Below are 144,179 nucleotides of genomic sequence, written 5' to 3' on the forward strand. Positions count from 1 at the left end.
TAGAACTCATTTTGTTTTAACAAATCACATTTCACCCACACAGCGTGAGTAAATGGATGTGATGACAGCTTTAGGTTTAAAAAAGTATTTGAATCACAACTATTTGGCATGAAACCAGTAATTCATTGTGCCTCAGCAAGTTTAGGCATCACCTGTCACACCTCACAGTGATGCTTTTGGCATTTTGTATAATAGAGAGATAAGAATCCCTTAAATCAATCGAAAAGAGCTTAAACATGAACAAACATGAGCCTAATGGCATGGAACCAATCAGGGAAATGTTTTTTTCTTAAGAAAGCAGTCCATAAAAGACACACTTGCTTTATCACCAAGATTTTCCTATTAGGCAATTAAACTAATTTAAAGGATACATTTAGTGTCTTAATTTTTTATTGTTTTTTGACAAAATCAGCTGATGTAATTGATTATAAATATTTGGTACACTGTAAAACCCAAAAGGTTGAGGTTACTCAAACCATTTGAGGAAACTGATTGCAACAAACCATTTCAGTTCAAAAACTAATCCTAATGAGTGCTGTGAACTTAATCCATTTGAGTAAACGAAGCAATTTGAGCACAGTAAACCCCAATAAATGAAGAGAACTCAATCCAACTGAGTACTGTAAAACCCAATAAGTTAAGGCAACTCAAACCGTTTCAGGAAACCGGTTGCTACAAACCATTTGAGTTAAAAAAAATATCTATATGAGTACTGTGAACTTACTCCATTAAAGTTGAAGTAATGAGTTATTTAATTAACTCATTACCTTCAACACTGAGTTCAAAACTCTTTTCAAATTATTAGAATTAACTTTCAGTCAATTTTGAGTTAGCTACACTCATTTCATTTGATAAAGTTGACTGTTGGGTTTTACATTGTAGGTATTGGTTTTTGTCTTTATTAAATGTTTTAGTTCAGCTTACTTAATATTTCAAGGCAATCAGTTTCCTAATGTTTTCCTAGTAATGTGAACACTGTAAAAAGGGTTTAGCTGATTGTACTTTAAATAAGTGAGTAAACCTTTTGCCTTAACATTAGTATGGAGCTAATAATATGCCAAAACAATCTGAATTTGAATTGCGTTAATTTGAATTATTGACAATTGTAATTTAATAAATCTGAATTGTCATATGCTGTAAAAAATTGTTTTGAATTTGAATTTTGTCTACTCTTCCCTGTTGATGACCCCTGACCTACTTTCTGCTGAATCTGAATTTCACGATCTGAATTTCTGGTTTTGAATTTTGAAATATTGAATTTAATGTTCTGAATTTCTTTATCTTGAAAATTTAAAACTGAATTTTTACAAACTGGATATCTGCAGTCTATAAATTCAGAACACAAAAAATCTGAAGTTTGAAAATATATCTATAAATAAAATTCAGCCTTGGAAAATTCAGTTGTCTTGAATTTCAGATGTTCAATATTCTAATTCAAATTAAGAAATTCAAATTCAAGAATTTTTTAACAGCATATGAAAATTCAGATTTATTAAATTACAATTGTCAAAATTCAAATTAACACAATTTAAATTCAGATTGTTTTGGCATTTTATTAGCTCCATACATTTTTAAGTATATAAACTGTGCGTAATTCTAAACAATTAAGTGAAGGGAACTTAATAGTTCTAAGTTACAACAGATTTACTTTCTTTTTTTTATGTAAAACCATCTTGTCACTTTTAAGGCAATGGATTAACACGTTTGTTTTAAGTAATCTCTTTTTACAGTGTAATAAGAAGTTAACACAACTAATTATTTTTGAGTCAAGGGTACACTATAAAAAATTGCTGAGTTCCACACAATTCCTTCATGTTGTCCCAACACAAATCAATTAAGTTAACTTAATTGCTTTGACAAATTTAAGTTGATTAAACATAAAGCAATTAAATTGTCCCAAAAAAAAACCTCAAAAATTGTGTTGTTTCAGCTTGTTTGTAGTTTGAATAAATAACAAATGTAGTTTTTTCAGTGTACTGAAGTTGACTTTATAAAGAAGTTGTAAATACAAACTGTTTTAAGTTATGCTCACTTAAAATCAATACACTACTTTACTTGGACATTTTAAGGCATTCTCTCAAAAGTTTAAATACATATTATTATAAGTCAAGATTACTTGAATCTATTTAGTTTAACAAAAGATTGGGATTACTTCACTGTAAAACCCAACAGTCAACTTTATCAAATTATATTTACTAAAAATTTACTGAAAGTTAATACTACTCATTTGCAAAGAGTTTTAAACTCAACGTTGAAGGTAATGAGTTTATTAAATACCTAATTACTTCAACTTAAATGGATTAAGTTCACAGTACTCATATACAGTTCAAGTCAGAATTATTAGCCCCCCTGAATTATTAGCCCCCCGGTTTATTTTTTTCCCCAATTTCTGTTTAACGGAAAGAAGATTTTTTTTTCAACACATTTCTAAACATAATAGCTTTAATAACTCATTTCTTAAAACTGATTTATTTGATCTTTGCCATGAGGACGGTAAATAATATTTTACTAGATATTTTTCAAGACACTTCTATACAGCTTAAAGTGACATTTAAAGGCTTAACTAGGTTAATTAGGTTAATCAGGCAGGTTAGGGTGATTAGGGTGATAATAACGATGGTTTGTTCTGTAGACTATCGAAAAAAATATATAGCTTAAAGGGGCTAATAATATTGTCCTTAAAATGGTGTTTAAAAAAAATTAAAACTGCATTTATTCTAGCCGAAATAAAACAAATAAGACTTTCTCCAGAAGAAAAAATATAATCAGACATACTGTGAAAATTTCCTTGCTCTGTTAAACATCATTTGGGAAACATTTAAAAAAGAAAAAAAAAATTCAAAGGGGGCTAATAATTCGGACTTGATGGTAACTCAAATGGTTTGTAGCAATCGGTTTCCTCAAACGGTTTGAGTTGCCATAACTTTTTGGGTTTTACAGTACTCAGTTGGTTTGAGTTCTCTTCATTTATTGGGTTTTACTGTGCTGAAATTGCTTCGTTGACTTAAATAGACTAAGTTCACAGTAAAGATTAGTTTAACTCAAATGATGTGCTGCAATCGTTTTCCTTAAATGGTTTGAGTTGCCTTAACTTATTGGGTTTTACAGTTCTTAATTGGTTTGAGTTCTCTTCATTTATTGGGTTTTACTGTGCTCAAATTGCTTCATTTACCCAAATGGATTAAGTTCACAGTACTCATTAGGATTACTTTTTGAACTTAAATAATTTGTTGCAATCGGTTTTTTCAAATGGTTTGAATTTACTTAGCTTTTTGGGTTTTACAGTGTTGTTAAAATATTGTAAGGTGAATAAACTCATTCATAATAAGTTAACTGCACTTAATTTTATTAGTGAGAACAGCTATTGCTTTTTGCAGTGTACCTTACAATAAGGTTGTATTAGTTAATGCATTTACTAACATGAACAAACAATGGACAAAACATATATTACAGTAATTGTTCATGCTAGTTAACGTTAGTTAATGACAATACAGTTGTTCATTGTTAATTCATATTAACTTACAATGCGCTGACTAATGTTTACGCATGAATTTTGATGTTAACAAAGCATTAGTAAATGTTGAACTGTGATTAATAAATGCTGTACAAGTATTATTCATAATTAGTTCGTTAGTAAATACATTAACTAACATTACCCAATAAAACCTTGTTGTAAATATATTTAAACACAAAGATGAAAAAGATAGACTTACATAATAAAAGATAGACTTTTCTAAGACAGAAAATACACTAAATTAAATGTACAATCGCAATACTTTATTAAAAAAAAAAACTTAAATGTATACAGGTGCCACACATACAAACACATACACACACACACACTTATAGGTCAGCTATGCAGTTCACAGATTATATTGGAGTAAAACATCAAAAGTGGAAATATATTTGCACAAATTATGGAGAACAGAGACCGAAAGGGCAAACATTCACAGTTCATATACATTCATGTTGTTCTAATACAATGAACAGAAGCAAAACATACAAAAAAACGTCCATTATGAACCGCTACATGAAGATAGTAATGATGTAAAAATATATATATGTATATCTCAGCAGGATTGATAGTATTATAAACATTACATTAATGTGTGATATTAACATAGGTTTGTGCATTAAAGCACACGATTAATCAAAGCTGTTTCTACATAGCTCTTTTGTTTTTCTCATCCAGCTCCTTTACTATTGCCTGGACCCAGTCTCTTCTTGGATCGGCACAGACTGGCTTTGCTCTTGATTGTTTTTTGAGCCTCATCTTGAAACTGTTTGGAAAGAACATTTGAAAAAGGCCTAAATATCTCTTGTAAGAGTTTCTGTTAAGTTGCTGTATAATTGCTGCATGCAGGAGCCAAATGTTGCTGTGATTGGATTTGATTTGCGCAATATTAAGGCATACTCACACAACAGCGGGAATGTTGCATCCTCCGTCTGTTTCCTGCATTCTGTAACTGATAATATTTCTTCTCATGTTTTTCTTCATGCCTGTGATATATTTCAAACAACAGTTTTCATAATAACCTGAGAAGAAAGCAAAAGTGTGATCAGTCATTTGTGTGTGGGCACACACAAGTAAATAAACATAATCATGATAAAATTATTTTAATATAAAATAAATAAAAACATTTAGCCATAAATAAACATTTAAATTCAATGCAAACAAGGCAATCAACAATTGTTGCCTACAGTTTAGTCAAAATTATTAACCCCCCTGAATTATTAGCTCCCGGGTTTATTTTTTCCTCAATTTCTGTTTAACGGAGAGATTTTTTTCAACACATTCCTAAACATGATAGTTTTAATTATTCATTTCTAATAACTGATTTATTTTATCTTTGCCATGATGACAGTAAATAATATTTGACTAGATATTTTTCAAGAGACTTTTATACAGCTTAAAGTGACATTTAAAGGCTGAACTAGGTTAATTAGGTTAACTAGGCAAGATAGGGTAATTAGGCAAGTTATTATATAACGACGGTTTGCTCTGTAGACTATCAGAAAAAATATAGCTTAAAGGGGCTAATAATATTGACCTTTAAGTGTTTTTTAAAACATTAAAATCTGCTTTTATTCTAGCCGAAATAAAACAAATAAGACTTTCTCCAGAAGAAAAAACATTATCAGACATACTGTGAAAATTTCCTTGCTCTGTTAAACATAATTTGGAAAATATTTTAAAAAGAAAAACATTTCAAAGAGGGGCTAATAATTCTGATTTCAACTGTATGTCCCATCATTCTTTCTTCAAAGATTTATTATTGATATTTTAATTTAAATATTGTTATAACCAAAATAAATAGTTTTTAGAAACTGTTAGGACATTTCAATACATAAAAAAGAATGCAAATGTATACAAAATTAAAACATTATTTGCAAAAATACATAATATTTAATTTCCTTTGGCTTGATAGTCCCATTATTCATCAGGGTTTGCCACAGCAGAATGAAATGCCAACTTATCCTGCATATGTTTTACACAGCGGATACCCTTCCAGCTGCAACCCAGTACTGGGAAACACCCATACACTCTTACATGCACACACATACACTACGGCAAATTTGGTTTATCCAATTCACCTACAGCACATGTCTTTGGACTGTGGAGGAAATCGGAGCACCCGAAGGAAACCCACACGAACACAGATAGAACATGCAAACTCCAAACAGAAATGCCAACTGGTCCAGCCGGGACTCAAACCAGCGACCTTATTTCTGTGATGCAACAATGCTAACCAAAGAGCCACCGTGTCGCCCTATTGAAATTTATTTTACTTTAAATTAAATACAAACATGACAATCAGCAATTGTTACCTATTTCTCATCATTCTTTCTTCAAAGATTATTATTATTGTTATCTTAATTTAAATACTATTATAATCAATATGTATTGTTTTTAGAAACTGATTAATTCATTTCAATACATAAAAAAAGTATGCAAATGTATACAAAACATAATTATTATTTGGAGAAATACATTATAACAATAAAAATTATAGATACAGTTGAAGTCAGAATTATTAGCCCCCCTTTGAATTTTTGTAAATATTTCCTGAATTATGTATAACAGAGCAAGGAAATTTTCACAGTATGTCTGATAAATTTTTTTTCTTCTGGAAAAAGTCTTATTTGATTTATTTCGACTAGAATAAAATCAGTTTTAAATTTTTAAAAAACATTTTAAGGTCAATATTATTAGCTCCTTTAAGCTATTTCTTTCGATAGTCTACAGAACAAACCATCGTTATACAATAACTCACCTACTTACCCTAATCTGTCTCGTTAACCTAATTAACCTAGTTAAGTCTTTAAATGTCACTTTAAGCTATATAGAAGTGTCTTGGAAAATATCTTTACTGTTTAAATATTATTTACTGTCCTTATGGCAAAGATCAAATAAATCAGTTATTAGAGATGAGTTATTAAAACTATTTTAAACTGTGTTGAAGAAATCTTCTCTCCGTTAAACAGAAAGTGGGGAAAAAAATAAACGGGGGGGGGGGGGGGGGGGGGGGTAATAATTCTGACTTTAAGTGTATATCATATCATTAAAAAAATCACATTATTCATGCATAAAGAATGTGATGTCCTTTAAAGGGATAGTTCACCCCAAAATTAAAATGTCTTCAAGTGGATCCAAACCTATATGAGTTAAGCAAAATAAAATACTTTTTAAAATAATGTTAAAAACCTGTAACAATTGTTTTTTCATCCATAGATGTCAATAGTTGCAGATTTTAAACATTATTGAAAAAAAATTATTTGCAGGTTGATTTATTTTTATTTACAGGTTGCCAGCATTATATCCTTTATACCAAACAGAATAAAGAAACTCAAACAGGTTTGCAACAAGTGAAGATCGAGCAAATGACTTCCATTTAATAAAACTTAAACCTTACCTTGTGCGATGCTGGGATACATGCAAGCCAACAGCAGGAGAAAAGCCAGAATTTGAAACTTCATGGTTGAACTCTGTGTTTCCATACAAGCTGCAAGCAAACACAAGCAAACATTTTCATTCCATCATCTGCATCCATCAAAATAAATGTGCTGAATAAAGACTGGTCTTTACCTCAGAGGTTGTGGGAAGAATGATGTTTTTCTTCACGGCTAAAGCTGTTCTTATCTCCTCCTCTGCCGCGTTAACACTTTTATAGCTACAAAACCTGAAACTCAGACACGCCCCCATAACATCTTGCCTAGATTTTACATTAGTTGTATTAGCCTATGTTAATAAAGCAAATCCTCCTGATTGGCTTTCATTGTTATTTTATTAAAACCCAATTGACTTGCGATTTCGGGAACAGAAACATGATTCCTTATCTCTAATATCTCAGACCTCTATGTTTTGTCAGCGGGGAGATGTTTCAGTATGAAGGATTAAACACTGGGAGTCTGGGAGTTTTTTTTTTAACAGCCCCCATTGCTCACCCCTGCTATTATTGCACAACACAACATCTTTGCCAAATCCTTTTCCCTCTTAAACATCTGCTTTATAGGACTTTTATGATCTTTGTGCCAATCTAAACTTAAAAAAAAAACTATACGAATTGTAATATTGTGCAACGAGATTACCCTAAATTTATCATACGTTATATAATAGATTTGGTGATGTCTCTGATGGGTGCCTTTACATTTATTATTTAGCAGATGCTTTTAAGCAATGCGCCTTAATACCATAAGTGATTCATCATCATTGAGAGGCAAATAAATCACAAGAAGTGCTATAATATAAAGTGCCAGACACCAAAAGATCAAATATTGAGAGGGATTAACAAAAAGTGCAAAGGCTTGAGGAATTTATGTGTTTATTTATTATATTGTGTCCTATTATTTATTCTTAATATACAGTTAAGTGCTCACATACACTCAAACTATTACTTGTGTTGCTTGTTAAAACTATGTATTTAAAATGAGTAGAAACAACCCAATTTTAAAGCTTTTTTGGGAACAACTTAATTGTATTATGTTCAACCCATCTAAATTTGGAAAAATGATAAAGTTAACTCAATTCATTTGTTTTGGGACAACATGAAGGGATAATGTGGAACCCAGCATTTATTTTATAGTGTAATACAGTATAAACGTTTTCGAAACGAAATAACAAGCTATTTTTTGAATATTATTAGGCATTGCTGGTAGGGTTGGGAAGACTATTTCAACAGCAAAGAATGCAAATTGAGAAAGTTCACTGTAAAAAAATGCAGGGTTCCACACAATTCATTCATGTTGTCTCAACACAAATTGATTTAGTTAACTTAACACTTTCAACAAATTTATGTGGATTGAACATAAAAAAATTAAGTTGTCCCAATGAAATCTCAAGAATTGTGTTGGTTCAGCTCATTTTAAATAAGTAGTTTGAACGAGCAAAAAGTGTTCTAGTAAGTGATTGTATTCCTTTTTTTGATTATACCAGAGCTGATTCGTTAGATTTACTAAAAAAAATTTTAAGTTAAGTGGTTGTAAACAATTTATATGGGCTGAATTGAAACAAACAAGTTAAGTTGAACATTACCTAATTGTATTTGTTTGTTTAAATTTAGCCCTTAAAAATCGTTTGCAACCACTTACCTTAAAAAATGTAGTAAATTCAATTAATCATTTTTTTTTTCAGTGAGGGTGTGCTCACTTCCTAATCTAATTATTATGCAAGTCAGTATTCTGATCAAGCACATTTGACCAATTCCATTGGTAATCATATTTAATAACTACTATTAATTTTGTAAATAGCCACTAACAGTGGGGGAAATAAGTATTCAACGTCACCATTTTTTCTAAAAAAAAAACATTTTTCTAAAGGTGCTGTTGATTTGAAATTTTCACCAGATGTTGGTAACAACCAAAGAAATCCACATATACAAAGAATACAAATCTAATTAGTTTACATATTAAGTAATGCATAATTAAATGAAATGATGCAGTTAAAAAGTATTGAACAGATGAAGAAAGGGAGGTGTAGAAAAGCATGGAAAGCCCAGATAGCATTTAAAATCTCTCAGAAGTTATTCAGCAACTCTCTGCCGTTTGTCATTGTAAATTCATATTCAGTTCAACGTCTACATTACCAAGATGATGAAGATGAAACCAGGGTGGACATTTCAGCAAGACAATGGTCCAAAACACAGCAAAGGAAATCTCAAATGCTTTCAGAGAAAGAAAATCAAGCTGTAGAATGATCCAGCCAATCACCTGACTTGAATCCAAAATAAAATCCAAAATAAAGATCAGATTTAATAGAAGTGACCCACAGAAGTAAATAACTGTGTGAGAATGTGGTAAAATCTGAAAATGTGGTAAAAATTAGGCTGCCATGAGGACTTTTTTTTCTGGATTGCTTTTGAAAACACTGTTGGTTTTAGGGAAGTGGATGGGCGGGTCAATTGGTGCTTTTGAAAACACTATCGGTTGGGTTTAGGGAAGGAGGAGGGTGGGTCAGTTGATTAGTCAGTCAGTTGATATTGTTCTCTGCTGGATTAAGGTAAGAAGAGCAGGCGCAAATGGCACTCCAGAGAAATTTGAGATCTCAAAAACTGTACACAGCGGCCTCTGGTGGTTTCGTGAAAACAAAACCTTCAAAAAAGTCCTTCCTGGGACGTATTTGGTGCTCTCCAGAAATGTATATAGGGGTATGTATTCAGAATAAGCCAGGATTTCAAATATCTTCTTTTGTGATCATGAGAAAAAAAAAAAAAAGTCAAACAGGTTTGGAACAAGTAAAGGATGAGTAAACGATGACACCATTTTCAGATTTGGATGAACTATACCTTTAAGTTAAATTTAAGTTTTACTCACTCATGCAGCACGTTGAGATAAAAGTGAATTTAGAACGTTGAAATAAAAGTGAATTTACTTGAAAAATTAGGTGTTAAACCAAGTGAAACTGTGGTTCGATTCACTTATTCCAAACCAAGGACAAAAAATTATACATTGAAGGTTTTTCAACAGCCATTTGGTTTATTATCAAACCCCACTGATTGCTGACATTAGCAACATGTATCATTGAACATATTTCCTAAACTGCTTTTCAACTAGTCAGAATTAAATTGATTTAAATTAATTAGCAGAATTAAATGAACAGAATTAAATTAATTCACCCAATGAATGAATATTCTGTTATTATTTACTCATCCTCATGTCTTTCCAATGCCCTGAGACATTCATTTGTACTCAAAACACGAATTAAGATATTTTAGATGAAATCTGAGAGCTCCCTCATCCTCCATAGACAACAACAGCCCATTATAGCAACAAAAAACATGGTCAAAACATTCTTTGTGACTTCAGTGCTTCAATTGTAAGCTCCAAAAACACATTTGTGTATATAAACAAACAAAAAAAACGCTCTTAATTTAACTCTATTTACCTATATGGGTAGTACAGGGCAGGGGCAGACTGGCCATAGGGTGCACCGGAAGATATTGGCAAGCAAATATGTTTTTACAGTCACATGGAGTGTTTATAGTTTCTGTTCTTGACTTTGAACGTCTCATGTCTGTTTGCTGTCTATGGAGGATGTGGGAGCTCTCGGATTTCTTTTAAAATATCTTCATTTGTAACGAACAAAGATAAACAAAGGTCTCGGGTTATAGGAACAACATGAGAGTGAGTAATTAATAATATTTTTGGGTGAACTAAACCTTTAACCTATCAGGAACTCATTAATCTCAAGTAACCGCAGGCTACTTTGAATCTCCAGAAGTATAAGGTATCAGATTCTCAAACACCTTACTAAAGTAAATAACATTGAAATAAAACCCCCACTTAGTAAGAATCACAAGCTGTCATAGTTAAAGACTGTTTTCATTTTTGTACAGACACATTGACAATGACTCTCAAGAAACTGGCACAAGTTCAAGTCACACACAACAAAGTGGTGAAGAAATCATGCTGTCAGCAGATACCAACAATGAGCAACACCAAGCTTTTAGGGTAGGAGATGGACTCGAAACAAACTTTCAAAATGACTTACTGACCTATTCGAGTAGAAAACTTCTTCAAACAGTAGTACACGAGGAAACAGAATGATCTGTCCACCTCCAAATTGAACATATTTAAAATCATCAAAATCTATTTTATGACACTTTAGCTTGTGTTTCTTAATTTGGATTCTTAAGCAGATGATCATGCTTTAACATTCTTTAAGAAACGTACACCTTAAAGCCAGAATAAAATCAAAATTTACTTTTCCTACTTTAAATGTATATAGTAGTGCATGTTATAAACAATATACCAGTGCACTTAATTATTTTGTAAAAATAATTTTTACTTTATAATCTTTAATTAAATCACAACAGTCTCTCCCCTTTGAAACAAAATTTCTTAACACAGTGCTCATTTGGTAAAGGCACAGCTAAAGCACATCTGATCCTTTCTGGAAGCTGATTCCAGTAGCGGGGGTTATAGTAGCTGAAGGCCGATTCACCCTGCTTTGACTGAACCCTTGGAATTTCAATTTTTTTTTATTCTAAAGATCTGAGTGATATGTTAGGTTTGTATTCAGTCAGCATATCTGTATTTTTTGCGGAGGCTGTGTCTTTTTGGAGTTAACAAGAAACTCATGATGTTGTTTTATGAAGCAGTTCTTGACCATTGTCAGGTATGATATCACAGTGTGGTTTGGCAACCTATCTGTTCATGGAAAATTGTTGGGCACAAAGAATATTTTAATCCTCATGTTTTATATGAGAATTGTGTCCTCAATCAGGTGGAAAGGATTGTAAACAATCCAACTCATTTTTTGTTTCCACATTACGAACTGCTTCCCTCTGGTAGAAGATATAGAGTCCCAAAGTGTATGTTAAACCGTTATAAAAAATCCTTTGTACCTGTTTCAGTGGGTTTATTTAATAAGAGTCTGTCTTAATTAGCATTATAAATTCTGTAACTGTTGTATTTTGTATTGTTTTTAGTGAACTGCAGCAAAATGCCCATAACAAATTTCCTGTCAAGGACAATAAAGTTTTACTTACGTAATGTATTGAGGTCCTAGGCCATTTAGTGATTTATAGACAAGTAGTAATACTTTAAAATATATTCTGAATGTATCTGGGAGCCAGTGTAAAGACATGAGAACAGGTGTGATGTGCTCTGATTTTCTGGTTCAACTCGGAATCCTGGCAGCAGAATTCTGGATGAGCTGCTACTGTCTCAACTGTCTCTTTGGGAAGGCCAATGAGGAGTCCATTACAGTAATCCACCCTGCTGGTCATAAAAGCATGAACAAGTTTCTCTAAAGCCTGGTTTATATTTCTGTGTTGAGTGATCGGCATGACCCACGGTGCCTGCCTTGTGCGTTGTTGTGCATTTATACTTCTGTTTGTGTTGCTCTGCAATAACACTTCTGAAACACTAGCTGGCAGTGAGGTTTTATGTTCCTCTGTGCCGGTGTTTTGTTTTTTCTGAATGCTACTTTATTGTAGAAGTCGCTTATTTTGAGGCGGCAACTGGGGGACGTGCAACAACTTTAATCATAAGGTAAACACAAAACAAAACAGACCTCCTTCACATGACCGTCCCTCCAATGGGTTTGCACAGCTCTCGGTCCTGCCCTGCACTTGTCAGCGCTACCAAGCCGACCAATCACAGAGCTTACAATACGTGTCGTTGCGAAGTGTAGTTACATTTTTTAAGAGGTGCACATATTACGTATTGAGTAACTTATTTTGACAATGCTGGTGTGTATTGTGCCTGAGTGTTGTATGCTCCCTTATCTGTCTCTTTCTCTCCACATGAGCGGAGATAAAAGCACGCTGTTGGCGCTGTTCATTGAGTTCTCTTCCTGTTTCCCCTCGCTGTTGTGTGTTAAAGCAGATCACTCTAAGTTCTCTGTGTGGCAGTGAAATCTTTCTGTCTGAAACCCTTTTTCAAACTCATCTGGTGAGATACTTTGTTAAATACGGTAATAGGAGGGTAACTTGCATTAGCGGTGGCTGAGCGTTTATTTCCTGTCTGAAACGCTTCTCCAAAGTCATCTGGTGAGATACTCTGTTAAATTCGGTTATAGGACAGTCTTTTGTATTAGCTGCGGCTAAGTATTTATTTACTGCTTAATGATATATGGGAAGGCCCTTTTTCTTTTGTCACTTTTTTTTCCTGTTTAAAGGATAGACAAGGAGGGTAGAATTGTTGTTTTATTTACATAACTTTATTTTTGGTTTAGGTAAGAGACGCTTAATATTAGATAGCGTACTTTGTTTTGTTCGTTGTTTTGGCATTTTGATATTAGAAATATTTATGTTTAATAAATCTGTTTGGCTTTTTTGACAACTTGGCCTGTGTGTGTGCTTGGGGAGCAGGAAGGGGGACTCTGGGTCACCTCTTTTAATAGACAGTCATCCTTATCTTTATGTACGTAGCGCGGTGCTTCCGATACATAACAGCGCGTCAGCGTTGGCGACGGCCAAGGCGAGGGCTATGCGTCAATGCGCCAGAGCATACGCGTGCACTTGACAAGTATAAATCAGCCTTAAGTCCTCACTGGAAACAAAGCATCTAATTCTTGCAATGTTTTTGAGACGATAGTATTCTGTTTTAGTTACTGCTTTGACATGAGTACTGAAACTCATATCTGACTCCAGAATAACACCAAGATTCTTGACCTTATCTTTTGTTGTTTGACCCCTAGAGCCAAGGTATGCATTCACCTTGAAAACCTCATCTCTAAAAAGAAGAAGAAACTGTCAGCAGTGTCATAGCATTCATTTGAAATACATACCTCTGGCTACATAATTTGTGCTCTCCAGAAATGCATATGGGGGTGCATATTCACAATGAGCCTGTGTTGCATAAAAGCAAGTGAAAGTACTGTATGGGTGGGGAGGCTGTGTCCTGAGTTAAACATGTGAACCTGACCTGAATTATTTGAACCGACCTGCTGAACTTTGAAAGCAGATTTAAAGGAGACAAAGATGTCATCGCTTCTGTGACAGATACAAAACAGTCAGTGATCTGGTGCTGGTCTTTGGCAGCGAGACTGACAACAGTTCATTGAGCGCCAATTTCTCAATTGTGCTGCATTTAGGGGAATTCCATTTCTAAAAAACAACTTAGACTTTTGACCATGAGAATTCTTACTTGTTACAGTCATTTTCAGGCTGTTGCATGACCTCCTAATCTTAAGGTCTGCAGAAAAGAAAGTGTTCTACATGGATTTTACTTCCAGTTTTGAGATTTGAGTCAAGGGTAATATAGTCAGGGATTGGCAAAAATAGATTGAAATGTATTTTAAAATAAAATACAAAATACCTCAGTTTCACGAGTATCAAAATAAACTACATTATACAGCAGCCACAAATGTTTTAAAGTAAAATAGTGTATTTTGTATTTTGAAATACTGCAAAATACTTTTACAAGGGAACATGACATTTCTTCGCAAACTTTCCATCAACAGGCCTCTTTGATCAATCCCGATCAAATAAATGAATTTGCAAAACAAATAAAATAAGATAAAATAAAACAACAAATTGAATAAAATAATGATTAAAAAACAAATAAAATAAATACAGTTTAATAAAATAAATGAAATGAAGCAAAACTAATAAAATTAAATTAAATGAAACAAAACAATTTATAAAAATAAAATAAAACAAATGAAACAAAGCAAACAAACAAAACTAATAAAATAAATACAATTCATTAAAATAAATGAAATAAAGCAAAACAAATAAAATTAAATAAAACAAAAATGTAATAAAATAAAAGAAAATAAATAAAGCAAAACAAACAATCAAATAAAATAAATACAATTTAATAAAATAAATGAAATGAAGCAAAACAAATAAAATAAAATAAATGAAATAAAGCAAAACAAACGAAACAAATAAAATAAATACAATTTAATAAAATAAATGAAATGAAGCAAAACAAATAAAATAAAAAAATGAAATAAAGCAAAACAAACAAAACAAATGAAATAAATACAATTTAACAAAATAAATAAAATAAAGCAAAACAAACAAAATAAAATAAAATAAAAAGTTAAATAATAATAATAATAATAATAATAAATACATAAATAATATCTGCACCTCATTCACCTACTGTACATGAAGAGGTATTCATAAAAATGTAACTTTTTTCTCTTTGATTTTAGTATAGATTTTGTACAAATTTTATACAGAAGGTCCTGTCCTGAAGATGATCTCTTTAATCACTGTAAAAACCATTCAGTGCATATTGAGTTGGGATATAGTACTATATCTTTCTAGCTCTATCTATTGTGAAAATTGCCAACATCTCCTAACAGACTTATATTTTAAAATGGTAATACATGAAAAGGTCATTTAAAATTTTTGTTCATGTAAAAAAAATGAAAAAAGTGAAGTCATGTTTTCTGAAATTTACAAAATTCTTCAGTTTTAGTCATTTCCAAAAAAATCATGTTTTTTTGCAATTGCGCTTTTTAATACACAATATAAAACATGATATCTATAGGACTTAATTAATGTTTTTTGTCTTATTTTCCTGCCTTATTTGACTTGCTTTTGAATCTATCCCTACTATTTGTCTGTTATTTTCTTTATAAGTGTTACAATATTTCCATCCATACTCCAAGCGTTGATCAACTTCTTCAATATTAATACATTTTCTAGTCTAGTCTTGGCAAATAACTGAGAAAACACCACTATTGAAGGCCACATTTTACGATGTCATCATTTAGACTTTTTACAAAGTATTTTACAGTATTTTAAAAAATACAAATATACAAGACACTAAAGCATTTTGATACAAATATTAACAAATTTTCATAAATCCTGTACTATTATTACCTAAATACTATTTTGTATTTAAAATGCGTATTTGAAATACTTGTTATCATAAATACTGCACATCCCTGAATATAGTAAGGGCCAGATTTCTTTGAAAAATAAATAAATAAATAAATAAATAAATAAATAAATAATCATCACAAAAAAGGGAGCTCCATTTGCTTTCAAAGAAAGTTTCTCTTAAACTTGTAAAAAGTGTAAGAAGACACTTTAGCCTCTTTGGGGAACTAACAAGTCATGTTACCAGACACCACTGATGACTGGAATGTTGATTAGTCCCATATGGAGAACTGTTTTTCTTGATGGATTTAGGCATCTTTTTGTAAAGCTCCTTTTTGTTGTTTTGTCGCAAGAACATCTCTGTGTTTCTAGTATTCGGCAGATGTATGTGATTACACTACACTGCACATATGATATATTATCTAACCCTGACATGCTGTAATTCACTTTTTATGAAGTCATATTTTGTGGTGCTATTTTATAGATGGTCTTAAGTTCATCTGTATCTCATTTCTAAGGCTTACAGTAGAATTTATGTGACACCCTAAACATCTTACTCCTTTCTGCCCTAACACTGTGAGCATTCTATATCCTTTTAGCATTGTTTATAGTTTAATAATGCAGAGACTTAGCACTTACAGTTGAAGTCAGAATTATTAGCCACCCTTTGAAATGTGTTTTCTTTTTAAATATTTCCCAAATGATGTTTACAGAGCAAGGGAATTTGCACAGTATGTCTGATCATATTTCTTCTTCTGGAGAAAGTCTTATTTGTTTTATTTTGGCTAGAATAAAAGCAGTTTTAATTTTTATGAAAAAACCCCCACACATTTTAAGGTCAATATTATTAGCCCCTTTTAGCTATTTTTTTCGATAGTCTACAGACCAAATCATAATTATACAGTAACTTGCTTAATTACCCTAACCTGCCTAGTTAACCTAATTAAACTAGTTAAGCCTTTAAATGTCACTTTAAGCTGTATAGAAAAATATCTAGTAAAATATTATTTACTGTCATCATGGCAAAAATAAAATAAATCAGTTTTTAGAAATGAGTTATTAAAACTATTATGTTTAGAAATATGTTGAACAAATCTTCTCTCCGTTAAACAGAAATTGGGGAAAAAAATATACAGTGGGGCTAATAATTCAGGGGGGCTAATATTTCTGACTTCAACTGTATATGGTATATACATACCATAAAGACTTTTATACACTTTATATACAGTTGAAGTCAAAATTATTAGCCTTGCTGTAAATAGTTTTTTTGTTTTCAAATATTTCCCAAATGATGTTTAAAAGAGCAAGGAATTATTCGCAGTATTTCCTGTCATATTTGTACCTTTGGATAAAGTTTTTTAGTTTGGCTAGAATAACAGCATTTAAACAATTTTAAAATTGAATTTAAACAATTTAAGGGTCAATATTGTAACAGAGGATCTGGACAATAACCTGAGGATCCAGTTTATTTAAAGAAAAGTAATGGAGGCAATGGTCAAAAACAGGGGCGAACAGTATACAATAATCCAAAAGATCCCTTAATTCTGATTGGCTGATTGGAATGTTGTTCCAGGATCAACATGTAAATCTAGGAACATGTCCTACTTGGTGAAATCAGGTTGAATCCAGGGAAACACAAAGGAGTGGGAGTTGTAGACAGTAGGCTGATGTTTTAATCCAGATGGGTCTAGTCCTGTTCTGACACCCAGATTGTCTTCTTATCTAACTGGTTCTATATCTGTCGTTTGAATTTTATTTAAAATATTTTAAAATACATTGTTGTATATGATTGAGTTACTTTCAAGTGCTTAGAAAAAGAAATTTGCTAAATTGATCAATCCCATAATTAACTAGTCCGACATTAATTCTGAAATGTGTGGTTTTCAAGCTAGCTGTCAGGGTTCAGACTCTTACAACATGTGTTGTTATGGTAGTTTCAAAGTGGAAAAAGTAAGTGGATCAGTTTACCCCCGGCTGGTTCACTTTACCCTTTTGATTTATCTGGTCTGTCTCAGTTTAACCCTACACTGGGGTAAAGTGAGACACAAGACTTTTTTTTTTTTTTTAAACAATCATATTTTTCAGATCTTTATCCTGAATACTGTCTGATCAATTCTATTGCTAAGAAACAGTCTAAACTAATGAGAAATGTGTTAATCCTACTGGTATATAATATTAGCCTGCTTAGAAGGGAGCAAATGTAAAAAATGTCTCACTTTACTCCACTCTCCCCAATAGGCTAATATTACAACAACAACAACAATAATAAAGAAACCAAATACATTAAATGTGGCTTATCAAATAATGTTGTTCAAAATGAATTTCAGGGAAACTTTTTCATTGTCACTTGTGGAAATACAGCATAATTTTGATTAAAGTGAATCAAAACCTTTCAACAGTTGACCTAAAACTATTGAACAACACCCATTCTTATCTTAGGACAATTTTGAAATTGTTTTTGGTGCATTGTTGACTAGCGAAGATCAAATGTAGATTTATGTCCCGTAGATTGATCTTGACTACTGAAGATCAAATATTGCTCCAGAGGACAGTAAACTCTCAACAAAATCTTAACATTTTTGTATGGCTCCCGTGTGCAAAATGAGTTTTTATCGACCTCCGCCTCAAGAACCGAAAATAAAGAGCTATTTTTATTCAAACAGACTGTGGGAATCTGGACGAAGTCAGACCTTTTTTGGACACTCACATCTTCGCAGTTCATGAGGCGACTCCAAGTCAGCTGATCCGCGTCATGTGATCGAAAATGTCGAATGCGGAAATACCGATTTAAAAACACTTCAGTTTCCTCATGTGATAGATTTGACGTTATTTACTTTATTTATATTTTAAGAATTACATCGACGTGCCACTGGACGTGTCAGCACATATTTACTACCTCCGTTTTTGAAGTAGCGTTAAACTGAACGACTAAACAGTAATAATTACATTTGTTTACGATTGTAAATGTAATATCATGTTGAAACAGACTTTCCTTTTGTTTTATTTAACTCTGTATCTCTGTAAACACACGACACTTGGTGGTAAGTACTGTACAATGCTTCAAATATATATATATATATATATATATATTATATATATATATTATATATATATATATATATATATATATATATATATATATATATATATATATATATAAAATAAGAGAAGAACAAGAAAAAAAGTGTTAATACGTTACAGTAACGCAGTATTAGTTGATGTTATTTAATGCATTTATTACATCAAATAACGTTAACCAATACAACATTATTAATGGTTTTAATGTTAATAAATACGTTAAATAACATTAACTAATACAACCTTATTGGAAAGTATTAGTTAATGTTATTTATTGTATGTATTAACATGAACAAACAAAACAATTCGATCATTACAGTTTTCAGTCATCTTTGCTAACGTTAGTAAATGGAAAATATAGTTCATTGTTAGTTTATGTTAACTCAGTGCATTATGTTAACAAAGATGAATTTGTTTTTAATAATGCATTAGTAAACGTGTAACTACACTGTAAAATATTATATGATCAATCAGCATATGTTTTAGTTCGTTTTAACTATTAAACTCATCATGTTCTAACTTAATTTTATAAGTTATGCAAGCTGTTTTAAGTCAGTTTAACCTAATATAAGTTCATAGACTCATAGAGTTAATTTGATTCAGCTTAAAAATTGAAGCAATCAGGATTTTTTACAGTGTATAAATAATAAATGCTGCACAAGTGTTGTTCATTTTTAGTTCATGTTATAAATACAATACCGTTAACTAATGAAACCTTATTGTAAAGCTTGACCAAAAGATTAAAGTCCCTGTATATTACCATTGAGGTAAAGTTGGTTTTATGTGCACTCATTCATTCAATGACAACTTGTGACATGCTCCCTTTACCATGGTACTTTGAATATTCGGTCTGAAATCACATGTAATTATGACTTGAAAACAACATTAGCACTATTATTTATTTGACTTTGATAGTCATTTGCTGCTAATATGATTTCTCTATTTAAGAATTTACAAAGAATACTTTTCCAAAATGATATTATTAAGGAGAAAGTCTAAATGTGTGAATATAAAACCAATTTTAACTCAATGATACTTACAGATGCAGAAGTGCCCATCAGTGCTCCCACAACAGTGAATCTACAGGAATATTCTTCAGAAAACATCCACCATTACACTGAGGTAAGATAGTAAGACTTTGTTTCTATATTCAAGCTAATTTCACCAGGCAATGTTAACTATGTTCTTTTAATCTTTTGTGTTCACAGTTCACCACTGAACACATCTGTAACGGTTTATTTCAATATCACTTTTGAATCAAATAATGTGTCTTTAATAATTCAACTACCCAATGAGGTATGTGCAATTATTTTATTAAATTTGAAACTAATGTACCTGTCTGCCTTAATCATATTCAATATTATGTTTGAAAAGTTCCTGTATACTTACATTTTGCTTATGTTTAAACATAATATGATTTTCTGTGCAAGATTAGGAAAATATTAAAGTACTTTTGCTAATGTATATTATGTTTTGATGTCTGTTTTTATAATATGTCATTTATAAATCTTATATGTAATAATAAAACTCTACGTTCATTATCATTCATTAAATGATCATTTACCTATATTAATCATACATAATATCATTACATTCATATTTAAACTATAGTCATGCATGAATAATCTATTTAGATAAATCTTTGCTTAATAAAATCATTTTTAAAAGGTCCTGTTCATTTCAATATGATTAAATTTTGCCTCATGTTCAAACAGAATACGGTTTTCTGTGAGAGATTATGAAAATTAATATTTCTTTCTACTGTATATTATGTTTGATGCCTGTTTTAATACAAAACTTATAAAAGCTCATTTGTAAATCTTATATGTAAATAATAAACGGTGTATGTTCATTACCATGCATGAAAATTACTATTTGCCTATATTTACTATTCATAATATCATTACATTCACCTAATCTGTAGTCATACATGAATAATCATATTAAGATAAACAGTATTTTAAACAGTTTCCTGTATAGTTCAGTATACTTAAATTTTGCTCATGTTCAAACTGAATCCAGTTTTCTGCAATAGATTATCAAATGTTAATGATTTTTTGCTACAGTATATTATGTTTAAATGTTATTACAAAAATTTATAAATCATGCATGAAAATGACATATGCCTATATTAATCATTCATAATATCAATACATTCATATCTAATCTATAATCATACGTGAATAATCATAATAGGATAAAATAGTTGCTTAATAAAATTATTAAATTAAATAAAAAATTCTTGTTCACTTCAGTATACTTAAATCTTGCTCATGTTCAAACTGAATACGGTTTTCTGTGCCAGATTATGAATATATTAACATTTTTGCTAAAGTATAATATGTTTTGATGTCTGTTTTCATACAAAACTTATAAAAGCTCATTTATTCATCTTATAGGAAACAGTGTACATTCATTATCATGCGTGAAAATTACCATTTGCCTATATTAATTATTTAAAAATGTCATAGCATACATAGTTATACATGAATAGTCATATTACGATAAATAGTTGCTTAATAAATACGAGTCATATGAGTCGCTTTATAAATAATGTCCTCTCTCGTTCTGTACAGGTTGTTGTACCAGCTGGAAGCACATCTGTATCATTTGAAGTGCAGGCAAAAGGGGTCGGTCAGGTGACCGCGTACCTGAGCAGCAATGACACTCGCATAAAAGGTGCGTTGTAAGCTAAATTCTCTTAATCTGTCACCAATTATACTGTGTTGCATGGAAAAGGCATTCTGTCTGTGACGTTCTCTGACAATTTCATTCATTCAACTCTTCAGTCTTCATTTTGTTCAACATTTGGTCTTCATTTATTAACGTTAATTACAATTTTCTGTATGTTTAATTGTTTACGTCATTTACAGCATGAATATATTCTTGTAGATGCATGATAATCAGATATGGTGACATTTGCATCAGGATGTTGACGAACCAGTTTCTATTTGTGTAGTTCCTTAATTTAGGGGATTTTAAACTAGTCAAATAGATCGGCTGTATTGGGTTAAAGAGAAGACTTCCTATTTTGGTGGCTGCTTCATATTACATTAACAATAATAATAATTTGTTACATTTCTAGAGTGCTTTCATGGACAGATGCACACTCAACCCTCTATTATATCCAGTATACCAAAATATCTCCTCATGTAATATTATTACAAGCATAGTGTCAGTGGGGGAAATAAGTATTGAACACATACTGTTTTTTCCTGGGAAATATATTTCTAAAGGAACTGTTGACATGGAATTGAACCAGATTTTGGTAAAAACCCAAACAATACAAAACAAAAAACTTAAAAAAATTGATTCTGTGTAATAACAATAAAATGACACAAGGAGAAAGTACTGAACTACTGAAATGTATTTAATACTTTATATAAAAGGCTTTTTTGCTGATAGCAGCTTAAAGACACCTCTCATGTGGAGAGGTCATGAATTGCTCAGGTGTGAGTTTTTCACAGACTTCAACAGATTGTAAAAATCTTGATGGTTCTCTGGGTCTCGTCTATCAAATCTGATATTTATTTTGTATTTTATATTGGGTTCAAGTCAGGTGATTGGCTTGGCCATTCTACAGCTTGATTTTCTTTCTCTGAAAGCATTAGAGAGTTTCCTTGGCTGTGTTTTGGTTCATTGTCTTACTGAAAATGTCCACCCTGATTTTATCTTCATCATCCTGCTAATGTATATGTTGGACTGAAGCAGCTGATGTTCATTTACATTGAGGAAGGGCAGAGGGTTGCTGAAAAACTACTGAGAGATTTCAGCTGCTGTCTGAGCTTTCCATGCTTTTCTACACCTTCCTTTCTTCGTGTGTTCAATACTCTTTTCCTGCGTCATTTTATTTATTATGCAAAAAACTTTATTTGTAAAACCATTGAGATTTGTTTTCTTTGCATATATCGATTTTTTGGTTATTACTAACATCTGTACATATTAAGTAAAGACTATGCTTGTGTTTAATAATAATGTTTATCAACATTTAGCATGGCAGATACATTTACAGTAGGTAAAGATGAAACAATACTTTGACCTGTAAAACAATGTGGTTTAAAGTGTATCAATCAAATTGAAATTTTAAAATGACAAATAATGAGCATTTTGTGGCGACAATGTGTTCCTTAAAATTGATAAACTTTCAAATCAAAAATTTTAGTGGGTATAAATTATATTAAACAAATGTATGGGAGTCATCATTTTGCTTTAAAAAACATTATTATTAAATTAACAACACATTTTAAGGATGAATTAATATTAAAGCAAGCATTACACTTTTCTTGTTGTTATGTATGAAAAAACATTTAATCTTTGATCATTTATTGGTCTATACAAATCATTTTATCTGAATTGAAGAGCTTCTAAAATGTTCTATTATAATACTGGATACAAAGATATACAGTGGTGTAAAAAAAGTCTTTGCCCCACTTTTTTTGCCCATTTTTATACAAAAACTCTTTAAAATGATAGCTAGATGGGATTTTCCTTTTTCCAGTTTAAAAAAGCACGGATCAGATTCTTGATCGTCAGAAGCAACGCCCTTTTCATCATCAACCAATCATTGGCTGGATTTACTTCGTGGCCTGGTCTGTGTCGTTTTAACCCACAGGTGTACGAGAACTGGAAGCGACACAGGTACAAGAATATCTTTGACGCATACGTTGAGGTTTTAGACTGAATGAAAAGCTAATGCTAATGTTTTGTTTCATACAGTGTGGTAGGCCTTAATTTTGATTTCCTCGCTCTCAACCTGACTGGATTCATTGCTTACAGTGTGTTCAACGTTGGCCTGTTCTGGGTGACGTATATTCAGGTACTTGCTGTTTTAATGATGCGAGATTTGACATTTTAGAAAATTACTGAGTAAGGATGCACAATGTATCGTTTCAGCATCAATATCGCAATGTGTCTGTTCACAATAGTCACAACGCAAGATATGCAATGTTAAGTTAGCATTTTAGTTTATTATACCATGAACCCACAGGTCAAAACGCATGAGATTTGCTGTCATGACAAAAATTAACCACAATAGAGTGAAACATTTGTCATTTATATGTGTTAGGCCTATGACTGTGTGAGCATTTTAAGAGAGTTTAAAGTATTAGTAAACAAGAAATTGTACCGTTTATAACTTTAATAAGATGAATGCTGTTAGACTCCCAAAAAACAATAAAGCACTGTTTATTTCACTTTAAAATTCACTTCATTTATTTATGCTTCATTGTAGTTTGTTTATTATATGTACAGTGCATCCGGAAAATATTCATATCACTTCACTTTTTTTATGTACAGCCTTATTTCAAATGAATTAAATTCATTTATTTCCGCACAATGCCCCATAATGACAATGTGAAAAAAGATTTTTTGAAATTGTTTTTTAAAAATAAAAAAACTCACATGTACGCAAGTATTCACAGCCTTTGCTCAATACTTTGTTGATGCACCTTTGGCAGCAATTATGCCTCAAGTCTTTTTGAATATGATGCCACAAGCTTGGCACACCTGTCTTTACGAATTGTTGGCCATTCTTCTTGCAAGCAGTAAACACCTCTCAAGCTGGATCAGGTTGGCTGGAAAGCGACGGTGTACAGCCATTTTCAGATCTCTCTAGAGATGTTCAATAGGATTTAGGTCTGGGCTCTGGCTGGGCCACCCAAGGAGATTCACTGAGTTGTTGTGAAGCCACTCCATTGATATTTGGTGGTGTGCTTTGGGTCATTGTCCCTGCTGGAAGATGAACCGTCGGCTCAGCTGGGGTCAAGAGCACTCTGAAGCAGGTTTTCATTCAGGATGTCTCTGTACATTGCTGCATTCATCTTTCCCTCTATCCTGACTAGTCTTCCAGTTTCTTGCTGCTGAAAAACATCCCCAGAGGATGATGCTGCCACCACCATGCTTGTCATGTAGGGATGGTATTAACCTGGTGATGTGCGGTGCCTGGTTTTTCTCCAAACGTATTGCCTGGCATTCACTCCAAAGAGTTCAATTTTAGTCTCATCAGACCAGAGAATTTTGTTTCTTATGGTCAGAGAGTCCTTCAGATGGCTTTCGGCAAATTCCAGGCTGGGAGTGGCTTCCATCTGCCCACTTTACTGTACAGGCCTGATGGGTGGATTGCTGCACAGATGGTTGTCCTTCTGTTAGGTTTCTCCTTTCTCCACAGAAGAACGCTGGAGCTCAGACAGAGTGACCATCGGGTTATTGATCACCTCCCTGACCTGAGGTCCTTCTCCCCCGATCACTCTGCTTAGTTGGCCGGCCAGCTCTAGGAAGAGTCCTGGTGGTTCAAAACATTTTCCACTTACAGAGCATGGAGGCCACTGTGCTCATTGGAACTTTCAGAGGCAGCAGAATTTTTCTTGTAACCTTCCCCAGCCTTGTGCCTTGAGACAATCCTGTCTCGGAGGTCTACAGACAATTCCTTTGTCTTCATTCTTGGCTTGTGCTTTGACATGCACTGTCAACCCTAGGGACCTTATATAGACAGGTGTATGCCTTTTCAAATCATGTCCAATCAACTGAATTCATCACAGGTAAACTCCAATTAAGCTGCTGAAACATCTCAAGAATGATCAGTGGAAACAGAATGTACCTGAGCTCAATTTAGAGCTTCACAGCAAAAGCTGTGAATACTTCTGTACATGTGATTTTTCAGCTTTTTTAATTTTTAATAAATTTGCAACATTTAAAAAAAAATCTTTTTTCACATTGTCATTATGGGGTATTGTGTGTAGAATTTTGAGGAAATAAACAAATTTAATCCATTTTGGAATAAGGCTGTAACAAAAAAAATGAAGAGCTATGAATACCTTCCGGATGATAATATATAGCCCCATACATGACTAACTACTCTACAAAATCATTCAAGTCAATCTAAAAATGAATGAAATTATACGCTATTTAAGTCATCTGGTGAAATTGTATTCATATCGCAAAATATACTGCAGAGAAAAAAATAGCGCAATGTCAGATTTTTCCAATATCGTGCAGCCCCATTATTGTGCCTATTGGAGAAAATTATTGCAGTCAGAAATCAAATCCACCCATGAAAAGAAAGAAATAAGCCTTTGTAATCAAAAATATGCCAGTATGAGTTGTTGTGTTTTAGTGTGGCACTTTAGTTAGGTCACAATTCATGCTGTTAAACATTGGCTTATTACCTGCTTATTATTAAGATATTAACTGTTCATTAGTAGTTATAAATTATGATCTTATTGTCCTTGATATTGCCTTAGCCATTGATCTTATCTTACATCCCTAATCCTACCCAAAACCTAAAACCTGAATTTCTAACTTACTAGCTATTAATAAACAATAAACAGTGAACGTAGTAGTTTAATAAGCTAGTGGTGTTAGATATGGTTTAATACTGTGAATTAAGTGTTACCACTTTTTTTGTTCACACTTTTAGCAAACCGTCAATGAAGACTTTTAGCTCAAACTACTAATTAGCTTTTATCAGGTAGTAGTTGGGTTTAAGTATTGGGTAGGATTAGGGATGTAAAATAAGTTTAGACATTATTAGTGCTAACAAACAGTTATAGTCATATTAATAAGCAGGTAATAAGCCAGTACTAAATCATGTGAAATTTTACCTAAAGTGTCACCTTAAGTGTTATATATTAACACTTAACAATTACACATACACTTATATTATAATAAATTATATGTTCATTCATTCATTCATTCATTCATTTTTCTTTTCAGCTTAGTCCCTTTATTAATCTGGGGGTGGCCACAGTGGATGAACCGCCTTATCCAGCATATGTTTTACGCAGCGGATGCCCTTTCAGCCGCAACCCGTCACTAGAAAACACCCATATACTGTCATTCACACACATACACTACGGACAATTAGCTTACCCAATTCACCTTTACTGCATTTCTTTGGACTGTGGGGAAAACGAGCACTGGAAATGCCATTTAAAACCAGCAATGCTCGAACAACCAGCGACCATCTTGCTGTGAGGCAATTGTGCTTATCCACTGCGCCTCGTGATGCCCCCTATATTATATGTACATATTTTATGTTTAGAAAAATTTATATGACAGATCAAACCCAAAAAGTAAATAGTGTTCAATTTTACTTTTTGTTGTGTTAACAATGACATAGGTGCAACAAATCAAGAGCAGCGGACATTTTTTCAACAATGCAATGCACTGAATTTATCTGTTTTTGAATTCATCGTCCGATCTTAAGGAGAGTTACTTTGTCTTAATACCATTTGGCTTAAATAGTGTTAAAAAAAGAATTAGTGTGTCCTAATATGACCTGTACTTATAATACCTAGTTTAAAGATAGCAGCAAAGGGTACTCTGATGACATATACTTGTCAAATGTCAAATAATAGCTTATTGTGGCTGCACTGTAACCGTAATAATAGGACTTTTATACAAACAAATAATAATCAACAAATATATATATTATATATAATTTTCTAAACCTTAATATGGTGGGATTGATATGCAGGATCAATTGAATTATATTTAGTGTGAGTTGCTTTTTAGCTACTTTATGATTGTCAACTAGCAGTTTTTTAATGCAGGATTTTAAAAATGGTGTATTTTCAGGAGGAGTTCTTGAAGAAAGAACCAAACGGAGTCATTCCTGTGGATGCCAATGAATGTCTTCTTCAGTCTTCATGCCTTACTTCTCACTCTCGTCTATATCTGCCAGTGTGTCATTTATGAGGTAAACATTAAACATTCATGTGCTAATGATCGGTTATAATTATATTATTGTGGTTGACACATTCGTTCACCTGATATGTGGTTTCCAAAGACTCTCCATAAATATGATTATGTTTATACTGTACAAACTGCAATTCTGTCCTCTAAACCTATTCCTAAAATTCCTAAAACTCACAGAAAACTTTAAAAAAACACAAAATGTACAGGGTTCGAAACGAAATAACAAGCTATTTTTTGAATATTATTAGGCATTGCTGGTAGGGTTGGGAAGACTATTTCAACAGCAAAGAATGCAAATTGAGAAAGTTCACTGTAAAAAATGCAGGGTTCCACACAATTCATTCATGTTGTCTCAACACAAATTGATTTAGTTAACTTAACACTTTCAACAAATTTATGTGGATTGAACATAAAAAAATTAAGTTGTCCCAATGAAATCTCAAGAATTGTGTTGGTTCAGCTCATTTTAAATAAGTAGTTTGAACGAGCAAAAAGTGTTCTAGTAAGTGATTGTATTCCTTTTTTTGATTATACCAGAGCTGATTCGTTAGATTTACTAAAAAAAATTTTAAGTTAAGTGGTTGTAAACAATTTATATGGGCTGAATTGAAACAAACAAGTTAAGTTGAACATTACCTAATTGTATTTGTTTGTTTAAATTTAGCCCTTAAAAATCGTTTGCAACCACTTACCTTAAAAAATGTAGTAAATTCAATTAATCATTTTTTTTTTCAGTGAGGGTGTGCTCACTTCCTAATCTAATTATTATGCAAGTCAGTATTCTGATCAAGCACATTTGACCAATTCCATTGGTAATCATATTTAATAACTACTATTAATTTTGTAAATAGCCACTAACAGTGGGGGAAATAAGTATTCAACGTCACCATTTTTTCTAAAAAAAAAACATTTTCTAAAGGTGCTGTTGATTTGAAATTTTCACCAGATGTTGGTAACAACCAAAGAAATCCACATATACAAAGAATACAAATCTAATTAGTTTACATATTAAGTAATGCATAATTAAATGAAATGATGCAGTTAAAAAGTATTGAACAGATGAAGAAAGGGAGGTGTAGAAAAGCATGGAAAGCCCAGATAGCATTTAAAATCTCTCAGAAGTTATTCAGCAACTCTCTGCCGTTTGTCATTGTAAATTCATATTCAGTTCAACGTCTACATTACCAAGATGATGAAGATGAAACCAGGGTGGACATTTCAGCAAGACAATGGTCCAAAACACAGCAAAGGAAATCTCAAATGCTTTCAGAGAAAGAAAATCAAGCTGTAGAATGATCCAGCCAATCACCTGACTTGAATCCAAAATAAAATCCAAAATAAAGATCAGATTTAATAGAAGTGACCCACAGAAGTAAATAACAGTGTGAGAACTTGGTTACATCTGAAAACGTGGTAAGAATTAGGCGGCTATGAGGACTTTTTTTCTGGATTGCTTTTGAAAATACTATCGCTTGGGTTTAGGGAAGCTGGTGGGTGCTGGGCAATCGGTGCTTTTGAAAACACTATCGGGTGGGTTTAGGGAAGGAGGAGGGTGGGTCAGTTGATTAGTCAGTCAGTTGATATTGTTCTCTGCTGGATTAAGGTAAGAAGAGCAGGCGCAAATGGCACTCCAGAGAAATTTGAGATCTCAAAAACTGTACACAGCGGCCTCTGGTGGTTTCGTGAAAACAAAACCTTCAAAAAAGTCCTTCCTGGGACGTATTTGGTGCTCTCCAGAAATGTATATAGGGGTATGTATTCAGAATAAGCCAGGATTTCAAATATCTTCTTTTGTGATCATGAGAAAAAAAAAAAAAAGTCAAACAGGTTTGGAACAAGTAAAGGATGAGTAAACGATGACACCATTTTCAGATTTGGATGAACTATACCTTTAAGTTAAATTTAAGTTTTACTCACTCATGCAGCACGTTGAGATAAAAGTGAATTTAGAACGTTGAAATAAAAGTGAATTTACTTGAAAAATTAGGTGTTAAACCAAGTGAAACTGTGGTTCGATTCACTTATTCCAAACCAAGGACAAAAAATTATACATTGAAGGTTTTTCAACAGCCATTTGGTTTATTATCAAACCCCACTGATTGCTGACATTAGCAACATGTATCATTGAACATATTTCCTAAACTGCTTTTCAACTAGTCAGAATTAAATTGATTTAAATTAATTAGCAGAATTAAATGAACAGAATTAAATTAATTCACCCAATGAATGAATATTCTGTTATTATTTACTCATCCTCATGTCTTTCCAATGCCCTGAGACATTCATTTGTACTCAAAACACGAATTAAGATATTTTAGATGAAATCTGAGAGCTCCCTCATCCTCCATAGACAACAACAGCCCATTATAGCAACAAAAAACATGGTCAAAACATTCTTTGTGACTTCAGTGCTTCAATTGTAAGCTCCAAAAACACATTTGTGTATAAACAACAAAAAAAAAACGCTCTTAATTTAACTCTATTTACCTATATGGGTAGTACAGGGCAGGGGCAGACTGGCCATAGGGTGCACCGGAAGATATTGGCAAGCAAATATGTTTTTACAGTCACATGGAGTGTTTATAGTTTCTGTTCTTGACTTTGAACGTCTCATGTCTGTTTGCTGTCTATGGAGGATGTGGGAGCTCTCGGATTTCTTTTAAAATATCTTCATTTGTAACGAACAAAGATAAACAAAGGTCTCGGGTTATAGGAACAACATGAGAGTGAGTAATTAATAATATTTGGGTGAACTAAACCTTTAACCTATCAGGAACTCATTAATCTCAAGTAACCGCAGGCTACTTTGAATCTCCAGAAGTATAAGGTATCAGATTCTCAAACACCTTACTAAAGTAAATAACATTGAAATAAAACCCCCACTTAGTAAGAATCACAAGCTGTCATAGTTAAAGACTGTTTTCATTTTTGTACAGACACATTGACAATGACTCTCAAGAAACTGGCACAAGTTCAAGTCACACACAACAAAGTGGTGAAGAAATCATGCTGTCAGCAGATACCAACAATGAGCAACACCAAGCTTTTAGGGTAGGAGATGGACTCGAAACAAACTTTCAAAATGACTTACTGACCTATTCGAGTAGAAAACTTCTTCAAACAGTAGTACACGAGGAAACAGAATGATCTGTCCACCTCCAAATTGAACATATTTAAAATCATCAAAATCTATTTTATGACACTTTAGCTTGTTTCTTAATTTGGATTCTTAAGCAGATGATCATGCTTTAACATTCTTTAAGAAACGTACACCTTAAAGCCAGAATAAAATCAAAATTTACTTTTCCTACTTTAAATGTATATAGTAGTGCATGTTATAAACAATATACCAGTGCACTTAATTATTTTGTAAAAATAATTTTTACTTTATAATCTTTAATTAAATCACAACAGTCTCTCCCCTTTGAAACAAAATTTCTTAACACAGTGCTCATTTGGTAAAGGCACAGCTAAAGCACATCTGATCCTTTCTGGAAGCTGATTCCAGTAGCGGGGGTTATAGTAGCTGAAGGCCGATTCACCCTGCTTTGACTGAACCCTTGGAATTTCAATTTTTTTTATTCTAAAGATCTGAGTGATATGTTAGGTTTGTATTCAGTCAGCATATCTGTATTTTTTGCGGAGGCTGTGTCTTTTGGAGTTAACAAGAAACTCATGATGTTGTTTTATGAAGCAGTTCTTGACCATTGTCAGGTATGATATCACAGTGTGGTTTGGCAACCTATCTGTTCATGGAAAATTGTTGGGCACAAAGAATATTTTAATCCTCATGTTTTATATGAGAATTGTGTCCTCAATCAGGTGGAAAGGATTGTAAACAATCCAACTCATTTTTTGTTTCCACATTACGAACTGCTTCCCTCTGGTAGAAGATATAGAGTCCCAAAGTGTATGTTAAACCGTTATAAAAAATCCTTTGTACCTGTTTCAGTGGGTTTATTTAATAAGAGTCTGTCTTAATTAGCATTATAAATTCTGTAACTGTTGTATTTTGTATTGTTTTTAGTGAACTGCAGCAAAATGCCCATAACAAATTTCCTGTCAAGGACAATAAAGTTTTACTTACGTAATGTATTGAGGTCCTAGGCCATTTAGTGATTTATAGACAAGTAGTAATACTTTAAAATATATTCTGAATGTATCTGGGAGCCAGTGTAAAGACATGAGAACAGGTGTGATGTGCTCTGATTTTCTGGTTCAACTCGGAATCCTGGCAGCAGAATTCTGGATGAGCTGCTACTGTCTCAACTGTCTCTTTGGGAAGGCCAATGAGGAGTCCATTACAGTAATCCACCCTGCTGGTCATAAAAGCATGAACAAGTTTCTCTAAAGCCTGGTTTATATTTCTGTGTTGAGTGATCGGCATGACCCACGGTGCCTGCCTTGTGCGTTGTTGTGCATTTATACTTCTGTTTGTGTTGCTCTGCAATAACACTTCTGAAACACTAGCTGGCAGTGAGGTTTTATGTTCCTCTGTGCCGGTGTTTTGTTTTTTCTGAATGCTACTTTATTGTAGAAGTCGCTTATTTTGAGGCGGCAACTGGGGGACGTGCAACAACTTTAATCATAAGGTAAACACAAAACAAAACAGACCTCCTTCACATGACCGTCCCTCCAATGGTGTTTGCCACAGCTCTCGGTTCCTGCCCTGCACTTGTCGCGCTACCAAGCCCCGACCAATTTCACAGAGCTTTACAATACGTGTCGTTGCGAAGTGTAGTCTACATTTTTTAAGAGGTGCACATATTAGTATTGAGTAACTTATTTTGACAATGCTGGTGTGTATTGTCCTGAGTGTTGTATGCTCCCTTATCTGTCTCTTTCTCTCCACATGAGCGGAGATAAAAGCACGCTGTTGGCCTGTTCATTGAGTTTTCTCTTCCTGTTTCCCCTCGCTGTTTGGGTTAAAGCAGATCACTCTAAGTTCTCTGTGTGGCAGTGAAATCTTTCTGTCTGAAACCCTTTTTCAAACTCATCTGGTGAGATACTTTGTTAAATACGGTAATAGGAGGGTAACTTGCATTAGCGGTGGCTGAGCGTTTATTTCCTGTCTGAAACGCTTCTCCAAAGTCATCTGGTGAGATACTCTGTTAAATTCGGTTATAGGACAGTCTTTTGTATTAGCTGCGGCTAAGTATTTATTTACTGCTTAATGATATATGGGAAGGCCCTTTTTCTTTTGTCACTTTTTTTTCCTGTTTAAAGGATAGACAAGGAGGGTAGAATTGTTGTTTTATTTACATAACTTTATTTTTGGTTTAGGTAAGAGACGCTTAATATTAGATAGCGTACTTTGTTTTGTTCGTTGTTTTGGCATTTTGATATTAGAAATATTTATGTTTAATAAATCTGTTTGGCTTTTTGACAACTTGGCCTGTGTGTGTGCTTGGGGAGCAGGAAGGGGGACTCTGGGTCACCTCTTTTAATAGACAGTCATCCTTATCTTTATGTACGTAGCGCGGTGCTTCCGATACATAACAGCGCGTCAGCGTTGGCGACGGCCAAGGCGAGGGCTATGCGTCAATGCGCCAGAGCATACGCGTGCACTTGACAAGTATAAATCAGCCTTAAGTCCTCACTGGAAACAAAGCATCTAATTCTTGCAATGTTTTTGAGACGATAGTATTCTGTTTTAGTTACTGCTTTGACATGAGTACTGAAACTCATATCTGACTCCAGAATAACACCAAGATTCTTGACCTTATCTTTTGTTGTTTGACCCCTAGAGCCAAGGTATGCATTCACCTTGAAAACCCTCATCTCTAAAAAGAAGAAGAAACTGTCAGCAGTGTCATAGCATTCATTTGAAATACATACCTCTGGCTACATAATTTGTGCTCTCCAGAAATGCATATGGGGGTGCATATTCACAATGAGCCTGTGTTGCATAAAAGCAAGTGAAAGTACTGTATGGGTGGGGAGGCTGTGTCCTGAGTTAAACATGTGAACCTGACCTGAATTATTTGAACCGACCTGCTGAACTTTGAAAGCAGATTTAAAGGAGACAAAGATGTCATCGCTTCTGTGACAGATACAAAACAGTCAGTGATCTGGTGCTGGTCTTTGGCAGCGAGACTGACAACAGTTCATTGAGCGCCAATTTCTCAATTGTGCTGCATTTAGGGGAATTCCATTTCTAAAAAACAACTTAGACTTTTGACCATGAGAATTCTTACTTGTTACAGTCATTTTCAGGCTGTTGCATGACCTCCTAATCTTAAGGTCTGCAGAAAAGAAAGTGTTTCTACATGGATTTTACTTCCAGTTTTGAGATTTGAGTCAAGGGTAATATAGTCAGGGATTGGCAAAAATAGATTGAAATGTATTTTAAAATAAAATACAAAATACCTCAGTTTCACGAGTATCAAAATAAACTACATTATACAGCAGCCACAAATGTTTTAAAGTAAAATAGTGTATTTTGTATTTTGAAAATACTGCAAAATACTTTTACAAGGGAACATGACATTTCTTCGCAAACTTTCCATCAACAGGCCTCTTTGATCAATCCCGATCAAATAAATGAATTTGCAAAACAAATAAAATAAGATAAAATAAAACAACAAATTGAATAAAATAATGATTAAAAAACAAATAAAATAAATACAGTTTAATAAAATAAATGAAATGAAGCAAAACTAATAAAATTAAATTAAATGAAACAAAACAATTTATAAAAATAAAATAAAACAAATGAAACAAAGCAAACAAACAAAACTAATAAAATAAATACAATTCATTAAAATAATGAAATAAAGCAAAACAAATAAAATTAAATAAAACAAAAATGTAATAAAATAAAAGAAAATAAATAAAGCAAAACAAACAATCAAATAAAATAAATACAATTTAATAAAATAAATGAAATGAAGCAAAACAAATAAAATAAAATAAATGAAATAAAGCAAAACAAACGAAACAAATAAAATAAATACAATTTAATAAAATAAATGAAATGAAGCAAAACAAATAAAATAAAAAAATGAAATAAGCAAAACAAACAAAACAAATGAAATAAATACAATTTAACAAAATAAATAAAATAAGCAAAACAAACAAAATAAAATAAAATAAAAAGTTAAATAATAATAATAATAATAATAATAAATACATAAATAATATCTGCACCTCATTCACCTACTGTACATGAAGAGGTATTCATAAAAATGTAACTTTTTTCTCTTTGATTTTAGTATAGATTTTGTACAAATTTTATACAGAAGGTCCTGTCCTGAAGATGATCTCTTTAATCACTGTAAAAACCATTCAGTGCATATTGAGTTGGGATATAGTACTATATCTTTCTAGCTCTATCTATTGTGAAAATTGCCAACATCTCCTAACAGACTTATATTTTAAAATGGTAATACATGAAAAGGTCATTTAAAATTTTTGTTCATGTAAAAAAAATGAAAAAGTGAAGTCATGTTTTCTGAAATTTACAAAATTCTTCAGTTTTAGTCATTTCCAAAAAAATCATGTTTTTTTGCAATTGCGCTTTTTAATACACAATATAAAACATGATATCTATAGGACTTAATTAATGTTTTTTGTCTTATTTTCCTGCCTTATTTGACTTGCTTTTGAATCTATCCCTACTATTTGTCTGTTATTTTCTTTATAAGTGTTACAATATTTCCATCCATACTCCAAGCGTTGATCAACTTCTTCAATATTAATACATTTTCTAGTCTAGTCTTGGCAAATAACTGAGAAAACACCACTATTGAAGGCCACATTTTACGATGTCATCATTTAGACTTTTTACAAAGTATTTTACAGTATTTTAAAAAATACAAATATACAAGACACTAAAGCATTTTGATACAAAATATTAACAAATTTTCATAAATCCTGTACTATTATTACCTAAATACTATTTTGTATTTAAAATGCGTATTTGAAATACTTGTTATCATAAATACTGCACATCCCTGAATATAGTAAGGGCCAGATTTCTTTGAAAAATAAATAAATAAATAAATAAATAAATAAATAAATAATCATCACAAAAAAGGGAGCTCCATTTGCTTTCAAAGAAAGTTTCTCTTAAACTTGTAAAAAGTGTAAGAAGACACTTTAGCCTCTTTGGGGAACTAACAAGTCATGTTACCAGACACCACTGATGACTGGAATGTTGATTAGTCCCATATGGAGAACTGTTTTCTTGATGGATTTAGGCATCTTTTTGTAAAGCTCCTTTTTGTTGTTTTGTCGCAAGAACATCTCTGTGTTTCTAGTATTCGGCAGATGTATGTGATTACACTACACTGCACATATGATATATTATCTAACCCTGACATGCTGTAATTCACTTTTTATGAAGTCATATTTTGTGGTGCTATTTTATAGATGGTCTTAAGTTCATCTGTATCTCATTTCTAAGGCTTACAGTAGAATTTATGTGACACCCTAAACATCTTACTCCTTTCTGCCCTAACACTGTGAGCATTCTATATCCTTTTAGCATTGTTTATAGTTTAATAATGCAGAGACTTAGCACTTACAGTTGAAGTCAGAATTATTAGCCACCCTTTGAAATGTGTTTTCTTTTTTAAATATTTCCCAAATGATGTTTAACAGAGCAAGGGAATTTTCACAGTATGTCTGATCATATTTCTTCTTCTGGAGAAAGTCTTATTTGTTTTATTTTGGCTAGAATAAAAGCAGTTTTAATTTTTATGAAAAAACCCCCACACATTTTAAGGTCAATATTATTAGCCCCTTTTAGCTATTTTTTTCGATAGTCTACAGACCAAATCATAATTATACAGTAACTTGCTTAATTACCCTAACCTGCCTAGTTAACCTAATTAAACTAGTTAAGCCTTTAAATGTCACTTTAAGCTGTATAGAAAAATATCTAGTAAAATATTATTTACTGTCATCATGGCAAAAATAAAATAAATCAGTTTTTAGAAATGAGTTATTAAAACTATTATGTTTAGAAATATGTTGAACAAATCTTCTCTCCGTTAAACAGAAATTGGGGAAAAAAATATACAGTGGGGCTAATAATTCAGGGGGGCTAATATTTCTGACTTCAACTGTATATGGTATATACATACCATAAAGACTTTTATACACTTTATATACAGTTGAAGTCAAAATTATTAGCCTTGCTGTAAATAGTTTTTTTGTTTTCAAATATTTCCCAAATGATGTTTAAAAGAGCAAGGAATTATTCGCAGTATTTCCTGTCATATTTGTACCTTTGGATAAAGTTTTTTAGTTTGGCTAGAATAACAGCATTTAAACAATTTTAAAATTGAATTTAAACAATTTAAGGGTCAATATTTGTAACAGAGGATCTGGACAATAAACCTGAGGATCCAGTTTATTTAAAGAAAAGTAATGGAGGCAATGGTCAAAAACAGGGGCGAACAGTATACAATAATCCAAAAGATCCCTTAATTCTGATTGGCTGATTGGAATGTTGTTCCAGGATCAACATGTAAATCTAGGAACATGTCCTACTTGGTGAAATCAGGTTGAATCCAGGGAAACACAAAGGAGTGGGAGTTGTAGACAGTAGGCTGATGTTTTAATCCAGATGGGTCTAGTCCTGTTCTGACACCCAGATTGTCTTCTTATCTAACTGGTTCTATATCTGTCGTTTGAATTTTATTTAAAATATTTTAAAATACATTGTTGTATATGATTGAGTTACTTTCAAGTGCTTAGAAAAAGAAATTTGCTAAATTGATCAATCCCATAATTAACTAGTCCGACATTAATTCTGAAATGTGTGGTTTTCAAGCTAGCTGTCAGGGTTCAGACTCTTACAACATGTGTTGTTATGGTAGTTTCAAAGTGGAAAAAGTAAGTGGATCAGTTTACCCCCGGCTGGTTCACTTTACCCTTTTGATTTATCTGGTCTGTCTCAGTTTAACCCTACACTGGGGTAAAGTGAGACACAAGACTTTTTTTTTTTTTTTAAACAATCATATTTTTCAGATCTTTATCCTGAATACTGTCTGATCAATTCTATTGCTAAGAAACAGTCTAAACTAATGAGAAATGTGTTAATCCTACTGGTATATAATATTAGCCTGCTTAGAAGGGAGCAAATGTAAAAAATGTCTCACTTTACTCCACTCTCCCCAATAGGCTAATATTAACAACAACAACAACAATAATAAAAGAAACCAAATACATTAAATGTGGCTTATCAAATAATGTTGTTCAAAATGAATTTCAGGGAAACTTTTTCATTGTCACTTGTGGAAATACAGCATAATTTTGATTTAAAGTGAATCAAAACCTTTCAACAGTTGACCTAAAACTATTGAACAACACCCATTCTTATCTTAGGACAATTTTGAAATTGTTTTTGGTGCATTGTTGACTAGCGAAGATCAAATGTAGATTTATGTCCCGTAGATTGATCTTGACTACTGAAGATCAAATATGCTCCAGAGGACAGTAAACTCTCAACAAAATCTTAACATTTTTGTATGGCTCCCGTGTGCAAAATGAGTTTTTATCGACCTCCGCCTCAAGAACCGAAAATAAAGAGCTATTTTTATTCAAACAGACTGTGGGAATCTGGACGAAGTCAGACCTTTTTTGGACACTCACATCTTCGCAGTTCATGAGGCGACTCCAAGTCAGCTGATCCGCGTCATGTGATCGAAAATGTCGAATGCGGAAATACCGATTTAAAAACACTTCAGTTTCCTCATGTGATAGATTTGACGTTATTTACTTTATTTATATTTTAAGAATTACATCGACGTGCCACTGGACGTGTCAGCACATATTTACTACCTCCGTTTTTGAAGTAGCGTTAAACTGAACGACTAAACAGTAATAATTACATTTGTTTACGATTGTAAATGTAATATCATGTTGAAACAGACTTTCCTTTTGTTTTATTTAACTCTGTATCTCTGTAAACACACGACACTTGGTGGTAAGTACTGTACAATGCTTCAAATATAATATATATATATATATATATATATATATATATATATATATATATATATATATATATATATATATATATATATATATATATATATATATATAAAATAAGAGAAGAACAAGAAAAAAAGTGTTAATACGTTACAGTAACGCAGTATTAGTTGATGTTATTTAATGCATTTATTAACATCAAATAACGTTAACCAATACAACATTATTAATGGTTTTAATGTTAATAAATACGTTAAATAACATTAACTAATACAACCTTATTGGAAAGTATTAGTTAATGTTATTTATTGTATGTATTAACATGAACAAACAAACAATTCGATCATTACAGTTTTCAGTCATCTTTGCTAACGTTAGTAAATGGAAAATATAGTTCATTGTTAGTTTATGTTAACTCAGTGCATTATGTTAACAAAGATGAATTTGTTTTTAATAATGCATTAGTAAACGTGTAACTACACTGTAAAATATTATATGATCAATCAGCATATGTTTTAGTTCGTTTTAACTTATTAAACTCATCATGTTCTAACTTAATTTTATAAGTTATGCAAGCTGTTTTAAGTCAGTTTAACCTAATATAAGTTCAATAGACTCATAGAGTTAATTTGATTCAGCTTAAAAATTGAAGGCAATCAGGATTTTTTACAGTGTATAAATAATAAATGCTGCACAAGTGTTGTTCATTTTTAGTTCATGTTATAAATACAATACCGTTAACTAATGAAACCTTATTGTAAAGCTTGACCAAAAGATTAAAGTCCCTGTATATTACCATTGAGGTAAAGTTGGTTTTATGTGCACTCATTCATTCAATGACAACTTGTGACATGCTCCCTTTACCATGGTACTTTGAATATTCGGTCTGAAATCACATGTAATTATGACTTGAAAACAACATTAGCACTATTATTTATTTGACTTTGATAGTCATTTGCTGCTAATATGATTTCTCTATTTAGAATTTACAAAGAATACTTTTCCAAAATGATATTATTAAGGAGAAAGTCTAAATGTGTGAATATAAAACCAATTTTAACTCAATGATACTTACAGATGCAGAAGTGCCCATCAGTGCTCCCACAACAGTGAATCTACAGGAATATTCTTCAGAAAACATCACCATTACACTGAGGTAAGATAGTAAGACTTTGTTTCTATATTCAAGCTAATTTCACCAGGCAATGTTAACTATGTTCTTTTAATCTTTTGTGTTCACAGTTCACCACTGAACACATCTGTAACGGTTTATTTCAATATCACTTTTGAATCAAATAATGTGTCTTTAATAATTCAACTACCCAATGAGGTATGTGCAATTATTTTATTAAATTTGAAACTAATGTACCTGTCTGCCTTAATCATATTCAATATTATGTTTGAAAAGTTCCTGTATACTTACATTTTGCTTATGTTTAAACATAATATGATTTTCTGTGCAAGATTAGGAAAATATTAAAGTACTTTTGCTAATGTATATTATGTTTTGATGTCTGTTTTTATAATATGTCATTTATAAATCTTATATGTAAATAATAAAACTCTACGTTCATTATCATTCATTAAATGATCATTTACCTATATTAATCATACATAATATCATTACATTCATATTTAAACTATAGTCATGCATGAATAATCTATTTAGATAAATCTTTGCTTAATAAAATCATTTTTAAAAGGTCCTGTTCATTTCAATATGATTAAATTTTGCTCATGTTCAAACAGAATACGGTTTTCTGTGAGAGATTATGAAAATTAATATTTCTTTCTACTGTATATTATGTTTTGATGCCTGTTTTAATACAAAACTTATAAAAGCTCATTTGTAAATCTTATATGTAAATAATAAACGGTGTATGTTCATTACCATGCATGAAAATTACTATTTGCCTATATTTACTATTCATAATATCATTACATTCACCTAATCTGTAGTCATACATGAATAATCATATTAAGATAAACAGTATTTTAAACAGTTCCTGTATAGTTCAGTATACTTAAATTTTGCTCATGTTCAAACTGAATCCAGTTTTCTGCAATAGATTATCAAAATGTTAATGATTTTTTGCTACAGTATATTATGTTTTAATGTTATTACAAAAAATTTATAAATCATGCATGAAAATGACATATGCCTATATTAATCATTCATAATATCAATACATTCATATCTAATCTATAATCATACGTGAATAATCATAATAGGATAAAATAGTTGCTTAATAAAATTATTAAATTAAATAAAAAATTTCTTGTTCACTTCAGTATACTTAAATCTTGCTCATGTTCAAACTGAATACGGTTTTCTGTGCCAGATTATGAATATATTAACATTTTTTGCTAAAGTATAATATGTTTTGATGTCTGTTTTCATACAAAACTTATAAAAGCTCATTTATTCATCTTATAGGAAACAGTGTACATTCATTATCATGCGTGAAAATTACCATTTGCCTATATTAATTATTTAAAATGTCATAGCATACATAGTTATACATGAATAGTCATATTACGATAAATAGTTGCTTAATAAATACGAGTCATATGAGTCGCTTTATAAATAATGTCCTCTCTCGTTCTGTACAGGTTGTTGTACCAGCTGGAAGCACATCTGTATCATTTGAAGTGCAGGCAAAAGGGGTCGGTCAGGTGACCGCGTACCTGAGCAGCAATGACACTCGCATAAAAAGGTGCGTTGTAAGCTAAATTCTCTTAATCTGTCACCAATTATACTGTGTTGCATGGAAAAGGCATTCTGTCTGTGACGTTCTCTGACAATTTCATTCATTCAACTCTTCAGTCTTCATTTTGTTCAACATTTGGTCTTCATTTATAACGTTAATTACAATTTTCTGTATGTTTAATTGTTTACGTCATTTACAGCATGAATATATTCTTGTAGATGCATGATAATCAGATATGGTGACATTTGCATCAGGATGTTGACGAACCAGTTCTATTTGTGTAGTTCCTTAATTTAGGGGATTTTAAACTAGTCAAATAGATCGGCTGTATTTGGGTTAAAGAGAAGACTTCCTATTTTGGTGGCTGCTTCATATTACATTAACAATAATAATAATTTGTTACATTTCTAGAGTGCTTTCATGGACAGATGCACACTCAAACCCTCTATTATATCCAGTATACCAAAATATCTCCTCATGTAATATTATTACAAGCATAGTGTCAGTGGGGGAAATAAGTATTGAACACATACTGTTTTTTTCCTGGGAAATATATTTCTAAAGGAACTGTTGACATGGAATTGAACCAGATTTTGGTAAAAACCCAAACAATACAAAACAAAAAACTTAAAAAAATTGATTCTGTGTAATAACAATAAAATGACACAAGGAGAAAGTACTGAACTACTGAAATGTATTTAATACTTTATATAAAAGGCTTTTTTGCTGATAGCAGCTTAAAGACACCTCTCATGTGGAGAGGTCATGAATTGCTCAGGTGTGAGTTTTTCACAGACTTCAACAGATTGTAAAAATCTTGATGGTTCTCTGGGTCTCGTCTATCAAATCTGATATTTATTTTGTATTTTATATTGGGTTCAAGTCAGGTGATTGGCTTGGCCATTCTACAGCTTGATTTTCTTTCTCTGAAAGCATTAGAGAGTTTCCTTGGCTGTGTTTTGGTTCATTGTCTTACTGAAATGTCCACCCTGATTTTATCTTCATCATCCTGCTAATGTATATGTTGGACTGAAGCAGCTGATGTTCATTTACATTGAGGAAGGGCAGAGGGTTGCTGAAAAACTACTGAGAGATTTCAGCTGCTGTCTGAGCTTTCCATGCTTTTCTACACCTTCCTTTCTTCGTGTGTTCAATACTCTTTTCCTGCGTCATTTTATTTTATTATGCAAAACTTTATTTGTAAACCATTGAGATTTGTTTTCTTTGCATATATCGATTTTTTTGGTTATTACTAACATCTGTACATATTTAAGTAAAGACTATGCTTGTGTTTAATAATAATGTTTTATCAACATTTAGCATGGCAGATACATTTACAGTAGGTAAAGATGAAACAATACTTTGACCTGTAAAACAATGTGGTTTAAAGTGTATCATCAAATTGAAATTTTAAAATGACAAATAATGAGCATTTTGTGGCGACAATGTGTTCCTTAAAATTGATAAACTTTTCAAATCAAAAATTTTAGTGGGTATAAATTATATTAAACAAATGTATGGGAGTCATCATTTTGCTTTAAAAACATTATTATTAAATTAACAACACATTTTAAAGGATGAATTAATATTAAAGCAGCATTACACTTTTCTTGTTGTTATGTATGAAAAAACATTTAATCTTTGATGCATTTATTGGTCTATACAAATCATTTTATCTGAATTGAAGAGCTTCTAAAATGTTCTATTATAATACTGGATACAAAAGATATACAGTGGTGTAAAAAAAGTCTTTGCCCCACTTTTTTTGCCCATTTTTATAACAAAAACTCTTTAAAATGATAGCTAGATGGGATTTTCTTTTTCCAGTTTAAAAGCACGGATCAGATTCTTGATCGTCAGAAGCAACGCCCTTTTCATCATCAACCAAATCATTGGCTGGATTTACTTCGTGGCCTGGTCTGTGTCGTTTTACCCACAGGTGTACGAGAACTGGAAGCGACACAGGTACAAGAATATCTTTGACGCATATCGTTGAGGTTTTAGACTGAATGAAAAGCTAATGCTAATGTTTTGTTTCATACAGTGTGGTAGGCCTTAATTTTGATTTCCTCGCTCTCAACCTGACTGGATTCATTGCTTACAGTGTGTTCAACGTTGGCCTGTTCTGGGTGACGTATATTCAGGTACTTGCTGTTTTAATGATGCGAGATTTGACATTTTAGAAAATTACTGAGTAAGGATGCACAATGTATCGTTTCAGCATCAATATCGCAATGTGTCTGTTCACAATAGTCACAACGCAAGATATGCAATGTTAAGTTAGCATTTTAGTTTATTATACCATGAACCACAGGTCAAAACGCATGAGATTTGCTGTCATGACAAAAATTAACCACAATAGAGTGAACATTTGTCATTTATATGTGTTAGGCCTATGACTGTGTGAGCATTTTAAGAGAGTTTAAAGTATTAGTAAACAAGAAATTGTACCGTTTATAACTTTAATAAAGATGAATGCTGTTAGACTCCCAAAAAACAATAAAGCACTGTTTATTTCACTTTAAAATTCACTTCATTTTATTTATGCTTCATTGTAGTTTGTTTATTATATGTACAGTGCATCCGGAAAATATTCATATCACTTCACTTTTTTTATGTTACAGCCTTATTTCAAAATGAATTAAATTCATTTATTTCCGCACAATGCCCCATAATGACAATGTGAAAAAAGATTTTTTGAAATTGTTTTTTAAAAATAAAAAAACTCACATGTACGCAAGTATTCACAGCCTTTGCTCAATACTTTGTTGATGCACCTTTGGCAGCAATTATGCCTCAAGTCTTTTTGAATATGATGCCACAAGCTTGGCACACCTGTCTTTACGAATTGTTGGCCATTCTTCTTTGCAAGCAGTAAACACCTCTCAAGCTGGATCAGGTTGGCTGGAAAGCGACGGTGTACAGCCATTTTCAGATCTCTCTAGAGATGTTCAATAGGATTTAGGTCTGGGCTCTGGCTGGGCCACCCAAGGAGATTCACTGAGTTGTTGTGAAGCCACTCCATTGATATTTTGGTGGTGTGCTTTGGGTCATTGTCCTGCTGGAAGATGAACCGTCGGCTCAGTCTGGGGTCAAGAGCACTCTGAAGCAGGTTTTCATTCAGGATGTCTCTGTACATTGCTGCATTCATCTTTCCCTCTATCCTGACTAGTCTTCCAGTTCTTGCTGCTGAAAAACATCCCCAGAGGATGATGCTGCCACCACCATGCTTGCATGTAGGGATGGTATTAACCTGGTGATGTGCGGTGCCTGGTTTTCTCCAAACGTATTGCCTGGCATTCACTCCAAAGAGTTCAATTTTAGTCTCATCAGACCAGAGAATTTTGTTTCTTATGGTCAGAGAGTCCTTCAGATGGCTTTCGGCAAATTCCAGGCTGGGAGTGGCTTCCATCTGCCCACTTTACTGTACAGGCCTGATTGGTGGATTGCTGCACAGATGGTTGTCCTTCTGTTAGGTTCTCCTTTCTCCACAGAAGAACGCTGGAGCTCAGACAGAGTGACCATCGGGTTATTGATCACCTCCCTGACTGAGGTCCTTCTCCCCCGATCACTCTGCTTAGTTGGCCGGCCAGCTCTAGGAAGAGTCCTGGTGGTTCAAAACATTTTCCACTTACAGAGCATGGAGGCCACTGTGCTCATTGGAACTTTCAGAGCAGCAGAATTTTTTCTGTAACCTTCCCCAGCCTTGTGCCTTGAGACAATCCTGTCTCGGAGGTCTACAGACAATTCCTTTGTCTTCATTCTTGGCTTGTGCTTTGACATGCACTGTCAACCCTAGGGACCTTATATAGACAGGTGTATGCCTTTTCAAATCATGTCCAATCAACTGAATTCATCACAGGTAAACTCCAATTAAGCTGCTGAAACATCTCAAGAATGATCAGTGGAAACAGAATGTACCTGAGCTCAATTTAGAGCTTCACAGCAAAAGCTGTGAATACTTCTGTACATGTGATTTTTCAGCTTTTTTAATTTTTAATAAATTTGCAACAATTTAAAAAAAAAATCTTTTTTCACATTGTCATTATGGGGTATTGTGTGTAGAATTTTGAGGAAATAAACAAATTTAATCCATTTTGGAATAAGGCTGTAACAAAAAAAATGAAGAGCTATGAATACCTTCCGGATGATAATATATAGCCCCATACATGACTAACTACTCTACAAAATCATTCAAGTCAATCTAAAAATGAATGAAATTAATACGCTATTTAAGTCATCTGGTGAAATTGTATTCATATCGCAAAATATACTGCAGAGAAAAAAATAGCGCAATGTCAGATTTTTCCAATATCGTGCAGCCCCATTATTGTGCCTATTGGAGAAAAATTATTGCAGTCAGAAATCAAATCCACCCATGAAAAGAAAGAAATAAGCCTTTGTAATCAAAAATATGCCAGTATGAGTTGTTGTGTTTTAGTGTGGCACTTTAGTTTAGGTCACAATTCATGCTGTTAAACATTGGCTTATTACCTGCTTATTATTAAGATATTAACTGTTCATTAGTAGTTATAAATTATGATCTTATTGTCCTTGATATTGTCCTTGCCATTGATCTTATCTTACATCCCTAATCCTACCCAAAACCTAAAACCTGAATTTCTAACTTACTAGCTATTAATAAACAATAAACAGTGAAGTAGTAGTTTAATAAGCTAGTGGTGTTAGATAATGGTTTAATACTGTGAATTAAAGTGTTACCAATTTTTTTGTTCACACTTTTAGCAAACCGTCAATGAAGACTTTTAGCTCAAACTACTAATTAGCTTTTTATCAGGTAGTAGTTGGGTTTAAGTATTGGGTAGGATTAGGGATGTAAAATAAGTTTAGACATTATTAGTGCTAACAAACAGTTATAGTCATATTAATAAGCAGGTAATAAGCCAGTACTAAATCATGTGAAATTTTACCTAAAGTGTCACCTTAAGTGTTATATATTAACACTTAACAATTACACATACACTTATATTATAATAAATTATATGTTCATTCATTCATTCATTCATTCATTTTCTTTTCAGCTTAGTCCCTTTATTAATCTGGGGTGGCCACAGTGGAATGAACCGCCTTATCCAGCATATGTTTTACGCAGCGGATGCCCTTTCAGCCGCAACCCGTCACTAGAAAACACCCATATACTGTCATTCACACACATACACTACGGACAATTAGCTTACCCAATTCACCTTTACTGCATTTCTTTGGACTGTGGGGGAAACCGGAGCACTGGAAATGCCATTTAACCCAGCCAATGCTCGAACCAGCGACCATCTTGCTGTGAGGCAATTGTGCTATCCACTGCGCCTCCGTGATGCCCCCTATATTATATGTTAACATATTTTATGTTTAGAAAAATTTATATGACAGATCAACCCAAAAAAGTAAATAGTGTTCAATTTTACATTTTTGTTGTGTTACAATGACAATAGGTGCAACAAATCAAGAGCAGGACATTTTTTCAACAATGCAATGCACTGAATTTATCTGTTTTTGAATTCATCGATCCGATCTTAAGGAGAGTTACTTTGTCTTAATACCATTTGGCTTAAATAGTGTTAAAAAAAGAATTAGTGTGTCCTAATATGACCTGTACTTATAATACCTAGTTTAAAGAATAGCAGCAAAGGGTACTCTGATGACATATACTTGTCAAATGTCAAATAATAAGCTTATTGTGGCTGCACTGTAACCTTAATAATAGGACTTTTATACAAACAAATAATAATCAACAAATATATATATTATATATAATTTTCTAAACCTTAATATGGTGGGATTGATATGCAGGATCAATTGAATTATATTTAGTGTGAGTTGCTTTTTAGCTACTTTATGATTGTCAACTAGCAGTTTTTTTAATGCAGGATTTTAAATGGTGTATTTTCAGGAGGAGTTCTTGAAGAAAGACCCAAACGGAGTCATTCCTGTGGATGCCAATGATGTCTTCTTCAGTCTTCATGCCTTACTTCTCACTCTCGTCTATATCTGCCAGTGTGTCATTTATGAGGTAAACATTACAACATTCATGTGCTAATGATCGGTTATAATTATATTATTGTGGTTGACACATTCGTTCACCTGTATATGTGGTTTCCAAAGACTCTCCATAAATATGATTATGTTTATACTGTACAAACTGCATATTCTGTCCTCTAAACCTATTCCTAAAATTCCTAAAACTCACAGAAAACTTTAAAAAAAACACAAAATGTACAGGGATTACTTAACAGTTTTTTTTCATAGGAAATTTAAGACCTTGTGATGCCTCTGGGCAGCCAGTGCACAAGTGCCCCCGTTTTTTTGTAAATTAGCTGTCACGTCGCACCTATAATTTTAGTTATGATGTCTCAGACAACACACGCCAGAGCTATAATAATAAAAATGCTTTTGGTTTTATTTTCAGAGAGGTGGGCAAAAGGTCTCCAAAGTGGCCATTGGGTTGTTAGTCATCGGATGGACTTTTGCATTTGTCTCTCTGTTTGTTGCTGTGGCAAAAAAGATCTCCTGGCTGGATTATCTGTACTATTTCTCCTACATTAAACTGGGTGTCACGCTTGTGAAATACATCCCTCAGGTACAATTTTCCTTTCTCATTGCATCTCATCTCATCTCATAAAATATAATATAAATGGAATGAATTTTATATATATATATATATATATATATATATATATATATATATAATATATATATATATAAATTAATTCCATTTATATTATATTTTATGAGATGAGATGAGAAAAAAAATATATATATATATATATTTATTTATTTATTTATTTATTTATATATAATAAAATAAAAAGTTAAATTAGATAGCATAAATAAATAATAAAAAATAAAATGACAAAATAAAAATACAAATTTTTCTTATAATTTTATTATAATATATATATATATATATATATATATATATATATATATATATATATATATATATATATATATATATATATATATATTATTGCAAAATTTTCTTAAAAATTTAATTAAATAATATGAAATAAAATATTAGTTAAATTAATTATTAAATAAAATTAGATAACAAAACATTTTTAAAATAAAATGACAAAAATATAAAAATGGAATAAATATATATAAAAACTGTGTGTTTACATATATATACATATATATATATATGTATATACAGTTGAATATATATATACAGTTACACAGTTACACATATATACAGAAGTCAGAATTATTATTTTGAATAATCCTTTGAATTTTTTTTCTTTTTTAAATATTTCCTAAATTATGTTTAACAGCGCAAGGAAATTTTCACAATATGTCTGATAATATTTTTTCTTCTGGAGAAAGTCTTATTTGTTTTATTTCGGCTAGAAAAAAACTGTTTTTAATTTTTTAAAAAGGTCAAAATTATTAGCCCCTTTAAGTTATATATTTTTTTGATAGTCTACAGAACAAACCATCATTACACAATAACTTGTCTAATTACCCTAACCTGCCTAGTTAACCTAATTAACCTAGTTAAGCCTTTAAATGTCACTTTAAGCTGTATAGAAGTGTCTTGAAAAATATCTAGTAAATATTATTTTCTGTCATCATGGCAAAGATAAAATACATCAGTTATTAGAAATGAGTTATTAAAACTATTATGATTTAGAAATATGTTGACAAAAATCTTCTCTCCATTAAACAGAAATTGGGGGAAAAAATAAACAGGGGGCTAATAATTCAGGGAGGCTAATAATTCTGACTTCAACTATATAAATAATATAAAATAAAATAAAATATAAAATAAAAATAATATAAATTAAAAGATAAAATGAATAAAATCATATATGCTGTATATATAATAAAAATAAAATTAAATATTATGTTTTTAAATGTTTTTCAATGTTTGATGTTGTTCCAGTCCTAATATGGGAAAAGCCTAAATCAAAAATGTCATTGATACACACACACACACACACACACACACAAAATGAAAGTGCAAGAGATCTGGGCATGACAAAATCCACAATATTCTGTCAGCGTGATTAGTATCTTTACCCTCTGCTGTAAGTTTTCCATTCTCTTTCATGCTTGCATTAAAAACATTGAGTGATGCGAAACATGAGAATCAACTCTGTCTTTAGCCTCCATTGAATATTCACATGCGTGAAAGAAATCTGAGAGCCATGGCGGATGTGTTTTTAGAAGAAATAGGTCATGTTGTTTTAGAACGGCATATGGTTGAGTAAATGACAGAACCTAAACATTTTGACTGAACTGTGTCTTTTAAAATGAAGGCTATTCATAGAAAAGTGGAGTCAATTTTGATGCAGTTCACTGGAAATCAAAGCAGATACTTCTCGCTTACTCATTTTTCACTGATTATAACACTTGCTCTTACTTGTGGCTTGAAAAAGTACATTTAAAAAAGTTTACACTAACTCATCTAATGACCAAGAAAGTTCACCAGTTTCCAGATTATAATTATGGATTTATGTGAAATCCAAATCTTAAAATCATTTTTTTTTTGGGTCATTGTTTAGTCAGAGGGGGAAAAAAATACAAATATTCTTTCTTTCTTTCTTTCTTTCTTTCTTTCTTTCTTTCTTTCTTTCTTTCTTTCTCATCATTTATTTTATGTTCTTTCGTTCTTTCTGTCTTTTCTTTATTTCTTGTTTATTTTATTTTCATTTTTTCTTTCTTTTTTGTATTCTTTCTTTATTCTTTCTTTCTTGTTATTTCTTTTTTCTTCTTTCTTGTTATTTCTTTTTTCTTTTTATTCTTTCTTACTTTTTCATTCTTTCTTTTATTCTTTCTTTCTTTATTCTTTTTTATTCTCTTGTAATTTCTTTCTTTTTTATTCTCTTTCTTTCTTGTTATTTCTTTTTTCTTTTTATTCTTTCTTACTTTTACATTCTTTCTTTTATTCTTTCTTTCTTTATTCTTTTTTATTCTCTTGTAATTTCTTTCTTTCTTTCTTTTTTATTCTCTTTCTTTCTTGTTATTTCTTTTTATTTTTTATTTCTGTTTTATTCTTTATTTCTTTTATTGTTTCTTTTTATTTGTTCTTTCTTTTTTGTATTCTTTCTTTTTTATTATTTCTTTTTTATTATTTCTTTCTTTCTTTTTATTCGTTCTTTTATTCTTTCTTTTTTCTTTTAATTCTTTCTTTCTTTCTTTTTATTCTTTTTTCTTTTTCATTCTTTCTTTCTTTTTATTCTTTCTTTCTTTTTTCTTTTTTATTCTTTCTTTCTTTCTTTTTTCTATTTATTCTTTCTTTCTTTCTTTCTTTCATTTTACTCTTTCTTTTTATTCATTCTTTCTTTTCATTCTTTCTTTCATTCTATTCTTTCTTTCATTTTATTCTTACTTTCTTTTTACACTTTCTTTCTTTTTAGACTTTCTTTCTTTCCTTCTTTTTATTCTTTCTTTTTTATTCTTTCTTTTAATCTTTCTTACTTTTTATTCTTTTTTTTATTCTCTTTCTTTCTTTCTTGTAATTTCTTTTTATTCTTTCTTTTTTGTTCTTTCTTTTTCATTATTTCTTTCTTGTTCTCTCTTCTTTCTTGTTATTTATTTCTTTATATGGTTTTCTTTCTTAGTTTCTTTCTTTTTGTTATTTCTTTTTTTTATTATTTTTTTCTTTCTCAATTTTACTTTTCTCAAATAATGTGAATTCTTTTCATTATATGTATTTTTAATGCATAGAAAATATGTTAAATGCAAGCAAGTTGTTTACTTTGCTTTACTTTTTGTGAAAAATTTATTTTGAAATATGGGTAAAATAATCTTCCATTATTATTAAGCGTGACACACAAATACTTACATAAAAATGAAACTGCATATTTTTATTAACCTTTACTTATTCAAATATACAGTCAAGCCCAAAATTTTCCCTCATGGCAAATTCTGACTTAAAGATATTATTCAAATTTAAATAAAAGCAGAGAAATATGTTTTTCCACAATGATGCCTCTTGTACATCGTCTTCCTATCTTTTAGGACAAGCTTGTGTCATTTATGGTAAAAAAACAAACAAACAAACAAACAAACAAACAAACAAACAAACAAACAAACAAAAAATGGTTGAATAAAAGTACATTTAAGTAAGAAGACTGGGGTATGAATAAATTGGTTGCTGATTGTATAAAAAAAATTAAGTAAAATTCTTGAAAAAAGCAACTTGTTAAAAAAAGTGGTACTTTTCTTCATGTTCTTTACTGAAAACAAGTGTTGTGTTTATTTTTCAGGCTCACATGAACTACCGCAGGAAGAGCACAGAGGGCTGGAGCATCGGCAATGTGCTGCTGGACTTCACAGGGGGTAGTTTCAGTTTAATCCAGATGTTCCTTGAGGCCTATAACAATGGTGAGACCACACAAACACTGTCAATTCCTAATTGTGGTGAAGTTGGTTATATATCAGCACTGTATTCTGACTTTCTCCTTAATAATATAATTTAATAAAAGCATTATTTGAAAATTCTAAATAGGGAAATCAACACTGTCCGCAGTCAATAAATAGTGCTAATGTCATTACATGCGGTTTCAGACCAAATTAACGAATGTATGAATATAAAACCAACTTTACCTCAATCCTTACACCGCAGCACAATAAATACAATAACCGTCTGTCATGTGTTTTCTTGACAGATAAATGGAGGTTTATATTTGGAGACCCTACAAAGTTCGGACTGGGCGTCTTCTCCATATTCTTCGACATTTTGTTCATTATACAGCATTATTGTCTGTACAGGAACCGAAAGCCAATGTATCAGGATTTAGATGAACAGAATGATCAACACAACGTGAAAACCTGAATGAGGACATGGAAATAACATGAATATTTCATATGGACTTATTAATATCACTTTTTGATTACTATTTTTCAAGCGTGACCTGTTTATCAAAGGGAAACTCTATATTTGTATATAGGCTTTTAGTTTCATACAAATTAATCCTTTTTTCATATTCAAATAAACAGTTTGATCTCAGGTGAATTATTAGAGCTGTGCTGTACTGAAATTAATAAAGTGTTAAACGCAACACTTTATAATTAAGCATATTTTTGTGTTATTGTCCCAATATTCTTTCTCGTGTTTTACACTGTCATCTGGTGGCAGTAAGACGAATCATCAGTATTGTATTCTGTGTACGTGGTGTTACTAAACTTGTGATTTTTATGGTGTTTTTAACTAGTCTAATCCATAACAAAATAGCTTTAGCAAATTTCAAAGTGAAATAACACATCTGCTAAACACAACCCTGTCGACACTATTGCGTCATTGTAAAGCGCGGGGGATTATGGTTAGTCAGCGGAAGTAAGATGGCGGAGGTGACAGCTGAGGGTAAGTGATGTTTATGTCTGAATTACTGGCTTAGTTTCTTCCGTGCCCATTTATTAACTATAACGACTCGCGTTAGGTGTGAAACTATTTGGAGTTGATAGATTTATTGACTTAATATCGTCGTAGCGTTAAAACAGACCTGCACAATCAGAGACATGACTAACAGTTAATGTTTACATACAGTTCACCTTATTTATGGTCGAAAGTAGTGCGGGTATATTTGTTTCAGTTTAACGTTAGGCTTATATTGTTCTGTTATTAAACTAGGCAGTGTTTATTATTCATGTTTATTTCTTGTAACGGACGCTATAACGTTAGTGGGTGTGTGAGTTTTAACACTTTTGAAACCATCTAAGTTTGAGATAAGAGGCATTGCTGTATAATAAGTTATGCTCGTTCCAGCTTAAAATGTCATCAGTAATGTGACTTTGTTTGCTATAACTGTTCTATTATAGCTTTATCCTAAACCGGACGATAATTCATTCGTTATTTCAACATTACCAGAGAATTATAAGCAAACAAGTGTACAACAAGTCTTTACAATTGAGCTAAAGTTAGTTTATATTCGCACATTAGGACTTCCCTGCTGAAAAAGAAAACAGCCTAAACCAGCCTAGGCTGCTTGGCTGGTTTTAGCTGGTCAACCAACCTGGTTTTAGAGGGGTTTTGACCATGTCCAGCCTGGTTTACAGCCATTTCCAGCCTGGTCTTAGCTGGTCAGTCTGATAAATGACCAGATAAAGCCAGCCTGACAGGCCTGGTTTAAGCTGGACATAGCTGGTTTTGGCTAGGCTGGTCAAGCTGGTTTTAGCTGGTCATCTCTAGGCAATATACCGGCTAGCCCTAATGGCTATATTCCGCGTTGTATAATAAATAACTCATGGATATTTTGGGCTGAAACTTTACAGACACATTCTGGAGACACCAAAGACTAATCTTACATCTTGCAAAAGGGGTAAAATAGGAGTGTACTTCCAGCGGGATTCCTCCCCAGAAACTTGATAATATTAATTATAATCATACATTTCGCTAAACTACTTCCTTGATCAACACAAAACAGATGTCATTTGAAAGCTTAGATTCTGGTCTCTATAATACATGTAATGATTTTGATTAACTCCAGTGTAGTGCTGAGGTAGTTGCTGTCAAACAAGAAAAAAAACAATCATAATTTATGATTCTGTGATGTAAAAAACACCATATAGCTCTGAAAGTCTTGTCATACTGTATATCATTTGAAATGTATAATTGCATACTCAAAGGAGAAGAACCCCCAAAATGTCTATATTGTTAAACCAAACTGTTAAACATATTCTTGTGGAGTGCCCCATTTTTAATGTTATCAGACAACAATTTTTATCTGGAGAGACCTTAAATGAAATATTTTCAAATGTGAATCTGTCTAAAGTTGTACAATTATTATCAAAAGAAAACCTTAAAAAACGGTTTTAGATTTTTATCTTATATATTATCATTATTATCATTATTTATGTATTTTACCTTGTATATTATTTATTGCTGTTGATTACTTTTAATTGTTAGTATATTTTTATAATTATAAAAAATTGGTAAATATAAAACATGGTAAACTTGATAATTTTTTTTGCCATGACATAGCCATAGAAGCTGAAATGGTAATAAAATTAAAACTCTCTCTCTGTATAATTGCATAAAAAGGCATATTTGTTTGGGGCGTTGTCTAAAATTGAGCGAATGCTTGTATGTGACGTTCCCCTGACCCATATGTCAATAATATAGATGTATCATTTATTTGACGTGACTCCATTGTCAGATCATGGTAAATCACACAACAATATTTACAACAGATTCTTGCAATTAAAAAGAGCCTGAACTCACCACAATGTGAAAATAAACATCACTAAACTGTCTCTAATTGTGGAAAGTCACACGTTATTTACAGCAGATTTACCCGATTACAAAAGCTTAAGCTCACCATAATCCATATTCATCATTAAGTCATAAAGTCCGCACAGAAACACACACATAGTTATGTATATACAATTGATGAGTTATTGTTGTGGTTTTTCTACTCGTAACTTTGTGAAGCATGCTCCAATCATAGTAAATTACACAGCATTGTTTAGCACTTATTCTAAAGTAACGATGCTCAGTCTAAGAGATCTGAAGATATATCTTATTGAGTTGTTGTTTATGTCGTTTATTATGAAAACAAAGCCAGATTTTGCGTCATGCCATGACTCGCAACTTCATGAAAGGTGCTCAGATTGTGATTAATGGCACAATTTGTTTTTATTTATTTATTTATTTATTTATTTAATTTTTTTTTTTTTTACAGCAGGTTAAACTTAATTCTTTGCTTTTATCGAAAGATGCCAAGTCAAATCAAAAACATTTTTTTTTCCATGGGTACAGTGTTTTTTACTGCAACAATTTCTCAGCAAGAAAATATCTAAATTAGGGCTTCACGATATATTGAAAAATTATCATTATTGTCATAATAATACATGCTCTATCTATCTGCTTGTTAAGCGTGACGTCACGCGAAGCGGCTTTCGGTTCCAAGCACTCTACCAAAATGAAAAGGGAGACTCATCAAATGGTAATAATAAATATTTACAAAGTACTGTATTGCTTTCGAAAATCACGATCACAATATATATATATATATATATATATATATATATATATATATATATATATATATATATATATATATATATATATATATATCCATGCCTAACATCAGATGGCCAGAAAGTGATAAATTTTTTTATAAATTGGTAAAATATTGGTGTCTGATACCGCAAGTCCAGAGACTGTTGTGTACACTATGATTTTATTTAAAATTAACTTTAAAGTGTGATATAACTAAAAAGTGGCCATAAACGAACATTTTCTCAATTCAAATGAGTAGTGACTTGGACTCGGAAACAGTATTCCATACATCACGACTTAACAAGCAGAAATGTAATGCACGTGGTCAGTACCACATGCGAAAGCTGGGTTGCTGCCAGAAGTGGTGTTAGTGAGACCAGCAGGGGGCACTCAACCTGTGGGATGTGTGAGTCCTAACACCCCAGAATAGTGAAGGGGACACTATACTGTCAGTGAGTGCTGCTTTCATATGAGACGTCAAACCGAGGTCCTGACTCTCTATTCGAAGGACAAATTCCAGGATGTCCTTCGAAAAAGGTGTTTAACCACGGCATCCTGGCCAAATTTGCCCACTGGCCTCTGTCAAATATTTCCTCCTAACCATCCCTGTATCATAATTGGCTTCATTACGCTGTCTCCTCTCCACCAATCAGCTGGTGTGTGGTGTGCGGTCTGGCACAATATGGCTGCCGTCGTGTCATCCAGGTGGATGTTACACACTGGTGGTGGATGAGGAGATTCCCCCCCAATGTGTAAAGCGATTTGAGTGTCCAGAAAAATTTATATAAAATGTAAGGAATTGTTATTATTAGTTATTACAGATTGTTTATTAAAATCTGACCAATCAAATGGGACCTTGGGTGCTGTTAGGCTGTTAAGTAAATACTAATCTTGGGAGAAAAGAGAGGAAAATGATGATAGTCAATAAGAATCTGAATATCTGCCGAGGTTTTCAGTCTTTTGGGTTGTTTTAAACTCTTAATGTTTGCACCTTGGCATTTTTATTTAATTAGCTCAAAAAAATCTTGTTTATTGTTGCATTACAAAAATTTATGATTTTTAAAAAAATTGCTAATTAAAATATAGTTAGTTAGGCCTCACGTTGGCTTAGTGGTTAGCACTGTCACCTCACAGCAAGAAGATTGCTGGTTTGACTCCCAGCTGGGTTAGTCGGCATTTCTGTGTGGAGTTTGCATGTTCTCCCTGTGTTCGTGTGGGTTTCCTCCAGGTGCTTGGGTTTCCCCCACAGTCCAAAGTCATACGCTATAGGTGAATTAAATGAACTAGATTGGCCGTAGTGTATGAGTGTGTGTAAATGTGAGAGTGTATGGGTGTTTCCCAGTACTGGGTTGCAGCCGGAACGGCTAAAAAAACCGCACAGATCATCCAGATATCCGCTTGAACCAAGTAAATGAGTCTATTGCTTTGTGTTGCTCTCTTTAATGCAGATGAAGTTGGTACGGATATGTAAGTATTTGTCAAATAAAGATTTCAGATGTTTACACGGGTGTTGAACATTTTTTTTATGTCAGAGTTTTATTTTTTATTTTTTTGTGTGTGTATTGAAGAATAAGTTATAAAAAAAAAAAACGTGGGTGTTTTACTGTGGTTGTTTACAGTGGACAGCTGATTCACAAACATACTCAGTGTTCTGACATTTTATTTCTATACTGGTATTTTATTCATGAACAAAACATTTATGTCTATTTAATATTCAAATTAATGAAATAACAATGTTGTATGTGACTTAATAATCTAAGAAAATCATTATATAAATTTACAATTGTAAAAATAACACCAAGAAGACTGCGTTTGAATTCAGTATTATTGGATTATGAGTTTATTTGTAACATTGTTAACTAAAAGGTTGTACAGTTATCAAATTAAATCCACCCAAAAGCTGGCAGTAGGTTCATTCAAATGGAGTAACTGAACAAAACATTAATAGACCAGTAAATAGTAAATGATGAAACTCTTTGCATGTATAGACATACCCTGTTAGGTAATATAAGAAGATTTAATAAAGATTTTTACTCAAGCTGGAACATTTACATATAACAGATAATTTAAATGTATATTCAGAGCAGTATTAAAGTAAAAATAAATCTATTATTGAGGAAATAAACTTAATTAATAAATGAAAAAGTTGCAAACATATGCTTTCATTGATAAACAATAGCTTATTCCTATTCTTAATAGCTTAAAAAAATTTAATTTTTAAATATTATATTTTTTTAATATTTAAAGTCAGAAAGTAGTTCAGTATTGAAAGAGAAACATTTGGACACAAGCCCAATACCAATACTAGTGTTAAATCAGATGATGCAATGTAATACTTTTATTTGTAAATTTTCCAGAGAAGTCTCCCATTCATTCAAAGGTAAACTGGAACAAAAAATACACTGCATTGCCAATAGGGTGAAGTTAGGTGACGTCATCGTGAAAAGGGTCTATTTCAAATCTCAAATGATTTTAGACAGGAGCATTAAACACAAGCAAAAGGAAAATTATTCTCTCAGACTAGTCCTCGCAAGAGAAACTGTCCTCACAGAGACCCACAGAAAGAGTGAGAGACAGAGATATCGCCATTGCATTTTGGGCTCGACTTAAACGCTACGTCAACCAGAGATTGGTGGCGTGGACCAAGCGTCAATGGCCAACGTCAGCAGCATGAAATGCAGATCTTCCAATGCTGTTCGTACCTGTAACACGTTTAAAATGACACACCCGCATACAAACAAACGCACACACATACAGTTGAAGTCAGAATTATTAGCCCCCCTGAATTATTAGCCCCCCTGTTTATTTTTTCCCCACTTTCTGTTTAACGGTGAGAAGATTTTTTTCAACACATTTCTACAATAGTTTTAATAACTCATCTCTAATAACTGATTTATTTTATCTTGGCCATGATGATAGTAGATAATATTTAACTATATATTTTTCAGGACACTTTTATACAGCTTAAAGTGACATTTAAATGCTTAACTAGGTTAATTATGTTAACTATGCAGGTTAGGGTAATTAGGCAAGTTATTGTATAATGATGGTTTGTTCTGTAGACTATCGAAAATAAATATAGCTTAAAGGAGCTAATCATTTTGTCCTTAAAATGTTTTAAAAAAATTAAAAACTGCTTTTATTCTAGCCGAAAAAAATGAATAAATAAAATAAGACTTTCTCCAGAAGAAAAAATATTATCAGACATACTGTGTCCTTTCTCTGTCAAACATCATTTAGGAAATATTTAAAAAAATAAAAAAAAAAAATAAAAGGGGGGCAAATAATTCTTACTTCAACTGTTTACCCAAAGTATATTCTGCAAGCGAACATAACAACAAAGTTTTAATTACTCAGGCTTTACAGTTACCATTTTGTTACACAAGATTTAGGCCTTTTAATGTTTGCAGATAGATTTGACTCTCTTAGTTATTTTCTGTCACCTCCCATTATGTTTTTTTTTAAATAATGATCCATGTTTTTGCAACCATGTGTTGTAGTGTTTTCCCTCTGATGGTTGGGAACAGAAAAGCTTGACTTGGTCCTGAGGAGGGTTCAGACAGCAGCATGGCAGATGACAGCGGTGAGTTTTAATGGTTGAAGAGATGATCTCAGCTGCAGTTCTTAGGACAATCGTCTCATTCGTGCTCTTGGAATCATTGAGTCAGTGCTAATGGACTGAGTGTTTAAATAGGTCAGTGACTGCACAACATCACATATCAGAGACTCAAACTGGAAGATGTTTAAAAGGGGTTAGGGCTGAACGATAATTCGACATAAAATTGCACAAAAAACCCGGAAATTTTTATAGTGTAGGATAAACAGAAGACTAAACTGCTTTCATTTGATTTGACGGGATTAATAAACACATGACCACAACAACATATGGTTTATCTAAGTTCTTATTATTATTTTTCTGACAATAAAGTATGTAATGATGCAAAACTGCTTAATAGAATGCTGTTATGAAATATGTTGCATGATGTATTCTGTGTAAGAAGCAGGGCTTGACCAGGGGCGTCGCCAGGCCCCATACACTGGGGCACGTGCCCCAGTAAAAATCGCCAATGCCCCAGCAAATGCTTTGAGGTACGATTTACTTTACTATTTGCAATTGTATTTATTAAGAGTGGTAATCCCGGAATAAAGACATTATTCTCTATGTGCAACCGAACCAACTCTGATGAAACAATATAGTTTAATCAAAAAGCAAACTGAGCGTGTGCACAGAAAAAAACACTCGCGTGCCCCACGCAAGCACCTCTCCTGCTTGACGCTGTCGCACTGCTCTGCTCCCGGTGTAAGTCCCAGTTGTGAACATACGCTGCTCATGCGTTGTGAAGCCGGCGTAAAGGCCTTTTATGCTGAGGTGTCGGCACATAGTGAGTTTTGCAAGTTGACAGAACAAAGTTTAAATAATATGATGGTGGTCTTATTTAGACTAAGCATGCCTCCTGATAGATTGTTTTGCATGAAGCTAAAAAGAGGGATGATGAGTCAGGGAGAACAGACTTAATAAACCTAATTCTTGGCCATAAGACAACACACAACAGATAATTATATAAAACATATTTTTCGCATTCAATAGAATTGTCTATAGTATTTCATTCTAATGGAATTGATATTCATGCAAAAGATTTCTTAAATTATCTTAGCATCACTCCAGTTGTGTCTTTAGATTGTTTTCCAGTTACATTTAGGATTAATTTTTATTATTTATTTTGTATAATAATTGTATAATAACAATAATACTGTTATTTGTTTATAATTTTTTTTTATTTTTGAGGGGGAGCTGTGCCCCAGTGGATCTTTATGTCTAGCAATGCCCCTGGGCTTGACATTAACACCTGCCAGCCCGCCAAATGCGGGTAGATTAAAGCTGTGGTGGGTTAGATAGACACACCCACTAGCCACTTTGGCTGGTTGAAAATTGTTTTTAAATTGCCAGAGCTGTATCGTCCCTAATGATTAGAATTTTAGTTTAAGACCGTTTGTCAATATGCATGCAAATGTGCTCTAGAATTAAGAAGCACACGATTGATAAGTGTTCACGAAAGCAATCAGGCGCACGGTGAGACACAGGTGATCCTCACTCACTGACGTTGTGAGCAAGTCACAGCCGATGTGATGCGCAAGAGTGCTTAAAAGCTCCTGTTTCCTTGCGCAAAACAACTGTGCCTGGAAAAGCAACTGGTGCAATCGTTTCTATTTGAAGTAGACTGGATAAAAGCGGTGCTTGTGCACCCACAGTCCTGCTGCTTTTAAGAGATCTCATACCATTACCATTCTTTGAACATATTATTACTGGGCCTAACATTAATCGCAAGCATGTGATCATCGTTTCACTATCAAACAGATTTTTTTTTCACCTGCTTTCTTTTGCTTACAGTTTTTTTTGATAATATGGTTTAATTATCATCCTTTACAATAACATTGCTTTAACAGGAGATTAACTCTCCGTTTATCCATATTTACCTGATGATCTGGGACTTTTAGCCTGGAAAAACTACGGTGTATAGTTTTAGATACAGTTGAATTCAGAAATATTAGCCGCCTTTGAATTTTTTTTCTTTTTAAAATATTTCCTAAACAATGTTTACCAGAGCAAGGAAATTTTCACAGTATGTCTGTGAAATCATATTTCTTCTTCCGGAGAAAGTCTTATTTGTTTTATTTTGGCTAGAATAAAAGCAGTTTTATATTTTTTAAAAGCCATTTTAAGGTCAAAATGATTAGCCCCTTTAAGCTATATTTGTTTTCGATAGTCTACAGAACAAACCATCATTATATAATAACTTGCCTAATTACCCTAACCTGCATAGTTAACATAATTAACCCAGTTAAGCCTTTAAATGTCACTTTAAGCTGTATAGAAGTGTCTTGAAAAATATCTAGTAAATATTATTTTATTATCAAATATTATTTACTGTCATCATGGCAAAGATAAAATAAATCAGTTATTAGAAAATGAATTATTTAAACTATTTTGTTTAGAAATGTGCTGAAAAATCTGTAAATGAGAATAATTTTTTAAAATGTCATTTGTTTTTTAAGATCATTTTTGTTGAATAAAAAAGTGTACGTATACAGCTATATTTTACTTGTTTTGTCACATTTTTTAAAATTTGTTACAAGGAAATAATTCGTTTGGTGTGGCCAGAGAAAAAAAAATGGTAAATCTTTAGTGTTGAGCCCTAAAAAGTAATGTGAAATAAAAAACAAAAAGTTAAGAATGCATGTTGACTTAACGTGCTTTTAAATCAAGTAATTTTAGCATGCCAAAGTCAAATTTATGCATTTAAATCATATTTTCCCAACAACAAAATTGTGGTTATAGTGAATATGGTGAGTGGTTAGTAACGTTGGAAAACTGCTAGCCATAGTGGCTGGTGATCAAAAAAGTTGATTTCAAGCCCTGGGAAGACACATCATTTCACAAACTTATTTTAAACACTCAACTGAAGCTATAAAGTGAGTTTTGAGTAAAAACGTCGATGTACAGTTGAGGTCACAATTATTAGCTCCCCGTATATTTTTTCCCCTAATTTCTGTTTAACCGAAAGATTTTTTTCAACACATTTCAAAACATAAAAGTTTTAATAACTCATATCTAATATGATTTTTTTTTTTTTTTCGCCATGATGACAGTAAATACTATTTTATTACATATTTTTCAAGATCCTAGTATTCAGCTTAAATAAGTGCAATTTAAAGGCTTAACAAAGTTAATCAGGCAAGTTAGGGTAATTAGGCAAATTATCTTATAACTATGGTTTGTTCTATAGGCAATTAAAAAAATATTTCTTAAAGGGGGCTAATAATATTGACCTTAAAATGGTTTAAAAGAATAAAACAGATTTTTATTTTATTATAGCGTAGATAAAACAAATAAGACTTTCTCCAGATAAAATATTATAGGAAATACTGTAAAAATTTGTTGCTCTGATAAACATAATTTGGGAAATATATTTAAAAAAATAAATAGATTCACATGAGGGATTATAATTTTGACTTCAACTGTACCCTACCTGACAAAAGTCTTGTAATCGTTCCCAGTCGTAAGAGCAACAAATAAAATCATAAAATAATACTTCCTCCACATCAAATTTCCTGAAAGCAAAGAAGGTCAAGGTACTCCAAGATTGGCCAAACCAGTCACCAGAAATGAACATTTTTGAGCATCTGGGGTAAGATGGAGGAGGCACTGAAGATGAACCCAGAGAATCTTGATGAACTCTGGAAGTCCTGCAGGAACGCTTTCTTTGCCATTCCAAATGACTTTATTATCAAGTGATTTGAGTCATTGCAGAGATGTATGGATGCAGTCCTCCAAGCTCATAGCAGTCATACACAATATTAATTAATTTTCCACTGAAACATGACTTTATATTCTCTACTGTACATTATTTATGTTAAGTGACAAGACTTATGTCTAAGCAAAGTCAGACCTTACTGTCCTAATGAAATAATTAAAAATCAAGGCATGATCATATTTTATTAAGTGCCAAATAAGCATAATCTTGAGCCCTTTGCCTTTCATATAAGCCACTTCTGATACCAAATGATCAACTAGAAGTCAAGTTATTATCTGTTGTTCCTAAAACTTGGATAGGCGACAAGACTTTTGTCGGGTAGTGTATACGGTATTATTGCACATTCTTTTAGGTATAACATTAGCAAAATTTACTACAAAAGGCCATAGTTCACAGAGAAGCTATGCAAACAGCTTTAAATATTGCAGAAGATCACATGTGATTTATAGTATATTGTGCACGACAGTCGCATGCGATTTATCATTAAGCTTTCAGAGATAGAAAGAAATTACACATTCACTGAAAATCCTCATCATTTCCTCACATTAATAAAACAAGACGCAAGCAAATTAGGCCAGAAATAGTTTCCTTTGTTTTTTCAGGTTTTCAGCCGATCTGTTTGTAGGGGTTTCCATTGTCCTTAGGAGTTGTTCTACCGTCTGTTTCTGGGTTTGTGTGTGTTTGTGGGACAAGCCCTGGCTTAATATCCAAGGAAATGTGCATCCTGTCTGACTGCTGAAATGTTTGTTTTCAGTCAGACTAATATGAAGTCCTATTGCTGCATGTTTTGTAATGCTTTTCTCAGAAACCTAATAAGCAGCATGCAAATTGAAAAATGACTTTATTCAAACAGTATGTGTATATATGATGAGTCAAAGACAAAAAAAAGGTCTTAAATTATGATTAGAGTTTATAATTGCCCTTTTTTTCCAATCCAAAAAAAGAATGACAATATTTCTATGATTCATTCATTTTCTTTTTGGCTTAGTTCCTTTATTAATCGGGGTGCGCCACACTGGAATGAACCACCAGCTCATCCAGCATAGGTTTTATGCAGCGGATGCCCTCCCATCTTAAACCCATCACTGGGAAACACCCATACACTCTCACATGCACACACATACACTACTGCCAATTTAGCTTACCCAGTTCACCTGTACCGCATGTCTTTGGACTGTGGGGGAAAACCGGAGCACCCGGAGGAAACCCATGCCAACACGGGGAGAACATGCAAAGTCCAGACAGAACTGCCAACTGGCCCAGCCGAGGCTCGAACCAGCAACCTTCTTACTGTGAGGTGACATAGCTAACTACTGTGCCACTGCGCCCCCTATGATGATGACGATAATCATTTTAATAATATTATTAATATACATTCCTTCATTCATTCATTTTCTTTTCAGCTTAGTCTCTTTATTAATCCGGGGTCGCCACAGCGGAATTAACCGCCAACTTATCAGCACATGTTTTACACAGCGGATGCCCTTCCAGTTGCAACCCATCTCTTGGAAACATCCTTACACACTCACTCACACTCATACACTACGGACAGTTTAGCCTTTCTAATTCACCTGTACTGAATGTCTTTGGACTGTGGGGGAAAACGGAGCACCCGGAGGAAACACACGCGAACGCAGAGAGAACATTCAAACTCCATACAGAAACGCCAACTGACCCAGCCGAGGCTTGAACCAGCGACCTTCTTGCTGTGAGGCGACAGCACTACCTACTGCGCCACTGCGTATTATTAGTATTATTATTATTATTATTATTATTATTATTATCAATCAAAATCTGTAATTTACTAAATATTGTTTAACTTGTTACCCTAACATTGAATAAAAAATGATTAAATATTAATTAGCAATAAACTGCTGCAGTGCTACTATTAGGATACGACTTTCATATTTAATTCTTCGTTCTGTTGCAGTGAACGAAAGTAAATAACATATATGTAAATGGAATAATTTCATTTTTTAATTAACTTTTCTAACTATTTATCTTCCCTACGATTATTATTTTTTCTTTTGTGAATACATATGATGTAGAATACAGGGTTCCCACGCTTCTTGAAAGTACTTGAATTTCAGATATATGGATTCAAGGCCTGGTAAGTACTTCATAACAAACATAGGTCCTTGAAAGTGAATTTAAATGAAATTTGAAAATTGTATTGTGCTACTGTCAAAAACTAAAAGAAATATTAATAAATTCTTAATTCAAAGATCTTAAATTTAGACAAGAACTGTCAAGTAATGCACATTTTATCAATAGCCCCTTTTCACACATACAGACCTTTCTGGAAAATTGCCTGTAATTTTCTGGAAAGGTCTGTCTGTATGTGTGAAAAGACCCTTTTTGAAGATACTGGTGAATTAATTTCGGCAATTTTCTGGAAAGAGAAGTTGTAACATTCCTGGTAATTTGCCGGAATGCTGCTCTGTGTGAACACAGAAGGAAAATTGCCAGAAAAAGCGCGTTCATGCTTAGAACGCACTGACGTGAGACATCTACTCCAGCCAATCAGAACATTCAGACGCATTCACATCCGCGCTGTTTATGAAAATAAAGCCTTTGAATATTTTCCAGACACATTTAGCTGCTAGATGTTAGTTAGATAAGGCTTCTATGTTTCTTCTTAATGCCAACTGTGGAAAAAATTTGCGATAAAATGCTTATGATAAGCCATTGCTTGTTTACCTTCAAGCTCTGCTTCCTCCAGTTGCTTGACGTGTGGGCATGTGAAACAGCCGGTGAGCGCCAGCACACACACACATATTATGTACATTTCGACATGTGAAAGTGTTTCTCTATATGTTTTTATCAAAGTTGTTCACAATACTTATCCATCCACAGAGTTTGTAATGTAGTCACAGTGTTTCCTCTAGGATTTTTTCCAGCTGTGGCGGCAGGCCTTTTTTACACAGATCTACCAACTACCTGTGGCGTTATTTCAATGACAAATGTCGTGAGCGCAGTATTACAAGATCGCATTCGCATTTATGAAATAGATTACGAGCATTCGAATCTTTTTGCTTGCGCGCCAATTTCCTCTGCTAGTGCACAAAACTTTTTTCACGCCCTTTCAAATATACACTGCTCAAGCGCAGATCTTCTTGTAAGTGCTCAAATAACGCTGCTGAAGTGCGATTTAGTACGTTATGTAACAAGTATGTCTCCAACATTTATTTGATTTCTATGGAATATTTATGAATGTCTCCAATAGTCCAATAGACCTACAGAGCGGTATTAATGCGTCCTGAAGTAAAGTGAAACAGCTATATGTCGTGTTTGCTGGCCTCACGCATCACACACCTGTCAGTCAGTCAGCACGTAACCTTAAAAGGTAAACAATTAACGCACAGCACTACTACTGTTACAGAAAAGTTTGCGCTGTTACAATTCACTTACCTTTTAATACCCTTTAGTGCGATTATCACCCGCTATTAAAAAAACACGACTGAATGTGTTGAATGAGAAGCTGTAATGTAGCCATGGCGGGATCAATTTGGCGTGGTGCCCCGCCATGGAAGAATGAATGTAGCGGAAACCATGAGTCAAATTTTTACAAATACAAGCGCAGCCATTTAGAGTTCATTTCTGGTTAATGATGTCAGAATTTACTGGTATTTTGGATTGAATGTGTGAATGGTCTTGCCTGTGTGAACAGCGCTCTTTTGAACTTTCCGGTAAAGTCGTTCCATAAATTTTCCAGATATTTACCGGTATCGCTGTGTGAAAGGGGCTAATATTTCAGAAACTGCACTATTAATATACCAGTATTGAAATCAACAAATTTTATTAATGTTCTTTGAAAACTTGAACTTTGAAATGACACATTCAAAACATCACCATTACTGACATTTTTAACGTAAATATTAAGTGTAAGTAAAATGTTAAGTACAGTAAAAACTTTCAAGGCGCTACATACAGTATTTTGATGGTGTGAATTACAAAGGGGCTTGATTTGAAATTAGTGGTGCTTTAAAAAGTCCTTGAAAGTCCTTGAATCAACTGTTTAGAGTGGGAACTCTGAGAATATTGAAAAACTGAATATAGCTTTGGATTTGGGACAGAGCAATTGAATCATATCCATTTATTGGCACTGACTCGCACATCTTTTCTTTCTTTATTTTTAATTTGCAGAAAAACCTGCTGTTGCTCCTCCAGTGTTTGTGTTTCAGAAGGACAAAGCACAAAAGGTAAGACCAGCACTTCCATTAATACTGCATCATTTAGGACATGCTGTCCAATACTGGAAATCAGTCATTGATTCTGTCTCCAGAGGTCAGCAGAGGAGTCAGTACAGAGGATGGAGAAGGTGAGTTTGAGACTCCACTCAGAATCATCTTGATTTAGTTGATAGTCAGAGTAAATTTGCAATATTCTCGAATGGCAATTCAACTACAATTAAATAATGTTTATAGAGGTTTTTTTATGTTTATGATTATATGTCTATTTTATTATTTAGTGATAGGCAACGATTAATTTTGTTTGACATACATGTTTGTGTACTTTTGTATACTTATTATGTGTATATAACTAAACACATGCATGCATATATTTGAGAACATGTTTATTTATATTTAGATATAATATATATATATATGATACATATTCTATATAAAGTAAAATATCTATGTAACAAAAATGTTTTATATATTTTAGTTTTTGTGGATTACATATATACATATTAAATATATATATATAATACACACTCATATATTATTTCAAATTTTTTTATTTTGTATTATTATATATTATATTATATTATATTATATTATATTATATTATATTATATTATATTATATTATATTATATTATATTAAATTATATTATATTATATTTTCATTCATTCATTCATTTTCTTTTCGGCTTAGTCCCTTTATTAATTCGGGGTCGTCACAGCGGAATGAACCACCAACTTATCCATCACGTTTTAGGTTTTATGCCCTTCCAGCCACAACTCATCTCTGGGAAACATCTATACACTCACTCACTCACACTCATACACTGCGGACAATTTAGCCTTCCCAATTCACCTGTAAAGCATGTCTTTGGACTGTGGGGAGAAACCGGAGCACCCGGAGGAAACCCACGCGGAATGCAGGGAAAACATGCAAACTCCACACAGAAACGCCAACTGACCCAGCCGAGGCTTGAACCAGCGACCTTCTTGCTGTGAGGCGACAGCACTACCTACTATATTATATTATATTATATTATATTATATTATATTATATTATATTATATTATATTATATTATATTATATTATATTATATTATAGTTAAAGTATGGCTTTTAATATTTTGATTTTCATGTGAAATATATCATGGAAATGTGCTAGTTTTACTAGGATTCAGCCATGCAACTGTAATGTATTTACAGTTCTGTTTTCTGCCCCAGACTCTGATAAAGAAGATGGCAGCTACAGCCCTGCTGCCAAAAGAGGTCGAACGTCACCATTTACACAGTTCCCACCAACTCATTCCGGTAGATCAGAGATTTGATAAATAATGACACTTTTTATATTACTTAAAGAGCTTCTTCTGTTTAGCCTTGTTTATTAACAAAACTTTCCCCCCTTTTTGCAGTGTCTAAGAACAATGTTTTCATGCCATCCAGTCTCTGTCAGTCACCAACTGAAAAACTCAGACTCCGAACCTGGTAAGATTTAGATTTGCTATAGATGTACTTTGAACATACTGTGGCTGAGAGAGCTTAATACACTGCAACTAGGGCTGTGCAATTAATTAAAGTTCAGTTTCATTTTGGCTTCCAACATTTATGAAAAAAACATTAATAAAATAAAACAATTATTGCGTAAAATCCCACCCCTTTTACAGCAGTACGCATTTGTTTCACTGCAAAGCTCAGTTTCTCATGAAAATTAGTAAAAGCCATGTACTGTAACATGACTTTTACAGCATGGGATGCCTTTCATTTATTGATGTGTATTCGATTCATTCCTGTTTTTAAAGTCCACAAGAATCAAAAACTAACCATATGATTGTGTTAGCTCACATTGCTAGTTTTGTGGTGAACAATTCATCTATGCATGTCATTAAGATAATAAAAATGACATGTTTGATGTTTGCTCTTCTAATCTTTAATTGAAATCTGAAAATGCACTTCCTGTTTGTTTTCAGTTAAATTCTTAGATTGCGGGCTCTATTTTAACGATCTAGGTGCAAAGTCTATAGCACAGGGCACAAAAAATTGTTAAGGGCGTGTCCGAAATCTCTTTTGCTATTTTAAGGATGGAAAATACTATTTAAGGCGGAAAAAAACATGGTTGAGCTTATTCTCTTAATGAGTTATGGGTTGTGTTTTTAGAATAAACCCATCAGAGTCTCATCTCACATTCCCTTTTAGAGTCAGTTGTGTCGTGCCATGGCGCATTTGCTATTTACATGGTGGACTTTGTAAGTGAAAAAACCTAAATGCTTCACTAGCGAGAAAACAGTTAAACAAACCATCTGCAGCGCAAAGAATGACGAGAATGAGCCTCCTCCATTCGCCTTTACTTTCACTTTCTCTTTCTCTTTTTTCGTGGATAGGAACGGTGTTGTACGCACAGACATCCATTAGCCTACATAATTATTTTTGTTGTTAAGTGCAAAGATTTGTTTCATAAATTTCTAAATTCAGTTCTAATTTCCAGCAAATGAATAAATGAAAGATAATGACGAAGTGTGGTCAACAATTGAATTGAATTATGACCAAACACACATCTTATGCCCCATATGGTCCAAAACCTGACATGGACAAATCTAAGCTTGTTTTAATAAAACAAAAATAAATATGCATTTTATAAATAATACTACTACTAATAATACATTATACAAAAGCAAGTTGTCATGAATAAACTGAAAACAGTTCCCCTAGATGAAGAAGGCAGTGTTTTTTATATTTTATCTTCATACATATTTATGTAGAAAAAAAAATACTTTTTGTAATATTTTAATCCTTAATTCTTTTCATTTGATATATATTTGTGTATTGCTGTACATCCTTTGTGTTTTAAGCAATGTGTAACAAGTCGCACAACTAACACGCTCTGCTCTGGACTTTAGACCTGCTTTCCAGCTTGTCTATTGCATGGTCTATTTTAGTTTCTATTTTAGTTACCTTAACACACCTCTTTTCTAGACCAATGCACCCATGAGTCCACAAAGTATCGCAAATGAATTGGCTATTTAAATAAAATGGCAAAAAACTGGAAAATTAAGGTTTTGTTGGTCTGAAAATAGCAACACGTTGGGGGCAAAACATGTGTGCCTTATTGCGCCGCGTGTGTGATAGGGCCCTATGTCTGTCTGAGGAATGGATTGGGCTAACATACTTAACCACGCACCTCCAACTGTCAGTTAGTCTGTTAGGTTGTAATAACTCTTCTAAACACCTTTCCCTATTTAATGCCTACTTTACTACATCCAATCAGCTAGCAGTAGAAAAAACAAGCCACGCCCACTGTTTTCTCATTTAAAATTCTGTTTCTCTAGGAACTGTGTCACTATAAGAAAAAAAAAATTACGACGCAGCTTCCTGTTCATGGGGACTTTAAAAGAGAACACATGCTGTTGTGTGTGCGCTCAGGCTTAGAGACCAGTAGAACACACACACCATGTTGTCAATTTAAGATGAATGCCTATAATGTGTCAAAACTGGCACATAGTGATTACTCACATTAACTCCCATGGGTAACAAATAAATAGCTGAACATAAAGAGTTAAGAATGATACATTACGTGAAAGTGAAAACGGCATGGCTCTTAAAGTGACAGTACACAATGGCCCAATCCCAATTCTATTTTGTACCCCTTCCCTTTCCCCTTGGCCCCTTAAAAATGAGTGTTTAGGGGGAAGCGCTCAAAATGTACCCCTAAGAATTGGGACAGCACTACGCCTGCACACGTCATCATATGTCATCACGATCTGTTGCTTCATATGAGATCAGACAATCGCGACTGCTGTAGTTATTCCAGTTGTGTTATTTTTTGGTATTTATCTTCAGACAATCACTGAAGGCAATAAGATCGTAATTGTACTGTGCATTTACACAATGGCCATATTCATCTATGTAAACACACCAAAAACAACACTAACATTATAGCAGCCACTGTAAAAAGCTCATTCCCAGCCACTAGACATTACTGACAGGGGATTCGAGTGTCATCGAGTGTCAGAATGTTGTGGGACTGCTGTACAAGAGTAATTATTATGGATTAAAGATGGCAAAATTTATTTTTTTAAATTTTATTATTTTATCTTTTTTTTTTTTGGCATGATGGTAAACATGAACGCGGTTATGAATTTATTAAAACATGTGTTTGTTTGTTGTAAAAAATTCATAATAATGACAATAAATACTAATTTATGGATTTCCTTCCGGGTGCAGCTTTGGCTGGTGTATTCTGGGAAATTTTCTTACCCCTTGATTTCGAGTGTGGTCCTGAAAAATCTTCGTTCGAAGGGGTATCTACCCCTTGCCCTTAGCCCTATGCCTTCAAGCTAAAGAGAATTGGGACACCCCTACCCCTTGGCTAGAGCACGCAAAACAAGGGGTAGGAGTAAGGGGAAGGGCTAAGGGGTAGGATTGACCTATATTTGTGCTGCTGACTGTTTTTATATCATCTTACTAAAACAAAACAAAAAAAAAAAACAAGGACAAATCACTCTTACTGCTCTTGACTTAAGCACATTTATAGCTTTAATAAGAAACTAATCAAGTTTTATTCTTACAGTGAAAAATACTTAAAGCAGAGTTTGCTTCATTGGTATATTTTTATTCTATTGTATTTATATACTTTCCATAATTGTGAGAACTTTTTGATTAGTTTGATCCATTCTGCTTCATATGTTATCTCCAAAACTTGGACATATGGCCAACTGATTACAATTATGTCTAATATAATTAAGTACAATATAAGCCCTAGCTGCAACTTAAAAAAAACAGAAGCAAAATAGAAAAAACACCAGCAAATTAGAAAACATCTTCATCGGTTTGACAGCACACATGTTGCAAATCCTCACAACACATGCATATTTTGATTTGGAAAACAAACTCATGGCCTGAAGTTAGCATTGTATTTGTCCTTTATCATTAGCCTACTAAAAGGTACATTTTTAAAATATTTTCTTATCTTCACTTTATTTTGACCATCGCAAATTTATTTTCAGTAAGGCTGGTGTCCACCAAAACATTTTTTTTTTCTCAAGCTGAGCATTTGTTTTTTGTTGTTATCAATGGTTGTGTCGCTTTTTTTAGGGCTTGAAGCGTAGCGATGTGTTGAGCGGGCTCAGCATTTTTTAGGCTATTGCAAGTTGAAAAACTATCAGTGTCACTTTTATCCGTCCAATCACAGTGGAGGAGGAGCGGGACAATACCATGCAATTGTCAATAAATAATCTGCTAAAGACTTTCAACTTAAGCAGTACAATGGGTATATTATGTATCTTGGCAACCAACTGAAAAAAAAATGCTGTGCTGCAGAAATTCTCATAGCTGAGCATTTCGCAAAAATGCACACAGTACAATGCACACAGCCTAACTTTGAAATCATATTTAGTTGAGGATATTAACCCTTGTGTATAGTTTAAATTGACTACCCTTATTTGTGGCTGTTTTTGCCCATTAACTTCCATTATAACCAATTTTTTTGATTGCAAAGCCATGTCATACTCCATATAAAAGCCAAAAACTAAGCTTTTTTGCACTGTAACTAATGAACAACTGTACAAATGACAAATTAGACCTCTTCTCAACAGGGAAAACTAGCAACAATCAAGATGATGTCATAGTATTGCAATCAAAAATGTCATTATAATGGAAGTCAGTGGGGGCAAAAACAGCCACGAACATAACGAAAGGGTAGTACATTTGTACAGAATGTATTAACAAAGTTTTTGAAAAATAAAGTAAGATTTGGCACCAAAAATCATTTCATTTGCTAAACTGAGAAAAAGTTGTGGCCAAATTAAGCCTCAAAATCCCCCCAGAGTGGATGAAAACATCCCCAACAGCACACAAGAGTTAAGATAATTAGCTATCTCTGGTCATAATGCTTCATAGTTAATCGTCAGTTGATTTAGGATAATAATATGCAAAAGACAAAGGAATAGTGTAATCGGTTTTGAAATAAACAAAAAAACTGAGCAGTCAGGTCACCTACAACTTCATGACCAATCACAGCACAATAAGCAAATCCCAGCTGGCTCTGTCACTTTTTTCAGTTAATCTTCCTTGAAATATTTCTTTTGTGGTCCATACTATTTACATGTGTAGTGAGGATTTGCAGCGCATTTTCTATTTGTGTTTGCGTTGTGAGGACTTGCAACCAAGCGGCAACCTCCTGCTCTCCCTTGCGAAGCAAATACGGAAGCAACTGAAACTGCGTTTTCATCAAAATTCCCCTAGTCCCGGCTCCATATTAGAGCAAATTTCTATTGAGCCCACTGTTAAAATGGCCAACTTTACAGCAGAAAAAAAGGCATTTACTACCTGGTACAAAGAACGAGTTTGGTTCATAGAGCTAATGTTTTTTGTTTTATAACTCATCTGATTCCTTTATATTAAGTCTGCATAATTAAGGGCGTGGCCACTTAAGTGACCAATAAGTCTTGCTGGTCGCCGTCTGATTCCGGCTGATTAGCCGCTGAACTCGGCATATACATCGTACTTTTGTTTTATTTCATGTGGCTTTACACCAGTGGTCACCAAACTTGTTCCTTGAGGGCCGGTGTCCTACAGATTTTAGCTCCAACCCTAATCAAGAACACCTGAACAAGCTAATCAAGGTGTACTTGAAACATCCAGGCAGGTGTGTTGAGGCAAGTTGGAGCTAAACCCTGCAGGGACACCGGCCCTCCAGGACCGAGATTGGTGACCCTCTGCTTTACACAGTCAGTTGCTTTTTGGAATTATTCTTACAATTTTCAGATAATATGGCACACTGTGTGCACTTAATTGTGCTCACAAACTATTCATGTGGCCTCCATTTCCCAGCTGAGAGAAATTATAAACCTTCTATACCATCTCTATAAATGTATTTGTTTATTTAAGATCATTTATCATTTTTTTATTTTACTTTAGAACTTGTAAAGCTCTCCAGAATCTGACAGATTGATTAGCTGTAGGCTCTAGAACAGTCATCTGAAGCGTTGTCATACAGTGTTATGCCTGGATTTCATAAAAGTCTTGCGTTTACTAACACAGATTATATCTGAAGTATTTGGAAGTAATTTGCGTTTTCCTCCTGTAGAAAAGCATCATAAGAACAATGTTTAGTGGTTTAATGTATACAACAGTGTTTTTAAAAGACTAAACACTTTATTGATCTAGTATATAACCAAGCACATGTGGTCAGAACACCAAACGAGTCACAGGTAATGAAGTATTAAGCATTTCTCCCTAAGAAAAGCCTGTCTAAGCAAAATACTAGCAGGCGTCTGTTGCTCCACTTCTTGCCTTTATTTGGTTACCCCTGGTTGGAGTGATGTCGCTCGCGAACAAACTGGTACCGGTTGGCCACGCTCACTTGTAGCTTCATTTGCGCCCTTCAGAAACCAATGGGTGACGTCACGGATACTACGTCTATATCTTTTACAGTCTATGCTTACAACACGTGTGCTGTCAACTGATGAAGTCGTTTTCCTTAATTTGCATGTTTCTGTGCGTTAAGCCAAAGACTATAAAATAAACAAGACGTGTGACTTGTGTAATTTTGAATGGGGACACGGTCAATATGGCGAATGAAGCCCCACCTTCTAGTACAGGAGCCAATCATCGATTACTATAGACTGACGATTCTCAGGGGAGAGGCTCAGAACAGACGTAAATTTTTGCAGATTTTGAGTGATTCCAATACTTAGAAATGAACCTAAAAGACAGTTGTTGTTTAATTTTTTGTTGATTCCTAATATGAAATTTAATCATAAACTTGGCAATCAATTTTGGAGAATTGATGTTTCCCCATTCAAACAGAATGCCCGAGAGACATTTCAAAGATGGCCGCTGAGTGAAATGACTTTCCTTAAAGGAACTTTGGTTAAGCTCTCTCAGCCACCGTATGAGCATCATCAAATGTACAGACTTGTAAAGAATGTTTTGAAAGTTTACCAGGACAAATATTTGCACATTATGTAATTGTCTGAAAGTAGTATGCGTTTGAATTCCGATCAAATTGACCAGTCTTGTTTTCTCTACTTTACTTTTTTTGATTAGAAGAGAAGACTGTGGGGTTTCGCCTGAAGCCCCCGACTCTGATCCACGGCCAGGCTCCGAGTGCTGGTGAGTCAGTCTTGGAACATCTGCTGTTTTGTACAGCGTGTTGATTAATGTCCAATTGTGGTGTTTTCATAAGCTTGTTTATTTACACGACTCCAAGCACTCACATTCACACTGTGATCCTTCTGACCCAGAGAACATCAGAGGTCCTGACAGGGTTGACCGATGCGTTTCTGTCACCAGGGGTCTGATTATGAATCTGCGTAGTTGAAAGTAAACGTACACCAGAATAAATTGTAATTAATTTATGAGTGATTATGTCAGTAATAATATGATTATACTATTCAGTCAATATTTAGGTTAAAGGTGCTGTATAGTTTTTGACTCTTCTAAAGCATAAAATATCATAATATGTTTGCAGATATTTAAGAAACATGCTAAGTGAACATTCTTGTTTATCTGAAGAACAATGCTGAAGTCAGATATTCTGCTTTGAAAATGTGAGTGTGCTGGAACGTCTGTCTTTGTTTTGGTACCTTTAATTCACCCAATGCCAGTTAGCCCAGTTAAATATCAGCACCCCAGGTTGCCTTTGTGGAAAGCAGCGTATTTTATTCATTCATTCAGTCAGGAAGGCTCTCAAAGCATGTGCCCGTGACCGAAATGCGACCTCCAGTGGACAATTGCAGAGTCTGAAATGAGATGCAGATTCAGAATTCCACATGAGGTAGTTATTAATTAGCAAATAATAAAAATATTACAAACGTAACATTAGATGAGCAGGTTACAATTGTAACCCATATTCTAACAACACGCTATGTGACGAGATTTGCAGTGATAAGCAACTCAGCTGTTTGCATCAGACGAAACACGACAGAAATTTTAATGCAGCATTCAGAAGCACAGAATATGCACTCACTTACAAAATGGTAAGGTTTATAATCTTATTAATACATATTAAACCTCTTAACATTATTAAATGTAGATGCTGAATCACTGATATGTGTTGGTTTTGAGTCACAGTTGTAAATTTACATTTCAAACAGTTTATTTTATTTTCTTATTATTATTTTATTATCTGCTGCTGCTTTCAGTGGTATGGCAATAAATTTAATGTAAAGGGCATTCAAACTCACATCATTAGCATTTAACACTGAATAAAGTACATGGGGTGTACCTGAGGTGGTCATTGTCAGTTTGTCCTGTTGTTCAGCTGCAAGAAATAGAAGCCGATTCTAAAATATATATTTCAGGTGTTGATTAGTGAAAAACTTATTTTAATATGGGAAAAATAATTTTATCTCGTGCCATTGCTTTATTTAGAGCACAACTTAAATCAGCCTTTAGGCTCAACAGTCAGGCACACTCCACTTGGTGTCCTCAATCTGGCAACCTGCGCTTGCGTGTGTTTTTCAACCAAGAGTGCAATACCTAGTTCAACCACTGTGTGTCAAACTTACATACTGTACCTTTAAATATGTTTACTTAGAGTTTAATTGCACATTACAGTTTTTATAATGGACGTATTGGTGTTGCTGCATGATATTGGGCAAATCATATTTGTTTTCTGCGATTATGTATTGCGAAATCAATTCAATTTCACCGGATGACTTGAACCGCTTATTTGGAAACCAAATCATTCATTTATATCATGTGTCTCAAGCTCAATTGCTGGAGGGCCGCAGCTCTGCACAGTTTGCTTCAACCCTAATCTAACACAGCTGATGCAACTAATCAAGGTGTTGAGACTCTTTGGATCAGCTGTGTTTGATTAGTGTTGGAGCAAAACCCTGCAGAGCTGCGGCCCTCCAGGTATTGAGTTTGAGACCTACTGTATGATTTAGATTGATATGGGGTGATTTTATAGCGGGTGACTCATGTCTGAAATAATACACAAATTGCAATCATAGACATACAATAGAGCAAAGATAAAAGTGAAATTAATGGCGCTTTATGGTTTTCTGGAGTGTAAAACAATATTTAGGGACTGTATTTGAATAATCAAATGTAATATCAAATCTCAACACTGTGTAGTCTTCATTATATCAATAATTCATAAAACCATTTTTATTAAAGCTACAAATGCTGTCATTTTTGTGCCATAATGCTGTAAACTCTCTTTAAAGAAACACTCCACCATTTTTGGAAAAAGTCTAATTTTTACAAGTCTCCTAGGATTAAATAGTTGACTTAAACCCTTTTTGAATACATTCTGCAGATAGCTTGTTCTGGCGGGTCACTTTTAAATTAGCTTAGCATAATCAATTGAATTGCGTTTGACCATTAGCATTTAATAAAAAAATCAAAAGGATATTGATAAAAATTAATGTAACCACAGAAGACTCAGCCTTAAAGGTGCAGTATGTAAGTTTGACATTCAGTGGTTGAACTAGGTATTGCACCCTGGATCAAAACACATTTTCACTCGGCTCCTCCTCTGACGAATCACGCTAGCGCAGGTTTCCAGATCGACTGACTGTCGAGCCTAATGGTGTGTTCACGCCAGAAGCAGAACGTGCGAATATATTGTGCCGTTTGCACGTAAATGCACGCATGAACATTTTTAGTTTACTCGCTTCATTCGTGTGTCAAATCCGCTTTATTCGTGCGTCAAATTCACTTCACAATAGACGCGGAATTGCGTCACGGGCAGGGCTTTTGTCTGCCCGGTGAGTCTACCTTTGTTGTTTAATGGCTAACATGGATTTTATTGAGAGAATAGCTGTGTTCATGTGCTTTAGGAAGGTTGATAAACAGCGTTGATTTGTTTTGGAGCCATGTCTGAGTCCACTAGATCCATTCACAGGTGCACTAGCTCTGTGAGTTCATAAACTCCTCCAGAAAACTATACCTGGATGATGGAGGCTTTCATGCACCGCCTCATTCACTCGCATCATGCCGCAGGATGTCTATTCGCGTCTTTGCATGACTTAACATGTAAATCACTCGTGCTTGATGCTTCGTCTGCGTCTGGTGTGAATGCAGCACAAAGGCTAATTTAAGACTGATTTAAACCGCTTTCTAAATAAAAGTAACGGCACGCGATAGAAGAAATAGTTTTTACACTAAAAGAGTTTTTGTTCAAACCAGCACCTGAAATTTCTATTTAGAAAAGGCTGCTATTTCTCACAGGTGAACAACAGGATAAATGATCAGCTCAGGTACACCTCATATGGTTTCTTCAATGTTAGATGCTAATAATGTGAGTTTGAATGCCATTTTACGTGACATTATTGCCATATTACTGTTAGCAGCAGCAGATAGTTCATTTCAGATCTTGAAAATAAATAAACCTTTTGAAATTAAACTTTAAAACTGTGACTCAAAACCAACACATATTAGTGATTTAGCATGTGCATTTAATAATGTTAAAGAGGCTTAATATTAATATTATTAATAACCTGCTCAACTAATGTTTAAGTTTATAATATTTATATTACTTGCTAATTAATAGCCACCTCATGTGTAACTCTGAATCTGCATCTCATTTCGGAGTCTGTTACTGTCCATCGGAGGTCGCATTTCGGTCATGCATGCACACTGTAAGAGCATTTCTGAATGACTGAATGAACGAAATATGCGTTTTTCCACCAAAGCAACCCAGGGTGCTAATATATAATTGGCTAAACTGGCATTGGGCGGGTTAAATGACAAAAAACAAAGACAGATGTTCCGGCGCGTAAGGCACATTTTCAAAGCAGAATATCTGACTTCAGCATTGTTTTTGAGATAAACAAGAATGTTCACTAAGCATGTTTCTTAAATATCTGCAAATATATTATAGCATTTTTATGCTTTAGAAGAGTCAAAAACTTACATACAGCACCTTTAAAGAAATGAATACTTGATTTGCGCAAAGATGCATTAATTTTAACACAGTTTTTTAAATTTTGTGAATGAAATTCTTATGGTGAAATATGTTTCAATCCATTATGCTAAGCTAAGCTAAAAGTGTTCCCGCTAGAACAAGAAATTGGCTGAATGTATTCAAAAAAGGGTTCAAGTCGACTGTTCGAACTCTAGGAAACTTAAAAAAGAGGCTTTATCAAAAAGAGGTGGAGTGTTCCTTTTAAAACAAAAGCAAATAATAAACGTTCACTCTGTTATGGTTATACTTTGCATTGGGATGACTATGTGACTATTGAAGATGCACACATTGCAATATAGATGCTGAAAGGATATATTGTGCAGGCTTTCTTAATGTTAATATTATTTGATTGATTTCTTTCAGGTGTGCCCAGTCCAAAACCCAAAGAAGCCCAGCGTAGCATCCTGAGGCCTCCCGTCTTGCAGCCCCCTCCGGTCAAAAGCCCTCCTCAGAACAGTAAGTACACGATGAAGATCCACTCACAGAGAAAAGCTGAAGGAGAAGCAGAGAAGGTGACAGCTGAAGTCTTTTCTTTCACCAGATATAAGCAGCAACAGTTCAAATGGAGGAACAGAATGTAAAGTTCACTCAGAGGCATCCGCTGCTGGCACTCAGCATAATTCAGAGCCATTGGTAAGATATGAAACACTTAAAGCCATGTCCCAAACAGCACTGTTGTCTACTTGAAGTTGTCACATAAAAACTAATAGGTGCTTTTTGGGATGGAACTTATTAATAGCAGTTTTATGTTATAATGTTGAACAGTTTTATTGTTGTCATAGTACCACAATTTTAGTAGTCTCTACCAATACCAGTAAAATTATTGCATGGTTTTCAATATTTATTTTGATACCATTGCAAAAACACAATTAGAGCTAGGAGATATCACCAAAAAACTTTTTTTCATTGTTCATTTATTTATCAGGATAAACCCCTTGAGATGAACCATCTCGTTTTCAAGGGGGTCTCAAAATTAATCGCAATCAAATAATAGAAACCCAAGAAGACAAAAACAAAATGTAAATCAATAAGATCCATAAAGCAATGGCAAACAACAAAACAAACATTAACAAAAGGGGAAGTAGTATACAGTGCATCCGGAGAGTATTCATATCACTTCACTTTTTCCACATTTTTTATGTTACAGCCTTATTCCAAAAATGGATTAAATTCATTTATTTCCTTAAAATTCTACACACAATACCCCATAATGATAATGTGAAAAACAATTTTTTGAAATTGTTGGAAATTTATTAAAAATAAAAATCCTGAAAAATCACTTGTACAGCCTTTGCCGTGAAGCTCTAAATTGAGCTCAGGTACATTCAATTCATATTTATTTATTTTGCGCTTTTCACAATGTAGATTGTGTCAAAGCAGCTTAACATAGTTCTAGTAAAGTCCAGACATTCTGTTTCCAACTAATCATACTTGAGATGTTTCAGCAGCTTAATTGGAGTTCACCTGTGGTAAATTCATTTACTACATTAATTGATTGGACATGATTTGAAAAGGTATACACCTGTCTATAAGGTCCCAGGGTTGACGGAGCATGTCAAAACGCAAAACAAGCATGAAGACAAAGGAATTGTCTGTAGACCTCTGAGAAAGGATTGTCTTGAGGCACAGAGCTGGGAAGGTTACAGAAAAAATTCTGCTGCTTTGAAAGTTCCATTGAGCACAGTGGTCTCCATCATCCATAAGTGGAAGATGTTTGGAACCGGTGAGTGGTCTGACAAAAAAGTGCTCTTCTGAATCAAATCAGCAGGATGCCTGACTTCAGCTGCAGGTCGGCAGTTTCACTTTAACTCATGAACATTTCATTCATGCCGTTGTGACAAACTGGGGTATTACGCAAATAAGGAGCAAGGACTGGTGAGAGGGTTATAGAATGTAATAATGCTTGCCAAATGGAAAGAAAAAAAAAACGTCCACATTTCGCGGTGCGTGCGTGCGTGCGTCCGTTCGTCCGTCCGAAAAGTCCTACATGACGATAATAGTTTGATTGCAGTGTTTACTTCAGTAATGCCACTAATATATGCTTACTCCACATGTCTTAATTCCATTTCTGTTTAGTTCAGTTATGAATTTAGTAGCATTAAGGTAATCAAAAATCTCTGTTTACATGGTAGACTCTTAATCAGAGTATTCATATTAAAATCGTATTAAAGTATTGTTGCCCATGTAAACATACTGAATGTTTGACACACTGTCAGGGCTCTGTGAACTTGGCATTGAGAAGCAGCATCAAAAGCAAGTATGAAATTGCTGTTTGGAGCTTATGTAGGCCTACAGTTCAAAATTAATGTTTAACTGAATAAACAGTTAGTAAACACAAGTACATATTATTGAACATCATTTATTTTCATCACCAATTATCATAGTAGAACAGTTTCTCAAGCAGTTTGTGAGGCATTTTGGATACAGGAGATGAGCCCCTGGTCTAATGCGCCACCTGGCTTGAGAAACTCGTTCTCAAAGAATTATTATTTGGGTAGCATACATATTCTGAATGCCATCGGCAGTATTCAAATAAGCCGTTTTAATCTAGATTAGAACGGATTATCTAGATTATCTAGATTAATCTAGATAAAAAAAGATAATCTATGCCCAACTATAGTTATTATCTATATTGATCTTGCCATGAAATGGCCATAAGTTGCTGATGTGACAATAAACAAACAAACAATTAAACTAACTAACTAACTAACTAACTAACTAACTAACCATAGCAAAACTAGTGTACTTGTTTTTTTAATGCAAGTATAAAATATAAAAATTAAGTGCATTCAATTATTAAACTAAATGCCAGTAGTATAAAAGAATATTAGATAAGACATAAAATTTTATTCTAAAAATAATCCACAGTTAAAGTTATGATTTTTCATTTTTCATATTTAGTTGGTGTGAAATGTTGCTGAAAACTCTAAATCCACTCCAATGGGAAATATTGGGCCCTATCATACACTTGGCGCAATAAGGCACAATACATGTTTGGCGCTTTTTTTTTTGCTATTGTCAGACCAGCGCGACAGTAATTGTCATGTTTTGTGCAACGTTGTTTATGGCAAATCCATTTGCGTCACTTCGTGGACTCATGGGTGTTTTGGTCTTAAAAGGTGTGTTAAGGCACATTGTTGGTGGGTTGCTATTCTAAGAAACATATTCAACACATATTCAATTCAAATGAAATGTGGTGGCGCGCAAACCGTTCGCTCCAGTCTCGAAAAATTTTATGCACTCCGGCAGCCGAAATCATGTTGCGCGCACCCAAAACGAACCTCCACCAATTCTGCGATGAAGCCATCATATTCGTCATACGCACTCAAGCAAACTAGTGAACGCGTCAAGTATAAATCAGCCTTTCGACCATGGCCCAGGGCGTAGAACGTATTTTTCTGTCCTTAAAATGGCAAAAGTGGATTCGGACAAGCCCTTAATGCTTTTGCGCCATGCGCTTTAGAGTTTGCGCTTAGATAATTAAATTAGAGGCCATAGTGTGTTTAAAAAAAAAAAAAAGGACAGATGAGTGCATTTTTTGATGCTGCACAATAATATACAGTTTAAGTCAGAATTATTAGCCCCCCTGAATTATTAGCCCTGTTTATTTTTTTCCCCAATTTCTGTTTAACAAAGAGATGATTTTTTTCAACACATTTCTAATCATAATAGTTTTAATAACTCATTTCTAATAACTGATTTATTTTATCTTTGCCATGATGACAGTAAATAATATTTTACTTGATATTTTTCAAGACACTTCTATACAGCTTAAAGTGACATTTAACGATGGTTTGTTCTGTAGACTATCAAAAACATATATAGCTTAAAGGGGCTGAAAATTTTGACCTTAAAATGAGTTTTAAAAAATTAAATACTGTTTTTATTCTAGCCGAAATAAAACAAATAAGACTTTCTCCAGAAGAAAATATATTATCAGACATACTGTGAAAATTTCCTTGTTCAGGTACATTTGGGAAATATTTTAAAAAGAAAACAAAATTCAAAAGGGGGCTAATAATACTGACTGCAACTATACATTAGATTAGTCAGTGCAAAAGCTAATCTAACAAAACTTAAAATCTTAGTTTAAAAATGAGTACACCTAAATTAAAATGTAAATGCATATTTAACAACATTATAAAACATTTTTTTATAAATAGTAAAATATAATAGTAAATAATAATATAATAGTTATAATAATAGTAAAATATATATATACTTGTTATAATTATATATATATATATATATATATATATATATATATATATATATATATATATATATATATATATAGATATATATATATATATAGATATATATATATATATAGATATATATATATACTTAGATAAATATATACATATATATATTGCATTATATATATTGCATTGTTTTGCAAAACATTTTGCTTGAAAAATGTGTACTCTTATTAATTTCAATTAAATCCCACTTTATTTGATATTTTATTGTGTATGTATATTTAAAATGTTCATATATTTTTATTCGTGGATTATGTGTCCACATACTTTTATGGGCCACTATAATGTTTAAACACTGTGTTTTTCTTCAATATAAGCATGTTTGAACGCAGCACGGGCTCTGGTCCAGAAGCCAGACAAGCTTCGTTTTATTTTACATGGCTATGGCTTCCAGAAAATACTTTATCATCTTGTTCTGAACAACTTCGTTTTTCTTGGCTGACCCTGTGTTTTTAGATGAAATTGTGAAACATGCATGCAGAAAACTGAACAAAATGTTTGACTGGTCACACCTTTAACTTAAATTACCTTTCATTGTTTTTTAAGGACAAGAGCACTTTGAAGCCCGAAACCGATGACAAATCAGAGGAACACGGTGCCCAGATTGATGCCAGTTTTGTATTTGGAGAGAATATGAGGGATAGAGCAAAGGTTTGACTCATTTAAAATTGATTTTTTTTAAAGCTTTTAATATATCAATGTAATAAAGTTAAATTCATGAAAAGCACTGACAGTTTCAAAGAATTATGTTGAAAATCTTCAGTGTTTTGTTTGCATTATTATCAGAATTATGTTCAGAAGTCACCACATAACAAAAGTGAAAGTTAATTAAAAATCTACACTAAAGTTGCAATCCATTATTATTTTTTAAAAAGAAATTAATACTTAAATTTCGCAAAGATGCATTAATTTTACCAAAGACTAATTTATAATGTTACAAAAGTGTATATATGTATATATATATATATATATATATATATATATATATATATATATATATATATATATATATATATATATATATATATATATATATATATATATATATATATATATATATCACAGAAATATAGAAAAATCACAGTTTTCACAAAATTATTAAGGAGCACAACTGTTGACCGCTGTGAAAATGAGATAAGAAATGTTTCTTGAGGACCAAATCATTGCATTAGAATGGTTTCGGATCATATCCCTGAATGCTAATTTTCAGCTTTAACAAAAAAATTTGAATAATATTTTACACTTCTACAGTATTTTGTTTTGAATCAAAAGCATTTACAAATCTTGTTGACTCCAAACTTCTGGACAGTAGTGTGTACTACCAAATGTTGCTCATCATTAAGGCCAGACAGAATCTGCAGACGTTTTTTTTGTTATTTCTGTGCAGAATTTTGTAAAAAATCTGCAGATTATGCGGAATGATTTTGGGACTATCGTAACTAAAAACCTAATATATGAAATAAAATAATACCTTTTTAACTTTTATTGAATGTTTACAATGCGAATTCAATTAGATACTTTTATTTGGTCAACAAAGCAAGTCTCATATAATTTATCTACTAAAAGACAGAAAATAATACTTTACAAACTGTATTATAAATAAATCAAGTGAACAGAAATTTACACTCATTTACACACGTAAATAAATAGACTCAATCATGTGCTGAAAATCTGCATAAATCTGCATGTGCAGATTTCATGTGAGCCTACTCATCATCATCATCATCATCATCATCATTATTAATATTATTATTATTATTATTATTATTATTATTGTTTTGGCAAATAAGTTTTTATTGAAGACTAAGTTTCAGGATAAACGATTCTCCATTTTACATATTTTGTCCATGTTACATATGCAAACCTAAAAAAAATTCTATAATATAAACCCCACCCACATCACAAGCCACCCTGCAAAGATTTTGGGCTCTATTTTAACAGTCTAACTGAACACATCACTAGTGAGAAAACAGTTAAACAGACCATCTGCAGTGCGAGGATAAAGAACAAGTCTCCTCCATTCAGCCTATTCACTTTACTTTTACGCTAAACTCCTTTACTTTTGTGGATAAGGAAATGGTGTTATACACATTCCACTGAAGACATATTTAATTTCGTTTGTTAAGCGCAAAGATTTGTTTCAAAACTATTTCTAAACTCAGTTCCACCTTCCAGCAAACGAATAATTGAACAATAATAACAAAGTGTGGTCAAAAAACTTAACACACATCCTATTCTTATGCCCCAGATGTTGATGCATACATCTCAAATTCCAACAGGCGGACAAATCTAAACTTGTTTTTAGTAAAACAAATATAAACATACATACAATAAATAAAATTGCTAATATTAATAACATTATACAAATGCAAATGCACACCCAAAGGTCCACAAAGTGGCGCAAATAGATTTTTTAAATGACTATTTAAACAATGTGGTGCAAAATCTGAATATTACAGTTGCGCTTATCTGAAAATAGCAACAAATCTCACCATACACGTATTGCGCCTTATTGAGCCAGGTGTATGATTGGGCCCTTTGTGTATACAAAGACCTGTTTAATCCTCATTATTATTTTAAACTAGATTTTGTTTTAGTTTAGATTTGAATGTTCTGTTTTTTTTCCCTTAAAGTAATTAGCAATAATATTTAATTGCTATTTTGTTTTTATTTTATTTTTTAACATCAAAATTGCATTGTCACATTACCCATTTCTTTTAATAATAATAATAATAATAATAATAATAATAATAATAATAATTATAATAATAATTATAATAATAATAATAATAAATCTTAATTTACATCATTGTTTGCAATGTGAAAAAACATGTGTTTTGATGTTTTGCTTTATTAAATGGTAAATTGTATTTTCTTCCAGGTGGGAAACAGTTTGGACTCCTCACAGAAACCCGACGACCTTCAGACAGAAAATTCAGAGGAAACTAACTACTTCTTGCAGTGCATCACTTCCAGGTATTGCAGTTCAAATGTTCATTTTTAAAGACTTTTTTTACAGATCCCCTCATGCAGAATCTTGTAACGTTTTCTGGCATCAATATTGTTTCTTATAGCGCACAAAAACCTGACAGCAGCAATGCCAACAGTGTGAAGTTTGTCTTTGGACAGAACATGTTGGATCGCGTTGTGGTAAAGCAGTAAATTCCTTTTGTGTGTGTGTCATAGTTTAATACAGTCAAGTTATAGATCACAGTTCCCGATGTTCAAGTCTTGTTTATCACTCAATCCCACCCGTATCGAATGCTTCCAGGCACTGCCGAAATTCACCACCGATGCACAAGGAGGCACTAGAGAGTCGGGGTCAGAGATGGGCCTTTTCAGCCAGCTTTCATCTACTCAAGAGCAAACTGTGGAGAAGAGTATGTTTCAGATCCGATCACAATCACACTGACAAATGCAGAGATAAATAGTTTTTGTATTATTATAGCAAAATATGATGACTGAACATTATAACCTATGTTTAAAGAAACAGTCGAACTTACTCAGATGTATTGTGTAATCATGTAATCACTCAATCAGTATTGGAAAGACATCATTGTAAACAATGTCATGAAAAAAACTACATTTACAAGAAAAGCAATGCAGTATCAAATACTCATTAGCATTTGCTGAGTGTACAGTATGCATTACATTACATTTTACATACTAATACTTGCATTATATTTTACATTATATATAATTTTTACTTATTTTCCACTTAACTTAATGAAGATTAATTTATGTTGCTGTAGGTGATAATATGAAAGAATCTCTGGAGGAGTCAGCGGCGAGACACGAAGCACACAAGCCGCAGAAGTGTTTGCTAGAGCGAGTGGAGGTCCGGACAGGAGAGGAGTCTGAGAGCAATGTGCTGCAGGTAAGAGCAGATCTCAAAGCTGATTCGTCCATAAAGACACACGAGGAGATCATACTGAACTTTACTTCGTTTTCAGATGCAGTGTAAGTTGTTTGTGTTTGAGATGTTGTCTCAGTCGTGGGTGGAGAGAGGATGTGGAGTTCTCAGACTTAATGACAAGACATCCACTGATGACGGCACCTTACAGTCCAGACTGGGTAATGCTGCATTTTATAGTTTGATGTGTATTTGCCTGAGTTTTAATGCTTGTTTATTGTGGGAAATGATGGATATACATGAATTCCCACAATTTTTTTGGAATATAATGGATTTTTTTTGTACAAGTAATGTAATATCAGAGATTTTCATTTATTTCCATTGATCAAAAAGTAGTTTTTCCTATACCATATTTTTATTGTTTTGTTTCACACTTGTTATAATTAAGCTATTTCTCTTTATTTATTTATTTATTTATTTATTTATTTATTTATTTATTTATTTGTTTATTTGTTTATTTATGTATTTATTTATTTATTTATTTATTTATTCAACCATTTAAATAAATAAATATGCATACAGTCAAGACATTTAGCATATACAGGAATACAGGAGCACAGCTTGAATTATAAGTATAAACACTTAAAATAAAAGGGTCCTCATATCTTTGTCTAAATGACTCTTGCAATTCACTTGCATAGAATTGCAACAACAACAAAATCAATAATAAATAAATACAATTTGTAAATAACAAAATTTTTTTAAAATCAAAACAAAATAAAAACGCAATTTTACCCAAACTTTGGAATGTCTGCCTGAGTCATACAGGAAGTCCTTTGTTTATTGAGTTTATCAAAATCTAAGCACATAGGGTATGTAAACTCAATCCAATCTCCCCATAGGGTTGTAAGTATTGTAAAGATATTAAACGGAGACATTAATCTTACTGCGTATGTAAGTTTCTCTATTACAAAAATATCCATTTTTCAGCTCCATTTTTTTTCACACAAGCAGAAAGTAATTTTTTTTCCAAAATCTATTAAATTTATCAAAATGATTCATTGTTGGTCTCATAGTGGCTATTAAGGTCCTGCAAAATGATATTCAAGCTAAAACCATTTTTATATTATGCAAAGCACAAGTGTGGCCTGTTTTTCTAGATCATGGAAAGTCAGAATTTGTTATTGTTAGAGTCGGAACCCTGGATATATAAAGAAATCCAGTCAGTGTCACAAAATTTCTAACCAGCATGCACCGCTTTAAAACAGATTTCAATCGGTCTGCGCAGCGCTGCACGGAGTCTAAATAAGAGGGCAACGTAACTGAAAACAAGGAGGAAAGACAAGAGAAGCACATGGCAAACACAAATTAAGGCAAAGCAATGTAAACAAGCACAGGACAAACAGGGAACCATTAAACACTGAAAGGACAGACAAGACTGTCAAGTCAGGACCATGACATGATCATAGTTACAAAACAGTGTGCTTAATATTTTTGTGGACATCATTAGGAATGGACTAATGTATTAATGGCCCATTTCCACTGAGTGATACGGTACGGATTATTACGGGTCACCTTTATCATGCCAATGGTACTCTTTTGTATAGTACCAATAGTGCCAATAGTACTCTTTTGGTGGGCGTGGTGTACGACAAAGTTTCAGTCAACGTCATTTTCGCTCGAGAAAATGTCTACAGTAAAGTTGTACGGGTCGTTAACATATCATATGAGAAGCACTTCTCACAAAACAGATGCTTTATACACATAAATACTTGTGTATAAATGTTCATTACTAACCTTTCTATGAACATATTTTGATTATAACTGCAGATCAATGACAGTGCTAACTACTGTAATGTCTGCAACTACATAAATAAATAAATGCAACATATATGAACACATACAGACCCTTACAGTCTCTGATATGTTACCAATTACAGATAAACTACACACAACATACATTTAGTCGTTATTTGGGTTCAAAAACAACACGAAATATAGCCTACAGTCAGTGCAAACCTCTCATCTGTGCCTTTAATCTTCAGCAGCACATGTAACCTCTTGTTATAGAATAATTCCATCATTCCCAGTTCATAATAGTCCAAAAGGTGATGATGATAATTAAACATGGCACTATGTTCTCGTTTGCTGAAAAAATGATTTGCTCCTTTTTTTCCGGCTTCTCCTTTGTTTTTTTGCACGTCACTCTCGCGTTTGTCAGTTTCTGAAAGGATCAGGTTTTCAAAAGCACGTCAATAATCAAGCGCACGTTATTATCATCAGCTTAAGAAGTTCAAATATAGACGTGCACGCAAGCACAAGAAACAAAGCGAAATCGCTTTGGCTCGTAAACAACTGCGGGGCACAGGGTAGAATCTTCTCTTTTTCTTGGCTTTGTAGCTGTTCATCAAGATGACGACAAGGTTTGTTTGAGCTTGGGTCGGCCATGGCTAATTATTATTTGTATATATTATTACGGTGTAATCTCTTGGCTGTGTATTTAAAACATGGCGGTTTCTTTGTTTTCATTGTGGCTTGTTACGGTTAAGGCTTGTTACGGTACGGTTCGCTTTTAGGTACTCGTTGACAGTGGAAACGGCCATAAAAGTGCACTTTGAAAGTGGAAATGGGCCATTAGCTGTTGAAAACCATCTGTAGTTTTTTATCAGCTCAAAACCATCATCATAAAAGCCAGAGCATGTACGTTATTGGGATTTTTTTTATTATTTAATTCTGTTATGATTTAATCATTTGAGTTTTTTGTTCTGTTGAAAACAAAATAAGATATTTTGAAGACTGCTGGTTACTGACACACATTCATTCACATAGTATTTTTATTTTTTCAATTGATCCCAATTAGCCACATTCTTCAAAATATTTTCTTTGTGTTAAACAGAAGAAAGATACTCCTAAAATTACACAAGAGTAAGTTTCATTGTTTTGGGTGAACTATCCCTTTAATGCGTGTAATGGTTTGGTATGTACCATTTCTGGACCGCTACAAACCTCTTCAATTAGTTTTTGTGTTAAACACTAGACAATTTTACAGAATTGGCAAGTTTTCTAGAGGTTTGCAGAATAAATCGTGTCTATGCTTTTAAAAAATGCCAATTTTACACAAAGTTTCTTTTGATTATTGGATAGGAAGTGCTCTAAATAACAAATTTTAGTTTAAATTAAAAGGATAGTTCACCCAAAAATAAAAATGTATTCATTATTTATTTACCCTCAAGTGGTTATAAACCTTTATGAGTGTCTTATTTCTGTTGAACACAAATAGTAGTTGAACGGATATACGTTGACAGTTGAACACATTGACTTTCATAGTAGGAAAAACAAATAACATGGAAGTCAATGTTTCAGGCTTCTAACTTGCCTGTCTTCCTTTGTGTTCAACAGAACAAAGAAACACCTAAATGTTTTAAATAGGTAAAGGGTAAGTAAATGACTTTTAATTTTGCGGTGAACTATCCCTTTAATAGCTTGTCTGCAGATTGTTGAACTGACACAAGGGGGTGCAAATACATCTGTTTTATAAATCAGAAGGACTTGAATGATGCTGGTAGTCTTAAAATATCTATTCATTGTCCTGTCCTCTATACCGGCATGCTTATGAAGCTTTAATTTAGCATTCACACTTTACAATAAGGTTTCATTATTTAATGTTAGTCAATAAATTTACTAACATGAACTAGGCCTGTCACAATAATCAATATATCAACTTATCGCATGTCCTCAATCATTTTTGGAGATGCAATATGTATCACCCATACATAAAAAACAATTTTAACCACATTTTAGCTGACTGTGCAACATCTCTATCTCTATTGGAGGCGTCAGTGTCAGTATGGTTAACAAACACTAGAGTATTTACTATAAATTACTATAGTATATTTTCATGTGGTTGCCTGATGACTGAAAATAGATCTGTTACTTTTTTCTAGTTCTTTTTACCTTGGACATTATTGTTAACATATATTATTATTTATTGTTTAGGATATATCCATTTTCACATTCTGATTCCAATACCTAATTATTAAATTGATAAAATGGCTATAATTAAATGATATATTCTTTATAATAAAAATATTGTGTTCACTGGAAGAGTGTACTTGCATTATGATGCTATTATAGTGTGAAAATGGTCTTAAAATGACAATAATATCGTTTATCGCAGTACATTTTGGTGCTATATATCTTACCACAAAAAAATAGGCCTAACATGACCTAAGAATGAATAAATCTTGTAAAGCATTTATTAATCATTGCTTGTCAGCAACTTTTACTAATGCATTTAAATATTCCAAAGTCATGTTTGTTTAACATTAGTTAATGCATCGTGAGTTAATATGAGCTAACTTTACCATTATTAACATTAACAAAGATGAATACAGACTGTAATAATTGTTTTGTTCATGGTTTTTCCCTGTTAGTAAAAACATTAACTAATGCTAACTTCTTCTAAACTGTTACCAGTTTAGCTAATATTTGCATCATATTTTCATACAACTGTTTGATATGTTTAAAATATAAATGCACAGTATGAACTTAATTTAATGGTAATTAGCTGTTTATTGGTTGTTAGTAATGTAGAAGTTGGGTTTAGGTTTTGTGTTGGATTAGGGATGCAGAAATAGATTTATACCTATTAATGAACAGTTAATATCTAAATAATAGGCAGCTGTATGCCAGTGGTTAATAGCATGAATTGTGAACTAAACCCAACTTCTACCTTACTAACTACCAATAAACAGCTTATTAGTAGTTTTTTTTTTTAAACAAGCACTGTTCGTTAATGGTTAGTTAATCTTTATGTGCTGTTGGGGATGTTTTTTTTTAATCCACTCTAGGGTGATTTTGAGTCTTAAAGGACACCTAGTTTACCCCTTTTTCCAGATTTAATATAAGTCTTTTGTGTCTTCAGATTGTGTCTGTAAAGTTTCAGCTCAAAACACCCATCAGATTATTTATTATAGCTTTCAGAAGTTTCTATTTAATAGCTCTGAGCAGCAGGTAGCTGTTTTTGTGAACTGTGCCTTTAAGGCTAGTCCTTCATGCCCACGGTTTGCACGTGCCTGTCCACGTGCCTTAATCTCCGCCCTTGGCTGCTTCAGACAACAAACAGACATGAAGGAAGAAGATCTCACGTAATGTTTGTGAGAAATACTACAGTGAGAACTTTACCAATGAGTATTTGATGCATTTGTTGTGGAGTTGCAAAGATGAGTCAGAAACAATGTTGTTACAAAGTTCACACACACACATACACACAGCGTGGACACGTACACACAGACAGCACACTCGTTTAGCTTTGCACTCTTTTTGCACGCAAATGTGACTGGATACAGGTGAATATCCACTGCTGTATGCATATCTGTTCTGTTAATGTACAAAATAAACCTGATTTAGCGTCCACAAACCGGGATTGAAGCATCATTTTAAACTTGTAAAACTTATTCTTGATCACATTTGATGATGCTTGATGATCCTAGCAAATCTGAACAGACCTTTTATTCCCGTTTGCTTTGCGCACGTCCTGTTTTTTTTTGTTTGTTTTTTTTTTGTGTAAAAAATCTGTTAATCAACCTCAGTCCTGATCAAAACTACTAAATTGTTTAGAAAATTACAGAATTTTAACTCTTTAATTGCCAAATTCATAAATGATGTCACTGATTTGGTGAAAAACACACAAAATGACATATTTTCAAAATAAAAAGTAACCGTGGATTGGATTTTTTTTTTACCTTTTATCACATTCTTGGAGATGTGAAACAACATTGCCTTTGATTGCCAATGTTTTTGATTGATTTTAATGTTTTCTCCCTAATTTACTGTTGGTGGCTGTTTTTGCACTGTTGACCACATTTTTTAATACAAAACCATGACACCAAATCAGTGACATCATTTATGAATTTGGCAATTAAAGAGTTAAAATCCTGTAATTTTCTAAGCAATTTAGTAGTTTTGATCAGGACTGAGGTTGATTAACAGATTTATGCAAAACAATGTGAAAAAAATATTTATCTGATGCATTTTTACAGCAGTTTAATTCAGTGGATGGTTTCATCCCTAACATAACAAAAGAGTAGTAAATTTCAACAGTAAATTTCAAGGGTTAATACTGTAAATTGTGACCTAAACTAAAGTGTTACCCATTTAATAAGAGCTGTTTGTTTATGGCTTGCAGTCATGCGGACTCAAGGGAGTCTTCGAGTGATCCTCAACACTAAGCTCTGGCCTCAGATGCAGGTGGATAAAGCCAGTGAGAAGAGTCTCCGAATAACAGCGATAGACACCGAGGAACAGGGTGTCAAAGTCTTCCTCATATCTGTAAGAATGCTTATGGTTGTAAAAAGAAGTTTTGAGAGGTTGTCAGTAGTGTTAGGGAAAGTTACTTTTGAAAGTAATGCGTTACATTATTGAGTTACTCCCTAAAAAAGTAAATAATTTCGTTACTTTTTATGATACGTTAATTTTGAGTTACTTCTTACCTTTGCTGAGGCTTGATCACTTTCAGCACTTGCAGGTTTTTTTTTTTCTTATTTTAATTAACAACAAACTGTAAACTTTATTTATCTTAAAAAAAACACATAAAAAATTATAATTTAGGATTAATGTTATTTTCTGAAAACTTCCTGATGGCTATACATGCCGTATACAGTATACAGATTAATGAAAGTTTAAAGCAACGTGTTTACTACTTGTGCAAGGCTCTGCCATCTTGGTTTCTGTCTGTTCCTGCCTTCTCTCATCCAGTGCGGAATTCAACCTATGTTAATATTAATTCAGCTATTATTTTTTTAAGCTAATTAATTAAACTAAAATGTAACCCACATTACAATTTTTAAAAAGGAACTCAAATATTATTACAAATTTTTTTTTGGTAATCTGTTACTTGTTACTTTGAAAAGTAATATTAAAACTTAACTCACTTTACTTGTCATGCATTTCCCCCAACACTGGTTGTCAGTCTTACATGGTTTCATCTCTTCTCATCTCTTCACATGTGATCCTTCAGTCCAGCTCTAAGGACGCTGCCCAGCTCTTTGCAGCCCTGCATCATCGCATCCTGGCGCTGCGAAGCATCAGCGGGCAGGAGTCTGATGGTCAGCCTGCGCTTCCTGATGGAGAGGTCATTCGCTTCAGTGACGACGACGAGTCCCGTACGCCTCCCATTGCAGCTACACCTGCTCCAGGTGAACTTCCAGAACAACGCCTGGCTCGTACTACTAGGGCTGCATGATATTGAAAAAATGTGACATTGAGAAATTTTGAGCACTTTTACAATGTAGATTGTGTCAAAGCAGCTTCATATAGAAGATAATAGTGAATTGAAACGGTGTCAGTTCTGTTTTCAGAGTTTAAGTTTAGTTCAGTTTTATTAGTTCACTGCTGAGAGTCCAAACGCTGAAGAGTAATCCATCGATGCGCATCTCTACAAGTCCCGAACTATACTACTAAAACTTTACCAATGGGCGAAAGTGAAGTGCCCTCAGTTGGGCACGACCATTTCTCATATGGCCAAACGTTTTGTGGAGAGCTGCAGACTAGGCTGGAGAACGCTGGACGTCAGCGAAGACTCGTCTGGCCCTGGAGTCTCACAGGAATCAGACGCATGCTCTCTACTCCTCCATGACCACCACAGCAGCTGCTCAGGATACGGCCTGGTCCGGGAATGTGGAAAACTTGGGATAATCTCTTCACAGGTCTTGGATCGCTTTGTGGCACTGCATAATTTCTCGGGGCCTCGGGATGAGTGTCCCCAGGTGGAAATAGAGAAAAAAGAATATTCAGCGTTGCTGCTGTTCATAGGGTGTATAAACGAGATGCAAAAACCTGATTGAAGCACATTCATGCATCATACCGCTATATGATGCATTGAGTGTATGCTTTGCTAAAAAGAAAGGTCTTGGTTAGATAAACAGGAGCTAGATTATTTAAAGCTTTATAAGTAAGAAGCAATATTTTAAAATCAATACGAAACTTATCAGGTAGCCAGTGTAAGGAGGTTAAAATTGGGGTGATATGATCATATTATTTCCTAGTATCTACTTATTTGATTTATTTTGGCTAGAATAAAAGCTGTTTTTAATTGTTTTAAAACCATTTTAAGGTCATTATTATTAACCTCCTTAAGCAATATTTTTTTTTTTCGTTTGTCTACAGAGCAAACCTGTTATACAATGATTTGCCTAATTACGCTAACTTGCCTAGTTAAACTAATTAACCTAGTTAAGCCTTTAAATTGCACTTTTAGCTGAATACTACTGTCTTGAAAAATATCTAGTAAAATATTATGTCATCATGGAAAAGACAAAAGAAATCAGTTATTAGAAATGAGTTATTAAAACTGTTATGATTAACAATGTGTTGAAAAAAAATCTTCTTTCAAATAAACTGAAATTGGGGGAAAAAATTATCCAAGGGGGTGAATAATTCTGACTTCAACTGTATATTGCGATATATGCTGAGTTCATGTTTTGTTTTTTGTTTTTCAGGTAACCCAGAGGCAGGTGTGTGTTCATCCACAGGCAACACATAGGGCTGAGCCTGTCGCTGATTTCTATCCCACAATGCCTCACTTGCAGCCCTCTGGTTAGCTCAAATACTATGCAGGTGTTTCTTTCTTGTTCAAACTCCTTCAGGTTTACTCTAGTCATGTGTTCAGCTGGTTTTATTTATTGCATTTTAACAGCAAAAAAAGCGTATCTTTCAGACTGGACACATAACCTTCTCAATATCATCATATTGATGAAAATGACTTTCTCTTAGCGTTTTAGTAAACAGTCAAGATTTTTCATTCTACGTACAATAACACGTTTATGTGAGACTTAATTATTCCATGCCCTCCTGAATGGATAGAGTGAGTTAACAGAAACCAACGTATGTGTGAGTGTCTTTCCATCTCCACATCAGTACCAGTTCTGCTCAGTTTCAGCTGCTAAACTGTTTAATAGAATCCCTTAATCCTCACTTTAGATCTCAGTGTAACTTCAGGGGAAAGTTCATGCAACAATGAGTACGTTTACATGGACACGAATAATCTGATTTTAATACGATTAAGACAATACTCTGATTAAGAGTCTACCATGTAAACAGTGATTTTTGATTATCTTAATCCGACTAAAGTCATAATCAAACTAAACAGAAATGGAATTACGACATGTGGAGTATGATGATTTTAGTCGCATTATTGAAGTGCAGTACAGACATGTAAACAGCGCAATCAAACTATTACCGTCACGTAGGAGTTTTTGCTGCATTTTGCGACAGGATAGTCCACACACACACAGCTGTTTGACACTATTCTCTGCACCTACCATGTCAGGACCACAGACACCCGCACTGTGAAATGCGGAGGTTTTTTTTTGTTCCCCATTCAGCATACTGTATTAAATTACATTAAAACAACACTCTTCCAGCAGTCCTTAACTTCGTACTTTCATCCAATACCTCAGTTTGTTCCTGAATGAAAGTTAAAATGCTAAACTGCAGTTAAAGTCAAAAAATTTTATAAGAAAAACCTGAAATGACATGAAACTCCAGAAGAAACATTGGATAGCCTGGTGACGCAATGAGGTTAATCAATCTATGTGCTATACGCTTATTTTACTCGGCCACCATTTAAAAAAAAAAAAAAGCGAGGCTTTGGTGTGAAGAAACCCGTATATAAGTGTAGGATCAGCACTGAAAACATTGCAACAACATGCTGTTGCCGCAATTTCAAAATGCAGATATGGTGTAAACAGCACTTTTATATCATTGAGTTAAGTTTAATTTAAACAAATAAAGCATATTAGGCATCAAACAACATCACAATCTCTTTAGGAGTAATACACTTAACGCTAAGTGTCCTCCTAGGCTTCAGTTCATGGCACCAGGTAAACACTGTGGGTAAGCTTCTCTGCTTCAGCCCATGTAACCCAGTGAGCAACAAAACATGTTGTCTTTAATAGTGTTGTGCCGGGACTGAATTTTTAAAACATCTCTTTCCCGCTAACATTTAAGTGCCGCTGACCGTGTTCTTAAACTCTGCTGATTTCCTATAGTATTCTCCAGTGCTCAACAGAAATGACTGTGATTGGCCGTGAAGGTCATTAGTTTACCGCTTTTCACAGAGTGCAAACACAAATACTGGGACACTGAAGCGTTTACAGCCGCGAAGGTTTGCACTCGGTAAACATTGGTGAAGGGCAGTGAACTGATGACCTTCACGGCCAATCAAAGTCATTTCTGTTAAGCACATGAACACAATGGCAAATCAGCAGTCAAGAGTGCTTAAATGTTAGCAGGAAATTAAAGGTTTTTTTAAATTTCAGTACCGCAATTGAGTATCGTGACAAGTCTAATATAGTGAAAGAATCAATTCATTAACTTGAGTTTGATAAATGGCATCTAAAATGTGTGTTTGGGAAAAAACACGTTAGCCATTTCCCTTAACTTAGCTGAAAATGAGGTCTGATATCCCTTATTATTTTCACTATCTATTCAGAACGGACTTTTGGGATACTCGGAAGGTGGTGAAATTATAAATGTGTCACTTTTTCTTCGCTGATAAGTTATACAGGCAGGTACACAGCATTCCTTTGTGACTATAGGCAATACTTCCGGGTTTCTTCCCACCGCAGCCTCGATTTCGCTTTTAAAATGGTGGCTGTTTGAAATCAGTTTATACATTTAAAACAGGATCATGAAAGAAACATTCAAAACTCATGTAAACACCTTAATCATATTATTGGCTTATTCAGATTAAGGCAAATCACTTGAATACTGATGTCCATATAAATGTAGTCACTGAATCAAAGTTAATACGTTTTTTTTTTCCTGAACTATCCCATTCATATGTGTCATTGGATGCTTAAGTGGCATTATTTTTCTCGTTAGTGCAGTATGACTAAAATAATAATTAAAGAGCTCTCTGATCATCATGCTCTTATATAATCATTTCAGAATCCGAAACAGTTATATTGCAGATTCAAATGGACCTCATTTGTTGCATTATTCAAATGTGAAATTAGTTTAGTCTCTTTATAGGAAAGCTTCGTCCATAAATGAAAAATATGTCTCACTGTTGTCGTTTCAAATATTAAAGTACATATTTTTTAGGAGCGTGATAAAATCATAAATGTAAACAGTTGAAGTCAGAATTATTATACCTACTGTTAAATTGTAATTCTTTTTTTTTTTTTTTCCCAATTTCTGTTTAACACAGAAGGTTTTCAACACATTTCTAAACATACTAATTTCTAATAAATTATTTCTTTTATCTTTGCCATGATGACAGTACATAATATTTTACTAGATATTTTTGAATATGCTAGTATTCAGCTTAAAGTGAGATTTAAAGGCTTAATTGGGTTAACTAGAAAACTTAAGGCTGGTTTATACTTTGCGTTGAGTGATCGGCGTGACCGATGGCGCATGCCTTGCGCGTAGTCATGCATTATACTTTTGCACGCTGTATGTGTAGCTGGCAGTACGTTTTTCTGTTTTTCTGTGTCGAATTTCTTCGCGAATGTTTGGTTTTATTCTGAAGCTACCTTAATGTACAAGTAGCTAAAACTCATTCATTTAGAGGCAGGAACCAGCGGCTGTGCAACAACTTTAATCATAAGGTAAACACAAAACAAAAATTTCCATCTGGAGCTCCTTCACGGGACTAGACACTTGTAAACACTCGCGCCATCGGGCTCACGGAAGTATAAATTGGAAGTATAAGTTCCTCTGTGTCAAGTTTTTTCGCAGGTATTTTTTTTTTTTTCTGAATGCTACAAGTAGCTAAAACTCGCTCACTCAGAGGCTGGAACCAGCGGACGTGCAACAACATTAATTATAAGGTAAACGCAAAATAATCACAGAGCTTGCGCTACGCGTCGTTGCAACGTGTAGTTAAATTTTTTGACAGGTCACGGTAAGGGCTATGAGACCGCGAGAAGGCTGCGCTGGAGCATATCTGTGCACTTGACACAGAAGAATAAATCAGCCTTAGGGGTAATTAGGCAAGTCATTATACAACAGTGGTTTGTTCTGTACCCAATCGAAAAAATAAATACTTATTAAGGGGTCTAATAATATTGACCTAAAAAAAATTTAAACTGCTTTTATTTTAAGCAATTAAAACTTCCTCCAGAAGAAAAGATATTATGGGAAATACTGTGAAATTTTCCTTAATCCATTAAATATCACTTGAGAAACATTTGAAAAAAATTTCTACAAAAATTAATTTGCATGAAGGGCAAATAATTTTGGCCTCAACTGTGTGTGTGTGTGTGTATATATATATATATATATATATATATATATATATATATATATATATATATATATATATATATATATATATATATATATATATATATATATATATATATATACGAGATTGTTATAATGTTAGTGTGAGTATTGGAAGACATAGATTTCATTATTGGACAAATTGTTTAAAATATTAAACATTCAATAAGAAAAGTTGTACAAAATAAATATTAATGTATATTATCATCCAGTTTCAATGCAATAGTACCTTTTCACACAGTCTATTTTTATGAAATAGTCCTGTATATATCAAGATTTAGTATTGTATATAGCTTAGGATCTGAAGTTTTATAGCAAAACGTCTTACTTATGATAACATTATCTTAAAATGAGTTTATTTTCTGTTACTAAAAATAATACTATACACAGTGTTTATCATCTAAATATTTTTGTCTACTAGGTAGTTTTTGTCATAATATTATCTAAAGTGTGTGCTTTGTTTTTTTCTCCTTTGACAGGAATTGTGTTAAAATAAAAAGAGCTTAGTTTTGAAGTTGGACCACATTTCAACTTTGTGAATCTCACAGGAAAATATCTGGGTTACATTTCACCCCAAAACAGAATCCTGTTTTAGTTAGATAATATATATCCAAACTCTTTTTACATCTGATCTGTCAGTCTAGCTCTAAAAATACGCTGCCCAGCTCTTTGCAAACCCACATAAATATCACTCACTTTATTAAGTAAACTTATCGTTATAAAAGCAACAGGTTCACTCACTTTATTAAGTAAAGTCAACTAATCGCTTTGAAAGAAATACATTTTCTCAATTTTTAAAATTAGGTCTACTAATCATTACACTTAAAAAGTGAGAACAATTGTTTTTAAGCAATTAAAGTCAACTAATAACTTTAAAAGCAACAGGTTTATTCACTTTATTCAGTGAAGACAACATTATCCGTTTAAAAGCAACAAGTTTACTCACTTTTAAAGAAAAAGTTAACCAATCGCTTTAGTAAACTTTAAAACCTTAGTCGCTTTGTATGCTTATATGCTGTTTTAATGTGTTTTCTCACATTTAAAATGTAAAGTCGACTAAAAAAATGTAATAGCATCAAGTTTCCTCACTTTTTTTAAAGTCAAGTTACGCAAGCTTAATTTCCCATTATTCGCAACGTTGTTTAAATAGCAAATCCATTTGCGCCAGAACCTCCATGCCTTCTTCACCTCGGGGGCTTTTTTCAGTTCATTCACGACAACTTGCTTTTGTATAATGTTATTATTGTTCGTAGTATTATTTATTATATGCATATTTATATTTGTTTTATTAAAAACAAGCTTAGATTTGTTCACCAGGTTTTGGACCATATGGGGCATAGGATGTGTCTTTGAATATAACTCAATTGTTTGACCACACTTCGTTATTATTGTTCATTTATTCATTTGCTGGATATTAGAACTGAATTTAGAAAGAGTTTTGAAACAAATCTTTGCACTTAACAAACAAAATTAATTATGTAGGCTAATGGATGTCTGTGCGTACAACACGTTTCTTTATCCACAAAAGAGAGAAAGTGAAAGTAAAGGCCGAATGGAGGAGCCTCATTATCATCTTGCTGCATATGCTGTTTAATTGTTTTCTCGCTAGTGAAGCGTTCAGTTTTTCCACTTACAAAGTCTGCCATGTAAATAGGAAATGCGCCATGAAGTGACACAACTGCTCTTAAAGGGAATGGGAGATGAGACTCCCAGATTGGTTTATTCTCAAAACACACCTATAACTCATTAAGAGAATAAGCTCAACCCTGTTAGACCATGCATCGCGACGCTGAGTGTATTTTCCCATCCTTAAAATACCAAAAGTGGATTCGGACACGCCCTTAATGCTTTTGCGCCATGCACTTCAGACTTTGTACTTAGATCCTTAAAATAGAGCCCAATGAGTTTACTCGCTTTTCAAAGAAAAGTCAACTACTCACTAAACTTATTGCTTATTAATTGTTCTCACTTTTTTAAAGTCACCTAATCACTTTAAAAGCAACAGGTTTACTCACTTTATTAGTGAAGTCAACAAATCCCTTTAAAAGCAATGAGTTTACTCACTTTATTACGCCAATTAATCACTTTAAACACAACGAATTTACTCACTTTTAAGTCAGCTAATTGCTTTTTAAAGTGCTAAATCAATTATAAATATTTTACAGTTATTTTAATGCACAATAATGATGGGATGAAATATGGCCTAGATGTTTGTTTTTTTGTTGTAGTTTTTTGTGAGACTTGCCCTCTTATACAGCTCAAATATTTTTTGTTTTTTTTTTGTTTTTTTTTTTAAAGAAGGAACAAAACCCAGTTTATCTTCAGTCATGGAAGGCATGTTGTGAGCTAGTGTGAGTCAGACATCACTCATGCAGTTCATTACTGCCAACCAACGTACACAAACATGACTGTGACTCCCGCACAATCAAGTCAAAGAAGGGCTTTTCCCACTCTGCTGCTGAATACCCTCAAAATACTGCCAGTGACAGGTACTCATGTAGCATTATTCACCAGATGTGAACAAATGAACAATGTGTGGTGCACTGTCTGACTGTTTCTGTCCACACACACGCTATAATAAGTCTGTAGCATCTGAAAATGTGTAAAAAAGTTCAAACGATCACCGTTTAGGTCTGTTATACAACTAAAAACTATCTATTAGTTTCATAGTAAGATAATCTTTAAATATTTTATGCTTTGAATTCAAATGTTACTAAAACTAAGATGAGAGATGTGTAGATTTGTTGGTCAAAATGCTAAATATATCCTTCGTAACAGCATTAGCTAGTTTTAAAGCAATTTTTGCTTTCGTCACATGTGCAGACGTTAAGTTTCAGTGTTTTTATCAACTATGGCACTTAACTGTTGTGTTTTGTGTTCGTGTTTGTGTTCCTTTTATCACTTCATTCTGATGCTCAGCTTCAGAATGTTCGTGTTTCCATATAGTTACTGTAGACATTTCCCATCAATATGAAAGCAGGGCTAAAGGTTTACAAAACAGATGTTCGCTCATGTGAGTGGATTGCTGTAAATGTCTGTAAATGTTTACATTCACTGTGTTGCAGCAGATGTACTATAAGACACACTGTTTTAATTTTCCCCCCCTCTCTCTCTCTCCTTTGGGTTGTTTGTGTAGATCTTAGAGAGACTGTGAACTAGCCAGTGCTATTTCTGGCTCAGAATAACTCCATTGCACTGGTCTTGTGGTTTAAATCTACAATTTGACTCTGGTGGAAGTGTTTAGTGTTCATTTAGAAGGGCTAGGCTGCTATTGGACTAAACATCTGCTGATTTTACTGGAATATGTCTTTTGTTGGCCACGAATTCCAAATGTGTAATAATGGTCAATTGTGGATATATTTGGTCTGTTATAGACATTTCTGTTTTCCATTAAACATGCGACGATAACTTTTACCATTATAAAACCTAAACCTGGAATATGCAAATAACCTTGTCTTTTTTTCCTCCTATTTTTGTCATTCAAGTGACTCTTTTCTTGTTCATTTGCAGTTGAAAGTTGTTTTAGCCCACCTATTCATTTCTGCTGATATTACAGTGTATATAAAAACATGATGCTGCTTTTAAGTCACATTATTCTTCCAGTTGGAAACCTGTACCACCTTTGACTGTTGTTTTATAAAGTCTCTTCTTTTTTGTCTGTTCTCTCTAGAATGTCTGATTTGTCCTGAATTTTTGGGTTGGGGTTGGGAGAATCTATTCTAAATTACATTTAAAGAGCACCTATGTTGAAAAAACAACTTCTGTAAGTTATTTGGACAGAACTGTTTGTATGTATAGTGTGTACACAGTCATAGTGAAGTGATAGAAACCCAACAAGTCTCTTTTTTTTAAATTTCCTGATGTTAAAATAGGACCCAAATCACAGTGATTTTGAGACCCACTGCAACGTGAGGTAGGAGTGCAGTTTCCCTGCCCACCGAATTAATTGACAGGCACCATGTTTCTATAATAGCATGTATACACATGTTCACAGAACATTTTTATATATATTATTGTTTCAAAGCAGCTTTACATAAGGTGGACTCAAGGTGTTATGTGATGCATTGTGTGTATGCTTTACTAAAAAGATAGGTCTTCAATCTAGTTTTGAACTGAGAGAGTGTGTCCGAGCCTCAGACCTTGTCAGGAAGTCTATACCAGAGTTTAGGAGTCATAAAGGAGAAGGCTCGACCTCCTTTAGTAGACTTTGCTATTTTGAAAAAGAGGTCTTGACCAAGTCAGTTCTCAAGTAACCTTTACTTCACTGTAAAAATATGTTAATTTAACAGTTTATTTACATATTTTGTGATTCACAAGTGTTTTCCATTTATTTATGGTTCTGAATTGCATTATGGGATGTTGATTTTGATGTTGACGTTTGAAATAATATAAATGTGTAAGAAATAATCTAGAGAGAAATAAGTCTGTAAAATAACCGAAAATGTGCTGGCAGTTTATTACAAGGTTTTTGTATCGTATTATACAACACCAAAGCTAGACAATATATCACTTTAAATTATTAAGAATGTTAATAAAAGTCACTGTTTTGGTCTTTTTAAGGTGAAAATTTGTTAGAGGAAAGATCAAGGTCTGGAAGATGCGGGAAATCCTAAAAAAAATGCTTGAATTTGAATCTAGTGTTTTGAAGGTTTGATAAATGCTTAGATAAAATACTCAAAAAGGCTTGAAAAATAAAATAAAATAAATGTAAATTAGTTGCTTTCATCTCACTAAGGTAATAGGAAGTAACTTTTTAGTAAAATCAAATAAATCTATTTTCATTTGCTTAAAATTTGCAAACTCTGGAGTCTGCAAGTGGGCCTGTAGCATGATTTTAAAATACATTTATTTATCATATTGTATTAAAATATTATGTTGCGCTTTGTGTGAACAGCCAGTTAATAACGCTTTATTTTGTAATTTAGTCATATTTAGTATTACCTAATGCCCCTGATTATAGAGGCACTAAAAACACAAAACGCTCACTTTAGAACTTTATGGGATATTAAAATAAAATCTGTAATTTTTACTATAGTTATGAGTCAATATTAGCAAAAGGCTTTAATATAAGTACAATGTTAGTTGATAGAGCTTTGGGTAAACAGGGGTCACAGTGGAGGTCTGTACATGAAAGGTCTGTGTACCCTGAAAGATCCAGTGCTTTTATCCGTTCTCTCACGCTTGAATGGTTTAAAGGTCAATGCCATTTTGAGCAAGTTATTTCAGCTAATGGATGTTTGAAAGCTTTTTTGTAAACCAATTATAGCTTCTTTTGCACTACAACTACAAGCACGCGCTGCTCTTTGACAGCTGGCTTTGTTGGCGAATGCAAATATCCAGCAAATCTACAGCTGCACTTTAAAAACAAATGTCTGTAAAAATACCACAGTAAAAATCTGCAACCTGGTCAACAGTAAGTTTCCTGATACATAACCGTATAATTGACTTTCCCAGAATTCCCTCCATGACACTTCACTTTTAAATGTTTTTGTTGACATTACTATGGTACTTTTGTTTTCTCCATCAGTGATGTACATTAGGTAACACTTTACTTGAAGGGGTATTCATAAGTCTTTTATTAATCTTCTTGTCATGATCGCCAGTGTAGGACTCAAATAGTCCATTGCATGCTCAAAAATTGACAGAGATCTGAGTTGAAAATTAAGAAGTTTTATTTTGAATGCAAGAAGTTAGAGAGTACAAGTTCTGCGCAGGAGAGATGTAATCTCAGTTCAGCCCTCTTTTTTTTTTAGGCTCTCCTTCATGCTTTTATACTGTCTTTCGCACATTATCTAATCCCAAGCCTTGACAGTTTGACCATTCAGCAACCAGACGTTCCTCTTTCTGGCATCTGTGTATCTTCTCTTGACAGTTGACCTTGCAGATGTTTCAGAGCACGAACACACAGCTCATACATTCTGTCATCCTCAAAACTATCTGCACTTTTATACACCCATACCCAATAACAGAATGTACTGTTCTCAGCAACCTTCAGCAATAATATACTGTAGCAGTTATTCCTCAAAAAAGAAACCCTTTATGTCTGTATTTGTTAGCAAATGTTAACAAAGCCTAACAATAAAAAATGCTATCCTTCACCAGCGATCACTTCTTGGAAGATCGCAGGTGAACTAAAAACTCATCCATTAACTACAAATCCCTGCATGCCGTTACACACACCAGTCACTATTCTCCACTGATCACACATGCACAGCTGACTCTCGTTATTATTGATTATCCGGACTATATATACACCCTACACACATCAGTCTATAGGTGCATTCGAATTCATACAGCGCTGCACAGATTGATTGAAATCTGTCTTAAAGCGGTGCATGCTGGTTAGAAATCTTGTCTAGATTGATGTTGCACCGACGTCATTCGACTGTCACATGTGGCATCAAAGCGCTCTGAGATCAGACGTTTGATTTAGCGAATGCAGCTTCTAAAGAGCGACTGCTGGAACTGCGATGACGACACCGATATTACATGATTGGCTGAGTTCACCGCATGACAACAACCACGTGTGTTTCGGGTTTATTATTGGACAGATTCCGATTCACAAATTTCAAATCTTGTACACATCATGCTTATTAAAAGACTTCAAATAGGATGATTCTAAGGGCCCATACATTTAGGGGGCTCCCAGAGACATTATAAAGGGCACGCGATCCCCCCCGTGCCGCTCTTCACTTTTATTTGCGATTCAACCCCCCCCCCCCCCCCCCTTACTTTAATTCACGATTCACTGACCTACTAACGGCCATCACCACCCCTTCCCCCCTGCTCTTCAATTTCAATCGCGATTCACCCACCTACATCCCCCCAACCCCCCCGCTCTTCGCTTTCACGCTTTCATTTGCGATTCACACACCTAACCCCCCCACGGTCTTCACTTTCATTCGCAATTCAATTTATCTTCATCCCCCGCCACCCCAGTTGTCAAAGGGCCCGTGGCGGCCAGCGGCACCCCTTGGTACATGAGTAAAGCTTCAAGAATGCTACACTGTCTCATGAGTGCTTACTGTCATTTATGTTTAGCTCGTTGCATAGGCTAAATAAGTACATTAAGCTCAGGGCAGAAGAACTACAGTTGTACAGGCCAAGTTTGTCATTAAATATTAAGGACACTGTTAAAAATGGTTTAGCAGAGTAATGAGACTTTTAATAAACATTTTAATAACGAATACAGTTTGTTCCACTGGAAACAGGATCAGAAAAATATTCATGACACGATTATAATGGTCTATAAGGTTTTGTCTTGTAATAAAGATCAGTTGTGATCTATTTGTTTAACCTGCTTATGGTTGTTTTTGTTTTTGTAGCAAAGTTGAGTTGTGTAAGTTTTAGTACTTCAAAACGGTGTATGACAAAAAAATACGGTAATGTAAAAATACTGTACAAAATACTGTAATTTACCATAAAACTACTGTAGTTTAAACAGTTATATTCTGGCAACATTTTTCTTTCATTCATTTTCCTTCGGCTTAGTGCCTTATTTATCAGGGGTCACCACAGCAGAATGAACAACCAGCTATTCCAGCATATGTTTTACAAGTTTCATTATTGATATCTGCACCTTTTGACGTTTGCTTTCCACTACGCATGTGAGCCAGCAAAAGTCCTGCATAGGCAAAGTGTTTATGCAGACATTTTAGGATTGTAAAACTTATCAAACATTGTGCATATCTTGTTACAATACTTGTAATGCATAATTCTATTTATATCTTAAAATTAAGTAAATTACATGAACTTTTAAGTGATTACAAAGCTATTGTGTAAAAATTGGAGAAAAAAAATGTTTTATATTGTACATGAGAGAATGTATTTCTGTAACATTTTTTTGTGAAAAGTGTTGTGAAATGTTTAGCAAAAAAAATAGATCTTTTGATTTGTTAAAGTATTTTTTATTCTTTATTGTAAATAGAAAAGGCGCATTTACACAAAAAGAAACTTTTTTAATAACTCTTTAAACATGTATTTGATGTTTTCTGTTTACTGAAAATAAAATGACACATTTTGGGTACAGCAGAACGCCTTTAAATAGTTCTTGAAGGAACACATTTGACACTGTTAAGGTACAAAGTGTCTTGTCATTGTAGTGGTGCCTTCATGGATCAGATTTGTACTTTTGATGAAGGAACAATATTGTAAAGGTTCAAACTGCAATGGTACAAAATAGTTTATTTGTCTTAAGGTACAATTCTATTCCATAAAAAGGTACCATTTTTTTCTGAGAGTGTCCAAATTTTTACATCTTGTATTCTAGACTTTGGCTATACATCTAATGTTGATCAATAATGCTTATTGCATTAATTTGCTTTGTAGTTGATGTGAATAATGGTGTTTAGCAGTTGTGTGAATGACACTGACCACCTTATATAGATTAGTATGCTGCTTTTCTGCTTGTGCGATATGACTTTCTCATCCACACCTGCTTATGGTTGTGTTTTTGTTGTGTAACAAAGTTAAGTCGTGTAAGTGTTAGTACTTCAAAAAAATGACAAAAAAATAAATAACAATACGGTAATTTAATAACTCTATACAAAATACAGTAATTTACTATAAAATTTAGGAATTAATTTTATTTTCCTACTGAAGTTTAAACAGTTACATTCTGGCAACCACAGCTGCCGTTTTTCTTTTATTCATTTTACTTCAGCTTAGTGCCTTATTTATCAGGGGTCGCCACAGTAGAATGAACCGCCAACTATTCCGGCATATCTTTTACGCAGCGGATTCCAGCTGCAATCCAGTACTGCGAAACACCCATACACTCTCGCATTTACACACACTCATACACTATGGTCAGTTTTGTTTTACACAATTCACCTTTAGCGCATGTTTTTGTACTGTGGGGGAAACTGGAGCACCCGGAGGAAACCCACGCCAACACAGGGAGAACATGTAAACTCCACACAGAAATGCCAACTGACCCAGCCGGGTCACGAACCAGTGACGTTCTTGCTGTGAGGCAACAGTGCTAACCACTGAGCCACCAAGCTGCCATTTTTTTAGTCCTCATAATAACATCATCTTCACTTTGAAATCTGTTCTGAACTGTGTTTCCCAAAAGCCAAGGGAAATTAATTCCGGAAACCTGTTACTCACATAAAACTAGTGCAGCAATTAGGCAAACGACAACACTTTTTACAATCCAATCAGTTCCCAATTCATTCTCATGTACCATAAACTGTTTTAATCTAATATATATCACAATGAGAAGTAAATAAATGTCTCAGTTTCTGTTTCATGCTGACTTTAATGTGAGAAGTTACATCTGTTCATGTTATATTCTCCTACTTCGGTTTATTTCTTGATTACAATAAATTTGAAGCTAAATTAGGAAGTAAAACAAAAGATCAGTCTGGTCCTGTCTTGGAGAAAGAAGCAGAGAGGGCTCGAACATGCTCATAGTGTTTAAAAAAATATTCCAGCAGAGATCAGTACACATTTAAATCAATGGATAGTACTCGGGTAATGTTGATTATAAAACTATTCATTTAGTCTTGTTCTGCCTTAAAACAAAACAAAGTAAATGGAGTCTCACAATGTAAACAGTATGTGTTTTACCAGCCTGATATCACGAGAAAACGTAAGTTTTTTACGTTTTGTCAGTTTAGTGGCTAATTCATATGAATTCGTATGAGTTCAGTCATACAAAATTGTAAAATAAAAAAAAAGACGTGGCACCTAACCCCACCTCTAAACCCAACCGTCATTGGGGTATGAGCAAATCGTACTAAATTGTACGAATTAGATCGAACGAGTTCATACGAATTAGCCACTAAATCAAAAAGTTACGAATTGCCGTGAGATTGTGTTGGTTTTGACATGTATTTAAAATCACTTTACGTTCTATATAATAGTACACTCTTTCAGAGGTTGCGACGGTTGACGCACAGCTTTAACGGAAAGAAAGTGAATGCAGACGTTTTTATATTCATTTTAACGTTCTTTCAAGCCAAAATAAATTGAAAGCATAATTATCTTGATCAGCTCTTGCAATTCTATCACATTTGAGATCGGCTCTGTATTGATGGTACTTTCACTTTTCATATAAGGATTAAACATACAGGGGAAATATGGGAAAATTAAACGTGATAGCGGGCAAAAACGAGGGGGGGGGGGGGTTGACATTCATGTGTCATGCTAATTGTTAACGGCGTTATCAATCATCGTTTGGATACAGCAAAATAATCATCTTTATTGTAACATTACCTCTGTCACGTTTTTCTTCCTCTTCTTTTCTTTTTTGCCTCCCCTGTGCACCAGACAGTTTGGGACATTTTGACATGCTGAGCTTGTTGAACAATCAAAAAAACGAACACCGTGTAGCAGGTAAAGTTTAATTATTTGGATGGGGAGGGGGGTGTCTTATGTGATTAGGCTATAATATCATTATTTAATACTACTATTACTCAGTAGGCTTTTCACTATGCAGTTAAATTAATGTGGGCGTATTATTTTACAAGTCATAATACCAACTAGTTTTAAGAATAGTGAAAGTTACACTTTTTCTTCCTCCATTTCTGGCGCCTATACTGCCTATGCCACGGGCCGGCCCTGAGCTAACATAATGTGCTGTGATTCGCGAATCGGCTCCACGTCATCAGGAAAAGCGTCACGTGCCTTCAAGCACGCACTTTTGGGCTGTGTAAACAGTCAGTCAGAGTAGCCATTAGCCATATCAGTTTAAGCCTGAATGACAGAAAATGAAGAGCACACAGCTGAACCTCATGCCTTCTCTCTAAAATAAAATCTGACATGTAATATGAAATGTTTTGCGAGTTTGTTACTTGAGATGTAAAACACAGGGAAAGCATTTGTATAGAGAGACACTGCAGCACTGGTGAAGATTGTGGGTGTTTACAGCGGTTTCACTGATAAATATGAATTAGTAGCTAAATTGTTAAGGGTGCCAAACAGTATTTCCCATTGTTTACATCCTTGCTACAATATACCATTAAAGCTAGAAACTGTGCATGTAATCGATCAATTCTAACAAATAAAAATACTTGCAGGTTTTGGCTCACAATCCTGAGCTTTATCCAGCAGTAAACTGAGAGAGATTCTGGAAGCTGTCCTTTGTCAAATGCTATAGCTATATCTTTTTTAATAATTCTCTAAACATAATTAAAATTAAACTGTATGCCCTTCTCTCTTTGTGTTGTGTCCTTAGGAAGCCCAAATACAGAAACAGAAAAAGCTCTGTGAAAATAGCAGCGTTTGGACAGCATTTTAGCGTTCTCTGCTATAACATTACAGTGCCTCTGGCCACACCCCATTGCTGCGAAGGATGTATGTGCATGGTGAATGCGCTTGACCTCACTAGCCCGGATGTATTTTCTTGTAGTCCCTAAACTTTGTTCGCTGTAGGCTTTGCTAAGCGATCTCTGTAAAAGCCAATGTCTCCTTTTGCATTGAACTTTGAGCGTATTACATTCAGAGATGTTGTTTATGCTCACACACATTACACATCAACTAAAGTTTAAAATATGATATCGTAGTGGACCCCTGTAAGGGCACTTAATATAAAGTGGGACCAAAATTTTTACCCCAGTGTTTGGGTTTGCCCATATTTGGGGCTCTATTTTGACGATCCATGTGCAAAGTGCAGGGCGCAAACGCATTAGGGGCGTGTCAGAATCCACTTTTGCTATTTTAAGGACAGAAAAATCCACTTTGCGTCGTGACGCATGGTCTTACAGGGTTGAGCTTATTCCCTTAATGAGTTATAGGTGTTTCATCTCCCATTTGCTTTAAGAGCCGGTTGCGCCACACCATGGCGCATTTGCTATTTACATGACGGACATTGTAAGTGGAAAAACAGAACACTTCACTAGAGAGAAAACAGTTAAATAGAGCATCTACAGCGCGAGAATGAGAGATGAGCCTCTTCATTGTTTACTTTCACTTTCACTCTCGTAGATAAGGAAACATGTTGTATGCCAGTGGTGTAGTCCTTGCTATACTCACGTATACTCAGTATGCCTACTTTATTCCACGAGCTGTTTGGGTATTACGACTTCTGAGGATCATACCCTCGGTATACTCACTTGTTTTGGTGATTAAACGTCCCTAATTTATGTGTATTTGCGTCTCCTTTAACGGTATACCAAATGTTTTTTAACTCTCATCTTAATTTGTTGCAGTTGGTGCATTTTTGTTTAACTTGCGCCATTCCCCAGTTTTGTTTAATACATGGATAAAAATGTACTTGAGTATAGGCTAGTATTTATATATATATATATATATATATATATATATATATATATATATATATATATATATATATATATATATATATATATTTATATATATATATATATATATATATAGATATATATATATAGACTCGTATACGTTTAAATACAGCTCAATATACTCAGCCAATCTCCGGGTTTGCTGGGGTCAAATATTTGTACTTTTTAAATGAATAGTTCACCCCAAAAAATTTAAATTGTCATCATTTACTCAACATTTACTTGTTCCAAACTGGTTTTGTCTTTTTTTTATTCTGTTGAACACAAAAGAAGATATTTCGAAGAAAGCTGGAAACCTGTAACCATTGACTTTTTTGGAAGTCAATAGTTACAGGTAACTGATGTTTAGTATGTATGTATGTATGTGTATATGTCTGTATGTATGTATATATATATATATATATATATATATATATATATATATATATATATATATATATATGTATGTATATATATATATATATATATATATATATATGTATATATATATATATATGTATGTATATATATATATATGTATATATATATATATATATATATATATATATATATATATATATGTATATTATGTATATGTATGTATATGTATATATATGTATATATGTATATATATGTATATATGTATATATATGTATATATGTATATATATATATATATATATATATATATATATATATATATATATATATATATATATATATATGTATAGCTAATGAATCATGAAACATTGACATTGATGAAACATCTAATGAAACATTGACATTCGTCATTTCTTTGCCTACTTTTAAAATTTGGATTGGGTGTGTAATAGTACACCACCTTTTTTTTTTAGGACTACACCACTGTTCGCAGACATCCATTAGCCAACATAATTAATTTGGTTTGTTAAGCGCAAAGATTTGTTTTAAAACTATTTCTAAATTCAGTCCTAATTTCCAGCAAACGAGTAAATGAACAATAATAACGAAGTGTGGTTATATCCAAATACACATGCTGTGCCCTATATGGTCTAAAACCTGACAGGTGGGCAAATCTAAGCTTGTTTTTAATAAAACAAATATAAATATGCATATAATAAATAATACTACTGATAATAATATCATTATACAAAAGCAAATTGTTATGAATAAACTGAAAAAGCCCCCCAAGATGAAGATGGCGTGAAAGTATGTTTTTTATATTTAGGTAGGCTAGAAAATAATAATTTTTGCAATATTTTAATTCTTTTTCATTTGTAAAGATATTTATTGCTGTACATCCTGTGTGTATTAAGCAATGTATAAGCGAGGTGCACACCTAACGTGCTCTGTGCTGGACAATAGAACAGCTTTGATCTGGTCTATTGAACCATCTATTTAAGTTCCTCAAAATAGCAATGTGCCAGCAATGCGCCTCAAGACGCCTCCTTTTTTAGACCAGAACGCCTATGGGCACACAAATGAGCACAAATGCATTTGCTATTTAAACAGCGTGGCGCAAAACATCAAAACGTCTCTTGCGCCGAGCTGAAACTAGCAAACAACAATTGCGTCGCGCCTTGCACCGCACTGCGCTGGGTGTATGATAGGACCCTTCGTGTCAATTTGGGCTGAAATTAATGAATACTCCCATTTTCAAAGTAAACAAACAAGCAAAAAAACATAAAAAGAGACATTCTAAGGGGCTGTTCACATATCGCATCTGTGGCACGCACAAGTTCGTTATTCCAATGGAGATGGTTCATGATTTCATAATGGAAGAGACACGCGTAAGCGACACTGCGCTCGCACTTTCTAGGCGCATCTAGTTGAAAACATCTCAACTTTTCAGAATGCCGCGAGTGCACATACTTCATACTTTGTATGGAATGTACACGTTATGGTAGACTAATTATATCAGGCAAACACAGAGTACTCAAACACTGCATTGCTCAATAAATAAAAATTGTATCAGAGCTGCATCAATGGTTCTTTGTCATCCTCTGAGAAAACAGTTGATGGTCGCCTAACAATGACAAAGGAGCGCAAGCGCAAAACACATTGAAAATGGTAAAGAATGACAAACTCATGTTTTCCACATGATATGTGAACAGCCCCTAAAGTGTGGAAAAATAAAATCTCTACGCCTAATTAGTGGCTCAAAATGCAAAACCTCTTTTCCTCTTTGACTCATTAATTTTTCAGTGTAATATAACCAGATTTCACTTTTTGACTATAACAACTTTAAAAGCCCTGTGTAATTAAACAAAATTTTTTTGGATGTTATTATCAGTCTGTTAGTTTTGAGGATATCTGTTAGCTACACTGTAAATAAAATCAGTTTTTTTTTTTTTTTCCCGGCAACTGGGGTGCCCAAAAAAACGTAAAATAACAGAATTTAAATTACAGAAATTTACCACAAAATAACGGAGGTTAAATTGACGAAATTTCCTTAAATTTGAATTTTCATTCAATTTCTGTAATTAAACGTTATTTTACAGTATATTTCTGTAATTTAGCAGCGGTTATTTTACTTAAAAAAAAAAAAAAACGTAAAATAACAGATTTTTTCAGTGTAGTGTTCTCCAAAACAGTGACAAAATTTTCATTTATAAAATTTAAACCTGATTTAAACATCCAAAGCTTGCCGTTTGTCACTTCTGCCTAAATTCGATCTGCGATTTTATTTCACGTCACCTCATACTTTAGTTTCTCATCAAATCTTCTGACCAATCAAATGCTCTCTAGTATCTGACATGCCCTGCCCTCCTCAAGACACTTCTCATTTGCTTTTATTTGATTTGCTTGCATTCAACCATTCTCATTGGCAAAGCTGTAAGGAAAAACAAAACGCTATTGGCTGGGAGGGGAGGGGCTACTCGATGTCCTGCCCTCTCTTCTGTGACCACATCTGTAGTGTTAAATTGTGGGAACTGGCAGTCACTAAATGCTGGGTTGCTTTAACCCAATGTTGGGTCAAATATGGACAAACCCACTCACTATCCTTCAGCTTAGTCCCTGATTTGTCAGGGTTGGCCACAGTGGAATGAACCGCCAATTACTCTGGCAAATGTTTTATGCGGGTGGCCTTTCAGATGCAACCCAGCACTGGGAAACACCCATACACTCACTCATTCACACACACACATACACTAATGAAACCCAATGTTGTGTTAATAAAAAAAATGAGTTTAATTATTTGACAAACTGGGTTAATATGACCTTTTTTAATAAAAATGGAAGTTTTATCCCTTGTTTTATATCAAAACAAGTTTTATCAGACTAGTAACTTAAGGTTTGTATTTTAATATACATACAAAGGGACAAATACCAGTTTTCTTAGACTTTTACAATGTAGTGACTGAAAGCATACAGTGGCACACAGGAATTATCCTGAACTGCTCAATTTATTATGTTAAATCCTCTTTGTGCTTCTTTACCAGGGCGTTTCTGTTATTTTCCACCGTTCTTAAACTTGTCACTCATTCTAGACAGCATCAGTTGTGTTTATTTGAACAGGGAGTGTGTGATATATTAGCTTTGGTGGGCTGTGAGGTCTGGCATCAGCCTAGAAAGGCTTGCGTGAGGACATGAATGCAGTGTTTTAGAGGAAATGTCAGGAACTCTTTCCTCTAAACCTGTCAGAAGAAATTGCAGTGTTTCATGTTAACAGTTTCAGGACAATAAACCATTGCAGAAAAGCAAAGTCTTGCAATATGTCACAAAAATAATTTATCTTAATGTGGATGATTCATGTGGACTATTTTCTCTTACACAGGGTGCTTACACTCAAAAGTATTTTTGTTGCTCTTTCAAACAGCAGACAGTATGTAAAATGAGCTTAAACAACATAATTATTTAGCTTTTTTGGGACAAATTAATTGTTTTATGTTCAATCCACGTACATTCACCGGCCTCTTTATTAGGTACACCTGTCCAACTGCTTGTAAATGCTAATTTCTAATCAGCCAATCACATGGTAAAAACTCAATGCATTTAGGCATGTAGACATGGTCAAGACGATCTGCTGAAGTTCAAACCGAGCATCAGAATGGGGAAGAAAGGTGATTTAAGTGACTTTGAACGTGGCATGGTTGTTGGTGCCAGACAGGGTGGTCTGAGTATTTCAGAAACTGCTGATCTACTGGGATTTTCACGCAAAACCATCTCTAGGGTTTACAGAGAATGGACAGAAAAAGAGAAAATATCCAGTGAGCGGCAGTTCTGTGGGCGCAAATGCCTTGTTGCTGCCAGAGGTCAGAGGAGAATGGCCAGACTGGTTCGAGCTGAAATCAAGGCAACAGTAACTCAATTAACCATTCGTTACAACCGAGGTCTGAAAAAGAGCAACTCTGAACGCACAACTTGTAGAACCTTAAGGCGGATGGGTTACGTCCCATTCACACGGGGCGTCAGCGTCAATGCTTCCCATTCACTTTGAATGGGTGACGTCAGGCGTTGTCGAACTGCATTGTGAATCTGTCAGCGCCGCTTCAGTGGAGTTGTTCGTTGCAGAAGTTGGGACTTTCTCAACTTTTCAAGCACCAACGGAAGCGTCAGTCAATAAGATCACTTTATGCAAATACACCAGCTCAGACAGTGGCCTATTGCTCACTACTTTCATTGGCTGACCCGCTATGACGATCGCGTCAGCCCCAAATTCAGACAAGAATTAATTCTGTCAAGAGTTGATGCTGAAGCCCCATGTGAATCTGGCATTACAACAGCAGAAGACCACGTCGGGTGTCACTCCTGTCAGTTAAGAACAGGAAGCTGGTACTACAATTCGCACAGGCTCACCAAAATTGGACAATAGAAGATTGGAAAAACGTTGCCTGGTCTGTTGAGTCTCGATTTCTGCTGTGACATTCAGATGGTAGGATAGGAATTTGGCGCCAAAAACATGAAAGCATGGATCCATCCTGCCTTGTATCAACAGTTCAGGCTGGTGGTGGTGGTGTAATGGTGTGGGGGATATTTTCTTGGCACACTTTGGGTCCATCAGTACCAGTTGAGCATCATGTCAATGCCACAGCCTACCTGAGTATTGTTTCTGACCATGTCCATCCCTTTATAACAACAGTGTACATATCTTCTGATGGCTACTTCCGGCAGGATAACGCACAATGTCATAAATCGCAAATCATCTCAGACTGGTTTCTTGAACATGACAATGAGTTCACTGTACTTAAATGGTCTCCACAGTCACCAGAACTCAATCCAATAGAGCACCTTTGGGACAAATCTGCAGCAACTGCGTGATGCTATCATGTTAATATGGACAAAAATGTCTGAGGAATATTTCCAGTACCTTGTTGAATCTATGCCACGAAGGATTAAGGCAGTTGTGAAGTCAAAAGGGGATCCAACCCGGTACTATTAAGGTGTACCTAATAAACCAGCCGGTGAGTGTAAATTTGTTAATTCCTGCAGGAATAAACAACTTAATTCCTGCATGTTGCTTCAACACAAATCGATTAAATTAACAACAAATTTAAATGTGTATTAAGCATAAAACATTTTGGTTATCCCAAAAGAAGCTCAAGAATTGTGTTTCAACAAGCAGCCATTTTTCAGTCTAGTTTATTTTTAACACTTACAATTTCATGATTTTTTCTTTCTCCTTGTTTACTGTGACAAAAATGTGGATTATGAAAAAAATATTCAAATGACTTCTGAGAACTTGGGCACATTTACATTTCTCACATCTTATTTTTTTTATTCTTCCAGACACAATAACGTGATTTGAACCTCAGCGCTGCATTCTGCTTCTGTCCAAATGTTTATGGACACAGATCATTGAAAGGCACGTTTGTGTACACAGACATAATCACACTTGAGTGGAATGAGTATGTGTGCAGCGTCTCTCAGCACTGATTGTGGCTTTCCTCGCCGTTCCCTTTCAAAACAAATGCGGTCAACCACAGAAAATGTTCCCTGGATGAATCACCGACAGTGATGATGATAATTACCCTCTCCATTAGCATGCTCGCGGTGGGACTGGTGGAATTGCTTCAATTTTCACATCAATTTATTTTGGATTCATATGAGAAGACATTAATATCAGCATAAACATAAAACACCTTAAAGCGATACTGCACATAAAAATGGAAATGTAATCAACGTTTACTCACCCTCAAGTGGTTTTCAAACTGTTATAAGTTTCTTTTTTCTTTTGAACCAAATTGAAGATATTTTTTTTAAAACATTGGTATCCAGAAGCCATTGAATAAATGATGACAGGATTTTTATTTTTGGGTGAACTATCTAGTACTAGAACTAACCAAGTACTAGTTTTAAGGAGTGATTAGTTTTATTCTTCAGATTAAAGTTAACCCAATCTATCTTTTTGGAGGCAGGGAGTCTTTAGATGCTAAACTCTCCGTGCAACTGACCAGACGTTACTCTACATCTAAAACAATCTCAGAATCTCAGAAAATGTTAATTTTCCCAGTTCTTGGTTTTATGGGATTTACAGTGCATCCGGTATTAATAAGTATTCATAACGCTTCACTTTTTCCACCATTTTTTATGTTGCAGCCTTATTCCAAAATGGATTAAATACATTTATTTACTCAAAATTCTACACACAATACCCCATAATGACAATGTGAAAAAAGATTTTTTGGAAATTGTTGCAAATTTATTAAACATAAAAAACCTGAAAAATCACATGTACAGAAGTATTCCTTTGTTGTGAAGCTCTAAATTGGGCTCAGGTGCATTCTGTTTCCACTGATCGTTTTTGAGATGTTTCAGCAGCTTAATTGGAGTTCACCTGTGGTAAATTCAGTTGATTGGATGCGATTTGAAAAGACATATACCTGTCTACATAAGGTCCCAGGGTTGACAGTCACAAACCAAGCATGAGGACAAAGGAATTGTCTGTAGACTTCCGAGACAGGCATGTCTCGAGGCACAAGGCTGGGGAAGGTTATAGAAACATTTCTGCTGCTCTGAAAGTTCCAATGAGCACAGTGGCCTGGATAGAGGGAAAGATGAATGCAGCAATGTACAGAGATATCCTGAATGAAAACCTGCTTCAGAGTGCTCTTGACCTCGGACTGGGGCGACTGTTCATCTTCTAGCGGGACAATGACCCAAAGCACACCACCAAAATATCAATGGAGAGGCTTCACAACAACTCTGTGAACAACTCTCTGTCTCTATTGTAGTCCCCCAACATACTTTCACATCCGTCACTCGATGACACTCGAATACCCTGTGAGAAAAGGCTGGGAAATAGCTTTTTACAGTGTCTGGTATAATGTTAATAATGTTTCGCGTGTTCACAAAGATTCCCATTACAAAGTGTCCCATTTCTTAGGGGCAAATTTTGAAGCCCTTCCCCTTCACACTGGGCCTTACTCTTCTTATTTTTAATGTGTATATGGTAATGCTTGTTGTAAATGATGTATTAGGGCACTTCATTATTTGGTAAAAAATCTATTTGCCCTCATAATGTTTAATCAAATTCAATACTTTTTCCTCCCCCTCAAAATGACTTTTTCTCACTTCTGATCGCATAGAATGCCTTTAGGGTGGAGCTATTATTCCTTTAGGGTGGGGCAATCATTCCTTAAGGGTGGGGCTATCAATGTGGGTCTCGTTTCAGTCCTGCTTTCGTCCATTCATCAATCTTTCTTCATTTTGTTTGAAATGAAATGCCCAACTTCCAACAATCCAATCGGTTCCCAAAGGATGAAATCAAGCACTGTCCTACTTTAGTTTTTTCATTTCAGGACCATTTCAATTTAATGTCACAATATGAGGAAAAAAGGACAATCCCAAGGCAGCCACAGCTACCCAACTCACTGCAGGATTAAATGTGCACTTCTACTCTCCTGTTTCCACCAAAACTGTTGATTGGGAGCTCCACAGGGTCAAAATATATGACCGGAATGCTATAGCCAAACCTTTAGCCACTCATGCCTATGCCAAACGTCAGTTTCTTTGGTGCCAGCAGTGAAAATTTTGGGCTGTGGATAATGTGAAACATGTATTGTTCTCTGATGAGTCCACATTCACTGTCTTTTCCATATCCAGGAGAGTTAGCCCCAAAAAAGCTTACCAACCAGACTGTTGCATGCCCAGAGTGAGGCATGGTAGTGGATCAGTGATGGTTTGGGCTTTAGTATCATGGCATTCCTTAGACCCAATACTTGTGCTAGATTGGCACATCCTTGCCAAGGACTACCGAACCATTCTGGAGGACCATGTGCACACAATGCTTTAAACATTGTATCCTGAAGGCGGTGCTTTATATCAGGATGATAATGCACCAAAACATACAGCAAGACTGGTGACAGAGTGGTTTGATAAACATGAAAGTGAAATTGAACATCTCCTATGGCCTACACAGTCTCCAGATCCTAATATTATTGAGCCTCTGTTTTGGAAAAGCGAGTATAATATAGTGACCTGGCCACTATTCTGCAAGAAGAATGGCTTAAAATCCCTCTGGCCACTGTGCAGGACTTGTATCTGTCATTCCCAAGATTAATTGATGCTGTATTTATCTAAAAAATGAGGCCCCACACGATACTAAATTATTTTGGTCTAAAACCAGGTGCATCGGTTTCATTGTCCAACTCCTGTGATTAACCTATGAGTAAAAATAAAGTAAACCTGAGCGTGTACTGTAGGCTCCATATAGGCAAAAAACTGAGCTCAATAATACAAAACAACAATAATTATCTGAGTAGTGTTACATAACTCACTGAAGCCCACCCGCATCAGAACAAAAACAGAATTAGACAATCTGAGCTCATACTTAGAGAGTTCTGCTTGAAAACATTCTCATCCGCAGCAAAGTCAGAAGACCAAATCAGCGTCACTTTAACATGAGAGGAAATCTGAGCAGCAGGCCTTGATTTAAGGTAATGAAGAGCAGTTCTGTTCTGTCCCCGGAAATAATGACTCACGACATGTTTAGTCTGTCTGTCTTCACCTGAGTGACCCACTCGGATAGCCGGCGAGATTCAGACACCGTATAATGACAGAATCAAGTCCAGGCCAACAGAAAGAGCCTGGCAGTGATAGATGATGTTTGTGTTGAGGAGATACACACGTAACACTCACTGCTCAAAGTAGTTACATCCCAATTACAAGGATCAATTCCTCTGAGCAATCAGGGTTGTGTTTCCGAAAACCATCGTTAGCCAACTAAGGTCACAATAAGTTCCATCGTTCCAACAAACATTCGCAAACTGTGTTGCAAACGTGTACGATTGCAACTACACCTCCAGAGCTGTAGTTAGAAACATAGTTCCTGGTTGTGTTCTATTTCCAGTTATCTCCCCCATGCCCTATTCCTTTAGAACCTTCCCACATTTAAACTTGGAATGATTAAAAAACAAACATTAAAGTCATCTCTCTTAGGGGTCATTTGCTTTTTTTACAATTCAGTTTAAGCAATCTGCATATTGACAATCGCGCTCCCTTCACAGTGCACTTTGAAAACATTAGTGTCATTTTGAACACAGCCGTGGCTCATGATGAAAGCTATAGGTGACCTATTATTTAAGAGATATTTAAAATAAAAATATATAGCATAGGTTAATGGTTTTAATCTATAGTAGGTTATTTATTATTATGAAGAAATGTATCTGTACTGTATATGGCATGGGCCTGTTGGTTAGAACATTTCTGCAGTAGTTTTAAATGTGTCAAATTGTGTAAGTAGACTTTTACAATAAATAAAATTAAATAAAAAATAAATAAACAAGATCCTACTTAATAATTAAAAAAATAAAAATTATTATTATTATTATTATTAAGTAGGATATTTCTTAATTTCTTAATAAATAGCCTACTGTACAACCATTTAATGATTTATATGATTTATATATGAGATTAAAATGCATGTTAGCTAAGTGGTTTTATGTTTTAGAATAAAATATGGAATATTCTCAATATTTGTAAAGGAAACTCAGGCCCTATATGTGCCATTTACTTATATTTGAATTAATATGGAAAGCGAGTGATTGTTTTTACCAAGACTAATATTACATTTTTTTTAAAAAAGTATGTGCGTGTAAAACAATAGTTTGCACAATTTTTTTTTAGGGTTTTTCTAAAGTAGTTACTCCACTCCATTTAGAGCATCATTATGGCCGTTTTACAGTATAACTAACGTGGTTCAAATGATGGATCTGCGACAAAGAAACTACAGTTTTGGGACACAATCGTCACTACATCGTTCTTTTCCCAAACAATGCATCGTACTATGATAGAAACACCCCAGGGCTGTGTTTGAACTTCTATATATATATGCAATGTTGTTTATTTAATTTTTGTTCATTATACATTATTTTATACAATAAAATTATAATAATGAACAATATTATATTTTTAAAATTGAAATTATATATAATGGAAGAATCCACAAAACACAATTTTTAATGCATGTATATTGGGATGTTATGACTTGATATTGAATATTTAATATTTAAAGGCACAAAATTGAAAGAAAACAAAAATTGACGACTTTGAAGTCAAACTTGATAAGTATAATAATTAAACATAGAAAATACCATCTACACAGACAATGGTTCAATAATAAACTTAACTTTACTTTTTTTAATATTGATCTTAAGCATTATATTGAAACCCCAAAAGATCTTAAATATAATAAAATAAAAAGCAATAAGAATGTATACTATTCTGGAATCCTTCTTTCATTAGAATTTTGTAATTATTCCCTGTATATTTATTTATGGCATGGCACGGTGGCTCAGTGGTTAGCACTATCACCTCAAAGCAAAAAGATATCTGGTTCAAGTCCCGGGTGGGTCAGTTGGCTTTTCTCTGTGGGGTTTGCATGTTCTCCCAGTGTTTGCGTGGGTTATCTCTGGGTGCTCCAGCGGATGTTTCCTAGTGATGGGTTGCATCTGGAAGGGCTTCCGCTGCGTAAAACGTATGCTGGATAAATTGGCGGTTCATTCTGCTGTGGCGACCCCCAGATTAATAAAGGGACTAAGCTGAAAAGAAAATTAATGAATGTATTGTGATTTTTTTTAGTATTCAAATGGGCAAATTCTAAGACTGAGGAAAGTTGAATGTGCTGGCCAGTTTGTTATTTGGCTAATGAATGACAATAGGCCACAGTTTTAAATTTAAAACTTGAACAGATTGCTATTTTCCCCATTAAAAGTAAGTAGCCTCTTCATATTTCTTTATTCTATATCTTTAGAACATGTTTTTGGTACATCAAAAGGTGTGACCATTCGACAAGCTAATCCAGCAAAAAGTACTTAAAATCTCACTAAAATGCAGTATTTAAACCTCATAATTTAATAGAAAATGAGTCGAATAACTTCAAAAAGGTCGCCTTTTTGAGAAACAAAAAAAGAATCACCACTTAAACTTCTAAATACATAAATACCGAAATAGTGATAAATATTAGAGCATTCTGCATATGCGGACAGCAGAGGGCGCTCAGCACAACACTATGGAGGCCGCTTCACCATGTGTTTGAAATGTTTAGCCTGGATTGTTTAATTCATATTATAGATCACAGGCTACACAGCACTAAACTCTAGCGAGAGCCGCGTAAGGGAAGGAAGAAATCTAATCTTACGGTAAGATAAGCGATATATAAATAGAAAAGTCATTAATGAGTCTTAAAGACTGTCACAGGCTTTAAAGTGAAATCTCGACCGTCTCTGCCTGTTAAAGCATTTCTATCAAAATTGTAACGTTTGTGCCTGAATATTTCAGAAAAAAAAACGTTTGCATTGATATCAATAAATCATCCAAAACATCAAAGGCGTCAACATATTATTGCATAGTGAAACCATAAATGAACATTACACTTTGGTAACACTTTAGAATAATGGTCCAATAGTTAATCTAGCCCATTTATTTACTAACATTAACTATGTATGTATGATCTTGTAAAGGATTTATTAATAATAGTTCGACATTTAATAATGCACAATTAAAATATAAAGTTGTTCTTGTTAACATTGGTTAATGCACTGCGAGTTTACAGTACATGAACTAACGTTAGGCCTATTTAAATAACATTAACAAGCATTAACACGCCTGAATAAATACCGTAATAAACGTATTACTAATAGTTTATGTTATTAAATACATTAGCTAATGACCAATGGCTATTATTTTTAAGTATTGCCAACGTTTTCACAAAAAATAACCATTATTAAATATTGAAACCAAGCTTAACATATTTTTCAACGTTTTTTCTAGAAATTCAAAATCATGGAGAGGAATATTCAACTGTGGAATATTGATTCATTTATTTTACTTCAGCTTACTCCCTTCATTCATTAGGGCTCACCGCAGCAGAATGAACCGCCAACTGAAGAGAGAAATTGATAAAGATGAGAGGATAAAACAAATACAGTCTGTTTAAAAATGGTCATATGGGATGTAACTGTATTTATTTTATGAGCAGGTGATTTGTTTAAGTGATGATAGAAGTAGTTAACACTTTACAATAAGGTTCCATAAGTTAATGTTAATGTGTTTACTAACAAGAACAATCATTAACTATGATTAGGGCCAGACAGAATCTGCAGACATTTAATGCTATTTCAACGGAGAAAAATCTGCGGACATATGCGGAATGATTTTAGGAGTATCATAACTAAAAACTTTATCTAATGTTTTCAATGCAAATCCAATTAGATCCAATTATTTGGTAAACAAAGCAAGTCCCTCATATAGCATATCTACTAAAAGACAGAACATTTTTAAAACTGTATTGTACATAAATCATATGAACATTTTAATATTATTATTATCATATCACAACATTATTGAAATTAATTTAAAAACTAAATAAATCTAAATTTACACACATTTACACAAGTAAATACATAGGCTCATGATGGTTAAAAATGTGCGGAAATCTGCTGATTCACAGATTCCGTGTGGGCCTAACTATGATTAATAAATGGTGTATTGTTCACTCTTAGTTCATGTTACTTAATACATTAACTGAAATTAACTACACTGTCAAAAAATATCTGTAAATGAGCAGTATTCCGTTTTTTGTTTTATTTTTCCCCGTTTATTTATGCTTTTGAATTGCATTATGGGATCTTGATCGTTCTTCCAACAGCTTTTAACCTTGAAAAGTTAAAAAAAGTTATTTTTATTTACATTTTTTTATCATTTAAAGTGATATATTGTCTGCGTGGTTGTTGTACTAAATACTGCCAGCACATTTTCTGTTATTTTTAACAGACTTATTTATATCCATATTATTTCTTATAGATTATATTATTTTAAACTACTAAAATGTTAATAAAAGTCACTTTGTTAAACTGGAGAGTTGAATTTTCAACATCAAAAGTCAACAGAGCTGAGATCAACATCCCATAATGCAATACACAAATGTAAATAAACTGAAAACACACTTTGTGAATCACAAAATACAGAAACTGTGAATAAACAGATTTTTTTTACAGTGTAGTGGAACTTTATTAGAAAGTAATGTGCCACAAGTGCTTTAGAGTTGGATTAAAAAGTAAGATTTCTTGCTTTGTGAATGAGCTAGATATCACACAATCACATTTTAGGGTTTCGTATATAGCTAACCTTGACAGAAAAACTGCTAATCTGATAAAACACAAGAAATAAAGTTGGTGTTTGAAGCCAAAAAATGTGTAATGTTACAAAACATGAGATATTATTCCTGCTCTAGGCAGAAACTGTGTATTTTTTAACAGAAAGCAAAAACACTTATTTAAATGAGAACTATTAGATGTGACCTGCCAGGAAATTTGTGGAAGGTCAATTCATGTAATTCCACTGTAAATTAGAAGAACTTGTTTTTCTACAGATGTGTTCCACCCAAGCGGCAACCTCCCACTCTCCCTCGTGAAGCAAATATACGGAAGTAACTGAAACAGCAATTCATCTAAATTCCACTCATCCTGGTTCCATAATAGAGCAGATTTCTATTGAACCCACTGTTAAAATGGCCAACTTTAAAGCAGAACAAAAGGTGTTTACAGCCCGGTACAAAGAACGATTTTGGTTCATATAGCTAATATAACCCTTCATGACAACCTTGAGGGGGTGAATTTTTTTTTTATAAAAATTTTTTATAACTCATCCGTTTTGTTTATACTAAGTTATATTATGTCTGCATAATTAAGGGCGTGGCCACTTGAGTGACAGCTAGGTCTTGCTGGTCACTTCACCTCAGCTGATTCCGGCTGATTAGCCGCTGAACTCGGCATATGCATCTTATTTTTGTGTTGTTTTATGTGGCTTTACACAGTCAGTTGCCTTTTGGAATTATTTTTTAAAATGATCAGATGATATGGCATGCGGTGTGCACTTAATTGTGCTCACAAACCATTCACGTGGCCTCCATTTCCCAGCTGAGTGAAATTATAAACTTCTATACCATCTCTATAAATGGATTTGTTTTATTTAAGATCATTCATCAGTTATATTTTACTTTAGACCTGTAATGCACTCCAGAATCTGACAGATTGATTAGCTGTAGGCTCTAGAACAGTCATCTGAAACACTGTCATACAGTGTTATGCCTGGATTTCATAAAAAGTCTTGCGTTTACTAACACAGACTATATTTAAAGTATGTGGAAGTAATTCTCATTTTCCTCCTGTAGAAAAACGCCATAAGAACAATGTTTAGTGGCTCAATGTATTACAACAGTGTTTTTAAAAGACTAAACTCTTTATTGTGATAGTATACAACCAAGCACAAGTGGTCAGAACACAAACTAGTCACAGGTAATGAAGTATTAAGCATTTCTCCCAAAGAAAAGCCTGTCTTAGCAAAATGCTAGCAGGCGTCTGTAGCTCCGCCTCTTTGCTCTTGTTTGGTGTCCCCCGGTCTGTGCGATGTAGCGCGAACAAAATGGGGACGGTTGGTCACGCCTACTTGTAGCTTCTTTTGCATTTTTCTGAAACCTATGGGTGACGTCACGGATACTACGTCCATATCTTTTACAGTCTATGGTTCTATGGTTCCACTTCATTTTAGCAATATACAGTTAAATGTAAGAGTCAGTAGATTTACAGGTGGCAAAATCAACATAAAAAGTTGGATAAAATGTGAAAACAATATAATTAACTAACAGTATATATATTTTGTGCTTTTCATTTATTTACATTTGTGATTTGCAATATGGGACGTTGATCTCTGCTCTGTCGACTTTTGATGTTGAAAATTCAACTCTACAGTTTAACAAAGTGACTTTTATTGACATTTTAGTAGTTTGAAATATAATATAATGTATAAGAAATAATATGGATAGAAATAAGTCTGTAAAATACCAGAAAATATACTGGCAGTTTATCACTGTGATATACAATACCAACCCAGACAAAATATCACTTTAAACTATTCAAAATGTCAATAAAAGTCTCTTTTTTTAACATTTTAAGGTTAAAAGTTGCTGGAAGAAAGATCAAGATCCCGTAATCCAGTTTATAAGCATAAATAAACTGGGAAAAAAAACATGAATCACAAAATACAGAAAACTGCTAATTTACGTATATATTTTTACAGTGTAGGCTAGTTATTAAGTATTAAAAAGATGTAAATACAGTTTCCTAAGTATGACAGCTGTGTAGCTGTAAATGCATGTCATTTGCAATAATTGAATTTTTAACTAAGGGACCATTTTCCATTACAAGGCACCTATTTTACCCCCTTTACAAGATGTAGATACAGTAAGCATTTGGTGTCTCCAGTATGTGTCTGTAAAGTTTTAGCTCAAAATGCCCATCAGATAAAGTATTATAGCCTCCAAAAATCTGCCCATTTTGGTGTCTGAGTGCAGTGTACAGTAGCTGGTTTGTGGCCTGTGGCTTTAAATGAAATTGAGCTGCTTCTCCCCGCCCACCGTTCCCACATGCGTTTTTTTTCTCGTGCATTACATCAGATAAACAGCCGTCAGTGATAAAGACATACACGGGTAAAACTGATGTACAGCTCAAAAATACCAAGTAAGTTTATTTCATGTATTTGTGGTGGAGTTTATTCAAGCCTTTCTAAAATGATGAGTCACACACAAATGTCGTTTGCAGTACACACACATATTAGCTTTTACTGACACCATGCAGCCATGGTGATTATAGCGGTTAAGAATTACATGGTGATTTTACTGTTTTTATTACAAGGGCTCAGTGTTAAAAACATTTTAAACATATAAAACTTATAGAAATAGAACAGAAAGTTGGAACAGATATTGTAATCTCTTTATCTCAGATATTTTAATCTCATTTTTTTTTGCAAAAAAAAGTTCTGTGGACATGTGCATACATGTTATTATAGAAACATGGCGCCTGTGAATTAATTCTGTGGGCAGGGAAACTGCACTCCTATGTCACTTTGTGGTGGGCCTCAAAATCACTGAGATTTAGGTCCTATTTTAACGTCAGGAAATAAAAAAAAACAGACTTATTGTGTTCATATCACCCCAATATGACTGTGGACACACTATACATACACACAGCTTTGTCCAAACAGCTTACAAAATGTGATTTTCAAGGGTGCCCTTAAAAAACCAGGAAGAGGTCAAGTAAGTTTGTGTCATGTACATTTTCATTGACATTTTTTACGTTCACTAATGCGTGTGTGCCAGGAACTGTCATTCCTACTGTGTCTCACGGGGAATTACGGGTGAAATGTTGTCCTCAAGAGAAGCTTGATTTTTCTAACTAACAGTACATCTGTCCTCCATCAATGAAGACTGAAAATGAAGTTTGCTTTTCCATGTTGCTGAAAGCTCATTTAAAAGATTGGAATAGACTAATAAATGAAAATCCAAATGAATAAACTGTATTTTAAAAGCTTGTGTTACTTTTGACAGGTTCTGCATAAACAACACTAACTGATGTTCTTGTTTGCACATATTTGCAGGTAATAAAGTTGATTAGACCAAGTGCAGCACACAACAAGCACTCAAACGGTTGTCCATCTAGGAGAATTTAACCACACAATGTACAGTAAGTCTTCTGAAAACAAAACATAAAGAACTAAGGCAATTAAGGTTTCAAACTCCTGCCACTTTGCCACTATAAGATCAACGCAACCCAGGCTCATTCTGAAAACGTAGCCCTATAGATATTTCTGGAGAGCACCAAATACGTCCCTGGAGGTATTTTTTTTTTTTGCAGTTTTTGTTTTTGCGAATTCACCAGAGGCTGCTGTGTATGCTTTTGAAGATCTCGTGAGTGCCATTCCTGCCTGCTCTTCTCACGTAAATCCACCAGAGGCCGCTGTCAACTGACTGATTGACCAACTGACCGATCCCCCCACCCACCCCTTCCCTAATCCCAACCTACAATGTTTTGAAAAGCAATCTATAAAAAGAAAAGCCCTCACCTGATTTAAACCACGTTTTCAGATTTTACCACATTCTCACCCTGTTATTTACTTGTTTATTTTTTATTTTTACTTTTGTTTTTGTCTTTCCTCCTTTCGGGAACCGTTCTTCACTGGACGTGAACCCCATCTTTGTGGTCAACTCCTCTCTTTGTCTTAAGTCTACCAATGTACGAGACGAGCCACTGGACAAACTGGTAACAGCAGGAAAGCCACCCATATAGAGGTAAGAGGTCAGCTGCTAGCTCGAAAATGAATGACGTCATACCGCACCATATCATTCGTTTTAAAGAAGAAATACAGCCATACATACCTCTGGCAATGTTTTATGTAGTGGGCACCCTTCCAGTTCGCAACCCAGCACTTAGAGTATGGTAACCTGTGAACTCTTAGTGCTGGGAAACACCCATACACTCTCTAATTCACACTCAATTCAGTTTATCCAATTCACCTATACTGCGTGCCTTTGGACTATAGGGGAAACCGGAGCACCTGGAGAAAATGAGAACATGTAAACTCCACACAGAAATGCCACCTGGCCCAGCCGAGACTCGAACCAGCAACCTTCTTGCTGTGAGGTAATCATGCTAACCACTGAGTCAACATGCAACCATATGTACTGTAATGTAAAACTCTGGGAGACAACAAACTGCTGTTATTCTTCAAATTAAATTAAATTTAGGGTGACACAGTGGCTCAGTGGTTAGCACTGTCACCTCACAGCAAGAAGGTTGCTGGTTCGAGTCTGGGACTATGTATATATACGTATGGGGCTTTATAATATATATATATATATATATATATATATATATATATATATATATATATATATATATATATATATATATATATAATAAATTTGTATATATATAATTACTATGTGATAACATTGTAATTATATTGTTATTACTCACTAAATATAATGACATAGTAATTACAATGTTGTAACATTGTAACAACAATATCATTACACACTAATTAGTAGTAATTAAGTTTGTAATTACATCTGTACTGTTTATATTTACGTATACAACTATAAATAAGTAAATACTGTAAGAAAGAAACATTTATATTTATAAATATTATTTTGTATGCAACTACAATGTAATGACAAAGTAGTAACATTGTAATCACTCTGTCATTACATTATAAATACTATGCAACAACATTGTAATAACATTGTTAAAACATTGTAATTACACTGTTATAACGTTGTAAATACTATGTAAAACATTGTATTTATAATGTAATGACAGTAATTACAATGGTATAACAATTAAATTGTTTAGATATTAATCATAGTTATTAATTGTTAGTTGTAGTAATTGTAATTGTAGTAATTGTTAGTGATTGTTTAGTTATTTATAGTTGTATACCTCTCTTTTCACCCTGATGATCCCTCGGTTCCAGCTCGCATCTCAGCCTGCCTGTCAGACATTTCACACTGGATGAAAGATCATCATCTTCAGCTTAACCTCGCGAAAACGGAAATGCTTGAAGTTTCTGCCAACCCGACTCTACACCATAACTTTTCAATCCAGATGGATGGAGCAACCATTACTGCATCCAAAATAGTAAAAAGCCTTGGAGTAACAATTGATAACCAACTAAACTTCTCTGACCACATTTCTAGAACTGCTCGATCTTGCACTCTATAACATCAGAAAGGTCCGACCCTTCCTATCTGAACATGCAACAAAGTATATATATACTTTTTTAACAATATAAAATTCAGCATTTCATCTCAATGTCAAATACGCTTCTAAATAATCTAAAGGCATTATTTAGGCGACTCTGATTTTATGTTTCTTTCTGGTTTTTCCCGCTGTCAGTCCGGTGAATGTCAAAGAAAGCTGATCCTGATTGGTCCTCATGCATGCATTCGAAATGCTGATTAGCTCACAGAAAAAACCTTACAGAGCCAACCTAGAGTTCGACTTTTTAGATAAAACCTTTTGTTTTTTAAATAAAATTCTCAAAATGTTAACAACTTATAAAAAAAAAAAAAATGTCAAAAATGTGAGATAGAACCTTTTACTGTAATTCTAATGTGACGATATATAAAAAAAAAAAAAAAAAAAAAATATATATATATATATATATATATATATATATATATATATATATATATATATATATATATATATATATATATATATATATATATATATATATTAGCTCTCTGTTTTTGCTGCCATAAAACCTGAGTTGGAAGGTTTTGGCCAGTCTGTAGACTGGAGTATTTTTAAATATTTTGTCTCATACTGATTAACTATGTTTTCCCAGAGATGGGTTGTAGCTGAAAGGGCATCCATTGCGTAAAACATGCCCTGGATAAGTTGGCAGTTCATTCCGCTGTGGCGACCCCGGATTAATAAAGGAACTAAGCCGAAAAGAAAATGAATGAATGATTGATTAACTATGTCAAAGTTTGTAATTAACCATAAAGAGCACCTGCAGATCAGCTACTGGCATTTGAAGCTGCCAATAAAGTATCATAGGTATGGCCAGTGTAGGATTTTTTATATTGTTTGTCTTATTTTCCTCTCTTATTTTGACTTGCTCCCGAATCTACCTCTACTGTCTGTTTCTTTCTTTATATGTGATGCATAATTTCCATCCATACATTGATCAACTTTTTCAACTTTAACTTCATTGATCAACAGTATTCTTTAATTTTCTAGTCTTATCTCAAGCCTTGGCAAATAGCCGAGGAAGCACCAATGTAAACTTCTTACAAAGTATTTTACAGTATTTTAAAAATACAAAAAAAACAAGACACTAAAGTATTTTGACGGTGACACGGTGGCGCAATAGGTAGTGCTGTTTCCTCACAGCAAGAAAGTCGCTGGTTCGAGCCTCAGCTAGGTCAGTTGGCATTTCTGCGTTAGCAGGTTCTCCCTGAACTCGCGTGGGTTTCCTCCAGGTGCTCCGGTTTCCTTTTGAATTGGATAGGTTAAATTGTCCGTATGTATGTGTGTGAATGAATGTCAATGGATGTTTCTGAGTTATGGGTTGCGGCTGGAAGGGCATCCGTTGATTAAAAATGTGCAGGATAAGTTGGCAGTTCATTCTGCTGCTGTGGCGACCCCAGATTAATAAAGTGAGTAAGCCGAAACGAAAATGAATGAAGTATTTTGATACAAAATATTAACCCATTTTCATAAACCCTATCAATTACATACTACAAAATACTATTTTGTATTTAAAATACATACTTGAAATACATGTATCATAAATATTGCCCATCCCTGGTTACAACTTTCAAATGATTTTGTACAAATCATTGCCATTTATAAAAAGTTACTATTTAAGCAAAAACCCAATCTCGTTTTAATTTGATCTCGTGTAACTCCAGAAGTAAATCTAAGACAGCAGGAAAAAAACACAAAGGGTTGGTTTTAAAGTTGATACAGTTTATTAAACATGTTATATATCGAATACAATACATGAGACCTTTTTTGGCACAAAAATGTAATAAATAATATGTTCTTGTTAAGTCAGTGATTCTACATCTAAATAAATAAACAAACCATAACTTACTCTTTAATAAATATGCATACTTTGTTATGTAGATGCATTGCATCAAGGTTTAATGCAGTTGGTCAACAAGGTCCAACAATGCTCGAACTGCAAGGCTGTGTGTGTATGCTTGTGTGTGAGTGAGGGAGGGATAGAGAGAGCGCATTAGGATGCCCCAACGCAGCAGGTGGAAAGAGACTAAAGCAACAAGGACAAATTAACTTTTTTTTTTACTCCAATGAAAGTAAAAGATCAAATATGATTAAATAAATAGTGAGAGATTTGAATATCATTGGATTATACAATGCTATTTTGTGGTTCAAAGTGCTGATAAGTCTTCAACTTTTTCTGCTTTTACATCATTTGTTATGGCTTTGTTCACTTATAAGCAAAACCATAACAATTTTTTTGGGGAGGGGGGAAGGGGTGTAACAATGTAATGTGTTTTTCTTTACATTAAAAATATTTAATTATTGCTATTTCCATGTGTTAATTATTATTATTTAAGTGTATTTTTAGCAGTATAAAAATATCTGACAATAATTTATCTAAAACATATGTTAAAGGGATTGTTCATCCAAATATTTTGTCATTATTGACATATTTTTTTATTTTATTTATTATTTATTAATAGTACTTTTTAAATGTACAATGGAACTCAATGATTACTGTTTGCTTACCAACATTTTTCAAATGATATGTTGTGTTTTACAAATTTTACACGTTTAGAACAATGACACATTTGTGTGACATAGGCTCATTCTAAAACCGTAACCCTACATACATTTCTGGAGAGCGCAAATTATGTAGCCAGAGGAACGTACATTTGTCTTTAAAACGAATGCTACATGGCGGTATGATGCTGTTCCTTTTCACGCTCACCAGCTGACCACTTACCTTCGTATGGACGGCTTTCCCACTGTTACCATTTTGTCCAGCGGCTCATCGCGTACATCGGAGGATTTGAGACACAGAGCAGAGTTGACTGCGACGACAGGGTCGAGTCTGGCGAAGAACGGTGCCAGAAAGCAGGTAAGACAAAAACAAAAGCCAAAAAATAAAACAAACAAGTAGATAACAGGGTGAAAATTTTGGCAAAAATCAGGCTGCCGCAAGGGTTTTTCCTTTTCTGGATTGCTTTTGAAAATACTATCGGTTAGGTTTAGGGAAGGGGGGGGGGGGGGTTATTGGTCGATCAGTCAGTTAGTCGAAAGCGACCTCTGGTGGATTTGCACAAGAACAGTTGACTAGAATGGCACTTGCGAGAGAAATTTGAGATCTCAAAACACGTACACAGCGGCCTCTGGTGGATTTAGACGAGAAGAGCAGGTGCGAATGGCACTCGTGTGAGAAATTTGAGATCTCAAAACGCGTACACAGCGGCCTCTGGAGGATTTGAGACACAGAGAGGAGTTGACCGCGATGACAGGGTTTGAGTCTGGCAAAGAATGCTTCCAGAAAGCAGGTAAGACGAAAACAAAAGCCAAAAAATAAAACCATCAAGTAAATAACAGGGTGACAATGTGGAAAAATCTGAAAACGTTGTAAAACTCAGGCTGCCGCAAGGGCTTTTCTTTTTCTGGATTGCTTTTGAAAACACTATTGGTTGGGAAGGGGGTGGGTGGGTCAATCTGTGCTTTTTAAAACACTATCGGTTGGGTTTAGGGAAAGGGGTAGGTGGGGTTATTGGGTGAACTGTCAGTCAGTTGACAGCAACCTCTAGTGGATCTACATGAGAACAGCAGGCGCGAATGGCACTCGCGAGAGAAATCTGAGATCTCAAAACGCGTACACAGCGGCCTCTGGTGGATTTACGCGAGAAGAGCAAGCATGAATGGCATTCGCAAGAGAAATTTGAGATCTGAAATAGCATACACAGTGGCCTCTGGTGGATTCGCGAAAACAAAAACAGCAAAAAAATAAAAATAAAAACGTAGCTCCTGGGACGTATTTGGCTCTCTCCAGAAATGTATATATCAATGCGTAATAAGAATAATTTCATCAGTTGCATTTGTGGGTTAACTGTTCAAAATATTGTGTAAAATATCATACTAGAAATTATGCTCACATTCAATATAGCACTCTTGCTTGTATGATATCTCTTAAACAATTTTGAGACCCACATTAATTATAGCTTAGGGCATTTAAGAATGCATCAAGTATTTGATTATGAAGGTGGATACAAGGTCAGATGCTTTCTAAAGTGAAATTAGATTGTTGCATAACATTAATTTGGCATGCTAAAAATTCATATATCCATATACATGCACATTACTACATATGTGTATTGCATTAATTGTTGATTTTGCTTTAAATACTGTTTTGTTCACTTGTAAATATTAAACAAATTTAAAATAATGTTACAGTAGCACAAAGTCTGTACACCTTTGCAAGCACATGGTTTGTAGAGACTTAAGGCCGGGTGCTTGCTAGGGCTTAACTCCTGTCCTGTAATTACATCAGTGCTCTAATGAACTGTGCTCTAATCAGACTTACATGGGGCTTAAAAGGTCACTCATCTGTTTCCCAAGCACAAACAACCACTTCAGCTCTTATTTAGATTCCTCAGAGAGTCATTTACACACCAAATTATTCCCACATTATAAAAGTTCCATTAAGTATCGTATTACATAACATTATTATGTAATATAATATTTATGTCAATGCAAACATGATTGACTACCGAAAGTTAACTAAATGATGAATTAGTTCAACTAGTATATGTGCATTTTAATAGAATCTTCTAACTTTTAGGTGGAGTTTAGGGCTTAAATCACGACTTAAATGTTTTAGTTTGAGACCCTTTCTCTATTTTTGAGGGTGGGGTTATTGTTCTTGCCACTTTAGTTCTCTATATTTTTGTCCAAGGCTTGACAGGAGCTAAGTGGATTAGACTCATCTGTTATAGGATTTACACAATTGAAGTGGATTTTGTCAGGTTAACTAAGGGAAGAACTTAGGCACGGATTTCCTGACACGGCTCTGAGAATACACGGACTGCCGCTGAGAGGTTACCTTTAGTTTTGATACACTTTCAAGAATCTGAAGGAATGCTAACTCTTGGAACCTTAAATCGGCTGCAGCTGCTTTTAGAGGCATTCTTGATGGGAGCGAAAATGTCTTGTCCCAAATTCTACTATTGATATGTTCTTATGGTCTTGTGGACTTACAATAGCTATGTTTCCATCCAAAGGTAATGCGCAAAACTGGAGCATTGCATAAAAGATCTGTTGATAAAGCAATGTTTCAATCCAATGTGTTAAATAGAACAAAATTGTCAATTTCTGAAAAACTGCCACTAATTATCGGAAAGAAAATGAAATTTGCTGTAGTAGGAGAAGCCAATGTGGGCTTTTGTTCTTATGTAATAAATAACTTGTACCTCAGTAGGTGAAGAAAAAATGCAATGAACATACAGTGGTTCTGGAGATCCGAGATATTCTTTAGGAGCGCAGCCACTCAGGACAGTTCTGGAGGTAATAATACTGAATGACTTTGATGACGGGCTTTGGCTGAGGCATTTTAGAAAAACCAAAACATTTCAGATGTTGTGCGATGTATTCGGTCTGCTAATTTATCCATTAATGTCATCCAATCAAGCCCATTTTGGTTACTGCTGCGTACACATAGAAGTCCACAAAGACATCAATTAACTGGATCAATTGTGTTTGATTAGGGCAGGAAAGTGGAATCTCAATATCAAGACAAAACTCCTTACATAATGCAGAAATCATTGCATGACTATCTGGGCTAACATTAAGTTGCTGTTGTGGTCACAATATACCAGGGGTCACCAATCTTGGTCCTGGGGGCTGGTGTCCCTGTACAGTTTAGCTCCAACTTCCCTTAACACACCTTCCTGGAAGTTTCAAGTTGACCTAGGCTGCATTCAGTCTAATTTTTATGCCCTTCAATCCTGTCCATCTTGTTTACTCAGATGTATGTCATTGATTACGCTACACAAGTGTCCACTACTGGTGGAACATCTGAATAAGTTTAAATGGAACGCCTTAAAAGCCCTTGAGCACTTGGGAAGTACACTGTTGTGACGTCACAAGCACATTGCAATCTGAGACACAGGTTCTGAAGTGGACAATATGAACAGACTCGCTCTCTCTCTGTCAAAATTGAGGGATCGAGGGTATGTCCATGTAAGCTTCCTTCGTTCACTTGATGAACTGGAATGGAGTTTAAAATGGTGGCAGGGATTCCCCTGAGAGAACAAGTGAAGGGAAGTTCATGAGTGCGTGTCAAAACACGTACTGGAACGCAGTCCTAGGTAAAACCTTGATTGGCTTGTTCAGGTGTGTTTAAGGGTTTAGGGTTGGAACTAAACTCTGCAAGTTTGGTGACCCCTGAACTACACAATGGACCAGAGACAGAAGCTTACACTGCATGATTTTACTATTGGGAAAAATCGCAGGCAACTCTGTCTAGCTAAAAAAAATGTTTCGAAACCAAATGTACATGGGAAAAGATAAGGTTACACGTGAAACACATGAGTTCTTGTGCGAGATTGGAAATAGTACTCCGATGTGGCATGTAGCTCAGATGAACGATCGAAAAGACATGGTGTTCCTGACAAAGTTTTTCTTATCTTTCTTCCATTTCTTGGGTCCATTTCTTGATATTGTGGTCTATAACTCCTCCCTGAACTCCCTGTTGCCCTGCACCATAGGTCTCAAACTCAATTCCTTGAGGGCGTATCTCTGCACAGTTTTGTTCCAACCCTAATCTAACATGGCTGATCTAGTAGTGTCAAGTAGTCTTGAACACCTTGATTATTTGGATTGGTTAGGGATGGAGCAGAACTGTGCAGAGCTGTGGCCCTCCAGGATTCAAGACCTATGCCCTGCACCATTTTTTTGCACTCTCCTTACTTATTCTTATGTAATTAATGATGTTTATTTCTGCCAAAAACACTTTTTACACAGCAGGAATATGAGTTGTCAACAGGTCAAGATATTTAGAGTGCCAAGTGTTTCATAGGTGTGAGCGATATGTCAGCGATTCTCTCTGAATGCATTGTTGATGATTCACATTGCGTAACTCTCACTTGTATGAACGAGCATCGATTTGCCTCAGATTTCTAGAATTAGTCTGCAGTTTCACAAAATCTGATGGAAGGTGAAAATCATGCAGTGTGATCTTGGCATAAGGCAGGGGTATCAAACTAAGTTCCTACAGGGCTGCAGGCTTGCAGGGTTTAGTTCCAACCCTGCTCCAACACACTTAAGCCACGGTCACACTAGATTTTGAGCATGTGAAATTCTGTCGTACGGCGCTGCCAAAAGGGGTGGGATTAAATAAGATGATTAGACATTAATAAAGTGAGCTATTGGTCCAAATAAAAAATTTCTGTACAGAGAGGTTGTGTTTGAGCTTCGATTGGTCTCACGCAGCCACATGATGCGATTTCAGAATACACCAAGCTTGAACTTTACAATGTAGCGAACTGCGAAACGCATGAGCTTGCGTTTCCGGTCTGCCGCAGTCGCACGATTCTGAATGGAAGTCTATGGGGCAAAAAGTGCAGTGTGACCATGGCTTTACCTGCAGGTTTCAAACAAGCCTGAAGGACTCAATTAGTTTGATCAGGTGTGTTTGATTAGGGTTGGAACTAAACTGTGTAGAGCTGTGGCTCTCCAGGAACTGAGTTTGACACCATTTTCATAATGGCTCCCTTAACAGCCAATATGCACCCTTGAAACTTTAGATCTGCAGCAGACTTCAATCTGACACTCAAAGCAATGTAATCTCAGAAAAGTAGGAAGGCCACAAATCACTCAGTGTATTCGTGAGAGCATTTCATTGTTGCAGGTAATGCAGGTGTCCATGAGGTCCACTTTTCTGCACAACTTACTGTACCATGAAACCTGGTTTAACTGGTTTGACTGTAAATTTCTAGAGACCCAGAAGACATTGATTACCTGGATCAAGTGTGTTTGATTAAAGGTTTGAGCTGAACTCTGCAAGATTTTAGTTCATCTCAAAGACCTAGATAAAAAACACTCCTGCTGTACGGGTCCCATTTTAGGTTTCAGAAGGGTGCTTGCAAATGTGCCCCTTTATGACTGATATGTGGCATTGACAACACTTTTTATTGAAGATTTTGCATAGTGGAAAATGTGCAAAAGTAGTTATGATTTGTGTAGTTGTGTGTAGGGAATATTATCGTGTGAAAATGTTTTTTCACACATGAAATTTTAAATGTTCCATGTGTGTTTTTACCAAATGTAAGTTCTGTTGAGATTTTACAAATGGTGTGTATTTCAGCCTTTAGCAGATCATTAGGATTCTTGCTGATTCTTTTATAAATATGGTTTAATTATAATATTTAATACTTTTTAGTACTTGGTGTAATATTGTTTTTTTTTTTACAAAGCCATGCAGAGTTTATCAAAGCTGAGGTAGATGTCCAGTAAAAAAATGGTATTTTGAACTTAATTTGTGGGAACGTTTAACTTTAAATGCTCAGAGCTGAAACTTTGCGGTAATGCTGGGATTATTTACACTGAGTTTTGTTCATTGGCTGTGCCTTTGTGTATTTGCTTTTGTTCGCTATAGTCCTGATTGAATCTTCTAGAGGTTTTCTACATTTAAACTCTGCGCTCAGCGTTCACCCAACATTTCAAGCTATTTGAAATAGACCCTTGAAGGCAATTATAATCAAGATATACAGCAGCATCTCTTTAGCAACAACTAAACATTGGAACAATTGCTATTTTCTTAATACATTTCTCTTCATCAAGACTGGCAGAAGCTGAAGAGAATCTGTCAGCCAAGTCTTTTTAATGAAGGCAATGCAAGAGATATGTTTACTCTTCCCAGAAACAAGGGTCTATATTCTTCATTTGTCTTAAAACATCCTAGGACTCAGATCCTCAATGTCAGATACATCCACACGCTTTAGCTGAAAACTCATGGATGGTCTTGTACTGAAAGGAGTTATCAAGGAAAAGAAAGTCCTCCTCATACGCTGTAGGCCGACAGCAGGGTCTGTGGCGAGCCTTGTTTTTTCGGAGCAGCCCCTTCTTCTTCATGGCTTCCAGCACAAAGTCATAGTTTTTACGGCTAGCGTTGCACTCGCCACTGCAGTAATGGAAGGCTATGGTCTCATCGCTGACAAAGGCAATCCCCAGCTGGCTGACTGTCACCACCAGCTTCCGCAGCGAGCAGGGTTTGGATCCTTTCTTTGCCCGTTTAGTCCTTTTGCTCAGCTGGGCATCTCTGCGGGCTTTTCTTTCCACCAGCGTCCCGATGACCTGCTTCAGCTCGCCCTCCGTGAAACTCTGGAACATCTCCATGACTGAAAAAAGAGGTATACTATACTTAGCATGTAGTGTAGCAAAGCATTAACAATGTTTGGGCTGGATGATTAATCGAAGAGGATTTTCATGTGCATCTTGTCAGTAAAGCTGGTTCAAGTAAACCTCTAGTATGCAGATAGAGCATCATTTACTACATAGAGCCATAGTCAGGGCTAGCCTAAGGACCTGATCAGACCAAATGTGCTTTTTACATTGAGAGTAGGATTGTTACGATACTGAAATTTGGTACCAATCTGTACTGACGTTTTAAAAATGTCCAACCACAGATACAGGGACACTGGAGCATTTCAAAGTCATGTCGATCAGCTGGTTTGTCTATAATCTGACACAAGCGAACAGCTGATGAATCACGGCTTTAAAACACTCTAGTGTCACTGTATCTGTTGTTACACTCAGTAAACAGTGATGTGTTTGATGAACTTATGACCTTCACCGCCAATCACAGTCATTTCTGTTAGCTTCATTGCTTAATTGTTAGCGGGAAATGAACGTTTTTGAATTCTAGTATCGTGACAACACAAGTTTAGAGGTGCCTTTTTTCAATGGTTTATTAACATTATTATTGCGTGCCTCACATTTTAACCGCGCTGTTGCCTGCAGTTGAAATTTTTTTTTACTTTAAGTGGAAAAACTTAAAATAAAAGAAATATATATATATCTCTGGGGGCCCATAAATGCGTTGGGGGAATCGTTCTAATTTCCCCCCTACCAGCGCCCCTGATCACAGACATCAATATTTTAACAATTTATAAAAAAAAAATATATAAAAAATTATTAACTTTCTGGCCATCAGATAATAGGCATATATATATATATATATATATATATATATATATATATATATATATATATATATATATTGTAATCGTGATTTTCAAAAGTATTACATTGCTTTATAAATGTTTATTATTACCATTTGTTTGAGTCTCCCTATACGATTTAATATAGCGTTTGGACCCGGAATCCGCTTCACGTGACGTCACGCTTAACAAGTGAATAAGGATTTCCTTTTCTTTGTGACTATTTGGAGGGGTTTGTGGATTTCTGTGAGAGTGTACTCTGGCCGTCGGAAGAAATTTACTACTGATCACAGCTTTGCTCAATAGCATTTGAGATTTCAATTCGATTAATCGCCCAGCTGTAGTTTAATTAATAGATTATGTTTCAATGGAAGTCTATTGGACAAGACACTGACATACACTTAAAATGTACAGCTAAAATTATATCTGATACACACAAACTAACACGAAACACATGCAAGTTGCACTATTTCTTTTCAAACTTCAGTGTGCATTTGATCTGAATTAATTATTGACATTTATGAGGTGACAGTTTCAAAAATACTGTTGCTATACTGAGGCTGTTGATAAAGATCACTCAGTAAAGTTTTAGATTTGGTTTAGTTTATGACACAATCATATGGATCAATGGTCTCAATCTCAGTTCCTAGAAGGCCGCAGCTCTGCATAGTTTAGCACCAACCACCTACAATTAAAGCTGCGGTCACACTGGGCTTTGTGTGTGCGAAATTCTGTCGTGCGGCGCTGCGAAAAGGGGCGGGATTAAACAAGATGATTAGACATTAATAAAGCGAGCGATCGCTCCATGTTTTACATTTCTGTCCAGAGAGGTTCTGTTTTGATCCTTGATTGGTCTCACGCAGTCAAGTGATGCGATTTCGCAGGTCAGAGTTCACCAAGCTTGAACTTTGCACCGCAGCAACATGCGAAACTTGGCGCATGACCCCGCATTTCCGGTCTGACGCATTCGCGTGCGTATGAATGGAAGTCTATGGGAGGAAAAGCCCAGTGTGACCGCAGCTTTACACCTGCTTAATAATCTCTTATAAGTCTCTTATAATCTTGAACAACTTGATTAGTTGGATCAGCTGTGTTTGATTAGGGTTGGACCAAAACTGCAGAGCTGCGGCCCTCAGGAATTGAGTTTGATAGATAAACTAAATTAGATTTCATATATGACAGATTTGTGGTGTGTTTGAGTTCATTCATGTTTATTTCATGTTCATTCATGTGTGCTAAACGCTTATTTCAGGCGGCCGCCATTTTAAAGAACAAAAGCGAGGCTGCGATGGGAAGAAATCCGGAAGTATAAGGTCAGCACTGTAAATGTTGCAGCAACATGCTGTGGACTACAAACCTTCAGCTGTTGCCACGATTTCAAAATGCAAATATGGTGTAAACATCACTTTAATGTCATTCAGTTCAGTTTAATTCAAACAATTAAAAGCATATTAGGCATCAAACAACATCACAATCTCTTTAAGAGTTTACAACATCACAATCTCTTTAAGCGTAAGTGCCCTCCTAGACCTCAGTTCATGGCACCAGGGGCCTGTTTCAGAAAGGAGGTTAAGTGAAAACTCATTTTTAACCCTGAAATGAGAGAAACTCTGGGTTTTCCATTTCAAAATGGCAGGTTTGTTAAAGTCGAGAAGGCAGGGTAAGTCAAGCCTGTTTCTGAAAGAGAGGTAACTTTAACTCAGGGTCAGTTACTGTGGTAGCGTACTCTGTGAACCTAACCTGTCAGGAGCAGTTTTTATTCTCTAAACTCTGAGTTTCTGTCTGTCTCCTCCCCTTTTTTTAAAAAACGAAGCGGTATTTCTTGCCTTAGCCTTACGTTTCCACACATATATCATATTGGAGATGTGCATAAAAAAACGATTGATGGAAACGTCATGATGCACATAACTTTTAAAAATACGCATAAAAACCTGCGCATAACTGAGTAGGATAAACTTTTATTCGATAGAAAAGATGCGCCTAAACTGCGATGGAAACACTTTAACTGAACAATTTACAATATGTGCATTAAATAAAGGTTTGTTATAAGAGATCATATGATGATGAAAATATGTGTGAATGGACAAACCAGCAGGCTAAGCACACTATAAAACATCTTAAATGTTGTTTTGGTCATTCTAATACGCCTTAACGGTTTCAGTATTAGTGTTATAATATTATTAATGACCTCCAGAGAGTCTGTAGCGTGTTAGGAGCGTCAAACGCCACCCACGTGTTCATTGTGTGTCAGCATTGTCTTCTGAGGTGCAAGTAGCCTACATTTATTAAATAAAGATAAGAATGACGTAGCTTCTTCTATCGCAGTAATTTCTGTTTTTACTACTGATATTTGGCGCCCATTTAATCAGGAAGTGATGATTTTGTTCTCTTTGACTCGCTGGATGGAAACGCTGCTTTATTCACACATCTTTTATGCGTTATTCCAGTTTTGCACATAAATTTAATTAACATATTTGGATGGAAACATAGCTATTGCCTACATTTCAGTCACACAAAGAACAGTCACGTACGAGAATGGCTTGTCATTTTTTTATAAATAATAAGCTTAAATTCACTGACCTTCGACAGGGACATGTACTGTAACTAGATTAATGGGATTATTATTATCATTCTGCTTACATTCTAAATGTCATATCAACCTCTATCACTTGATCAATAAAAAAGCAGACACACACAAGTGCGCTTTTAAATCTATTAAAACGCGTATAAAGGTGGGAATGTGTGTAAAATTGTAAAATTATGCATTAACTTGAACAGCTGTTTTCCCACGCTAACTGTCTCTGTTAACCTGATGCAGTGGTGTTGCTTTTTAAAATATTTGGTCATATTTGCTATAACTCTGCACGAGCACATCAAGTTCAGCTGGAGAAAGAAAAGGTGATCTCTTTTTTTAAGATGTTGCCACAGTCACATGTAATATCTGCGCTCCATTGATAATGCCTTTTTATAGTTGCGGTGTGTGTGCTTAACTCTGAGTTGGTCTACTCAAAGTTGATTGACCTACCTCAGATCCGCTATTCTGAAACCGAAAACTTTTTAATCTCTCGGTAAATCAACTCAGAGTTCAAGTTTAAACTCCGAGTTGGTTGAACCTCCTTACTGAAACAGGCCCCAGGTGAACACCGTGAGCATGCTTCTCTGCTTAAGCTTATGTAACCCAGTGAGCGATAAAACAAAGCAGTCCTCTGTAGCACACCCTCGCATTGTCTGTAATAGTGTTGTATTGGTACTGAAGTTTTAAAAACGTCCATTTCCCGCTAACATTTAAGCGCCTCTGAGCGCGTTCTTAAACTGCTGATTTGCCATAGTATTCACCAGTGCTCAACAGAAATGACTGTGATTGGTCGTAATGATCATCAGTTCACCGCTCTTCACAAATACACACCGCAAACACACACCGCTAACACAAATACTCGAACACTGGAGCATTTTAAAGCCATGAAGATCAGGCGAGTCATCAAGTTGATAGCTTGTCTGTGTTTGCACTCTGTAAACATCGGCGAAGTGCAGTAACCTGATGACCTTCACGGCCAATCACAGTCATTTCTGTTGAGCACATGAACACAGTGGCAAATCAGGGGTGTTTAAGAATGCCATCAACAGTGCCTTAAATGTTAACAAGAAATGGATGTTTTCAGTTTCGTGACAAGTCTAATATAGTGAAAAAATTTGTTCATTAACTTGAGTTTGATAAATGGCATCTAAAACATGTGTTTGGAAAATAAAACTTTAGCTAACTAGTGCCATTTCCCTTAACTTAGCTGAAAATGAGGTCTGATATCCCTTTTTATTTTCACTATTCATTAGGAGCGGACCTTAATGAAGGAGCGGACCTGAGTCACTCGGAAGGTGTTGAAAGTATAAATTTGTGTCGATTTCCCTTCTCTGATAAGATATACAGCCAGGTACACAACATTCCTGCGTGACTCAGGCGATACTTCGGGGTTTCTTCCC

General features: G+C 34.1%; 4 protein-coding genes and 1 pseudogene across 4 annotated transcripts in view; 3 read left to right on the top strand and 2 right to left on the bottom strand.

Annotated features, from left to right (window-relative positions):
• Positions 1–3,755: 3,755 nt before the first annotated feature.
• On the bottom strand, positions 3,756–7,195 carry ccl25b (chemokine (C-C motif) ligand 25b). The gene is made up of 4 exons (XM_056468722.1): positions 7,088–7,195; positions 6,915–7,004; positions 4,419–4,536; positions 3,756–4,280 (listed from the first exon to the last, which is right to left on the bottom strand). The coding sequence occupies exons 2-4, from the start codon at positions 6,997–6,999 to the stop codon at positions 4,163–4,165; spliced, it is 321 nt and encodes a 106-aa protein (XP_056324697.1). The 5' UTR covers positions 7,000–7,004; positions 7,088–7,195; the 3' UTR covers positions 3,756–4,162.
• Positions 7,196–18,526: 11,331 nt separating this feature from the next.
• Positions 18,527–28,100, top strand: LOC130237791 (cystinosin-like; annotated as a pseudogene).
• Positions 28,101–38,208: 10,108 nt separating this feature from the next.
• LOC130237025 (cystinosin-like) lies at positions 38,209–52,194 on the top strand. The gene is made up of 10 exons (XM_056467805.1): positions 38,209–38,493; positions 39,576–39,654; positions 39,741–39,828; positions 41,112–41,215; positions 43,037–43,174; positions 43,254–43,353; positions 47,118–47,237; positions 47,634–47,804; positions 51,439–51,556; positions 51,841–52,194. The coding sequence occupies exons 1-10, from the start codon at positions 38,427–38,429 to the stop codon at positions 52,005–52,007; spliced, it is 1,152 nt and encodes a 383-aa protein (XP_056323780.1). The 5' UTR covers positions 38,209–38,426; the 3' UTR covers positions 52,008–52,194.
• Positions 52,195–52,329: 135 nt separating this feature from the next.
• Positions 52,330–97,882, top strand: ranbp3a (RAN binding protein 3a). The gene is given in 20 exon segments (XM_056467803.1): positions 52,330–52,535; positions 58,673–58,755; positions 66,632–66,687; positions 66,771–66,783; positions 66,786–66,806; positions 67,893–67,979; positions 68,081–68,133; positions 68,135–68,153; positions 74,712–74,777; positions 78,946–79,038; positions 79,124–79,215; positions 83,391–83,495; positions 85,726–85,820; positions 85,919–85,994; positions 86,116–86,224; positions 86,597–86,721; positions 86,798–86,918; positions 92,885–93,027; positions 93,716–93,893; positions 95,196–97,882. Coding segments are annotated over 19 exon segments (1,512 nt in total). The 5' UTR covers positions 52,330–52,535; positions 58,673–58,739; the 3' UTR covers positions 95,240–97,882.
• Positions 97,883–138,963: 41,081 nt separating this feature from the next.
• Positions 138,964–144,179, bottom strand: part of nrtn (neurturin) — a 7,619-nt gene continuing 2,403 nt past the window's right edge. Inside the window, exon 2 of the mRNA XM_056467709.1 lies at positions 138,964–139,382. Within this exon, the coding sequence (XP_056323684.1) occupies positions 138,964–139,382 (419 nt within the window). The remainder of the gene's footprint in view (positions 139,383–144,179) is intronic.

Source organism: Danio aesculapii, chromosome 11 (assembly GCF_903798145.1).
Source record: "Danio aesculapii chromosome 11, fDanAes4.1, whole genome shotgun sequence".
NCBI classification, from domain to species: Eukaryota; Metazoa; Chordata; class Actinopteri; order Cypriniformes; family Danionidae; genus Danio; species Danio aesculapii.

Coding starts and splice junctions, on each gene's coding strand:
- LOC130237025 (XM_056467805.1), top strand. CDS start 38,427: ATGTTGAAACAGACTTTCCTTTTGTTTTATTTAACTCTGTATCTCTGT. Junction 38,494..39,575: donor TAAACACACGACACTTGGTG/GTAAGTACTGTA, acceptor TGATACTTACAG/ATGCAGAAGTGCCCATCAGT. Junction 47,238..47,633: donor GCCAGTGTGTCATTTATGAG/GTAAACATTACA, acceptor TTTTATTTTCAG/AGAGGTGGGCAAAAGGTCTC.
- ccl25b (XM_056468722.1), bottom strand. CDS start 6,999: ATGGAAACACAGAGTTCAACCATGAAGTTTCAAATTCTGGCTTTTCTC. Junction 4,537..6,914: donor GTATCCCAGCATCGCACAAG/GTAAGGTTTAAG, acceptor CTTTCTTCTCAG/GTTATTATGAAAACTGTTGT. Junction 4,281..4,418: donor TGCAACATTCCCGCTGTTGT/GTGAGTATGCCT, acceptor CTTTCCAAACAG/TTTCAAGATGAGGCTCAAAA.